This window comes from Hyaena hyaena, unplaced genomic scaffold (assembly GCF_003009895.1).
Source record: "Hyaena hyaena isolate Hyena2069 unplaced genomic scaffold, ASM300989v1 scaffold_46, whole genome shotgun sequence".
Taxonomy (NCBI): Eukaryota; Metazoa; Chordata; class Mammalia; order Carnivora; family Hyaenidae; genus Hyaena; species Hyaena hyaena.
Window position 1 is genome coordinate 3695611 of NW_024080678.1, and position 144179 is coordinate 3839789.

The window sequence follows — 144179 nt, forward strand, 5'->3', positions numbered from 1 at the left end:
AATTCTTATGCCTTTAGACATAACATACTTACTTCAAAAGTGCCTACAGCAAAACACAAAACACTGTATTTTAGAAAGTACAATAGACCCTGGAGAATGAGGCAAGCCAAGTGAGGACAGAGCTCTGTGTGCTACATTCTATGCATAGATGACGGACCCATAAGAGTGGTAATTACCCAAGACTCATCTCCACTGATAAAAAATGACAAATATTTAATACTTTATAGTGAATAAAGGGTTTTCATATGTATTATTTTAAATGCTCTGCAGAAACCAAAGAAAGGGTGCTATGCCCTTTTTATGGCAATAGAAGCAGGGGTACGAAAGACCATCCAGACATTGGTTCATTTAGATGACTGAATTTACATTACAGCTGTATTAGTTTGCGAGAGCTGCTGTAACAAAGTACCACAAAATGAGTTGCCTTGAACAACAGAAATTTATAGTCACATCGTTCTAGAGGCCAGAAATCTGAAATTAAAGTGTTAGCAGGGCCATGCTCCCTCTGAAGCTGCCAGGGAAGGATCTATTCCAGGACACACTCCTGGTTTTGAACAGTGCTTGGCCTATGGCAGCAGGACTCCGATCTTCACATGGCATTCTGTGTGTGGGTCTGTCTCTGTATCCAAATTTCCCCCTTTTGATAAGGACACTAGTCATATTGGATTAAGGCCCTCCCTAGTGACATCATCTTAATGTCATCATCTGCAAACACCTTATTTCCCAGTAAGGTCACTTTCACAGGTACGACGGGTTATATGAATCTTAGGACACAAGTCAACCTGTAACAACTGCCATATCTTCCTCCTTTGAACCTTGTCTGACACATTGGTGGCAGACAGCCTTCATTCATTCGCTCATTCATTCAATAAAGATTGGAAAGCATGTGTCAGACTCTAGACTGGGTACTGATGATGCAAAAAGCAAACTGGACATCCTGTCCTAGGGAAGCCACATTTTAGAGGGAATCGGAGACATATTATTATGATAATAAATACTATTATTGAACACATACTTCATGCTAGCTATTAAAGTTTTTCATCTGATCTTTACAATAGTATGATAAGTAATGTATCAGAGACACACCTGGGGAGATGGGTATTCATCCTAAATCTGCTCCGGATGACAGGAATATTTTCACAAATTAGGTAGCACTTCACCTGAGTCTAAAGGGATGTGTAGAAATATACGAGGTAGCTCAAAGGTTGCTGTGGTGAACAGCAGATTCTAAAGAAGGCATTTTATAAAGGAAAAAAATAGCACGTGTAAAGGTTAAGAGACATATTGTAAACTCCACCACGGCTGAGATTTTTCCTATTTTTGTTCTGTTCGTCTGAACACTTTGAACAGTGTCTGGTTCATTCATTAATCGTTTAATGAATACAAGGGCATCACACGTGGAAAGGAACGACATGGCCTGACGCTCACTGTCGCTAGAAAGGCAGACAAAGGCCCTTTCATGAAGAGCATGGTCACTCACACTAAAGGTAAGAAATCAGGGCTAAGAGGTTGATGATACATAGACAGTACGAAGGTATTCCGCCCTGCTCAGTACTCCTATTCCCCAGAACACGTCCCAGGGTGCCGCACCACGAGGGACAGAAGAATGAGGGGGACGCCAGCTCCACACACTCCAAAGTAGGGTTCTTTGGCCAAAGCTGGATTGGAGCACAAGTCTAACAGAGATTCCTACTCTCCTTCCAACTCATCCTGCCCTCACTCTACGCCGGACTCCCCCGCCGACTCTTGGCCGACACTTGGCTGTTTTCAGGCCTTCCCGGAATCCCACGAGAGGTAACTCTGAGCGCGCTCCGGACCGCCGGCCGCGCCCTCCTTCTCTCCGGAACGCAGCGAGAGCGCACGCGCGCCTTCCGAGCCGAGCGCGCGCCCGCGAACTCCCCGCATCCCCGTGCTCATCCGGGTCTCCAGTCACTTCAGCCAATAGGGGACGCTCACGGCCTCCGGGGGCGGGGCTAAGCCTTCCCTCACATGGGGCCTGTGGTTACCGCGGGCGCTTGTAGGCGACCGAAGCGCGGAGAAAACGGGCAGAGGCAGGGAGCCTATCGACCGGGAGAGGGTCGACGGCTTTGAATTCAAGCAGCTGCCGCCCCCTAGAAGCGACTTAATCGCGAGCCGATTCCTCAGTCAGAGCCGCTGTAGTAAACACACTTCAGAAACGTGAGGTGCCGGGGGTCACGTGGGCAGCACCCCCTCCAATGAGGAGCCGGGGGCGGGGCCGAGGCCGCTGACGCGGCGGTGGCGGCGGAGTCACCCGGGCAGCCTCGGGACCGGTCACCGGCCGGCAACGGTCCAGCGGCCTCGACTGCCACCTCCGTGCTCACTCCTCTTTCCCGGCCCGAGAGACACCGCGGACGACTGTAGCTGAATCCCCACTTATCCCTCTCGGTGGCTCGTCTTAGGCGGGCCGTTTTCTCCTCCGGGGCCGCCTCGGTGGGGCGAGGTTTCCGTGACGAACCTCCCGGGGCTGCCGGTGCCGACCGGGGCCGTCGTGGCGGCTCGGACTCGTGGAACGTGCTCACTCCCCGGGGTCCGAGGCCCTCGGAGCGATGCGCCTCGTCCCGGCGGTTGCGGCGGGCTCCGGCTCGTAAAGGGCGTCACACCCGGACTCCTCTGACTGGGCAACCTCCATTCATCTTCCAGCGGCGCCTCCAGCGCCCTTTGCTTCTCCGGTCCCCTCCTCGGACTCATTTTTTCCTTTCCCCCCTCTGCCGTCCTTTCCCCACTCCTTGGGTGTGGCGGTTCCCCTGGAAGCGGAGGTGTGGGTTATGAGCCGGCCCTTCCTTCCTTGAATTTCTCGCTGGGGGAACTGGGCGAGGACCGCCGCCCGCCGCGCCCCCGGGATGGGGGTGAACGCCGTGCACTGGTTCCGAAAGGGGCTCCGGCTTCACGACAACCCCGCCCTGAAGGAGTGCATTCAGGGCGCCGACACCATCCGCTGCGTCTACATCCTCGACCCCTGGTTCGCCGGCTCCTCCAATGTGGGCATCAACAGGTGGCGGTGAGTCGAAATCCGTGGGAAATGGGTTCCGGGGTCTAATGAATCAGGACTTGACTTGCAGGGGACAGAATCTGAGGTTTTAGACGTGGGGCCGCCGTACTTAAGCTGTTTTAGAATTAAGGGTGTCTTGAGTACTAGCCAGAATTGACTTGATAGTTCTCTGGCCGGAGAGTGCTGGCACCCGGGAACACCCTGGCCTTCCTGTGTGTTACAAGCCTCTGCGCTAATGGGAACTCCTCCCCTGATTTTATGGGGAATTCTTAGCGGTGGAGTTAAACATCCTTCCAGTTCGCAGTGGCGCACGGATTGGTTTTCTTGGCCTCTCCGTGGCATTCGAAAGGATTGCGGCTTGGAGTGTTTACGTTTGTGTGTGTCTAGGTAACTCATAGTGTGGAGAAAATCATTCATTCAGTACAGGCACCTCCAGATCCACTTTTCTTCCACCTTGAGGCTGCCTTGGGAAGAGCAAGGGAAACATTATCTGGTTTCCCTTTGCTCAGCCCTTCCTCTTAACTCCTCCTTGTGGTTGACTAGACAAAGCACAGTTTTTCTTTCTAGGCAAAGTATAAAGCCTTCTAGGGATCAGAGCACTGGAAGGAATCTTAGAGAAGCTTTATCATCTTTCCCTGAAATACCAGGCTAGGTGATTGTTAGGCCCCCTGGTGGACATAAAAGCATTTGTTTAACAGATAGGTTATTGACCACCCAGTTGTAACAGGCACTGCTTTAAACACCAGGGATATAGCAGTGAATGAAACCGACAACAATTCTTATCCTTTACAGCACACGTCCCATAAATTCACATATACGGGTGTTTGATGGTGATAGAAGCTGTGGAGAATTACAGAGCAGAGAAAGTGGGGTTATCCTTGCAGTTTTAAGTATGTGATCAGGAAAAACTCAGAGAAGGTGGCAGTCCAGCAAAGTGATGAAACAGGTGATGAATTGCAGATATCTAAGGGAAAAGCATTCCAGGCAGGGGGAAGCTGTGAGGGAAAAGGCCCCGCGGTGGAAAAACGTGGTTAACCTTTGGAGGAAGCAGCAGCAGCAGCAGCAGCAGCAATATGAATGGGTCAGAATAGTGACCCATAGTGAATGGTGCTAGTAGTTGAAGTCAGAGATGTGATAGGGGCCAGACTGAGTAGAGGTTTACAGGCAGTTGTCAAGATTTGGGCTTTTCCTCAAGGCGAAGTGGGAATGATTACAGGATTCTGAGCAGAGAAGGGGTGTAATTTAATCTAAGTTGTTTTTTTTTTTTTTTTTTTAATGTTTAGCTTTTGAGAGAGAGGGAGACAGAAAATCTAAAGCAGGCTCTGAGCTGATAGCAGGGCTCGAACTCACGAACCATGAGATCATGACCTGAGCCAGAGTTGGATGCCCAACTGACTGAACCACCCAGGTGCCCCCTAACTGAAGTTTGATAAAAATTTCTGTGATCGTAGTTCTGAGAACAAGCTGAATTGTGGGGAGAAGGTGGACAAGAAACAGGAGGCTGTTGTGTTCATCTGGGCGAGAGATGATAATGGCTTGGACCACAGTGATATCGGTGGATATGGTAGGAAGTAGTCGAATGCTGAGTGTATTTTGAATGGAGAATCTGCAGTATTTGTTGGCTGCCTGGAGATGTGCTATGAGATAAAGAGAAGGAATTAGGAATAATTTCAAAATTGTTGATTTGAGGAACTAGAAGGATAAAGCCGCACTTGCCCAAGAGAGTGAAGTCAGTTGCAGAAGCCATTGGAAGGGTGATTGGGGTTCTCTTTTGAACTCGATTAAGTTTGAGATGTGTTTATTACACATCCAAATGGAGATGGCAGATTGGCAGTTGGATATATCTGGAGTTCAGGATAGATTTCCAGGCAGGGGGTATGAATTGGAGAGTCATCAGTTGACAGATAATTTTTAAAGCTGTTTATTCACCCATCCATTCGTTGAACAAATATTTGTCATGCACCTACTACATGCCAGGCATTGCTGTAGGTTCAGGGAATTTAGCATTTACAAAAATAGCTAAAAAATTCTTACCCTGTTGAAGTTATATTCTAGTGGAAACATGAGACTATGTGAGAACATTAAGAAAGTGAGTGTAGGGGCACCTGGGTGACTCAGTTGGTTAAGCGTTCGACCTTAGCTCAGGTCACGATCTCTCAGTCCGTGAGTTTGAGCCCCACATCTGAACTGCCGGCTCAGAGGCTGGAGCCTGCTTTGGATTCTGTGACTCCCTCTCTCTCTGCCCCTCCTCCACTCACACTTTGTCTCTCTCTCTCAAAAATAATTAAACGTTAAAAAAAATTTTTTTAAAAAGTGAGTGTAGATAGAAAACAGAGGAGGTCCAAGGACCCGGCCTTGGGTACTCTAATGTGTAGAAATTGTGGAGTTATGGAAGAATTTATGTAGGAGATTGAGAAGGAATAAGTAGTGAGAGAAGAAGAAAGCCCAGAAGAGTATGGTGTCTTAGAAGCCAAGTAAAGAAAGTATTTCACAAAACGTGTTTTACCTATGTCAGGTGCTGCTGATAGGTCAAGTGAGGTAAGGATTAAAAACTAAAAATTGTATTTAGAATTTTGAGGTCATTTAGTCTTGACTACGAGTGGTTTAAGTAATGTCAGAGGCAAAGCCTTTCTGGAATGGCACAAGAGGGGCTGAGAGGTGAGAATTTGGGACATAACTCATACAGACTGCTCTTTTAGGGAGTTTTGCTGTAAGGGGATCAAAAAATGATATGGTGCCTGGATTGGGATGTGAACTCAAGAGAAGTTTTTTTGGTGTGCTGATGGGAATGATACAGCAATTGTATGTAAAAATGCTTATTAGCAGAATTGATTAGTAGATTCTGGGAAAAGATAAATGTAATATATTTTAATGTATTAATAATATCTTAATATGGTTATAAGTCCCTTTTCATAACGTTGTTAAAGAGGATTAAATTAGCTAACAAATGTAAAATGCTTAAAATGTGACTGGTAGTAGTAAGCACCTGTTTGTTATTTGCTATGAAATTGTGAGTAATATCTAATTAAATGTTTGCAGTCAGTTTCTTCTAGAGCATTTGATTAGTTTATAAAATCTAGACCCTAAGCTTCTGTAGGATAGGGGTTATAGGGGCACCTGAGTGGCTTAGTCAGTTAAGCATCTGATTTCGGCAAGTCATAATGTCATGATCTCATGGTTTGGTTTGAGAGTTTGAGCCCTGCATCAGGCTCTGTGCTGACGGCTTGGAGCCATGAGTCTGCTTCTGATTCTGTGTCCCTTCCCTGCTCTCACACATACACACTCTCTCTCTCAAAAATAAATGAATATAGCAGCACTCTCAACAATAGCCAAAACATGGAAAGAGCCTAAGTGCCCATCAACAGACGAATGGATCAAGAAGATGTGGTTTATCTATACAATGGAATACAACATGGCAATGAGAAAGAATGAAATCTGGCCATGTGTAGCAACATGGATGGACCTTGAGGGTGTTATGCTGAGTGAAATAAGTCAGGCAGAGAAGGACAGATACCATATGTTTGCACGTATAGGAGGATTAGGAGGAACTTAATGGAGGACCATGGGGGAGAAGAAGGGGAAAAATAGTGGGGGAGAGGGAGGGAGGCAAATCATGAGAGACTCTTGAATGCTGAGAACAAACTGAGGACTGAGGGGGGCGGAGGGGAGGGGAAGTGGGGCAATGGGCATGGAAGAGGGCACTTGTGGGGATGAGCACTGGGTGTTATATGGAAACCAACTTGACAATAAACTATTAAAAAAATAAAACATTTAAAAAATTTTTAAAAATAAATGAATAAACATTTTTTAAAAAATTAAAGGATAAGGGTTATATATTGCTTATCTTTGTATACCCAGCAACTCACAGTGTCAGTGAGTGAAATAAAACTTGTAAGCACAGTAGAATAGTCCCACATTTTCCTTTTTAAAGGATTTTTTGTAACTCCTACATATTGCCCTTTCTAAAAGATGGGTAAAGATGTAAATAATGAGCAGAGAGTTTTTTTTCTACTAAACAGTAAGTTATGAAAAGGCAGGAACAGAGTTTTATTTAGTAACTCTTCTCATAGCACCAAATTCAGTGCTTTTCATATGGTTGTAGTTCAATTACTATTGAATGAAATGACATCTAGGAGTCACTAGTTTTATACTTACACAGCTTTATGCATTTCCTTACTGACCATAGGATAATGTGCAGTCTCTCTTTAGCTTGGCATTCAGGCCATCTTGTGGGTTTCTACCTTCTTTTCTTTATAGCATTTCCTTCAGTCAACAGCATTTTCTAGATTTTTGGATTTAATGAAGATTATTTTACCTAAGTAAATTAACAAAGCTACCTTTTAATATTGCTGTCATTTCATTTAAAAAGGATACTTTAACATTTAAAAAGAAAGTTAGAAGGACATTGTTGCAAAATAAAAGATAGTCCTTTGACTTGAATAAATGAAGCTCTATGAAAATTCACTTTGCCTCATCAGTGAAAACATTATCTTGAATTTGTCATATTTGGGATCAAATGATTTAAAATATTTCAATTCCTGGGGCGCCTGGGTGGCTCAGTCGGTTGAATGTCCGACTTTGGCTCAGGTCATGATCTCACAGTTTGTTGGTTCGAGCCCCACATCAGGTTCTGTGCTGACAGTTTAGAGCACGGAGCCTGCTTCAGATTCTGTGTCACCCTCTCTCTCTGCCCCTCCCCCACTCACGTTCTGTCTCTCTCTCTCAAAAATAAACATTAAAAAAATAATAAAATATTTCAATTCCTGCGCATTGGGTATTGGGCATGGAGACTATGTTAAAAAAATAAAATATTTCAATTCCTTCCTTATCTCTTATTAAAATTATATCACGTAAACACTTACATATGAATGTTCATAGGATTATTATTATTCATAATTTATAATTTGTAATCGTCAAAAGTTGGAAACAGCCCAGGTGGCCATCTACTGATGAATGATTAAGCAAAATATGGAATATGTATACAATGGAATCTAATTCAGTCATAAAAAGAAATGAAGTATGGATACGTGCTACAGCATGGATGAACCTTAGAAACATTCTGCTAAGTGAAGAAGCCAGTCACAAAATTCCACATATTATTTGATTATGTTTATTTGAAATATCTAAAATAGGCAAATATATAGAGACAAAGTAGATCAGTGGCTTCTTATGGCTAGGTGGGTTGGGAGAGTTGGGAGGTGGTAGCTAAGGGGCACAGGGTTTCTTTTTGAAGTGATGAAAATGTTCTAGAAGTTCGTGGTTGTATAACTCTTAAAATATACCAAAAAACATTGAATTTTACACATAAAAAAATCTACTCACCCCTTTCAGGTCTAGTCCACATAGTACTTTTTTCTTAATATTGTTTATATCACTTTGGGATGCTTTACAGTCTTGTGAACTCTTTTTAAAAAAATTTTTTTAATGTTTATTTATTTTTGAGAGACAGAGAGACAGAGCATGAGCAAGGGAGGACAGAGAGAGAGGGAGACACAGAATGTGAAGCGGGCTCCAGGCTCTGAGCTGTCAGCACAGAGCCTGACCCAGGGCTTGAACTCACCAGCCATGAGATCGTGACCTGAGCCAAAGTTGGATTTTGAACCAACTGAGCCACCCAGGTGCTCCCAGTCTTGTGAACTCTTATGTCATTTTTTGATATTGCTTTCCACATCACCATAGTATTTACTTCTTTAATTTCTAAATATTATCTAGTCCTCATATACTCATTTCTCTTTCTTTTAACAGAATGTAACTTTTCTTCCTGAAGAGAAGGTACCATTTCATTCAATCAAAATTTTATTTTTCATTCATATTTATGGCAGGCACTGTTTTGGTACTGTGGATACAACAGTGAATCATAGAGTGTCTGCCCTTCAGGTGCTTCTAGTCTAGGAGGAGATACAGGCAATAAAACAAATATAATATGTCAGGTTGTGAAAAGTGGAGAGAAATAAAACAGAATGTGATAACAGAGACCTAAAGAAAGGGAAGAAACAAGGCTCTGCAGATTATCTGGGAGAAGAGCTCTCTTTGTATTATCCGCAGTGTCTAGCATAGTTTCTCTTACATAGTAGGCATTTGATAAATAATTTTAAAGTTTTAAGTCTAGGGTTTAGGAGTGAGACAGTTACTTCATATAACTTTGATGCTAATGTGTATTTTAAACTCACCAATCTCTTCAGCTATACCCCATTTTAAAAACTCACGTTTTTTACAGCTCTTTTGAGGTATAGTTGACAGATAAAAAGTGCATATATTTAAGATGTACAACATGATGTTTATATATCTGTATCTCTCTATAGATAAAGATGTTTTGATGTTGTGAATCTCATTTTTGATTATTCTCTTTTAACCTTTTTTTAATGTTTATTTTTGAGAGAGAGTGCACGCGCGAGAGAGCAAGAGAGTGAGAGAGAACATGAGGAGGGGAAGGGCAGAGAGAGAAAGAGACACAAAATCTGAAGCAGGCTCCAGGCTCCAAGCTGTCAGTCAGCACAGAACCTGATACTGGGCTCTAACTCACAAGAACTGTGAGATCAAGAACTCTGAGCTGAAGTAGAATGCTTAACCAACTGAGCTACCCAGGTGCCCCTCTTTCATCCTGACTTTATTTTTGGTTTGCTTCTAATCAGCACTTGGACATGCTATAAGCAGAAGAGCTCAGTAAGAACAGGAAAACCAACAGAGGAACAAAAATCTCCTTTGAGTACATTCCTCTCCTGCAGGAGAGTTTCTGTGTTCCTTTGTAGCCAGATTTCATGACCAAGATGTCTAATACTGGCTGACTTCATTTCTTTATCTTCTACTCACCCTTCAGTCCACTCCAAACTAGTCTTGGTACCACCTGCACCTACTCCATCGAAACAATTTTCATCCAAAAGATACATGAAAATTTTTCATTCCTTGACTTTTTACTGTGTTTCACATATTTGACCACACTTTCCTCTTCTTAGAGAACTCTCGTTTGTTTTTTCTGCCATAGCTATTACTGTTCTTCCTTGACTTCTCTTTCTCTCGTCAACCCTTAAATATCCTTGATGTCTGTGATCTCCACCCTTTTCATTTTACATAATTCCTAGGCAACCTCATCTCTCTTTGAAAAGTCGGTAACCATTCATTTGCCCAGAATTCACAAATCAGCATCTTCCGCTCATATTTCTCTCCTGATCTCCAGATATGTATCCATTATGTATAAAGTCCCTGCCTATTTGATTGTATTATATTACATTAAACTCAGCTTGTTCAAAACAGAGATCATCTTCTCCATTATCTCTGTCTCAAAAACAAACTGATTTTTCCTGTGTTTCCTATCTTCATAAATAATACCACTATTTACCCAGTTGCTCAAGTTGACAGATTAGATTTTACATATTAATTTGTTTAACAAGTATTTGAATTCCTATTGTGTACCAATCACTTTGTTAATTTTTGTGGGTAAATGGAAGTCAGTAGATAATTTCTCTGTCCTTAGAGAGTTTACAGTATTTATTCAAAAATAAAATAAGCACAGAAATACATTCTTCTATCTGCACTGTCACCTTAGCCCGTATAATTTGAATAGTTTACGAATCATTGTCCCCCTTGCCCTTCTCTAATTCATTCTCTATACAGCAATCAGAGTGATCTTTTAAAATTGCTAATCTCTTCATGTCCTTCACTCTTTAAAATCCTTTCATGACATTTATTTACCTTTAGATTACAGTTCAGAAAGCTGTAGCATAGTTTAAAATCCCTGTGTAATCTAGTCTTTTGCTCTTTTTTCCAGCCTTAGAGGATAGCTTTGCTAAGGCATTTGAGCTGAGCCTTGAGGTATGGGATGAATCTTAACACAGAATGGAAGGAAGAGAATTCCATCCAGGCTGAGAGAAGACAATTTCAGGCTAAGGAAATAACGTGAGGGAATGCATAGTATTCTGCTACTGGTATAGATGTTGTAACTGAGTCATATGCTGCATGAAAAGACAGGAGATATTGTTTAGTACTCTTTAGGTTTAGTGCCCTGGATGGTTTTGCCTGACTCAAATATGCTTAAACAGAAAGAGAATTGATTGACAAGTGTAATTGAACAATCCAAAGAAAAGTGGCTTTAGACATGAGTTGGTTCTAGGGCTCAGAAGATATCTCCAGGACCAAATTTCCCTCTTTGTATCTCCAAACTCCAGCTTCTCGGGCTGTCCTCTGGTGGTAAAATATAGCAATAACAATAGCAGTTATAGTAGTAAAAAGCGTATGCTCTGCCCCAGAAATCTCAGCAAAAGTCTGTGGCACTTCAGTGGCAGTTCTGTGCCGTACAGTGGACTCAGTTCTGAAGTTACTGAAGTAGAATGAGTAGAAAGTAAGTGGGTACCCTAAAACAATAGATGCCTATTATGTAAGAACTCAAATCAGAAGGTGGGACCAACTTAGAAAAACTTGTTGAATAAGTATAACTTTGGCAGCTGAGTAAATGATCAAGAAGAAGGAGACAGTATAACAGTGTGGAGGCTTTATCAGCAGTCCATTGAAAGATAATGTTGGCTTTAATTAGGGAAAAGTGTATGGTAAAGGAGAAGATGCAAGAGAGTGATTGTGGAGGTACAATGGACAGTTTAGGTCACTGTCTGAGAAAGGCAGTTTCAGAGAGCCAGTAGAATGAAAGATTCTCATCCTTTGTACCTCTTTGACAATTAGACATTAAGTCAGAGAACACAGGAATAGACCATATTTAGATGAGGAAGAGAATGAGTTTAGTTCAAGTCATCAGTGAATTTGAGGTACTGCTAAGATATCAACATGGGAAATGGAGAAAATAAAACTTCAAGTTTGGGGATTATAAATGTTAGAACTGTGGTTATGGTAACAATTCCTATATAATTAATAGGCGAAGCATGACTGATGATATTGGGTAGAATAAGATACATCAAAATCTTGGTAAATATTATATTTAAGATGAATAGAAACTGGTGAAGGAAACTGAAGAGAATCAGTCAGAGGTAGAAGAGGAGCCAGGTAAGTACTGTATTATGGAAACCAAAGGTGGCAAGTATTTTTCTTCATTGTGCTGAAGAAGCAGGTTAGGATGAATTTTGAGAGTTTTTAGGAAAAATTGCCAACGACTTCAAAATGGGCAGAAGAAAGGACTGCATGTCTTGAATATTGAGCAATGGACCTTCCTGGACCTAGAAGACCCTCCAGAAATTATATTATTCTGATTTAGGGATATTTACTTTTGTTGTCGATTGACTAGACTATACAGTTTTATAAAAAAGTGTTAAAGGCACAGTGTAGATGAAAGTTATGGTGCTGGGAAAACTGAACAGCTACATGCAAAAGAATGAAACTGGACCACTTTCTTATACCATACACAGAAGTAGACTCAAAATGGATTAAAGATCTAAATGTGAGCCCTGAAACTAAAAAATTCCTTGAGGAAAACACAGGCAGTAATTTCTTTGACATCAGTTGTAGAAACATTTTTCTAGATATATCTCTTTATGTAAGAGAAACAAAGGCAAAATTAAACTATTGTGACTATACCAAAATAAAAAGCTGTTGTACAGTGAAGGAAACCATAAACAAAATAAAAGGAATCGGAGAAGATATTTGCAGGATGGTATATCTGATAAGAGTTAGTATCCAAAATATATGAAGAACTTATACAACCCAAAGCCAAAAATCAAACAACTTGATTAAAAAATAGAGGACCTGAATAGACATTTTTCCAAAGAAGACATACAGATGACCAACAGACATGTGAAAAGATGTTCAACATCACTAATCATCAGGGAAATGCAAATCAAAACCACAGTGTGATTATCACTTCACACCTGTCAGAATGGTTAAAGTTAAAAACACAAGAAACAGGTGTTGGTGATGATGTGGGAAAAAAGGAGCCCTTGTGCTCTGTTGGTGAGAATGCAAATTGGTGCAACCACTGTGGAAAACAGTATAGAGATTCCTCAAAAAACTAAAAATGGAAATATTGTATGATCCAGTAATTCCACTATGGGTTTTTATCCAAAGAAAATGAAAACACTAATTCAAAAAGGTGTATGAGCTTCTATGTTTATTGCAGCATTTTTTATAGTCGCCAAGATAATCAACCTATGTGTCTATTGATAGATAAAAGATAAGTAAGATGAGATACGCATGCAAACACACACAGACACTGGAATTTTACTCAGCCATCAAAAGGAATGAAATCTTGCCATGTGTAACATGGTTGGACCAAGAGGGCATAATGCTAAGTGAAATAAGTCAGAGGAAGACAGTTACCATATGATTACACTAATATGTGGAATTTAAGAACAAAGGAGCAAAGAAAAGAGAGACCACCACCACCACCACCAACAAAACTAGACTCAAATACAGAGAACAAACTGGTGGTTACCAGCGGGAGGTGGATGTGGGGGTGGGTGAAATAGGTAAGGGGAATGAAGAGTATACTTCCCTTTTTAAAAACATTTTTTTTGTGAGTCTTTTTGATTTTGAGAGAGAGAGTGAGAATGAGCTCAAGTTAGGGAAGGGCAAAGAGAGGAAGACACAGAATTTGAGAGAGAGAGCAAGAGAGAGAGCTCAAGTCAGGGAAGGGCAGAGAGAGAGGGAGACAGAGAATCCAGAGCAGGTTCCAAGCTCCAGGTTCCATGGTGTCAGCACAGATCCCGATGCGGGGCTTGAACCCACAAACTGTGAGATCATGCCCTGAGCTAAAGTTGGACACTCAACCAACCGAGCCGCTCAGGTGCCCTTATTTTATTTTATTTTATTATTTTATTTTATTTTATATATAGAGAAAGAGAGAGTGCATGAGCGTGGGAGGGCCAGAGAGGCAGACAGAGAATCCAGAGCAGGCTCCTGGCTCTGAGCTGTCAGCACAGAGTCAGACATGGGGCTTGAACTCACAAACTTTGAGATCATGACCTGAGCTGAAGTCAGATGCTTACCCGACTGTACCACATAAGAGTACATTGATCTTGATGAGCACTGAGAAATGTATAGAATTGTTGGATCATTATACAGTTCACTTGAAACTAATGTAACACTGTATATTTAATTACACTTGAAAAAAACATTTTTTTAAAGTTAAGATTTAGAAAACTGATAATAGATGGGCGCCTGGGTGGCTCAGTCGGTTAGGCATCCAAGTTTGGCTCAGGTCATTATCTTGCAGCTCTTGTCTTCGAGCCCAGTGTTGGACTCTGTGCTGACAGCTCAGAGCCTGGAACTTGTTTCAGGTTATGTGTCTCCCTCTCTCTCTGCCCCTCCCCCTTTGCAGTCTGTTTCTCCCTCAAAAGTAAATAATAAACATTAAAAAATTAAATAAAAAGAAAACTGATAATAGAACAAATATTTCCTGTCCATACCAATGCAAATTATTCCTATTCATGTCATGCAAATGAATTTTGTACCATGGGCAGGGTAAATCTCTCTATGCTAGATTCTCATTTGAACCAGTTTTAATATCTTACTGGTTTCTTCATTCATTATAATGAGTTAAAATCTTTGCCATACATTCATTTAATATTTTTAATGTTTTTATGAGAGTCATGATTTTACTGTTTTGAAAATTATACTTTAACTGTTACAAAGGCCTTTGGCAAACTGAGAGTAGCTTCAATGTAGTTGTAAGATCAAAAACCAGATTATGTAGGGTGTTAACTGAATTTGTGTGTGTGGCTGGTGTCGGGGAGAAGGGCAATGATTGAGGGATTGATGAAGAGAGTTTTTAATGGGAGAGATAAGACATAAGTTGGTTGCACAGATTCTGGACAGGCTGAGGAAGGTGAATTTTGGGCATATCACCAGACTTACAGTTAAGACAGGATGATAAATAGGAAATAAAATATACAGATAACATGATGGCCTGAAGATAGTGTTCTTTGAATGACAGACTGAAGTGAGTTTAGAGTATCTGGTTCTCTGAAAACCTAGTTTCTAATCCCTGCTTTCCTACTAAGTAGCAGTGGGACTGACTGAGTAGGTCATTGGCCCTTTTTATTCATTCAGGAAGCATTCATCAGGAACCTGTTTTCTGACAGGCACTTCGCAAGTCACTGGGGATTCAAAGATGAAAGTCTTGACTTCCCTGTCCATAAGGAAACTTTCACACTGTTGAAGGACACAAAATTAGAATGTAAAAATAGGGCCTCTGTAGAAATATGCAAATCTTTGGAGCACAGAGGAGAGACAACCCTGGGGGAAGGAGAGGGAAGAAATAGGAGTAGAGATGGTTAGTGTGTGTGAAGAAGGGGGTGAGAGGAAGGAGGGAGTGAGATACTGGTTTGAGGAGTTCCAGATATTTCCAGAATACTTCTGATGAAGGAGATTCTTGAGTCTGTCCTATGAAAAGCGAGATACCAAAAAAGCCCTAAAACTGGAACCTGCAGTTAGTTATTTGAAAAAGGCAAACATAAAAAAGAACATATACAACATAAGTGTATATTTGAAATCTTTTGATGTAAGGCGAAGTTCCGGAGCTCACTTCTCCTGTTCACTTTTTTATTCACATCTGTTCCTTAGGTGATCTCATCTAGTCACATACTTGAATATCTCATGAATTCCTATCATGCATTTCCTGCCCTGACCTCTATCTTGATCTCCAGACCTACATATCCAGTTTTTTATTCAGATTCTGAATAAAATTCTTAAGCTTGGTTTTGCCTCCATCTTATCCACCTCCCATGATTTTCCTATATCACAATGAGTGGTAACATTCACCATGGTGCTCTGTGAAACCTAGGAGCCATTTTTACCCCCTCATAACCTTATGTCTTGTCCTTCAGCAGTTATTATGGCTTTTCCTTTAAAATAACTTTCATATTCTTTCAGATCTCACCCTTCCATTGCTGTGATACTACCAACATTTTTTTCAGGACATTGCAATAGCCTCCTCACTTTTCTACTTCCATTTTAAACCTACCTTCCCAGCCTGTTTCATGTGGAAAGCAGAGGAATATTTTAAGAACCTTAATCACCAGATTACACAAAAGGGGTAGATTCATGTTGCTTCTTCATTATTCAGTATTGGCTTTTCAATCCTATGATAGCAGTTCTCAGGGGTTGGTCCAGGGATGCTTATGGATTCCTGAGACTCTTTTAGTTAAGCCAAAACTACCTTCATAGCAATACTAAGACATTATTTGGCTTTTTAACTATGTCACTCTCGTATGTATACAGTAAGTTTTCCAGAAGCTACATTAGAAGTAATGACATTATTGCGGTGATGGCTAATGGAATGTTTACTGGTGTAGTCTTAGGTTTTAAAATTTTCTCAGCTTTCATTTCTTACATAAATGTTGATATTACCTATAAGACAAAGCTCTTTGGGATTATTCAGTAATTTTTAAGGATATAAAAGTTCCTGAGACCAAAAAGTTAACATAGGTATTCACCATGTACTTGTGGGTTGAATGTATAAGTGAATATTGTTTTGATGATTTTGTTGTAGTTTCATGTTGGCTTTCATGCATAAATTACAGCCACAGTCTGACACTATTTTCTTTAAAGTTAATTAAAACCTTAAAGACCCTTGGGAAACAAACTTGAGTGCAAAATTTCTTCAGTACATTTTTTTCTTATGGTCTATTTTAAATATCTTATTCATAGGTAATAAAGTTTTTTAGTGATTCACCTTTTATTGAACCATTTTGAAATGTACAATTTAATTTTCAATAAAACAGCTTTTTTTTTTTAAAAAAAATGAAGTATAGTTAACACAGTGTCACGTTAGTTTTAGATATACACCATAGTGATTTGACAAAAAAAATGCTTTCTAGTCATTTAATGAGTATGCATAAAGTTTAATTTAATCATATGATTACAGTAAGAAGTTCAGTTGATATAAGCAAGTTTAGCTCTTGACATACCCAGAACTTTATTTTTATTTTTTATTGTTTATTAAAAAAGTTTTTTTAATGTTTATTTTTGAGAGACAGAGACAGATACAGAGAGCAGCAGGGGAGGGGCAGAGAGAGGGAGACAGAGAATCCGAAGCAGGCTCCAGGCTCTGAGCTGTTAGCACAGAGCCCGACATGGGGCTCAAACTCATCAATGGTGAGATCATGACCTGAGCCGAAGTTGAACACTTAACCAACTGAGCCATTCAGATACCCCTATTTTTTTTTAATGTTTACTTATTTTTTGAGAGAGAGACAGAGCATGAGCGGGGACAGGCAGAGAGAGAGAGGGAGGAAGAATCCCATGCAGGCTGATAGATAGCATGGAGCCCGATGTGGGGCTCAGTCTCACAAATCATAAGCTCATGACATGAGCCACAGTCAAAAGTGGGATGCTTAACTGAATCACCCAGATGCCCAACATGTCTAGAACTTTAACTGATTGAAACAGGAATCAGATGTACTGGAAAGCAATAGCCTGCTTTTCTCAAGCTAAAATTAGTCTTGGCTATCAGTCAGTGTTGGCCTCTGTAAGTTTTACAGAGGATGAGGAGGGATTGTATGATTTCTGTGATGATAATAGAAAAATAATTATTAGTAATATAAAAGATGTAACTTAAGGTGTTTAATATTGTGACATTTTAAAATTAATTCTCACATTTTTATTTAGTTTGGATTGCGTATTTGTTTTAATTAGATATTAGGGTTTCCTAGAGATGAAAGAAAAATGCTATTTTAATGGGATTCTCTGGACTCTAATTACTTTTGCCATTTTTATCTTATTCCAGCTCTACCCCCTCAGTAGCAACAATAACAACAAACTAAATATCTTGATGACATTTGTGGTGTTTTATTTAAGTTTTGCTGTTTTAAGTATTATAAGCCAGGAGGAATTAAAAGGCTATAAATAGAATGACTTAATATTAAATTACTGTGCTGTAGTGTATATATACTGGAGAATGTGCTGGGCAGTCCTTTTATTGGTATTAACATGTGATAGGTAGTCAATTCTTACTTTAGGGTTAAAATGCTTTTTTTATTATAGAGTTTAATGTTGCTCTTTTTTGTAATGAGGATCATAACATTGGGTCATATAATAGGAATAAAAGGCGAAGATTGAATCAGTGAACGGGAAATACTAAAAAGGACATATACGGAGGTTTTAGAAAAGGAGACAACAATGATAATTTCAAGTCGTGAGGTCACAGAAATGGAGACAAATTTAGAAGGAGCTAGTTTGGGGGTTAGAATGATAAGCTTGGCTTAAGGTGGATTAAAGTTAAGGTAATGGTAGGATATCCAGGTATAGTTGTTTAACAGGAACTGAAACTAGGAAGGGAAATTGAAACTGGATGAATATGTATAATTGGAAATAATCATGTGTGAGATAATTAAAAATAGGAAAATTATGAGAATACGGAAACAGGGACATATGAAAAGAAAAAAAGAAATGGCAGTCTTTGTGATTTTTGAAAAAAATATACACGTTAAAACTTTTTTACCCAAGCTTTTATGGTTCATATCATTAATAATAAGCTTCAAAGGGCCTTTCCCATCCAAAGGTGATAGAAATATGTACATACATGCTTTTCTAATACACTTATGTTTTCATTTATACATAAAAATCTTTCTTCTATCTAGGATTTATATTGACACTGAGGTTGAACTTTTACTTCTTTTACCTCAAATAATGGTCATTTTCCTCAAAATGGTGGTCAGTCATTCCAATATTACTGATTAATATCCCTACTGAACTGTTATCTTAACCATACACTAAGTTTTTAATATTTTAGTCTGTTTCTAGGCTATTTAATTTTCAAAGTGTGACTTTTTTCTGATGAAGAATGACTATAAAGCATTCAAACAATGTGAAGAAAGTATCTCTAATGTCACTCCTTAGAATTATACTATTGGTAATAGTTTAAAAATATGAATGCATATGAATATGTGTGCTTATTTACATGTAAACTTTAGCATCTCTATTAAAATATGTGGGGCATGTGGGTGGCTCAGGTCATGATCTCCTGGTTCATGAGTTCAAGCCCCACGTTGGGCTCACTGCTGTCAGCCTGTCAGCACAGAGCCCGATTTGGAGCCTCTGTCCCTCTCTCTCTCCCCCTCCCTTGCTTGTGCTCTCCTCCAAATAAATGTTTTTTAAAAAATGTGAATAATTCATTGAACATTGCTTTGGGAGTTAATTTTGTTAGGTTTGCAGTCATGTTAGCCTTGTAAAATAAATCTGTAACTGTATATCTTTTTTCTGCTCCTTAACAGAATAAATAACAGGAATTTTATGTTCCATAAAGATTTACTAGAATTCACCCATAAAGTCTTTTGGGTTAGGGGCTTTTGGCAGGAGGCAGATTGTTTTTGTAGATGTCTCAGGGTATCTGCCCAGTTCACACATTAAACTGCCCACATCAGAACCCTTATTGAAAGGATGAATTTAGCTTTTATTTTAGTAGCTTATGACTCTGTACTCTTTTTTTTTAATTTTTTTAAATTTTTTATTTTTTTTAAATGTTTTATTTATTTCTAGGAGAGAGAGAGACAGCGTGAGCAGGGGAGGGTCAGAGAGAGAGGGAATCACAGACTGAAACAGGCTCCAGGCTCTGAGCTGGCAGTCAGCAAAGAGCCCGACGCGGGGCCCGAACCCACGAACCGCGAGATCATGACCTAAGCGAAAGTCGGACGCTTAACCGACTAAACCACCCAGGCGCCCCTGAATCTGTACTCTTATTTTTCCTTTTTTTTCTGTGGACAGTTTATTGGATCTAGAGTTGATACTTGACCCAAGCTGTACCAGTTTGGATCTTGGAAGTTTCAGAAGAGTACACAGAGACTCTCTAGTTGGTTGGTATTGGGCCTTGACTTTGAGTAGACATAACAAACTAGGAATATTAGTACAGGAAGGTGATTGTAGAAAGAGGGAAAAAACTAGGACATGTGTAGAAAGGAACAAATGAGACCATTCAGTTCCAAAAAGAAGCAGGAATGTTGGGTTCCTAACATTATAGACTCCCTTAGCTTGACTGTGCTCCTTGGGTACAGGTTCCATGAGATAGATACTCCAGTATTCTCCTAATAGTTTCTCTTTTGTTTTCTTTTGCTTGACTTAGTTTGAGTAGATTTCTGTTTATTGCAGTGAAACAATTCCTGACTTAGATCACCTTTGTCATACTTTTCAATTCCATTGGTGTTTATTAATTTTTTTAGATTTTCTTTTAAGTCAGTTTGGTAATTTAATAATAATTCATATTTTCCTAAAATGTCTACCATTTAACCTAAGTTTTACATTTTCATCTGTATTGCCAAAGTTGTATGCCCTATTCTTTTAATTATCACTAGAATTTCTATTATAATCTCTTTTTCACATTACTAACAGGTATTTGTATTTTTCTCTTTTCTTTGTTTTCTAGTTAGATTGCCAGTTGCTTTTCTGCTTTATTGATCTTTTGAAAGCACAGCTCCTTACAGAGGAATACAGAATATTGTCAAAGAGCTACTTCTACAAAAAGTGTCAGGCCCAGATAGTTATGTAGCTGGATTCTACAAAACTTTTAGGAATATGTAACTTTGGTGCTATAAAAAGCACTGTTCTAGAGCATAGAAAAAGGAGAGGAAACTACAGTCCAATATTATTTAGGACAAAATATACACATTTATTAAATAGAATACAAAATCATTTAAAAATACACTCTATATACATATTGAAAACGCAGGGATAATTCAGTATTGGAAATACATTAACATAAATCTCTGTACTGATATATCAAAGAAAAATCACATGAGCATCTTCATTGATGCTGAGAAGACTCTTTCTTTCTTTCTTTCTTTCTTTCTTTCTTTCTTTCTTTCTTTCTTTCTTTCTTTCTTTCNTGCTGACTGCCAGCTCAGAGCCTGGAGCCTGTTTCAGTCTGTGACTCCCTCTCTCTCTAACCCTCCCCTGCTCACGCTGTCTCTCTCTCTCCTAGAAATAAATAAAACATAAAAAAAAAATATGTCTTCATTATCCTTAATTTCTGCTGTTTGCTTTCTCACCCTGTACCAAATCTCTAAGGAATCTCTTTTTAAGTGGAAGTGTAACCTTGAACAAATCAGTTACCTCTGTGATTGCTTTCCTTGTCTGCAGAATGATTAGGTGATTTTTAATTGCTTTTTATCAAAAAGTGAGATTAACGGTTTTACATTGGAGCTTATTTTTCTCTCTATAATGGAGATTAACAGGAGAGCCACCTAAATTAGTTTTTCAACTAAATGAGTTTTATTACAGTCTTCTTTGGAACTCATTATTGATTAACACTATACCAAATCCTCCAATTGAGTGAGGATTAATTTAATATAAGTAAAGCACCTAGAACGGTCCTCTCATCATCAACATTATGTATCTAAACTTACCTTCATTTACTATGTAGAATGAACCTGATTCTTCTAGTTGGACTTGTAGTCTCACTGATCAAATTACATTGTTCTATTTTTATTTTTAATTGTGGTTTATTTTGAGAGAGAGAAAGCAAGCAAGCATGGAGGAGGGGCAGAGAGAGAGAGAGGGAAAGAGAGAATCTCAAAACAGGCTCCACTCTCACCGCCCTGAGAGCATGACCTGAGCTGAAATCAAGAGTTGGACACTTAACTGAGGCACCCAGCTGTCCCTTAATTGTGGTTTAAAAGCACACACATAACATAAAATTTATCATCTTAACCATGTTTTTTTTTAAGTAAACTCTGTATCCAACATGGGGTTTGAACATACCACCCCAGGCTCAGGAGTCTCATGCTCTACCAGCTGAGCCAGCCAAGTGCCCTAAATCTTAACCATTTTTAGCTGTAGAGTTCAGTGGTGTTAAATATATTCACATTGTTGTACAGTAGATATCTAAAACTTTTTCATGTTGCCAGACTAAAGCTCTATCCATATAGGAGGCATTTCTCCCCCCCACCCCACCTTTTTACCTTTTGTTTTTTTGATTGACTACTTTTGATAGCTCATACAAATGAAATCATATAATCTGTGGATTTATTTTTGTTTCTATGCTTTTTTTCTCTCCTGGTCTTTCTTGAAATGCTTTCTGTTTTCTTTTCTACCTATCCACATTCTTTTAATTTTTAGTTCCTCAGCATGTTTGCTCCATGGTCATCCACCAGCTATTCTTTTCTCTCCTTTTTTTTATTGAGGTATAATTGACATATAGCATTGTATTAATTTCAGGTGTGCAACATAATGGTTCATTATTTGTACACTTTGGAAAATGAACACCACAATAAGTCTAGTTAACGTCTGGCACCATACATATTCTTTATATATATATATATATATATATATATATATATATATATATATATATTTTTTTTTTTTTTTTTTTTTTAGAGTGCACAAGAGAGGAGGAGAGGATTTTTTTAAGCTAACATATTTTGGGGAGGGGAGGGGCAGAGAGAGAGAGGGAGACAGAGGAGCTGAAGCAGGCTTCACTCTGACAGCAGCAAGCCTGATGCAGTTTGAACCCATGAGCCTTGAGATCATGACTTCAGCCAAAATCAGCTGCTCAATTGACTGTGCCACCCAACTGCCTGAGAGAGAGACTCTATCCTCCTTCTGGGACCCCTGTAATGAAAATGTTTAGTCTATTGGTGAACCCCTCTACTGTATTTTGCAGTTCAGTTACTGTGTTTTTCTTTTTTTTTTTTTTTTTTTCTTTCTTTCTTTCTTTCCTTCCTTCCTTCCTTCCTTCCTTCCTTCCTTCCTTCCTTCCTTCCTTCCTTCCTTCCCTCCCTCCCTCCCTCCCTCCCTCCCTCCCAACATGGGGCCTGAACTCAAAACCTGGAGGTTAAGAGTCACTTGCTCTTTTAGTCTTAATAAAAATTAGTGCTAAGCAGAAATAGAAGGCTACCTTTTTAATGTGGTTATATAAAAAAAAATAAGCTCAAAGTTAACACCATACTTAATGGGTAAGTTTTGGAAGAATTTGTATAAAATTGAAAATAAGATACAAATGCTTGCTATCATCACTATTGTTATCTTGTACTAGAGATACTACCTAATGTAGTCTAAGAGGTATAAAAATGGAAGAGAAGGTAAAATTATTGCTGTTTTTAGATGATACAGTTATACACATGAAATATCCAGAGTCAACTGAAAAAAAAAAGTTACTACTAATAAAAGAACTTAGTGATGTTGTGGGTATAGTTTTTCTTAACCTTAGGTACAGAAAGTTAAACTAATCCTTTGTTTCAAGACAAATTATCATCATTGGTATGTGTAAAGTCTCTATCTTATTTTCTTTCTTTATTCTTTATCTATTTGAATTTCCCTTCTCACATACACAAGTGTTTTAATATGTTTACATTATGTTATTTTCAGAAAGTAATTGTATAGTGTATGTTATATTGTTTATATTCTAATATATTTATTTTTTTGTAATTATGTTCTTGCAAAATAAGTATTGTTATTTTGTGTGCACTGATTTTTAAATTTACATGAAAATTATTGTATACCTTAGTCTATCTTTTTTTTCCATAAGCAGTAAAATTTTAGTTTTAAAACTAGATCTAGTGATGTTGATACTTCTATTTTTTTTAATAGTTTATTGTCAAGTTGGTTTCCACATAACACCCAGTGCTCATCCCCACAAGTGCCCTCTTCCATGCCCATCACTCCCCTTCCCCTCCCCCCTACACCCATCAGTCCTCAGTTTGTTCTCAGTATTCAAGAGTCTCTCATGGTTTGCCTCCCTCCCTCTCCTCCCCTATTTCCTCCCTTCTTCTCCCCCACGGTTCTCTGTAAAGTTCCTCCTAACCCTCCTATACGTGCAAACATATGGTAGCTGTCCTCTGCCTGACTTATTTCGCTCAGCATAACACCTTTAAGGTCCATCCATGTTGCTACACATGGCCAGATTTCATTCTTTCTCATTGCCATGTAGTATTCTATCGTGTAGATAAACCACATCTTCTTGATCCCTTCATCCGTTGATGGACACTTAGGCTCTTTCCATGTTTTGGGTATTGATCTGGCTGCAACATCTGTCACCCCATTGATCGCCAGGGTTGATAATTCTAATCTATTGCTTCTAATAGCTGTAAAATACTTTGTGAGACATTTATCTCATTTTACCTGTTACCTTAGTGATAGCTACCTATTTCCAGGTTCCTGAAATCACAGATTGTGTTGCAGTGAACATCCTTGTACATGATTCTGTGTAAGGATTTCTTTGGAACCTATATACAAGTGAATAGAATTGTTGGGTTATAAGTTAGCCCTATATTTTGTTTGACTAGGAAATGCCTGATTGCTATCCACAATAGACACATCAGTCTGTATTCCCATTAGCAATGAATCAGGGTTATTTTTTTAATGTTTTATTTATTTTTGAGAGAGTGGCAGAGGGTGATCAGGTCAAGGGCAGAGAGAGAGGGAGACATAGAATCTGAAGCAGGCTACAGGCTCTGAGCTGTCAGCACAGAGCCCAGTGCGGGAATACAGCTCACAAACCACAAGATCATGACCTGAGCCAAAGTTGGACGCTTAACCGACTGAGCCACCCAGGCACCCCTGTTCTTACATTCTTATATCCTAACATTTAAAAATTATCCAGCTTTCTTAATTTTACCAACCTAATGAGTACAAAGTTATGTCTGATTATTTGAATTTGTGCTTTCCTGGTTACTAATACGTTTGAAATTTTTCTTGTAATACTAGCTTTGGAGATTTTATTCTTCTGTAAATTGCTTTTTAATAGTTTTGCCCATTTTTCTATTGAAGTTGCTGTTTTTTAAAATTTTTGTTGGAGTTTTAAAATACATATTAAAATATATGTTAAAAGATGTATTAATATACATAAAAATGTATAATATATATTAAAAGTTATATATAAATATAAAACATATAAAATATATTCAAAGATTTTAAAAAATGACCAACAAGCATATGAAAAGGTATTCAGCATCATTAGTTATTAGGGAAATGCAAAACAAAACTACAGTGTAATACCATTTTATACCAAGTAGCTAGGATGGCTATGATAAAAGCATATTTAAAGGAAAAGAAGTGTTGGTGAGAAGATGGAAAAATCTGAACCCTCATACATGGCTGGTTAGAGTGCAGCCACTGTGGAAAAGTTTGATAACTACAATTATATGACCCAGCAATTCTACTTTAAGAATTCCAGAAGATTTGAAAATAGTCATTGAAAGAAAATTTTCTACATGATTGTCCATACTAGCTCTATTTACAAAAGGTGATAACCACCAAAAGGTGATAACAACTCAAATGTCTACCAACTGATGAATAGATAAAATGTAATACATCTATATAATGGGAAATCAGTCAGCCATAAAAAGAAATGAGACATACAACAACATGTCTGAAACATTATACTAAGTGAAAGAAGCCAGATACAAAATATCCCATACTTACAGGATTCCATTTATGTACAATATCCAAATTAGGTAAATCCATAGGGAGAGACAGCAAATTAGTGTTAGCCTCAGGGAGGGAGCATGAGAAATGGAGAGTGATTGGTTAACAGGGACAGGATTTCCTTTTAGGGTGATGAAAATATTTCGAATTTGAGGTAATGATTACACAACATTATGAATTGAACTAAATGCCACTGAATTATACGCTTTAAAATGGTTAATATTATGTTATGTGCATTTTACCCCTGAACTGCAAATAGCTTTCATTATATATATCAGAGTTTGAAAACATTTTATGTAAAGGGCCAGATGATAAATATTTTAGACTTTGTGGGCTAAACAGTCTCTGCCACAGTGCCCAGTTGTAGCATGAAAGTAGCCATAGACCATAAACAAATGAACATATCTGTGTTCTAATAAAACTTTATTTACAAAGCAGGCAGTAGGTGGATTGGTCCTTGAGCCAGTTTGCTCACCCCCTCTTATAAGTAAACAACCAGTTAGAACCTTAAGAAGAGAAATCCTATTTACAATAGCAACAAAGAGATAACAGTACCTAATAAGAACTTGAATTCAGATACAGTACAGAGACATTGGTGATTGGATTTTATTTTTTGCCTAAACTCTTGTTTTCAAATAAAGGATGAGGGAGGAGTGGAATAGTTAGTAAGTTGCCAGTTTATGACCCATGAGACTTCCTTGAGAACATTCTTTCACAGCTCAACAAAGTGTTGTTTGAAGCTTTCCACAAAGAAGAGGCAACAAACATATATCCATTATCATTCAGTCAGTTTCAAGGTTTCTTACAGAATCCTGCTTATTTTTTAAATTCCTCTTCTTCCCTATACTTTTCCAATACTTCCCTCCCCATATTAGTCTGCAGTCTGGAATTCTGCTGTATAGATTCTGTTCCTTTTCTCCTAGAAAGGCTTCAGGCAAGCTACAATAAATTCCAGGTGTCTCAGTGCTTTAACATATAAAAAAACAAAACTGTAAAACTTACAAAAGAAAACTTAATGGAAATTAAAAAAAATTACCATTGAAGTAGGTATGTCTTTCTAAGGTACAATCCAGAAACCAGGAAGAAAAAAATTGGTAAATTCAATTCGATTATCAAATAAAAGTTGTACATGCCAGTTATCACCACAAAGAAAGTCTGATGACAGCATGCTAAGGGTAAAGTGTCCATATGTGATAAGAGTCTGGTTTCCTTAATATGTAGAGGTCTCCTATATCTAAGTGAACTATGAATTATAGTCTATTGTACTTAGGGTCAATAGCTTTTTTTAAAATATAATTTATTGTCAAGTTAGCTAACATACAGTGTATACAGTGTGCTTTTAGTTTCAGGAATAGATTCCCAGGGTTCATCGCTTACATACAACACTCAGTGCTCATCCCTACAAGTGCCCTCCTCAATGCCCATCACCCATTTTGCCCTCTCCCCTGCCTCTCCTCCATCAATCCTCAGTTTGTTCTCTATTTAAGAGTCTCTTATGGTTTGCCTCTCTCTTTGAAACTATTTTTTCCCTTCCCTTCCCCCATGATCTTCTGTTAAGTTTCTCAAGTTCCACATACAAGTGAAAACGTGATATCTGCCTTTCTTTTACTGACTTATTTCACTTAGCATAATATCTTCTGGTTCCATCCACATTACTGCAAATGGCATGATTTTATTCTTTCTCATTGCCAAGTAGTATTCCATTGTATATATGAACCATATCTTCTTTATCCATTTATCAGTTGATGGACATTTAGGCTCTTTTCATAATTTGGCTGTTGTTGAAAGTGCTGCTGTAAACACTGGGATACATGTGTCCCTATGAGTTAGCACTCCTGTATCCTTTGGATAAATTCTTGGTAGTGCTATTGCTGGGTCTGTAGGGTAATTCTATTTTTTTTTTTAATGTTTTTTTAAAAATTTATTTCTAGGAGAGAGAGAGACAGCGTGAGCAGGGGAGGGTCAGAGAGAGAGGGAATCACAGACTGAAACAGGCTCCAGGCTCTGAGCTGGCAGTCAGCAAAGAGCCCGACGCGGGGCCCGAACCCACGAACCGCGAGATCATGACCTAAGCGAAAGTCGGACGCTTAACTGACTAAGCCACCCAGATGCCCCAGGGTAATTCTATTTTTAATTCTTTGAGGAAATGCCACACTGTTTTCCAAAGTGGCTGCACCAGTTTGCATTCCTTAGGGTCAATAATTTAAAGGACTAGATAGTAAATATTGTGGGCTTTGTGAGGCACGCTTATAGCCTCTGTCTTAAATTCTTCTTTTTTTTTTTTTAATACAAATTTAAAAAACTATAATAGTTGTTCTTACCGTGTGGGCCATACAAAAAACAGGCTATGATCAGATTTGTCCCGTGGGCTATAAACAGTGGCTATTCTTTCTTTCTTTTATTGATTTTTTTTTATCTTCATATGATGCTAATGTTGCCATTCCTGCTTTTTCTTTGTTTTGATTTGTCTGCTATATCTTTGCTTTTATTTTTTTGTGTGTCTCTTATAAAAAGTATGTAGCTGAATATTTTAAATCTGATTTGAATTTTTAATCTTCAGTAACAAAATATGATCCACTCACATTTGGCAGATTCCATTCCCTGTTTTGGAACACTTTCTTCTGATATATTTTTGAATATTTTTTCTATTGCATTTGTTGTATTCACTGCTTGGAGTTTACTAATTGTATTGGGTTTGGCTTTCCTATCTTTTTATGGTTTCAGTCATTTCATTGTTTTTCTCTTAAATTGTGACCTACTTGTTATAATCCCTACATGTTATAGTCATTTGGTTATACAGAGGTGGATTGGATTACATTTGGTTATACTGAGGTGGGTAGTTCTCTTTTCTGAAAGTTTCTAATTTAATTATTTTATAAGGGCCTTTTGGTTTTTATTTTTCTTAGCTCTATAATTTTTTAATCTCATTCTGCTATTTTATCATTTTTGTGTTCAAGTACTTAATCGATTTGATGTTCTTTTTAAATTCATCTGAAGCTACAGATCTTTTTGGCAGATTTTTCTACTCTGTGTTCTGCTTTCTTCAATACTGGATTGTTTTTTTCCTGGCTGTGAAATTTTTGTCTTTTATTTGCATTAACATCACCATGTTATTTGTTTTCATCCTATTTATACTTAGTATGGGGAACTGTATTTTACTTCTAAAAAAAATTAAATTAACATATGGTAAAATTAACTCTTTTTGGTGTACAGCTCTGTGAGTTTTGATTAATGTACAGAGCATTACAGCCACCACCAAAATCAAGATACAGAATGGCTTCATCATTCCAGAAAAATTTCCTAGTGCTGTTCCTTTGTATTTAAATTCTCCTCCATCCTTAGCCCCCTGGCAACCTCTGATCTACTTTGTATTTTTCCAAATGTCAAAGTCTGCCACCTTTTGAATTTGGTGTCTTTTACTTAACATAATGCACTTGCTACTCATCCATGTTGTTGTAGGAAGCAATAGTTCATTTCTTTTCATTGCTGAATAATAATTATATTGTATGAATATACTACAGTTTGTTTATTCATTTACCAGTTCATGGAATATTTGGATTTGTTTCCAGGATTTGGCAATTACAAACAAAGCACTGTGCAGAAAAGAGTTAACAGCAGGTCTGAGATTACTGCTCTTAGGCCTTTTTGCAAGGTTGGCTTGTGGCTATTGTTTGGAACTTGGATTTCAGGAGTATTCCTACCATTCTCTATCTGATAACGATGGTTTATATGTCTAAATTGTTCATGCTAAACACCTTCTTTGCCTCTGGAATTATGGAATTTTGATACATGCTAAGCTAGGGTAAGTGTGTGACCAGCCCCCAATAACACCTTGTATCCTAGGCTTGGGTGAGTTTTCCTGGTAGATCATACTTCACATGTGCTGCTGGAAGGATTAAATACATCCTGCTGGGAGAGGACTCATAGAAGCATATACCAGGCTTACACCAGGCTTCCAGCTTTACGCCATATGCCTTTTTCCTTTGCTGATTTTGTTTGTATTCTTTCTTCGTGATAAATGTTAGCTCTAAGTATGATGAAATGCTGAGTCCTGTGGAGTTCTCAAGTGAATCATCCATCCTGGGTGTTGTCTTTGGGACCTCCAACACAAACACTATAAACATTCACATATAGGTTTTTGTGTAAACATGGCTTTTCGTTTTACTTGTGCAAACATATAGGAGTGAGATTATTGGATCTTAGGTAAGTATATGTTTTAACTTTATTAAAAACTGCCAAACTGTTTTCCAAAGTGGCTGTACCTGTTTAGTTTCTTAAATTGCATATATGAATGAGATCATATGGTATTTGTCTTTCTCTTACTAACTTATTTCATTTAGCATAATACTCTCTAACTCCATCCATGTCGCTAAAATGGCAAGATATCATTCTTTTTTATGGCTGAGTAATCTCCCATTGTGTGTGTGTGTGTGTGTGTGTGTGTGTGTGTGTGTGTGTATTTCCCTCAGCCTATGGATACTTGGGTTGTTTACATAAGTTGGCTATTGTAGATAATGCCACTGTAAACACTGGGGTGCACATCTCCCTTTGAATGAGTCTTTTTGTATTCTTTCTTTGATTTGTTTTAACCTTTGTATAGGTGTATGCATGTTGTTGCATACGGATCTCAAGTGATTTCAGCACCATTTGTTGAAAAGACTATCCTTTCTCTATTGAATTGCTTTTACATCTTTGTCAAAAGTGTGTGTATGTGTACTCATAAATTTGAATTTATTTGTGGTCTCTCTTTTCTGTTCCATTGATTTATGTAAATGTCCTTTCACCAACAGCATACTGTCTTGAAGTCAGGTAGTGTGAGTCCTCCAAATTTGTTCTTTTTAAAAATTTTCTATTGTTCCTTTGTCTTTTCAAGTAAATTTTGTAATTTGTCAATATTTACAAAAAATCCTTCTGGGACTTTGATTGAAATTGCACTAAATTTCTAGCTCAGTTTGAAAGAATTGACATCTTAACAATATTGAATCTTCCAGTTCATGAACATAGTCTATCTCTCCATCTATTTAGGTCTTAGATTTTTAAAATCTGACTTACAGCTTTAGCATGCGGAGCCTACGAATTGTTTTGAAGCCTTCTGTTTTGATATAATTCCTATTTATTTGAGACCTTTAAAATTTTCCCCTAGAAACTATACTTTGCGCTAAACCATTGCATTTAATCTACTTCTTTTTACTTGAGGGCATTGATTGTGTGTGTGTGTGTGTATGTGTGTGTATTTTACTTAAAGGATAGCTCCATTAGACTACAAATTTTGCCTTAGAGTTGAGCTCTGCACTTGTTAACTTTTGTTAAAATTCTGTGATAGGGTTCTTTCCATGTTGATTGAGAATTACCCTTTTTTTATAGGGGCATATTCTCAGGTTTTTAATTGTGAAGCTGCTTCAGTATGGCACCTTGAAGCTGTATTTCCAAAATGAAAGCCTCTCATGGCTCTTCGAATCTTTAAAAAAAATTAGTCACCTCTACTTCCCCAGATATTTATATCTCCTTAGGCAAAAAATGATTAGCGGTCCTGTGGGTTTTTAGCCCTTTTATTGGTTGGTGAAAATGGGAGTAGTGAATTAGGGGGAGAGCTTCACCCTGGAATTTTTGTGTACCTTTTCAGGATCTTAATTATTTTCTCTTTCATTTTCAGTTCTTGCTAAAACTTTGTTGATAGAAGTAAACAACTCTGGCTAATTATAGTTAGGACCACTGAGTTTTTCCTTTTGTCTTTTCCCCTAGGCTAGAGGGACCAAAATGTCAAGCTCTGGTAATTCCTCCCTCTACTACAGAATTCCTGCAATTCTGCAGTTGATTTTTATGGGTTTCTGGTTTCAGTAGTTGTGTGCATTTCTTTATAGTACTGATGCCAATACAATGTTATTCCATGACTGCTAGTGGCTTACTTATTAAGTGGTGTGCCTTAAGGACATATTACGGTTTCTTGAATATAACCAAAATGATCATTTTTAATATTGAGGATATATAACAGGATTTCCAAAGATTGAACTATGTAGTACAGATGGCTTGATAGTAAAGTTGGACTCTTCTAGCACTGGCTGGTTTTGTTCATTTGTTTAAAGAAAGAAATTGATGACAAAGTAGTAGATACATTAACAAAAAATGTGTATGTTTGTATAGCAATAGAATTTGAAGAAAGTCCAAATGCAAAAAGAAAAAAAGAAAAAAGAAAAAAGAATTAGGAATCCCACTTGTCATTGTTTCCAAGATTGAAGCATTCAACTGTCAGTTTTTTTTCAGTGGAGGGGGTGGGGGAGGATTCATTGAATTAGTCCTGAAATCTTAAAGAAATTACACATCACTAAGTAGGGTAAAGAGACCTTGATAAAATATTACAAACAGTAGCATCTGTCATAGTGGTAGGAAACCGTTACTATTGTTATTATGAATTGGAGTTTTAAAATATTCTAATTAACTTTCTATTAATTTACCTGAAATTAGTGACTATTGCATTCTGAATGGTCACTAAAGCCATGGATGCAGATAATTTAATACGCACTAACAAAAAATAAAAAGATCCTGGTTTGTATTAAGACAGACCTGGGCTCAACTGCTGACTTTTTTTATGTTAACAGTCTTTGTGACCTGGGTAGGGCATTTAACTTTGATGAGATTATTTCTTTATATTTTGAAAGAGATAATATTACCCATCATATAGAGTTCTTTGAGGATTAAATTGGTAAAGGGAAATAGCACTATGTCTGGGAAATTAAACTGAGTAAAAAGTATTATTTAAATATTACAAATGCGTATAATATTAGTAATATTTTGTTCTTATATGTTACATGTAATAAAAAAGAACGAGGTCTACACCTAATAACTCTGATTCTGATCAAACTTGGTCTCAGATACCAAAATATTTATAACACAATATTTATTAAATACTTACTATTTTATTTATAGACCAAGCCTTCATAAACTGACAGATCCTCTGACATCTCGTAATAAGCTTATACTTAATAAAGTCTCCAGGTCTTTTAATCTGACTTGCTGCCAGGCCCTGTTTACTTGTTGAGGGTATTTCTGAACCTAAATATAGGCCCTTACTCTATATTTCATCTTATTTTCAACCCAGTGTTCATCTATTTGGTATAATTCTGAATTCCATCATTGTGAAATCATTGTTCTTGTTTCTGTCAGACATATATCATCTACTTATTTGATACCATATATTATATGTTAGTATCTAAATTAGAGAAATAAAAATTTTAGACTTATAGGTTACTTTGGAAGTCATCTAATCCATTTTTTCAAATCACAGTTCATGCCCCATTTTTGGTTATGAAATCAATTTTTTGAGTTGTAATCTACATTAAAAATAATGATATAGAATAGGAAATATTGGGCATTGTAATAAGGGTGTTATTTTATGGAACTTTTATTTTAGTTACACACACCAACACATACATGATTAGTTGTTCTCGATCATATTTCTTATTAAGGATCACTGTTAAAAAGTTTGAAAGTCACTGATTTAGACTACTTATCAGATGAGAAAATGGTTCAGTGAGAATAAACCACTTCCTTCTAGCCATGTCTATGCTAATAGTATCCTAACATAAAATGTGATTATTACATTTAAAATCCTTCTAGCTTCTCTGTGTAAATTAAAATAATGATCAAATTGTCAGGAGATTTAGGAGTTCAGACAAAAAGCCTCATGGTGTCTCATACTAGAGTCCATGCTTCAGGTTAACATTAACTCATTCAACAGTACTCTGTGGAAAAAAATTCATATAGTTAAAAGTCTTATCAATCAGTTCCAAGTTTTCAGTCTTACGGACAGAAGGCATCATTAGCTTTGTCATTTATCTGTCAGACTTAGAATCCTGCCAGAGACTGAAGACGTTATTTTGACACGAGTTTATCAATGATTGTGTTTTTGTTTTTAGAATAAGTTTGTTTTCTAGGTGCTTCTAAACTTTGTTTAAGTAATCCTTTCTGTTATTTTCCAGGGTCAAATAATCAAACTTCCTAGCTTGTACTTTTGGAATCTGCCCTACATATATGTAGCTTAAAACAAAAATCAGTCTTGGGGCATCTGGGTGGCTTAGTCAGTGGAGCGTGTAACTCTTGATCTCAGGGTTGTGGGTTCAAGCTCCATGTTGGGTGTAGAGATTAATTGAAAATAAAATCTTTTAAAAATCAGTAAGTAGAAGATGTACTTATACACACATACATTCATACCATGGAATACTGCTTGGTGATTAAAAAGAATCAAATCTTGCCATTTGCAACAATGTGGATGGAACTAGTGTGTATTGTGCTAAGCAAAATAAGTCAGAGAAAGACAATTATATGGTTTCACTCACATGTGGAATTTAAGAAACACAACAGATGAGGGGCACCTGGGTGGCTCAGTCGATTAAGCTTCTGACTTTGGCTCAGGTCATGATCTCACAGTTAATCGGTTGGAGCCCCACATCTGGTTATGCACTGAAAGCTCAGAGCCTGGAGCGTGATTCAGATTCTGTGTCTCCCTCTCTCTCTCTGTCCCTCTGCCAGTTGCGCTCACTCTCTCAAAAAATCAACAAACATTAAACACACACACACCAGATGAACGTAGGGGAAGGGGAGGAAAAATAAGATAAAAACAGAGAGGGAAGCAAACCACAAGAGGCTCTTAAAGACAGAGAACAAACTGAGGGTTTGCTGCTGGAGTAGAGGTGGGTGGGGGATGGGGGGATGGGCTAAGTGTCACTATGTGGCAACTATGTGGCAGATACTTTGTAATTCTTTCTACTTGGGTTTTTTTTTTTTTTTTTTTTTTTTGGTCTTTATGTTATTTTTCAGTCTTGTCCAGTCAGTTCAGAGTTTTCAGTCTTCTCCTACAAAAGCATCACTAAGTATTGTCCAGCAGTTTCTACAGTACGTTATGGTGTTTATATAGCTGTTTCCCTGCTCTATTGTAAATACTTGGAGAGCACCTAATCCAGTGATTCTAAATATGCATTTGAGTTGGGTCACAAAACTCATACTCAAACATCAGTAGTTTGCACATTCCTGTGTTTTAAAGAGCTGGAAGTAGAACCCAGATCCTCGGATTATCAAATATCTATTCTGCTCCCTAAAATAGGAGTAACGGATATCTCCATGGAAAAAAAATAAATCTGGGACCCTACCTTGAACCATAACACAAAAATCAACTGTAGATTGGATATGGAAGGTAAATCAATAATGCTTTTAAAAAATAAAATGTAGGAAAGAATCTCTGTGAGATAGAGGAGGTGAGTGAGGATTTCTTAAACATCAAGATGCATGCTGTCATGTGCACATACACAGGTATTAACTCTAAGGGAAAATTTGATTAATTTCATTAAAATTAGGAACTTCTGTTAATCAGAAATGGCAATAGAAGAGTAAAAAGGCTAGCCAATAAGAAGCCAGTAGGGGGAGATATTTGAAGAGCATATAATTGACAAGGAAGTTGTATTAAGAATGTATAAAGGACTGAAAGTCAGTAGGAAAACTACAGATAACTCTATAGAAAAATGGGCAGGAATTTGAATTGGCATTTCACAGAAGAGGATATTCAAAAGACATGATTTGGATAGCCTAAAGACATGGTAAAAATTGCCCAGCCAAATTAAATGTTTAGAAAATATAAGTTAAAATCACAGTTGAAACACTATACCATTTTGATTGATTAGCTAAAATTAAAAGATCTGGCAGTATGAAGTATTGATAGAGATGTGGAACACCTGAAACTTTTAATACATTGCTATTAGGAGTGTGAACACTTAACACTTTGGGAAACTATCAGGCTTTTTGTTGAATGTTTGCATTACCAATAACTCAGTCATTTCATTCCTAAGTATATACTCAGTAGAAATTCATGAACATTTGTAGTTGAGTGCACATTATATTCATAGCAACATTATTTGTACTAGCCGCAAACTAGAAACAACCCAAATGTCCATTAACAGTAAAATGGATAAATTGTGGTATATACATATATTGGAATATCATGAAAAAAGAACTAACTGCAGCTATACAATGTGACATGGATAAAACTTACAAATATGTTTAATGAAAGAAGTCAGAAACAAAATATATATACTATATGATTTCGTGAACTAAAGTTCAAAACCAGGCAGAGCTAATTTATGGAATTAGAAATGAGGAGAGTGGTTTTCTTTGCAATTTGGGAAGGGATGGGAGGGGGGGGTTTATGTAGATTGTTGGTTATGTTCTGTTTCATGACATAAAAGTGACTAGTCAAGGATGTTTGCTTTATAATATTTCATTGTGAAGTAACTTATGATTGGTACACTTTATTGTATACTTGTTATACTTTAATTTTAAAAGCTTTTTAAAAGAGATAGTATTGGGATAAACCATTCACTGAAGAAAGATTGGAAAGAAAGGGAAATTATTTTTTTAAGTGTCAGGGTGAATGGTATCGAGGTGGCTCAGTTGGTTAAGTGTCTGACTCTTGATTTTGGCTTAGGTCATGATCTCACAGTTGGTAAATTTGAGCCCCTCTGTGCTGTTAGCACAGAGCCTGCTTGGGATTCTCTCATTCCTTCTCTCCCTGCCCTTCCCTAACTTGTATATGCATGTGTGTGTGCATTCTCTCTTTCTCTCAAAATAAATAAACTTTTAAAAAAGTTTTAAAAACTTAAAAATGATTTCTGGCTTTCTAAGAGTATTTTCATCTATGTGATTAAATTTTATCAAATGCTATAAATGGAATATACTGCATGACTTAAAACATTTTTTTACTGTTTATGTTTGAGAGAGAGAGAGACAGAGAGACAGAGCATGAGCAGGGGAGGGGCAGAACAGGGGAGGGGCAGAGAGAGAGACAGAGACAGATTCTGAAGCAGGCTGTCAGCACAGAGCCCAACACAGGGCTGGAACCCACAAGCTGCAAGATTATGACTTGAGCCGAAATTGGAGGCTCAACCCACTGAGCCACCTAGGCACCCACTGCATTACTTTTAAAGTGATTAAAAAAAAAAAAACAACAACGGTGAGAACTTTTTCAAATCTAATGTAAATCTGTACCTTTTGCCTCCCTCCTGCACAGTACAAGGGGCCTAGAACATTTAAATTTCATTATTCCCTTCTATAATTGAACTTTTAAAAAAATGTTTATTTATTTATTTTGAGAGAGAGAGAGATTGCAACGGAGGGAGGGGCAGAGAGAGAGAAGAGAGAGAATCTGAAGCAGGCTCCATGCTTTCAGCTGCAGAGCCCCAGACGAGGCTTGATCCATTAACCTGTGAGATCGTGACCTAAGCTGAAATCAAGAGTCGGATGCTCAACCAACTGAGCCACCCTATAATTAAATTTCTGTGTTTTAATTCTTTCATTAAAAAATAAAAACAATTCCACTAGGCATTATTAAATATTGTTTTGTCAAGTTTGAATTCATTTATATTCATCCATATAGTTGCTACTTTTATTTTCTCTTTGTTTTTCTTACATAATTAGACAGTTGTCTGCAATCTTTCACTTGGGCCTGAAAGATATCATTTAGAATTTCCTTTAATGAGGTCTTTTAGAGACAAACCCTTTTATCTTTTATCAAAATACATCTATATGTTTGTCTCAATACTTGATATTTTCATGGATATAGAATTTTAGATTGCTGGGTTTTCCCCCCAGTTTATATATTTTAACAACTTAATAGAATCTCTTTTTTTGTTTCCTTATTTTCTCCCCTCCTTTTCTATTTGAATGCCAGGGCATCCTCTCCTCAAGGCATGGTGTGGAAAGAGGATTTTATTTCAGGTTTATTCATTCCCAGAGGAAGTATGTAACATTTTGACATCTTGGCTTAATGTTTTGGGTGTCTTCTTTCAGAAGAATCGTTGGCTGATCTTAAGTTTTGACTTCTGTCCCCCTTGTGTCATGAGGTGATCAAAACTGCTGTTCAGATTCTTTGGGATTAACAAATTCTTTCAGGGCAAAACCTGATCATTTGTTCTACTTAACTTTTGGTTTGGTGATTCCTTATTGTCTTGTCTCAACTCTTAGCTGCTTTAGGATGTTTTATATATTTTAACACAGAATCTGAAACAGGCTCCAGGGTTCGAGCTGTCAGCACAGAGCCTGATGCAGGGCTCAAACTCTTGGACCGAGAATTCATGACCTAGGCTGAAGTCAGATCCTCAACCGACTGAGCCACCCAGCCACCTCTAACCTTTTTTTAAAGTCCCAATATATGGTCAGTTTTTAAAACATGTATTTACTACTTTTTTCTCCTTGTCTACTACTGTTACTAGATGGAGGGTTTTTTTTTGTTTGTTTGTTTGTTTTCATTAAGCCAAGTTGTTAATGTGTTGTCCATATCTTCTATAATCATCTTTGGTCTGCTTCTTATCTCACATATTATCTGAAAAATGTTGAAATGCCTCCAGTTTAATTATGAGTCTCTCTTTGAAGTTCTGTCACTTTTTACTTTGTACATTTGAAGTTATAATAGATGAATGTCCTGGAAAATTGATGCTTTTAGTTTCTATCATTATGAAATGTGATGGATGTAGATGTAAAATAGATATTATTAGATAATTATTATATTTTCTTGGCTAATTGAAGTGATTATCATTATGAATAGTGCCTTCTTTATACTATTTTCCCTTAAAGCCCATTAAGTTTGTATTAGTACAGTTATAGCAGCTTTGTTTGGTATTTTTATGGTGAACTTTTCGTATCCTTTTATTTTCAATTTAGAACCTTTGGTTTTAGATGTTTATGAAAACAGCATATTTTAGAGTAATTGTTCGACAGTTTTTGGTTTTATTTTATTATTTATTTATTAAAAATACTTTAAAAATTTTTTAAGTTTATTTTGAGAGAGTGGGTGGGGGGTATTGGGGGGGAGAGAGAGAGAGAGAGAGAGAAAGAGAGAGAGAGAATGAATCCCAAGCAGGCTTCAAACTGTAAGCATGGAACCCAATGTGAGACTCAAACTCAAGAACCATGAGATCATGACCTTAGCTGAAATCAAGAATTAGACACTTAACCAACTGAGCCACCCAGGTGTCCCCCAATTTTTATTTTTTAATTGAAGCTTATTTACATTTTTTGTAATTATCAAGGTATTTGGATTTATATCCACCATCTTATTTTGTTTTTTTCTGTTTTATTTATCTTCCTTCTTTTAAATTAATCGTTGTAACGTTTTTCCAATTCTTCCTACTAGCTTTAAATGGTATGTAATTTTAACTATTCTTTTAAAAGAATACCAAAATACTAAAACACTTTCAGTATTTTTCTGAGAAATTACACAGGCACACTGACCAATATCTGAAGTTAATAACTTTGTCCCTTTTTAGATAATACAAAGCCCTTAAAACACCATTTTAAAGTCCACTTAGGGGGCACCTGGGCAGCTCAGTTGGTTAAGTGTCTGACTTTGGCTCAGGTTATGATCTCACGGTTTGTGGGTTCGAGCCCCGTGTCGGGCTCTGTGCTGAAAGCTAGCTCAGAGCCTGGAGCCTGCTTCAAATTCTGTGTCTCCCTCTCTCTCTGACCCTCCCCTGCTCATGCTGTTCTCTCTCTCAGAAATAAATAAAAAGCATTAAAAAAAATAAAGTCCTCTTAGTTTCCTGACTTATACTAATTCTATCTCTATCTTTTTTGCTTTTAAAATTTTAAAAATCCAAAATACGTTATTCTTTGTTGTTTTATAAGGCTAGTATTTATCTACATATTTACCACCTTCTGTGTTCTTTATTCCTCCTAGCATCTCCAGTCTTCCACTTAGGATCACTTTCTTTTATCACTGATAATAACTTTTTGCATCTTCTATAGTGAAGGACTGGTAGTGGCACACTCAAGTTTTGTTGTCTGAAAGTTCTTTCGGTCCTTATTTATACTGGGTACAGAATTCTAGGTTGACAGTTACTTTCTTTCTGTGTATTAGAGATACAGTAGAGTCTGCCATTCCTGCTGCTACTTTATTGAGGGTATTATTATTATTATTACTATTATTATTATTTAATTTTAAATCTTCTCTTTCTCTTGTATGTTCTTCAGTTTTTCAGTGATGGATCTAAGTGTCAGGTCTTTTTACATTTGTTCCTCCTGATTTGTAAGGCTCCGTGAACCTGTGAGTTAGTATCTTTTATTAGTTCTGAAAACTTCTCAGCTGTTACTTTTCAAATAGTGTTCCTGTCTCATTCTCCTTTTGGAAGTGTGTTTGTAGCCTTGTTAAATGTTTTCACTATATTCTTAACATCTTACTTGTCCATATTTTCCATTTCTATGTTTCTGTACTTCATTTTGTAAAATTTCTTTCTTTTTCATGTTTGAAAAAAATTTTTACTCTGCTTTTTACTCTCTAAACTTATTGTTTTATTTTTGGTTCTTGCTCATTTGTTTCCTTTTATTTTTTTTTAACTTTAAACATATCAATTTAATTATATTGGCTCTGCTTTCAAAATGTATCCAAGCTCAGACCATATCTCATACCTATATATTAATCATCTTGACTAAAGCCATGACATAGAATGTTACGTAGTTTCCTTTTAGAATTCCCTAGTTCTTCCTTTCCTTCCTTTTAACCTGTTAGGATTCTTCATAATCATAATCCTATTCTTCATAATCATACTCTATCTCAGAGTAAAAGGCGATGTCCATACAATACTTTATAAGATACTGTATGAACTGGAACTTGGTAACTTTTAAACTTAATTTCTTAGCATTCTTTCTTTTTCTTTTTTTAATGTTTTATTTATTTTTGAGAGAGAAAGATAGAGACAGTATGAACAGGGGAGGGTCAGAGAGAGAGAAACACACAGAATCCAAAGCAGACTCCAGGCTCTGAGCTGTCAGCACAGAGCCTGACGTGGGGCTCAAACCCACAAACCATGAGATGACCTGAGCCAAAGTCAGACGCTTAACCAACTGAGCCACCCAGGTGCCCCTACCTTTTATTCTCTATGCTGTAGCCATACTGGTCTCTTGAGTATTCTTTTAAAGATATTATGCATATTTTTCATCTGGATTGTACATATGCTATCCCTGCTGCACAGAGTTTTTCTCCCAACATGGCTTGCTCCCTCACTTTCCTTCAGTTCTCTACATAAGTGTTCCATTATCACTGAGGATTTACCCCTACAGTCTTATGTAGAACAGCAATTTCTATTCCTTTATTTTCTAAAATCATTATTCCCTCTTTAATATTGTATTATTCATCTGTTACTGTCTGACTGATTTATTATTCTGTCTGGCATCCCTCCCTCACTAAAACATAAGCTACACAGTCAGTGATAGGAATATCTTTTTTAAAAAATGACACAGCTATGTGGTGGGAGTAGGTACTGTCATTTTGGGGAAGAGTCACAAATCAAATTATATTAGAATACTATGGCTTACTTTCTATGAACTTCTTGATTTCTTCCTTTTTCTTTTTTTAGATCCTTCTAAAAAAAGAAATCACTTTCTTATTGTATTACTATTGGGAAAAACTTCTGGCAAACTTGAGATGATTGTGTACAATTTAGCTATACATGAGAAAAATCAATATAACCTTCAGTGTGTTTGAATATTTTTCAGAAAAGAAATTTCTTTCAGGTTAACAACAGAAAACTATTATTTATACCTTTCCAAGTTGGATTGCCTTTTACTAATGTGTAACAGGTTTTACTTAATTCCCAGAAGTCCCCTAAAGCCCCAGAATAGCTCTCCTATCTGATTTTGCCTGTCCTTTTGAAGTCATAATGCAGTGATTCTAAAAATAGAAAAAGATTAGTAAGAGGACTAGATTACAAATACTTGTATGTGATTTTTTTAAATGAGGGTAGGGTAAGTTACATATACATGTACTATAATAGTTTATTTTTATTCCTTATTTTCATTAAATTTGGGAGGCTTTAAGGAATAAGAATCTGTATTTATTTTTGTATCTCAAGAAAATGCCTAAATGTTGACTGGATAAATGATTGAATGAGTGAAAGTGCTCCTGATATGCTTTTCTGTATTTTATTGGTCACTAGTAATTTACCACAAAAGCAATAAATGGTATGGAACATCCTACCAGAGGACCAAAAAGATAGTAGCAGTTAATACGGGCCAATATGTGACTTTTTACCTAAATAAGATACTATATTTCACACAGTTAGTTCATTAACAGGAATTCTGTTGTTGTTTTTTTTTTAATTACAATATGCTTTTTTTTATAATTATGTAATATCTATGTGGTCAGGGAACATTTCTTATTTTCAATATGTAGACACATGAAATTAGAGTTTGTGGTCCCTGACAGGTCCAGACCCTCTTGTTTGGAATTTAAGAAAGGTTTCTCTCCCTCCCTCTCTCTCTCTTTGTCTCTGTCTCTTTCAGTCATTGAAAACTGTGTTATATTAGTGACTGTCTTAATTGAATTTTTTCATTCTTCCATTTTTCTCCTTTTTTTTTTTAAGAGCTCTTACACTGACCTCCCATTGGTCCTCCTCATCCAAGTGTCTGTCTTTCCTTCTTTTCCCCTTACAGTTCACCTTCCCTTCCCTTCCCTCCCCTCCCCTCCCCTCCCCTCCCCGTCCCCTTCCCTTTCCCTTTCCCTTCCCTTCCCTTCCCTTCCCTTCCCTTCCCTTCCCTTCNCCCTTTCCCCTTCCTCTTTCCCTTCCCCTTCCCCTTCCCCTTCCCCTTTCCCTTTCCCTTTCCCTTTCCCTTTCCCTTCCCTTCCCTTCCCTTCCCTTCCCTTCCCTTCCCTTCCCTTCCCTTCAAATTCACCTTCCCTTACCTTCAAATTCACCTTCCCTTCCCTTCCTCCTGCCTCCTAACTTCCTAATTGACATCTAGGTATCTGTCTTTTCTTTCTAAGTTTGGTTAGTTTGTCCTTTCAAAGGCTGGTTATTCCATCCATGTCATTCTTCCAGAAATCTGTCTTACAAAGGCCTATCCTAAATGCCAATTTTTCTTCCTTATTCTGTCCCCGTCTCTTTTTGTATGTGTGTGCCGTCTGCTTTCCTACATTTCTTTTCCCCAACCTCCTTCCCCTTGCCATCTTTCTGCCTAGCCCTTCTCATAGTCTCCCCTATATCATCCCAGCTTCCCCAGCTTCTTCTCTTAACCATTCTTTCTATTTTCTTTGGAGAAATGTGCTTTTGCTTTTTTGAGGCTTTCCTCCTGCAATTCCTTTTCTTTTTACTTCTATCTACCTGTCATTCCATATATACATCTAGTTTTATATCTGTTAATACCATTTATATGATGAATCCCAAGTTATATCTATCAAGGTATCTTTCCTGCATATTAAAGTTCCATACATCATTTGATAATTAACAAGCCTACTTGGATATCTAATAGATACCTCAAACGAAATATATGAAATTGAACTCTTGAGCATTTCTGCATCTGAAAATGGCTAATTGGGTTGTCTTAGGCTAACTTAACTGCTAAAAACACCTAGAAAAACTGGGAGAAAATCTCTTTGAAGTCATTGGAGAGTTACAAAGAAATTAAGAATTGGTGGAGCTAATCACTAGAGACTCTTAATGATAGAAAACAAACTGAGGGTTTGGAGGGAGGTGGGTGGGAGATGGGTTAGACAGGTGATGGGTAATAAGGAGGGCATTTGTTGTGATGAGCACTGGGTGTTGTATGTAAGTGATGAATCACTAAATTCTCCTCCTGAAACCAATATTGCACTGTATATTAACTAAAATTTAAATAAATAAACAAGAATTGGTGGAGCTAAGATCTAAAAGAAAAGTGAGGAGAACTGAACCTGCTATTTGATGCTGCTTTTTCCTTAATGTAGAAGTCAATCATGGAAATTAAAATGGAGCTGAGCAGAATTTCTGGCACTGTATTGGGGCCAGGCGGGGAAAAAAGGGAGTTCAGAACCTACCAAGGAATAAGGGCCCAGGAAAGTACTTAACTTTGGCCTGGGACCCTTGAAGAGCTATATCCTAGGACCAGAGTTAGAATAAAATAGCCTGTTGAAGCACTGAAGTCCAGCATGAAATCAACCCAGTCATTGATTAATTAATGGGATTAGCCTGAATTTTAGAAGACTGCCACAAGCAAAAGTTAATAATTCTGTACAGGAGAATATCTGCAGGTTTTTCTAATACATAATGCTTGGCATGTGGTCAAAAATAACAAAGCAAGGTATGCTAAAAGATAAGAAATGACTGAAACCAAGAAAAAATAAAAGAAAAAAATAATTAGTATCAGATGCATAAAAAATCATGGACTTTAAAATAATTATGATTAGTATTTTTCAGAAATTAGACAAAGGAGAATCCTGGAAAAGAGCTATGAAAGTAATCAGATAAGAATATTAGAAATGAAGAAATACAACAGCCGAAGTTGCTAACTCAGTGAATAGGTTAAACAGAGGATTAGATGTAGCTAGGAAAGTGAAACTAGAAGATAGTTCAGAAGAAAATAACCAGACTCTGAAGCAGAGACAGATTAGGATGGAAAATATACAAGAGTGTGAGAGACATATGGGTAATGGCAAAGAGGTCTAGCATATTTGTATTGAAATTCTAGGAAAGGAAAGAAAATCATCCAAGAGTAGCAGATCAAATGTGAAGAACATTCTAAAAGACGCTTGTCAGGCAAAAGAAAAATGATTCTAGATAGACATACAGAAATACAGAAATATAAAGAGTAATAGAAACTGTTAGTATTTGGATACTGAATGAATAAATGAGTAGTAGCTGTTCAAAGCAATATCTTTTGTATATGTATATATGTTAAATGGAGTTAATATATTTTAAGGTCTTGCATTGTTAGAAAGTCAGTAAGAAATTAGGGATGCATACTTTGATTTCTAGGTAACCTCTAAAAGAAGTTATAGCTAACAATCTAAGAATGGAGGAAAATGATATAATAAAAAATAATTTAAAAGAAGACAAAGGAGGCATAGAACAAGTGGAACAAATATTAAGGTAAATTTAAACCTATGTCAGTATTTCTTTAAAAAAATTTTAAAAAATTTTTTTAATTTATTTCTGAGAGAGAGAAAGCGAGACACTGTGAGCAGGGGAGGATCAGAGAGAGAGGGAGACACAGAATCTGAAACTAGCTGAGCACAGAATCTGTGCTGTCAGCACAGAGTCTGACATGGGGCTCGAATTCATGAACTGTGAGATCATGACCTGAGCTGAAGTCGGACACTTAACCAACTGAGCCACCCAGGCAACCCTGTATGTCAGTAATTCTGTTCATTGTAAATGGACCACATTTTCCAATTAACAAAGATGGTTTGAATTAAAAAATAAACTGACTATGAGAATGAGCTATGAAATTTCTGGTTTGGGTCAAACAGTATAATATTAGCAATTTCTTGTGGTTCAACCTATAATACACTGCTTATAAAAAATACACTTTAAATATGGAGATTAAGATGGGCCGAAGTTAAAAAAGCATGGAAAAAGATAATACCTGTGCATACACTAATAGAAAAGTGGTATGGTGTTACTAAGATCAGATAAAGTAGAATTTAAAGCAAGAAGCATTTTTACTAGAGATAAAGAGGGATATTTTATGGTTATTAAAATGGTCAGTCCTCTAGGAAGATATAACAGGTCTAAATTTTATGCATAAAATGTAGCCTCAAAATACAAAAAGCCAAAACTGATAAAACTAAAAAGAGAAATAAACTCATAATCTCAGAGGAAAATATAAATACATTTCATTTAGTAACTAATAGAACAGGCAGACCAAAAATCAGAAGCTGTAAAAGATTGGAAAAACACAAAATATTGGAACAGTATGATTAACAACCTTGACTTAATTCACATGGAACATTTTTTCCAACACCTGTAGGATGCACATTCTTTTCAAGCACACACTGAAATTTAACAAAATTAATTGTATCCTGGGTCATAAAACAACCCTTGTATTTCAAAATTGAAATAACAGGGAATATGTTTTTTAACTACAATGAAATAAGCTAGGAATTAATAAAAAAAAAAAAAAAGTAAACAGAAAACCCCGAATGCTGATAATTAAGCAGTATTCTTAGAAAAAGTTTTGGGGCCAAAGAGGAAATTATTATGGAAATTTGAAAACATTTTGAACTAATGGCATATGACAATGGCAATGGCATATTAAAACTTGTGGAATACAGCTACAGTAGTGCTTAGATAGACTTTTATGGCCCTAACAGCATATAGTTAATAAGAACAAAGACTGAAAAATCTGTGACCTAAGGGTTCATATCCAAAAGGTTGAAATAATCAGAGAAAATAAACTCAAAGAAAGTGAAGAAAAATGTAAACAAAAAAAATTAAAACTGAATGCTTTATTTCCATCCCTTGAAACAAACAGAATAAAACAAACAACAAAATCCCCAAATCCTTTTTATCCTGTGTTCACATCTGAATAAATAGAAATTTCATCCTGGCATGTATTCTGAATTTAGAATCAACTTCTCTCTTTTGTTTATGACTCACATTGAATCTACCAAGTGATCTTATGGGGTTTACCTTAAAAATATATCCAGAATTTTAGTCACTTATCATCTTCATTGATTACAGTCTGGCCTAAACCATCATCATCTCTTATCTGGATAACTGCTATAATTTCTTAAATGATCCCTCTGTCCCCATTCTACACAGTAGTTAAAATTGCCTTGTAAAACTTTGTCACTCTTCTCATAACTTTTCAAGTCACTTTCCATTTCTCTAACCATATAAGACAAAGAAAGCACTTACAATGGCCAAGGAGCCCCTAAACAGCTAGCTTACTTGGTCTTATTTTTTGCCCTCTTCTTGTCCCTTACCGTGCTGCACCCACACTGGCCACTGTTTTCCTCAGACTTGCCACTGAATATCTGTCTGGGCCTTTTTGCACTTGCTGTTCTTTTCCCCAGATATCCACATGGTTTACTGCCTCACTTCAGAATTCTGCTAAGTATACCCTTATTAATGAAATCTTTTTAAATCAGCCCTTAAAACAACTATCCCCTATACTTGGCCTCCCTACTTCATATTTTTCTCTGTAATGTATGCCTGGCACTCAAGTATTATTTGTTAAATAAATAAGTGCATGGATGGAACTATTGAAGTGGTTACTACCATGGTGGAGAGGTGGAAATAATATTGATGTGGGAAAGAACTTTCCAAATGTATTTATTTCAAGATGTGATGCTGGGACTCATCTATTTTTGTTTTGTTTTTATTTTGAAATAATTTTAGACTTAGAGTTGCAAAACTAATACAGAGGTTTACCATATAACCTTCACCCAACATCTCTTAACACCTTACATAACCATAGTACAATTAAGAAATTAGTATTGGTACATTACTGTTAACTAAACTACAGACTTTATTTGGATTTCACCACTTTTTCCACTAATGTCTTTTTCTATCCCAGAGTCCAATCCAGAATTCCATGTGACATGGTTGTCATGTCTCTCTAGTTTCCTTTACCCAGTGACAATTTTTCAGTCTTTCCTTATCTTTCATGACCTTGAGACTTAAAAGTAATTGGGCCATCATTTTGTAGAATGTCCTTCAATTTCAAATTCTCTGATGTTTTCTCATGATTAGATTGACATATATATGTCATATTCATATATATATATATATATATATATATATATATATATGAAAAATACCAGAGGTAATTTGGCCCTCTCATATCAGGAGAGACATGGTATCAGTATGTCTTATTTCTGGTGGTATTAATCTTGATCATGTGGTTAAGAGAGTGTCTGCCTGGTTTATCCACTGTAAAATTACTTTTTCCTTTGTAATTAATAAATATTTGGGAACAGATACTTTGAAGTTATGTAAATATTCTTTCTCATACTTTCAGCAATTAATTTTAGTATTCATCAGTGGACCTAGCCTGAAGCAATTGTTATGTGATATTCTTATCATGATTTTTCATTCCTTCTATATTTATTGGAATTCTTATGTAATGAAGAGTTGTTCCTTCTCCCCTATTTATTTAATTATTCAATAATTTATAAAAGAATGCACTCATGAGTATTTGTTATATACTTTGGGTTTTAAATCTATTACTATCACTTTGTTTTTGTTTTTCTTTTAATTGTCCAGCTTTGGTACACATCCTGTTTTTTCAATGTGCACCCATTTGATTTCTATTGAGTATTTTCCTACTTCCTGGCATCATGAGATGCTGCAGGTCATCTTGTATTTTCCTTGCTCTGCTCTGGAAACAGCCATTGCTCTGTTGAATCCTAGTTCTTTATTGGAGAAGCATGTTTAGAAACCATGATCTGGTGCATGTTTCATCTTTTTTAGACTTTTTTCTTTTCTGGCACTTTTTTTTTTCCCACAGTCTTCCCGCTGTGAAAACCTCTTAAAATTTGAATTATATCTACAGTAAAATTAGGAGAATCTAGAGTAAAATTATTAGGAGAAGAAAATCTTTTGGTAGGAATATTAGAAAACCAATGGTATATGTAGCTCTATCATTTGCTTTTGTACATGTGTTGAACAGATTTTATTTGGTTCCATCTTAATCCTCTCAAGCCTAGAAGTAGATTTTAAATGTGATTTTTGGCCTATTCTCATGGTGTTACAAGGCAGTGTTTTCTAAAAATACACGTGAAATAGTAAGAGTCCTAGATTTCAGATACCTTTATGTGATTTGGGGATTAGGGATGCATAAATTATAGAGGCTTATGCTAGTGTAAGGCAACCTCAAAGTTCCAAAATATTTCAGATACAAACCAAGTTAAACTGCTGTCACAAAGGGTAGGGTAGGTACTATAAGACCCAGATCAATCATATTCTTTGTAAAACTTTAGAGATATTCCTCAGCCTGATTGCCTTCCTTTTAGATGTCTTTTAACAGTAGGGACTTCAATAATACAGTATATTAATTACTATAATAATAAATATGCATGTCTTCTTCCCATTAAACTGTGGACACTGAGGACTAGAATTCTGGATTTATTTTTTGTTTCATATGGACGTGCCCAAATGTTAGCTGTATAAATGAAAGACTGTACTTCAGAATATGTGGTTCTACATTTTATTAGATTGCTGATAATTAACTCTCAAGTATCTCTAAAAAGAGTAAAAGTTAATGTGAATCTAAATTAGTTTCTTTACCAAATAAGAAATGGTGATATACTTTGGGTTATTTAGTTTTGCTTCATACATTTCTCTAAGCATAGAACAAGTTCTGTATATGGTTATATAGCGTGTGTAAAGAAAGATGTTTACTTTCAGCTGTGAAATCAAGTCTATATGGGATGTGTTTGAGGTCTATGACTGGCTCGTAACTCACTTATTAGTAATTAAATCAGACTGACCCTTTTTTGTTACTGAAAACAGGATTCTCAAATTTCGGTTGGATTGTTTGTTCCTACCTCTTTATCTCCCTTATTTTGACTCTCTTAACCATTCTATCCCCCACTCCATCTCTCTGTCTCTTGCTTCTCTGTCCCATCATTCTTCACTTTTCTTTACCATATATTATTGGCTTCTATCATGTGTCCTTACTTCTTTATCCCATGTGTGATCACATCATTATTCCATTTATATGTCCTTCCTCCCTCCTTTCCTTCTATCAGCCAGTCTATCCATTCTTCCTTCTAGGAAAACATACATCTGTCCCTTGCGTCTATCACTCCAGACTTCATTCCATCCTTCTTCTTTTTCCTTTTCTCTCCAGTCTTCTTTCTGTCCTTCTGTCTGTCATTCCTTCTCTTCACTCAAAGTGAAGGTCCTTTCTTTCGTCTGGTTTTTCTTTTCCTTTGTCTAGTCTTTTGACTACCATTTGTGTGCTGATGATTTCCAATATTATATCTTCAGCACCTACTTCTACCTTGAACTCCAGATTTAGTAATCCCATTTCCTTTGCTATATTATCTCTTAAATTTCTATTCAGATTCCAATTGTTCTTATCATTTTCGCCATTATTACCACTCTTATCTATGCCACCATCATCTCTCTTCTAGAGAAGTATAGCAGCCTCCTAAGTGGTCTCCTGTTTCTGCCCTTTGCCTGATTGCCCATTTTGTACACAGAAGTCCAGGTGATTATTTTAGAAGTTAAATCGTAGTGTCCCAACCTCTACTTAAAACTATTCAAAAGATTCCTATCTAATTCAGAGTGCACGTTAAAGTCTCTGTGTGATTTGACACCATTTTCTTATTATTCTTTCCCCTCACTGATTAGCCTCCAAGCATAATTTTTCTTCCTCAAACATGAGACCTGATGTGTCTGAGTCTTTACCCTCTATGGATATTCTCATTTCTCAAATGTCTGTGTAGGTCATTTACTCTGTTGTTTCTCTCTGCACACATGACATCTTTATTCTTTCATATAAAAAAATAAATTTAATGAATGTAGTGAGCAAAAGAGCAAAAACCCCACTCTTGTAGAACTTACATCTAGGTGGGAATAGGAAACAAGTATTAAATATAAAAATAATATATCTTAGTATATAAGGGATGGCGCATGTTAAAAAGAAAAACATAGCAAGAAAGGGGAGTCTGGATTAGTAGGGGCAGAAGTGAGGGGAAGTCCATTTTAAATAGAATAGTCAGGGCATCACTTTAGAGGTGACATTTGAGCTCAAAGACCTGAAGAAAGTAAGGAATTGAACCATGTGGATATATGAGGGAAGTGTATTCTAGATGGTAAGAATAGTCTATGCAAAGGCATTGAGGTAAGAGCATTTCTGTCATATTCAAGGGGTCCCAAAGAAGGTCTGTGTCTAGAACAAAGGAAAGAAAGGGAGGGTAGTAGGAGATAGAGTTAGAGAGAGAACTATTGCCCATGTTCATTCTATGGAGCCTAGAAGGTCATTTTAAGGACTTTTTTTTTTTTTTTTTAATGGGATGGGAAGTCATTGCAATTGGAAGGTTTGTTCATGACTACTTGATGTTTGGATGAAGACTGGGGGGCCATGGGCACAAGGGTGGAAACAGTGAGATCAGATAGAAGGCCAGTGTAATAATCTAGGTCAGAAATGATGGAGGATTGAACCAGAGTGGTAATTGTAGAAAAAGTAGTTATATTCTGAATGTATTTTGAAGGTACATCTGATAAGATTTCCTGAAGTTTTACATGTGGACTATGAAAGAAAATGGAGTCAAGGACAACATGGTACTGCTCACCAGTATCCAATTCACCTTTCTTACCTGGGCATATGAGACATTTCCCTTCATTTCTCCCTTTGCTGTTTGGGGAAGCCACATAACTAGTTATGGCCAATTAATTGTATAAGGATGTGCTTGGCCAAGGCAGGGTAAAGCCCTGTATACTTCTTTGGTTCTTTTCTTGCTATGAAAGAGGCCTTGTGTTGAAATTATAGAGCCACAAGTATAAGGAAATGGAATGGTAAATAAAGTCGCCATTTAGAGGATAGCTGCCTGGAGCTGTAGTGAACTTTTTTTTTGGTCAAGCTACTGATATGAAGTTTGTTTGCTACCCAACATAAGTGTATTCTGTTCTGACCAATCAGGTGACACTTTGAGCTGAGTAACTTGAAGGATGGAATCATTAGTAGCTAAAATTGGGAGACTCTGAAATGAAGGGATTTTCTTTTTCCTTTTTTCTTCCTTCCTTCCTTACTTCTTTCTCTCTCTCTCTCTCCTCTCTCTCTCTCCCTCTCCTGCCCCCCCTCCCCCAACAGGGGACAGGATTGACGGGGGTTAGGGAGAGAGGGTGAGAGAGAAGCTTAAGCAGGCTCCACACTCAGATGGATACTACTGCGGGGCTTGATCCCACCATTGTGAGATCATGACCTGAGTTGAAATCTGGAGGCAGGCACTCAACCAACTGAGCAATCCAGGCAGGTACCCAAGTTTGAGGAGATTTTCAAAGGAAGATGTTGAGTAGGCTATAGGATATATTTTTTAAAAACTCCTTCTGTGACCAGTCTATATGAAATTATAGTCTCCTCCAATATCCCTCTACCCTATTTTAGTTTTTCTCCATATAAGTTGTCACAACTGAAATGCAGTATAGTGGTTCAAGAGCTTAGAATCTGGAGCCAGGCTGGCTAAATGGGTTTTAAATCCTGGTTTTGCTACTTTTCTCTTCATGTTTGGGAAAATTTAATTGCTCTTTGCCTCAGTTTCCTTTCTTGTAAAATCCTCAATCAAAATGTTGTATGTGTGTACATGTAAAGTGCTTATTAGAGCAGCATCTTATAACACACTTTCTAAATGTTTGTGGCTATTGTCATCATCATTATCATCCTAAAAACTCATGAGACCAGGCACTTAATTTTGTTTTCTCCTGTATCCCAGAGACCACAACAATGTTAGCAGGCTTTCAATAAGTTTTTAGATGGATAGATTGCGTTGGGTGACCATTACTTTTTGGAGTAATGTCAGTGAGGGAAAGATCTTGACCATTGGCCAACCTGTAGACACACCTGTGTGACATGTGTTAGGTCATAGATTTAGAAAAAAAATTTTTTTTTGCATTATTAGTCTTTTTCTCCCACATATGAAAATTAAAATTTTTTTAAAGTGAAAAGAAATGTTATTAACTTTTCCCCAGCTTTATTGAGATCTAACTGTGACATAAAACTCGTTTGGTTTGGGGCGCCTGGTGGCTCAGTTGGTTGAATGTCCGACTTCGGCTCAGGTCATGATCTCGTGGTTCGTGGGTTCAAGCCCCGCGTCGGGCTCTGTGCTAACAGCTAGCTCAGAGCCTGGAGCCTGCTTCGGATTCTGTCTCCCTCTCTCTCTGACCCTCCCCTGCTCATGCTGTCTCTATTTCTGTCTCAAAAATAAATAAAACATTAAAAAAACCCTCGTTTGGTTTTTTTTTTTGAAAGAGGAAAATTTCAAATAGTACTATTAAGACTACAGAAAATAATTATACATAGATCTGGGACAGCATGCTTTTGACCACGTGTTGGACAGATTTTATTTAGTTGTAGTAAATCCTTTAAAGCCTACAGGTACATCTTATCCTAATTGTGTTCTAAGTCACAATGCAAAGGTTTCTAAAATTAGACAAGGAATAATAAGAGTTCTAAGTTATAAGTAGCTTTGTGTGATATTTGAGATCAGAGAGGCATAAGTTACATAGATTGTATTAGTGTAAATTGATTCTAGGAATTAAGTGAGTTTAGCCCCGTTAAGCCCTATTATTAATTCAAATATTTTTCTGTATGTTGCTTTTTTTTTATATTGATAGTATTGATACTCCTATCATCTGTAAATACTCACGCTTTTGTTTCTTTTTTCCCCCATCCTTATGCCTTTTATCTTTTGCTCTGTTACTTCACTGGTTAGGTTTGCTAGCCAGTTTTAATAGAAGTGATGATAGCAGGCCTCCTTGCCTTCTTCCCAGTCTAAAAGAAGTGCTTCCAACATTTTAATATTAACTATGTTTTCTGTAAGTATTTTTTTGGATATCCTCGTTCACATTAAGAAGTTACCTTCTAGTCCCAGTTTATTGAGGGTAAATGGAAATTGAATTTAGTGACTATTCTTTCTGCATCTGTTCAGTTAGTAACATGATTCTTTTACTCTGTGAATGAGGTGAATTACACTAACCAATTTTTAATATTAAGCTAATCACCTATCTGAAGATAAGCCCAACCTATTGTGATGTATGATTTTTTTTATATTTTGCTGGATTTGATTTGTTGATATAATGTGCTTAATCTGCTTGTGAGTGAGATTAGTTTGTAATTTTCCTTTCGCTTTTGTTTTTTTCCTTTCTGTTTCCTTTTTGGTTTTTTCTTTTGTTAAAATTTTTTTTAACATTTATTCATTTTTGAGAGAGAGCAAATGGGGGTGACAGAGAGAGAGGGAGACACAGAATCTAAAGCTGGCTCCAGGCTCTGAGCTGTCAGCACAGAGCCCAGTGCAGGATTCGACCTCATGAACCTTGAGATCATGACCTGAGCCAAAGTTGGACACTTAACCGACTGAACCACCCAGGTACCCCTATAATTTTCCTTTTGTACTTTCTTTGTCTAATTTTGCTGTTAAGGTAAATATAACCTCATAAAATGAGTCGAAGCATATTCCTTTTTTTGTGTATCCTTTATATGAGATTAGACTCCTCTATAAAGTTAGAGTTATGTACTCCTTGAAAGTAAAATTTTTAAAATTAGTAAAATTAGTAAAATTTTTCTGTAAAGCTGACTGGCTCTTGTGTTTTGCTTATAAGATTTTTAACCACTGATTCAGTTTCTTTAGTGGCTATAAGACTATTCATATTCTTCTTTTGCTTTTGAGTCAGTTTTGGTAAGTTTTAAATTTCTTCTTGAATCAGTTTTAGTGAGAAATTTATCCATTTCATCTTCGTGTTCTAAGCTATTGGCATAAAATTGTTCATATTACCTAATTTTCTGTTTAATTCTAGCAGTATCTGAGATTGTATCTCCTTTTCTGTTCTTAATATTGCTAATTTTGCCTTCTTCCTTTCTCCCCTTAATTATCTCTTTAAATAATAAATTTTGGCTTTATTTTATTATATATTTGTATTCTGTTCACTAATTCTGTTTTTTATCATTTCCTTCTATTTTTTTTTTTTAGGATTTATTATATTTTGCTAACCCAATTTCAAGTCTTCTAATAAAGTAGTTAAGCCTAACATTTTCTTCTAATACCACTTTTTTGTTTTGCATTCTTCACATTATGTATATATTTTTATTATCATTCAGTTCTAGGTATTTTCTAAAATCCGTTATGATGTTCTTTGTCCCATAAATTATTTAGAAAAGTGTTTTTTAAATTTCAAGATAGAAGAAAGTTACCAATATTTTTAAATTTGTTAAGTATGGCATTATGACCTAGTATGGGGCCATTTTCCATAAATATGCCATGTGCACTTGAATGCATATTGTTTACTTACTGGTAGAATTGTATTCTGGCTACTGTATATACTATATCTTTGTCTTTGGTTTTGTGTAGTTTCAGTAGGATTTGTCTAGATGCAGATCCTCCTGTCTCTTAACTTTCCCTCTTTATATCTCTGCCCATTTCTATCTGTTGTTTATTTCTATCTTTACTTCCCCCGCCATCTCTGTCCTACTCCAGATCTCCTAACCCATATCCCTCTCTTTCTTATCCTGCTTGGGATTCATGACCTCCTTGAATTGGTACCTTGTAGCAGTTCCAGAAAATTCTCCATCTTCAGGCCTCTTATTCTACACCTCACATTAAGTTCTTGTTTCTTTGAGTATTTTTTGATTGTTAATTTTTGGTGGAAATTTTGTGTGTGTGTGGAAATTGAGGCATGGGTTTGAATCCAGAGAGATTTGTTAAATTGTTCATATTATCTTTTAACAGTTAGCTCTGTTCACAACCAACCTGGAACCCTTTTAAATGAAGTGATATGCCTAAGGTGTTTAGGACCACTTAAATTCCATGAATTGGCATTGAGATTATGCTTTTGGGGAGGAGGGGAGCAAAAGTTTTTTTTTTTAGGAAGTTTTAAAAAATAATTTTACATGTATAGAAAATATACAGAGGTAGTAAAGAGGGTTCCTATGTTTTCTATACCCAGTTCCCCTAATGTTAACATCTTACATACTATCTTATAAGTGCTAACTAAACTCCAGACGTTATTTGAATTTCCACTGACGTTTTGTTTTGTTTTTCTGTAACAGTTTCTCAGATTTTCCTTTTTTTTTTTTTTACTGACCTTTATGATTTTGGGCACTAGTTATGTATTTTGTAGACTGGCCTTCAATTTAGGTTTGTCTGATGTTTTTCTCATGATTAGACTAGGGTACGGGTTTTGTAAAAAATTCCACAGTGTTAAAATGTTTTTCTCATCACATCATGTCAGGATGAACAGGATATCAACATGATGTGATGTTTACTCTGATTATGTGGTTAAGGTGGTTTTTGCCAGGTTTCTCCACTGTAAAGTTACTATTTTATCCCTTTCCATTTGGGAATGAGAGATTTTATTTTCTTTCAACCCAGACTGAGCAGAGACAGGCAAGTTTCCTTGTTGCCCTGTGCTGTGACTTGAGATTTATGTTTTATTTATATTTGAACTATGGCTGGAGCTTTTTGAAGCCCAGATTTATATTGAAGGTCTCTTACTAGCTTCCTCACTTTGGATGGGCCTTGGGCTCTATCTCCTCCTCCTCAACTTGGATTAGCTTCAGGGTTTCCAGTGCTCTATAGAAATCTTCAAGGCTAAAGGTGACCTTAGTAACCTACTTAACCTCTTATGACTCCTTACTTTTGGGGCAGTCCAGTGAATTATGTTTAAAAATTTTCTTTTGTTGCTGTTTGTTAGTTTGTCATTAGCTATTTCTCTTAGGGTATCTTAATCCAGTGTACTGTCAGCAGTAAAAGTTGGTAGGTTTCTTTGACATTGATTTGGAATATATTTTGAAGTGTTAATACTGGGCCTTAACTAAGTTGGATGGGGGAATCCATCTTAGTATCAGAAAGTGTGATACTTGCAGTCATTCTCCCACTTGCCCGCTGCTCCCCACACACATATACACAGTTCCTAAGAATTCCTTGATTTAACTGTCTTGATTGTCCTTTTATACTTTATCCTCTTGATCAACACCTGTTGATTCCAAACTCTGTTCAGATGTTTTCTTCCTCATGCACTCCCATGTTCCCTTTTCCCTGCCCCCATAGACAGCGTTAGATTTCTTCTGTGTTGCCATAAAACACCACTAAGAAAGTCACCATGTAGTACATATATATCAATATTGGTTGACATATTATGGTGGATGTTATTACTGTTTACCATTATTTGGTATTCCTGCAGGAAGTTTATACCTTCAACTGTCTTGAAGCCTGGCTTGGCCATGTGACCTGCTTTGATCAATTAAATGTGAACAGAGATGCCTTGGCTGTTCTGCCATAGATGTATAGCATGAATGAAAAATAAACTTTAGTTATTTTAAAACACTGAGCTTTGTCATCTCAGTGGAAACATACTCTGTGTTAAATGACACACATGCCTTTCCCCCATATTAAAGGCAACAATTGTATTCTGGCTATCTTTTTTTTTATGTCCTTAAAGCTGTCAGACTAATTTTCTTAAAACGTTTTAGAAGTAGCATTATTAGTGGAAAGAACATGAGTTTGGGGTCAAATATATTCAAATTAAAATTTTTACTTTATCGTTTAGCTGAGTTACTTTGGAAAATGTCCTTGATGAGTTTCAGATTCATCATTTTTTAAATGAGATAGCTTGTAAAGTTGTTGGAAATATAATACGTGTGAAGTACCTAGTACAAACATTTAGAGAATGTTCTTTTTCTTTTATGTTTTTCATTTCTCCATTGACTGTTAACTCAAGTCCTAAAATCCTATTCTGCTAAATAAGGAATCAATCCCATTTATAGTTGATAAAGTTAATACGATACCTAGGAATAAACATAACCAAAGAGGTGAAAGACCTGTACTCTGAAAACTGTAAAACACCGATGAAAGAAAGTAAAGATGACACAAAGAAATGGAAAGACATTCCATGCTCATGAAATAGAAGAACAAATATTGTTTAAATGTCTATACTACCCAAAGTAATCTGCACATTTAATGCAATCCCTGTAAAAATACCAACAGCATTTTTCACAGAGCAAGAACAATCCTAAAATGCGTATGGAACCAAAAAAGATCTTGAATAGCCAAAGCGACCTTGAAAAAGAAATACAGAGCTGGAGGCATCACAATTCCAGACTTCAAGTTATATTACAAAGCTGTAATAATCAAAACAACATGGTGTTGGCATAAAAAGAGACACATAGATCATGGAACAGAATAGAAAACCCAGAAACGAATGCACAGCTATATGGTCAGTTAATCTTCAACAAAGCAGCAAAGAATATCCAATGGGAAAAAGACAGTCTCTTCAACAAATGTTGTTGAGAAAACTGGACAGCGACATGGAAAAGAATGAAACTGGACCACTTTCTTAAACTGTACAAAAAAATAAATTCAAAATGGATTAGGGCAGAGAGAGAAAGAGGGAGAGGGAGAATCTCAAGCAGCCTTTGCACTGTCCGTGCGTGAGCTCAGACTCACAAAACTGTGAGATCATGACCTGAGCCAAAATCAGGAGTCGGGCACTTACCTGATTGAGCCACCCAGGTGCCCCTAGATAAATATTTCTTGAATTTATATATGTCACACACTTTCTAGTCACTGGAAAGTAGTGAACAAGATCTAGTCTTAGTCTTAAACGAGGTTACAGTCCAATGGCCAGTAATTTCCTCTTCCTATCTCCAGCTATTATAATCATATTAATATTCTAAGGCCTCTTTCTACCATCACCGTATCTTTGAAAATTTTCCCTACATTTTTCCCATCTCAAAAAGAAATCCAGAAGTGATTTCTTCCTCTTGATTTTTTTAAAGCAATATAATGTTATCCATATGTGTCTCCTACAATATATGTCACATTCAGCCTGGCAGGTTCTGTTATATTCATGTACATCATATATATTTTCAAGTTTCTTTTCTAGATTTTCAACTCCTTGAATATTGGACATGCCTATCACTGTCTTGTATCCCTCAAGTCAGTGAAATTGTGTGAATAATGAATAATATCACTCCTTAGGGATGTTTTAGGAATTTGTGGGGGGCATTTTTGTTCATTACAATGAATTAGGGTACTAGTGGAGGGTACTAGTGGAATTAGTGAGAAGAGGCCAAGAATGATTCTTACAATGTTCATGATAGTCTCTCAAAATAAGTCATTGTCCTGAATCCAAATAATTTTCAAATATTTTACCAGATGTTTCATGTAAATGAAAAACTTATAATTCTCTGAATCTAGAGCCTAAATCCATTTTTATATGTAAATGCTAGTTCTTTTTTATGAAATTTTAATTATATATTGAGTTTTCCTGGAATATATTTATCACCTATTTAAATCAAGGAAAGATTGTACTTTGTTTTGTCCAGAATTTTACTAAATCTTACTCAACATAACAGAAAATCATGTAATCAAAGTCAGTATCACTCATGGTGTTTGAGTCACTAATAATACAGTTGTATTGGTCTGTTTTTGTAGTTGTTGAATTTACAGTGATTCTAGATGTAGGTGTAGGCATCCAACTAATTCATCCTCTTCTTTTGTCATGCCTAATTTCTTCCACATATTATAGTAAGCATTGTATTAACACTTTAAATTTGTATATATATATTATCTATAAATTTCCTTTCAATTTTAATTTAAATATCAGAATTTAAAAGAGGGCATTGCAAAATATTTGTTAAAAAAAGCAACATTGTGTCATGTTATAAATTCACTGAGTTATGGCCATTAGAACCTGGCAAAATAAAAATTTACATATATATATTTAATTTGTATTGAACATTAAACTATTCTCTTTAGGGAAAATGTGTATCACAAATATTCTGACAATTTAAATAATGATTAAGTTAGATGGAAGCTTTGATTAAGTTAGTAGAAAGCTAAAAATTTGTTACAAACCAGAAGAAAACACATGTAAACTTTATTCAACTTGTAGAGAGACAAATTCATGTTTATAATTTAAAATTTTTCTAATAAAACACCATAGACTTTAGTTTATGACTAAAACTCTACTTGTTATCTTTATTATAATTAATGTATCTAGAACTTTAGTTTTTAAAAATTTAACTACTGTTCCATACAGAGGACAGGAAAAGATTGATCTTACATTCTTGAAATTAGTTCTTTAGGGTCAGGAATGAATTGTTTTGATTTAGATATTTTAAGTGTAGTTTTCATCTTTGAGCATATGATAAGATATATTTTATAAACTTAAGTACAGAACCAGATGGTTTGATTCTGGTATGATACATATTAATTTGTATGCCTTGTTTTCAACAACCATGGGATTATGTTGTATCTCATCACTGCCTTTTTTGGACTATTTTATAGACAGAACTAGCAATTCTAGTTATATAAAGCTGTTCTAGCCCAGGCTAGAAAGTAGGTCATTGTGACGGGGAGTATACCAAACCGCCCACTGGTTGCTATAGCAGTGACCTACTTTAAGAAACTATTTCTGTTGATTCATGTTGAAATCATCTGTTGGAATTGGTATAAGGAAATTCACTGCATGTAATTTTTTTCTAATAGCAATAAGGTAGTGATCTCTGGAGATTTTTTTTCTAAAGTCTTTAATATGTTTAAAGTAAGGAAGTATATTTTCTCACTTGACACCTTTTCTATTTATTTTGAACTGATGCAATTAGTAATGTAATTAAATAACAGGAGAACTGTATTTCTATATAAGTAATACAATTATACAAAGAAATGTGATGAATTTTACTAATGTTTGGCCTATAAAAACTAACCTGTTGTGTGTAGCATTAATAATAATAACATTATTAACTGAGTCTCCAAATGAGTATAGTAAGATGCCATATTAGAGAAGATCTGAAAGTATGTTCCTATTTATTAAAAGTGTACCCTGTATATTTTTAATGTATCATACTGAATTATTTCATTGAATATTGGATGCCTGTTCTAAGCCACATGCATTTATAATATATAAAGGTTGAAAGTGGTGTGTTCTCTGGAATACACTGAATCTGAACTCTGACAGAACTCACTCTTCCCAGTAAAGGGTAAAGGATGGAAGGTTAGATTTTATATAGCACCCTTTAAAGTAATATTATCCCTTCAGCACTGAAAAGAAACCTTACATATCAATGAGTTGATACTTGAACGTAGGATATTGGAGGTTTTATTTTATGGTATTATCAAGGAAGGATTATATACTTAGAGATTAGTTTATATGTATGTGTGTTTATATATATATAATGGAATTATAAAGATGATGTGATATTTTATATAAATATTATCTATCAGTAGACACTTGGGCTGCTTCTATAGTTTGGCTATTGTAAATAATGCTGCAATAACAGGGGTTCATGTATCCCTTTGAATTAGTGTCTTCGTATTGGATAAATATCCAGTAGTGCAATTACTGGATCACAGGGTAATTCTATTTTTAACTTTTAGAGGAACCCCCATACTATTTTCCACAGTAGCTACATCAATTTGCATTCCCACTAACAGTGCACAAAAGTTCCTTTTTCTCCATATCCTTGCCAACACTTGTTTCTTGTGTTTTTGGTTTTACCCATGTGACAGGTGAGAGGTGATATGTCATTATGGGGTTTTTTTTGTTTGTTTGGAGAAAAATTTTTTTTCTTATAGTTTATTGTCAAATTAGTTTCCACATAACACTCAGTGCTCATCCCCACAAGTGCCCTCCTCCATGCCCATCCCCCCTCCCCCCCACATCCATCAGTCCTCAGTTTTTGTCATCATTCAAGAGTCTCTCATGGTTTGCTTCTCTCCCTTTCCCCCACCATTTCTGCCCTTCTTCTCCCCCTTGTTCCTCCGTCAAGTTCCTCCTAATCCTCCTATAAGTGCAAACATATGGTATTTGTCCTTCTCTGCCTGACTTATTTCACTCAGCATAACACCCTCAAGGTCCATCCATGTTGCTACACATGGCCAGATTTCATTCTTTCTCATTGCCATGTAGTATTCCATGGTATAGATAAACCACATCTTCCTGATCCATTCATCTGTTGATGGACACTTAGGCTCTTTCCAAGTTTTAGCTATTGTGGAGAGTGCTGCTATGATCATTGGGGTACATGTGCTCCTATGCATCAGCATTTCTGTATCCCTTGGGTAAATTCCTAGCAGTGCTATTGCTGGGTCATAGGGGAGTTCTATTGTTAGTTTCCTGAGGAACCTCCACACTGTTTTCCAGAGGGGCTGTACCAGTTTACATTCCCACCAACAGTGTAGGAGGGTGCCCGTTTCTCCACATCCTCGCCAGCATCTAGAGTTCTCTGATTTGCTCATTTTAGCCACTCTGACTGGCGTGAGGTGGTATCTCAGTGTGGTTTTGATTTGTATTTCCCTGATGAGGAGGGATGCTGAGCATCGTTTCATGTGTCTGTTGGCCATCTGGATGTCCTCTTTGGAGAAGTGTCTGTTCATGTCTTCTGCCCATTTCTTCACTGGGTTGTTTGTTTTTCGGGCGTGTAGTTTGGTGAGTTCCTTATAGATTCTGGATATTAACCCTTTATCTGATATGTCATTTGCAACTATCTTTTCCCATTCCGTTGGTTGCCTATTAATTTTCTGGGTTGTTTCCTTGGCTGTGCAGAAGCTTTTAATCTTGATGAGGTCCCAACAGTTTATTTTTGCTCTTGATTCCCTTGCTTTTGGGGATGTGTCAAGTAAGAAGTTGCTGCGGTGGAGGTCAAGGAGGTTGTTTCCTGCTTTCTCCTCTAGGGTGTTGATAGTTTCCTGTCTCACGTTCAGGTCCTTTATCCATTTTGAGTTGATTTTTGTGCATGGTGTGAGAAAATGATCTAGTTTCATTCTTCTGCATGTTGCTGTCCAGTTCTCCCAACACCATCTGTTAAAAAGGCTGTCTTTTTTCCATTGGATATTCTTTCCTGCTTTGTCAAAGATCAGTTGGCTGTATACTTTTGGGTCCACTTCTGAGTTCTCAATTCTGTTCCATTGGTCTATGGGTCTGTTTTTGTGCCAATACCATACTGTCTTGAGGATGACAGCTTTGTAGTAGAGGCTGAAGTCTGGGATGGTGATACCTCCCGTTTTGGTTTTATTTTTCAGTATTACTTTGGCTATTCGGGGTCTTTTGTGGTTCCATACAAATTTTTGGATAGTTTGTTCTAGTTTTGAGAAGTATGCTGGTGCAATTTTGATTGGAATTGCATTGAATGTGTAGAGTGCTTTAGGTAGTAATGACATCTTAACTATATTTATTCTTCCTATCCATGAGCATGGAATGTTTTTCCATTTCTTTGTGTCTTCTTCAATTTCCTTCATAAGTTTTCTATAGTTTTCATCATACAGATCTCTTGTATCCTTGGTTAGGTTTATTCCGAGGTATTTTATGGTTTTTTGTGCAATTGTGAATGGGATCAGTTTCTTGATTTCTCTTTCTGTTGCTTCATTATTGGTGTATAAAAATGCAACCGATTTCTGTACGTTGATTTTGTACCCTGCAACTTGGCTGAATTCTTGGATCAGTTCTAGTAGGCTTCTGGTGGAGTCTGTCGGGTTTTCTATGTAGAGTATCATGTCATCTGCGAAGAGTGAAAGTTTGACTTCCTCTTTGCCAATTCTGATGCCTTTGATTTCCTTTTGTTGTCTGATGGCTGATGCTAGGACTTCCAGCACTATGTTAAACAACAGTGGTGAGAGTGGACATCCCTGTCGTGTTCCTGATCTCAGGGGGAAAGCTCTCAGTTTTTCCCCGTTGAGGATGATGTTAGCTGAAGGCTTCTCATAGATGGCTTTGATGATGTTTAAGTAGGTTCCTTCTATCCCAACTTTCTCGAGAGTCTTTATTAAGAAGGGATGCTGTATTTTGTCAAATGCTTTTTCTGCATCTATTGACAGGATCATATGGTTTTTATCTTTTCTTTTATTGATATGATGGATCACATTGATTGATTTGCGAATGTTGAACCAGCCCTGTAACCCAGGAATGAATCCCACTTGATCTTGGTGGATGATTCTTTTGATATGCTGCTGGATTCGATTTGCAAGGATCTTGTTGAGAATTTTTGCATCCGTATTCATCAAGGATATTGGCCTATAGTTCTCTTTTTTTGCTGGATCTCTGTCTGGCTTGGGAATCAGAGTGATGCTGGCTTCATAAAATGAGTCCGGGAGTTTTCCTTCGACTTCTATTTTTTGGAATAGCTTGAGAAGAATTGGGATTAATTCTGTTTTAAATGTCTGGTAGAATTCCCCAGGGAAACCATCAGGTCCAGGGCTCTTATTTGTTGGGAGATTTTTGATCACTGATTCGATTTCTTCACTCGTTATGGGTCTGTTCAGGTTTTCTATTTCTTCCCGTGTGAATTTTGGTAGTGAGTGTGTGTTTAGGAATTTGTCCATTTCTTCTAAGTTGTCCAATTTGTTGGCATATAATTTTTCATAGTATTCCCTGATAATTGCTTGTATTTCTGAGGGGTTGGTTGTAATAAGTCCATTTTCATTCATAATTTTGTCTATTTGGGTGCTCTCTCTTTTCTTTTTGATAAGCCTGGCTAGAGGTTTGTCAATTTTGTTTACTTTTTCAAAAAACCAACTCTTGGTTTCATTGATCTGTTCAATTGTTTCTTTGGTCTCTATGTTGTTTATTTCTGCTCTAATTTTTACTATTTCTCTTCTTCTACTGGGTTTAGGGCGTTCTTGTTGCTCTGCCTCTAGCTCCTTTAGGTGAGCTGTTAGATTTTGGACTTGTGCTTTTTCTAATCTCTTGAAATAGGCCTGGAGAGCAATGTACTTTCCTCTTAGGACTGCCTTGGCCGCATCCCATAGATTTTGAATTGTTGTGTTTTCATTTTCATTTGTTTCCATATATTTTTTAATTTCCTCTCTAATTGCCTGATTGGCCCATTCATTCTTTAGAAGGGTGTTCTTTAACCTCCATGTTTTTGGCGGTTTTCCAGACTTCTTCCTGTAATTGATTTCAAGTTTCAAAGCATTGTGATCTGACAGTGTGCATGGTATGATCTCTATTCTTTTATATTTATTGAGGGCTGCTTTATGTCCCAGTATGTGATCTATCTTGGAGAATGTGCCATGCGCACTTGAGAAGAAAGTAAATTCCCTGGCCTCAGGATGTAAAGTTCTAAATATATCCGTCAGATCCATCTGGTCCAATGTGTCTTTCAAGTCCATTATTTCTTTAGTGATTTTCTGTCTGGTTGACCTATCCATTGCTGTAAGCGGAGTATTAAAGTCCCCTGCTATTAGCACATTCTTATCTATAAGCTTGTTTCTGTTTGTGATTAATTGTTTTAGATATTTAGGTGCTCCCATATTCGGTGCGTAGACATTTATGATTGTTAGTTCTTCCTGATGGATGGACCCTGTAATTATTATGTAGTGCCCTTCTTCATCTCTTGTGATTGTCTTTAATTTAAAGTCCAGTTTGTCTGATATAAGTATCGCTACTCCGGCTTTCTTTTGATTTCCTGTAGCATGATATATATTTCTCCATCCCCTTACTTTTAATCTGAAGGTATCTTCCCGTCTAAAATGAGTTTCTTGTAGACAGCATATTGATGGATTTTGTTTTTTAATCCATTCTGCTACCCTATGTCTTTTGATTGGAGCATTCAGCCCATTTACATTCAGTGTTATTATTGAAATATGTGGGTTTAGAGTCTTTGTATCTTTTGTAGGGTTCATGTTTGTGGTGGTGTCTCTGGTATCTTTGTTCCTTGCAACCTTTCCTTCAGAGCATCCCCCTCAGGATTTCTTGTAGGGCTGGCTTCGTGGTGACAAATTCTTTCAATTTCTGTTTATTTGGAAAGGTTTTTATCTCTCCTTCTATTTTGAATGACAGGCTTGCTGGATAGAGGATTCTTGGCTGCATATTTTTACTGTTCATCACATTGAAGATTTCCTGCCATTCCTTTCTAGCCTGCCAAGTTTCAGTAGATAGGTCTGTCACCACTCTGATAGGTTTCCCTTTGTATGTTAGGGCCCTTTTCTCCCTAGCTGCTTTCAAAATTCTCTCTTTGTCCTTGTATTTGGCCATTTTCACTATGATATGTCGTGCAGAAGATCGATTCAGGTTACGTCTGAGGGGAGTCCTCTGAGCCTCTTGTACTTCCACATTTACTTCCTTCCCCAGGTCGGGGAAGTTCTCTGCTATAATTTGTTCCAGGACTCCTTCAGCACCTTTCCCTCTCTCTTCCTCTTCTGGGATTCCTATGATACGGATATTGTTGCGTTTGACCGTATCGCTGAGCTCTCGAATTCTTCTTTCCTGTTCCTGGATCAGTTTGTCTCTTTTTTTGTCAGCTTCTTGTTTTTCTATAATGGTGTCTTCTAAATCACTTATTCTCCTTTCTGCCTCTTCAATCCGTGCATTGGAGGCCTCTAATTTATTATGGATCTCATTTATCGCATTTTTTAATTCTTCATGCCTATTTTTATTTTCCATTCTGTCTGTAGCCATAGTTTCTTTGATGTCCCCTATGTTTTTTTCAAGCCCAGCTATTAATTTTTACCATTATTATTCTAAAATCTTGTTCACTTATGCTGCTGATATCTGTTTTGAGCAGTTCACTAGCTGTCATTTCTTCTTGGAGTTTCTTTGGAGGAGAGCTCTTTCATTTTGTCATTTTAGTTAGCTTTCCAGCTCTTGTTGCTTTTAAAGACCTGTTATGCTCTCTGTATCTATGAGCGCTGCTATATCCAAGAAGACTCTTTTACTTTCTAGGGCCTATCCTTTCAGAAAGTGTTTTTTGAGTGGTATCTCTTGGTCTCTCTTGTTGGGACCTTGGTTATTTTATTTTCCTATTCGTAGTGATATTTGGGACTCTCCACCTTGTGTCCTCTGGCTTGTTTCTTGAGGTAGCCCTGGAAAAGAAAACAGACAGACAACCACACAGGGAGCAGGAGCACACAAACGCACAGGCTAATTCAACTATCATGCAAAGCGAGAGGGAAAACGAAAAAGTTAAGAGAAAAGATGGAGGAGGGAAGGTGAATAATAGGGAGTATAAAATACATAAAAGGGTCAACAAAGGGAAAAGAAAAGGAAAAAAGAAGAAAATCGATGGACAAAGAACGGTTTAAAGCATATAACTGGATTTCCCAGCTACAGTTAAATAGCCGTGTGTATGCAGTGCTGCTTGAAGAGCATAGAAAAAGAGAGAGAAGACAGGGCGGGGTGAGGCAAAATTGGAAATAGAATGAACAGGCAGAAGGGATAAGAAGTTTTTTTCAAAGAGGTAAAGGGTAGAATATGGTTGGATAGGTGAGAGAAGGATGCTGGAATTATCCATAGAAACTATATAGTCTAAGTACTCCTGAGAGAAAGAGATGAAAATGTCGGTAGATGTAGAATTTACATTTACAGAATGGACTCGTTGTGATTGTTTAAGCAAGCCGGCGACCAGAGTTAATCAGGTCAGTGTTCTGGGGAAAAAAGAAAAGAGAAAGAAGAAGAAAAAAAAGAAAAAAAAAGGGAGGAGGGCAGCTCTCAGGCAGGGATGGGCGTGGCGTGATCCAATGCCTCAGGCGGGAGCTCTGCCTTGGCGCTTGTGGGGAGGAGAGTGACAGTGCTCCAGTCCCTTCTTGAACCAAACGCTGCACCTCGCTTTTTTGGGCGTGTAAACTCCCCGTACCAGGGGCGCAGCCGAAGTTGGTTGCACTCTTCAACCCAGGCCAGTTCCAATCTCCAAATCCCAGTCCGTGCGCCCGCTGAAATTGCCTTAGACACAGCTTCCCAGGCACCCCCTCAGGGCAATTCCAGGCCCCCTGCCGAGATCTGGGGGTGGAGTCAGAATCGCTGCTTCCTTCTCTGGGTCAGGCTGGGAGCATGGGCGGGGGGCTTGCCTGCCGGGTGCGCCGAGCCCGCTGGAGTGAGGAAAACTGGGTTCCTCTATGCTCCTCACCCAAAAGACGAACTCACAGGCAAATTCCCAGTTTTTAGTTCTTTGCCTTCCCTCTCGAGTTCCAGCCAGCCAGGAGACGCCCAGTGTCCGCGCGGCTCTTTCAGGGGCCCCAGTCGCCCGGGAGCTACAATGGCGGCAGGCGCGCCACCACTCTTAAGTCCAGCGGCCGGGAGCCAGCACAAAGAAGCAGTTTGTGCGCTCAGCCCCCCCAGGACCAGTTGGCGCGAGGGGACCTGGCGTGCAGGTATTTGGCACGTACGGTCTTTCTATGCACCAAGCGGAGGTTCCCCCCCCCCCCCCCCGCGGAGGTTTTTCTCTTTTGGACTCTCTGTTTTTCCCCTCTCACTCCCCATAGAGGGTAGAGGGGAATGCCTCCCACCCTGGAGTCTCAGATCCCCGCTTGATTTTATCTTCCCCAGTTTGCACTCACGTTAGAAGGCTTTCTCAGTGGATTCTGCGTCCTTTTTCTCCCAATCTCTCAGGTTTTGTAAGGTTTCCAATGGCTTCAGATCTTTTCTGTGTGATGTATGGGCGCGAGTGCAAGTACGGAGCTCCTTACTCCTCCGCCATCTTGCCCCTCCCCCCTCATTATGGTTTTGATTCTATGTCCCTGATGATGAGTGATGTTGAGCATATTTTCATGTCTGTTGGCCATCTGGATGTCTTCTTTGAAGAAATGTCTATTCATGTCTTCTGCCCATTTTTAAAATTGGATTATTTGTTTTTTGGGTGTTGAGTTGTATCAGTTCTCTATTTTTTTTGGATACTAACTGTTTATTGGGTTTATCATTTGCACATATCTTCTTCCATTCAATTAAGTTGTCTTTTGGCTTTCTTGGTTGTTTCCTTCACTGCAGAAGCTTTTTATTTTGATGTCCCAATAGTTTGTTTTTGCTTTTGTTTCCCTTTCTCCTGTTACATATTTATTCATTCACATTTGTCTTGTCACTGGGAAAGATTTTAATCAAACCTGTGTTCCAAGTCACAGGCAAAGTTATGAGCCCAGAAAAATTTTACACATAGATGTATGCATCCAACTAATTGTCTTCTGTTGTCATGCCCAGGTATTTACATGTAGAAATATGTGACTTTTTCTGAAATATAAATTATTCCTAGGCAAGAATAATGATAACTTCTCCTTAATGAATATCTACCATGTACTATAATTCTGAGAGATGATTTTATAATGTTTCTAATTTTTTCAACAGTTGTATAAGACAACTGTATTATTTTTTAATCCTATTTCTAAACTTTTCAACAGAATATATATTGATCACAGGATATTTGTTTGCTAAATGTAGAAACCAAAACATAGGTTAAGAAACCTGCATAGTTAGGAGTGAGACACAGATGCTAATTTGAAATCTATTAGAAGGAGAAGGTGGTATGTATATATGATAGCTATAATATAAAGTACAATGTGAAAATTTCTCTAGAATGAGGTCCATATGTCCTTTGATAATTTAGAGGATGGAGAAATTACTTTTCAGCTGGAAAACGAAAGATTAGTAGGATATGAACTTAAAGACTTGGAAATTGGGAAAGGTATTCTATGCTGAGGGAAATTCATGGAGCAAATTCTAGGAGAGCAGATGTGTAGGGAAAAGAGTAGTTTTGTTTGGTGGGAAGGAAAGAAGAGTAGTAAGAAATGAACCTGGAATCCTAAGTTAGTGGCCAAGCAAAATAATGTGTTCTAGGGAATGAATCTTTGAAGACCTTTGTACAGCAAAGTGTGCCTCAGAGAGATTTGGTGTAGTGCATAAAACGGATTAAAGTGGGAAAAGATTGTTGGTACAAAGATGTATTTTCAGGCATCACAGTAAATAATGCCAGGAAGAGATAACAAGGGCTAGAATTATTATACCAAGAACAGAAGTGGTAGGAAGGAGGGGAGCAAAAGTATTAGATAACACTTACATAACTGAGATTACTATGCATCAGGCACTGTTCTGAGAGCTTCACATATATTAAATAATTTCATTCTCACAACATGCTGATATGGTCCTCTTACAGTACCCACTTTACAGATAAGGAACTTTCCAGGATTGATTAAAGTATAGTAATATTTCTCTAGGCTTGTTAAATTATGTGACATCTGTGTAATGGGATACTACGAAACCATCAAAATTGATGCTATAGAAGTATATCTATTGCTTTGAAAAGATTTTCACTATGTATTAAACTATGTTTATATTAAATACAGTATTCCTCAGTTTGTTTTACTCTGAAGAAGTGTATGCTCATTATCAATTTTATACCTTTTATGAATTTAAAAAACCATGTTTCTCTCTTCATCACTACCCCTTCCATTCCCACTCCTCAAAAGTACCTATTATTAATATCTTGGTAAGTATTTTTCCAATTATTTTCTTATGCACATATAACATAAATAAATATATGCAAAGTAAATTTTATTTTATTAAAATAATATATGCATATACTTTCAAAAGTCACAGTGCAAAGGTACTATATTATTTTTTTAAGTACCTTTATTTGAGTCCACTGTACTTCTCTGATTTTTATGTGAAGTTACAGTGATGGAAATGATAGTATATATGGAAGAAAAACGTCATAATATGGAAGAAAAATACCATACTTAAATATATCTATTCCTTCGTTTTATTCAGTGCCAAAACAAAATTAATTATTTGGTTGCAAAACTTTTCCATAATAATACTTTGCTTCAGTCCATATCATTCTGTACAATGTTTGGTTCATAGGGTATTTATTGAAAAGCATTAAAACTCCTTATTCAGCCTGTTAACAAGTAAGGGAAAAATACTTTTACCCTTAATTCCTTACTTATTAATTAATCCAGGCTTACTTGTTTGTTTTATGCATTAATCAGTTTTTTTCTTTTCCCATTTTTTTCCATCTATCATTGACTTCTTTGTATCACATGGAAACATTTACATACTTAAACTAATGGTACAAAACAGATACCAGGATTATCTCTGTCTTGTATCCTTTCAGGACATTTTAGTTTTGTTCTGTTTAAATTTAAGGAAACTTAAAATTGCTAGTTCATTCAACTTCTTGATTTTTGAACTGCTACAGTGTCTAAAAACTCTGGACAACCAAATACATAAAATTAGATGCTTCCCAATGAACATTTATCACCAAACATGATAAATTACTCATAGTTATGGATAATTGTACAAAATCCCAGTGCTTTCGTATTGGTATAACAACAACAGCCTTTTCCCCCAAAGTATTTGCACATTGGTAGTGGTAGATTGGGATAGGGGTTGGTGTTAGAGAGGTGACTCCAAACCCAGACAGTACAGGGATGGAGTGAAATGTAAATGTGAGGATAGATGGGTTTGTTTCCTATTTAACGACAGTTGTGAGACTTCCGAAGATGATATGGTGGGAGTCCTTGTAAGTCTAGCACTGTGAGGGGCGCCTGGGTGGCTTAGTCGGTTAAGCGTCCGACTTTCGCTTAGGTCATGATCTCGCGGTTGGTGGGTTCGAGCCCCGCATCGGGCTCTGTGCTGACTGCCAGCTCAGAGCCTGGAGCCTGTTTCAGTCTGTGACTCCCTCTCTCTCTGACCCTCCCCTGCTCACGCTGTCTCTCTCTCTCCTAGAAATAAATAAAAATCTTTAAAAAAAAAAAAAAAAAGAATTAAAAAAAAAAAAAAAAGTCTAGCACTGTGACACTCCACACCCTTAGACTGCTAAATCCTAAATGACTCCTAAATGGAAAACAGTACCAAACTTGACTAGTTATACTGATGTCACTAATAACTATAGTTGTAAAAAATTAATGAAATGATGGGATCAGAATGGGCTAAGAGAACAAATGCTCTGAACTGAACAACCTCCTACAACAGTGGTATCCAGTAGCGCTTTCTGCAGTGATGGAAATGTTCTTCATCTGTGTTGTCCTATATGGTAGCTATGAGGCACACATGTGGCTGTTGAGAGGCCTTGAAATGTGGCAAGTGTGACTGAGGAACTGAATTTTTAATTTTGATTAATTTAAATTTAAATGGCTGTATGTGCCTAGAGGCTACCATGTTGGACAACATTTCTGAAATGTGCCTTTTCATTTGTATTAACTGTTCCTCACATGTAAGATACAATCAGTATTCTCAGAGAACACATGCTTTGTGGAAAAGGCAGGCAAATATTTACCTTAAGATCAAATACATAAAAGAAGCAGAGTAAAGAGGAAATAAGATGTGTCCCAATGTGAGGAACAGAATCTAAGTGAAATGTCAGAGAAATTAACATGAGGTAAACAGTGAGATTGAATTTTCCAGGGGTAACATCTCTTTCAAATTTGCTAGAGACTGCTCCATTTCTTCACAATAAAAGATGCATAGTAAGCAGTCTTCTGCTACTGCTCCAGCATATCTATCAAGTGTAAGCCTTGCTGGTATTTACTTCATTGAGAAAAATCTATAGCTCTACCTGCCTCATGGAATTTTTCTTTTTTTAATTAATCTGGCATTCTCTACACTCAGAGTTAATGCAACATAATTTAATATCTATTTATTATCAGTTTCTTTAGTTAGATAAACTTGAAAATAGGCATTATGTTTTCTCTCTCTTAGATGATTACAGTATCCCCTAATATTACTCAAATTCATAAATTATTCACTTGCTCAGAGTGATTAAATAGGATATTTCCATTTTGTTTCCAATAGAGAAATGTTCTAGATTTTTCAAGGTGGCTTTTCTATTTGAACTTGAATTCGTCAATGAAACAATGAAATGAATTCATTTAATTACTTTATTTGTATAATTTTTATGTTTACAAATTAAACTTTGCTAACATTCAATCACTGTTATTTAATGGAAGTGATTTAATTGAGGAATTTATTAAAATACCGAGGACTTCATGTTGTAATTTAAAAATTTTAAGTATGATTTCTGGAAACAGTAATTTACAGATCAATTAGAAGTAATAAGATGATAAGTAATAAAATTATGAGGTTGGCATGTCAAGTTTTAGAATAACATGATTTTATAAAACTTTAAATCTTCTAAATATATATATTTAAGAATTTTAATAGTATTTTTCTCTGTAGGTTTTTGCTTCAGTGTCTAGAAGACCTTGATGCCAATCTGCGAAAATTAAACTCTCGTCTGTTTGTGATTCGTGGACAGCCAGCAGATGTGTTTCCCAGGCTTTTTAAGGTAATCTGAAAAATCTTTGCTTAGGAGTAATAATGTTTTGTCAGAGAAGACACATATTTGATAAATAAGGTATTTGAGGTAACTTGAACTATAAGAAATATAAGTACTTTTAAATAAAGATTTTGTGAGTTCTTTCTTTTGTACTGCTGGTGGGAATGCAAACTGACGCAGCCAGTCTGGAAAACAGTATGAGGTTTCCTCAAAAAATTAAAAATAGAACTACCCTATGACCCAGCAATTGCACTACTAGGTATTTATCCAAAGGATACAGGTGGGCTGTTTTGAAGGGGCACATGCACCCCAATATTTATAGCAGCACTATCGACAATAGCCAAAGTGCGGAAATAGCCCAGATGTTTACCAACAGATGAATGGATAAAGAAGATGCATATATACACAGTGGAGTATTACTTGGCAATTAAAAAGAATGAAATCTTGCCTTTTGCAACAACGTCAGTGGAACTAAAGTGTGTTATGCTAAGCGAAATTAGTCAGAGAAAGACAAATACCATATGACCACTCATGTGGAATTTAAGATACAAAACAGATTAACATAAGGGAAGGGAAGCAAAAATAATATAAAAACAAGGAGGGGGACAAAATGTAAGAGACTCTTTAGAGAACAAACTGAGGGCTGCTGGAGGGATTGTGAGTGTGAGGGTGGGCTAAATGGGTAAGGGACATTAAGGAGGACATTTGTTGGGATAGGCACGTGTTGTTATATATAGGGGATGAATCACTGGATTCTCCTTCTCAAATCATTATTGCACTATATGCTAACTAACTTGGATGTAAATTTTAAAAAATGTTGGGTTCTTTTATTTAATAAAAGTTAACACATGGTAAAATCAGACAGTGAAAAAAGTGCTTTATAATGAACATTTAAATCTTTCTTCTACCTTAAACTGCTAGTTTCCGTCCCAGAAGCAACAATTGCTACCAGTTTCTTCTTATATATTCATTAGAAATAGTTTTTGTATTAAGAAGAATGTATATGTCATGTGTCTACATATATATGTATATATCTACATATATATGTATATATCTACATATATATATCTGTGTATATATATATATCTGCAGTTGTGTGTATGTTAACACCCCCCCTTTTTAAAACCAAGATAAAAACACACTGTATTTTACACCACCTGTGCCATGCTTTATTCCCATGGCTATCTATTTTGGAAATTGTTTCCTGTTGCTTCCTCAGTCTTTTAAATGGCTTCCTAGTATTCCATCGTGTAGGTATGCTGTGATTTCTTTAACAAGCTTTCAGCTGAACATTTAGTCATTTTCCAAAGGCCTTTGCTAATACAAATAATCCTGTCAGTGAATATCCTTGTCCAGATATACATATCTTTGCTCACATGTGCTTGTACATTTTTGGGATAATTCTTAGAAGAGGACTTTCTGGGTCAAAGGGCTATAACGAACAACATGCTACTAACAATACAAAAGTGTAGTTTTGTGATAAGTTTTTTTTTTTTTTAACTTGGTAGAATTTTAAATCTCCTAGTCTTACTTTCCCTTTTTTTCACTAATGAAAACATTAGTCCTAGAGAGATTAAATGAGTTGACTAAGGTCATACAGCTAGCTTATGGAAGTGCTCAGACCAGAAGTTGTTCTCTGGCTACCTCTTTTTTGTCCATCCCTTCCTATTTATACCATTAGGATTCCTAATATATATCTGCTTTTTGGGTTTCTTTGCAGCTGTTTTATTCAAATTTTTTTAAATAATAATGTGCCTATTTACAGATGGGAACAGTTCCTTTCCCTGAATGAAAATGTCTCCAGTGTTGGGAATCAAATCAACACTACCTAGTCTTTTTTGTTGGTATGAAAGAAACCTTTAATGTTTAGGATTTGGCTAATACCAAAATTTACTTTATTAAAGTATGTTTTACTACTGTGGCTACTTGGAGTTAGAATTTAACCTAGGTACATGGAAGAGTTCTGAATAGAAAGCATATCAGAAACAATGGTAAAAGTTTATCAGCAACTCATGAGTATAAAAATTTGTGTATCTCTAAATCCATGTGGTGTAAGTAAACCGAATCCTAAGAAGATTTTACTTGCAAAAATAACGAAACTTAAACAACAAATGTTTAAAGGTATGGAGAAAAGGAAACCCTCTTGCACTGTTGGTTGGAATGCAAACTGGTGTAGCCACTGTGGAAAACAGTATGGAGGTTCCTCAGAACTACCCTATGATCCAGTAATTGCAGCACTTGGGTATTTATCCCTAAAATACAAAAACACTAATTCAAAGGGATACATGTACCTCTACATTTATAACAGCATTATTTACACTAGCCAAGCTATGGAAGCAGCCCAAGTGTCCACTGATAGATGAATAGATAAAGAAGTTGTGGGAGTGTGTGTGTGTGTGTGTGTGTGTGTGTGTGTGTGAGAGAGAGAGAGAGAGAGAGAGAGATAGAATGTGTGTGTGTGTGCGTGTGTGTGATGGAATATTATTCAGGCCTAAAAAATAATATTATTCAGACATAAAAAAAAATGAAACCTTACCATTTCTAACAAATGGAGTCAGAGAGTATGATGCTAAGCAAAATAACTCAGAGAAAGGCAAATAACCATATGATGTCACTCATGTGGAACTTAAGAAACAAATAAGCCAAGGGGGAGAAAAGGAAAGAGAGAAGAAAGATCAAGAAGCAGACTCTTAACTATAGAGAACAAACTGATGGTTACCAGAGGGGAGAGAGGTGGAGGGACAGGTGAAATAGGTGATGGGGATTAAGGAGTGCACTTGTGATGAACACTGGGTGATGGATAGAATTGTTGAACTACTATACTGTGCCCCTAAAAGTAATATAGCACTGTATATTACTATTTTGGAATTAAGATAAAAAAATAAAAACAAAGAGTAAAATACATATTGTTTATTACTTGTTTTTAAAAAAAACTTGTTTTAAGCCAGCAAGCCTTTAGTGTTCTTTGTTTTGAGCTTTCTTCTACTTAAAATAATATATTGTTGGATCAAACTGTCTTCTGCATTTAGATGCTGTCCCAATCTTTGTCACTTTAGCAGAGAAGCAATGGTTTCTGCATGGGCCATAAAATACAGATACATGAACACACATGCATAGAATGCTTACTGTCTTATTCAGGTTGTTCCTTGGGCTACATACAGTAGTCTGTATAAAATATCACTTATGGAAACTTCTTTTCAGATTATACACTATGTCTAGAGCCATAGAGGGAATTAATTCTTTTTTTATTGCATTGATGTTTTTATTTTTACCTCTTTCTAGAGGCACTACATGCATGTGTTTAAAGAAAAAAAAAAGCCTAAAAGCTAATGTAGTAAAAAGCAGGTCTCCTTCCCGCTCCCCACCCTCATGCCTTGTTTCTCTGAGGGAAAAGACTCTTTTGTCCATAACCAACTGACTCATTTACATTATTTTCTCTGGTTTTATTATTCTAGTTCAGAAAATAGAATTTTAAATAGGTAACTAATCCTATTTCCCACATGGGAGGTAAAACTGTTTTAGACGTGGTAATAGTGCTTTAGTTGATTGGGTTGGTGACAGTGGTTCCAGGCCTGATGTCTGCTGTGTATCTTCTCTCTGTAGCATTCATTCTATTTATATTGAGTGGATTTAGGGATGGGGTCAAGGAATCTTTATACATACATATTTACATACATATATGTGTGATAAACTATTGGTTTTTTTCTGATGTGCTTTCTACTTAGAATTTTTCCCAGCTAAATTCTGACTTAACATTGGGCTTTTCTTTAACTTCGTTTTTCATGTTCTGAAGAAATGATAAAGAAACTTAGACACTAACATAGGCAAAACTTGGATAACACTATTAATCATATAAATCTTGTGTCAATTATTATTATGTAGTTAAATCTTGCATCTTCCACATTTGGTGCCAGAATGGTAAGTTACCAAGACCTTGTACATTCTAGGGCTGACAGAAACTTTTAATGAAAAATTTAGAGTTGGTTTCAAACATTCTCATTATATCCAAGAAACAAGAATATGTGGCTAAAGTCTTTATAGGTGGACTCATTGAAGCATAACAAAATGTTTTGTCAAAATGATAGATAACTCAAAGAAGAACATCTAAAGCCACTAACATTTCACATGCATAAAATTTATGCTTTTGAGTTATTTTGGATTCTTTATTTTGTGGTACATGCTCATTTAAATAAGAGAATTCATTCAATAGATACTGACTGTCTGCTATTACAAGGCAGAGAGAGTTTAAGGTGCTGAGGATACACTAGTGAACCAAACAGATGTTTCTACCTTGACAGAGCTTATATGATAGTGGGAAGGAGGCAGATAATAAGCAAGTAAATATGCAACATTGGGTAGTGATAGGTACTAAAATAAAGTGTGAGATATTAAGTGCCAAGATGAAGGAAGGATAATTATGGAAGGCCTCACTTCTAAGAGTACATATGAGCAAACCACGTGGAGGGACTAAGCCATGCAAATATCTGGAGTGTGATATTGTCAATCCACGACATTTTTCATCTTCTTCCATCAAAAGATAGAGTTTATTTTCCCACAACCTTAAATTTGGGTTGGCCATGTAACTTATTTTGTCCAGCCACCAAGGGAAACATTGAATTCCAAACCTTAAGCCTCGAGCAACCTTAAACTTCTACTTTGTCCTTTTAGAATGCTTCATGTATCATGCTGGGAATATGGGTAGAATATCAAATTATCAAATTATGGGAGACCATACAGAGATAAATGGCCAACACCAACATCTGAGATGTATGAGAGAGATTACCTCCAGCCCCCACCATATTGTCAGTTGATTGCAAGCTCATGAATGAGCCCAGGTGAGACCAGCAGAACCACCATCTAGTTAACTGACAGTCTTGAACATCAATTAATTATTTTGAGCTACTAAGACATAGGGAAATAATGGCATAGGCAGAGGGAACAGCAGTTACAAAGGTCCTGATGTGGAAGTGTGCCATGACTTGTGTAGGAACAGCAAGAAGACCAGTGTAGCTAGAAACCCACAACGGTGAGTGAAAAGAAAAGAGAAGGTCAGAGAGGTGTCAAGGAGCTAGATCACAGGGCTTTCTTTATGGACCATGGTTAGGAGTTTGGCTGTTACTCAGAGTGAAATGGGATGCCATGAAGATTTTTGAGTAGATGAGTGACATGATGTCACTTACATATTCTTTTTTTTTCTTTTTTCTTTATTATTGAAGCATAATTGAGATACAGTGTTATATTAGCTTCATATGTACAGCATATTGACTCAACAGTTCTAGACGTTACTCAGTGCTCATCAGAAGTGTAGTCACCATCTGTCTCCATCAATGTTATTAAAATATTATTGCCATATTCCCTATGCTGTAGTTGTCATCTCCATGACTTATTTTGTAACTAGAAGTTTGTACCTCTTAATCCCTTCATCTATTTTGTATGTTGGCCATCTGTATGTCTTCTTTGGAAAAATGTCTATTCAGGTCCCATGACCTGAATTATTTAATTAAAGTATTATAATTTAAAATAAATCAATTTTATTTATTACATGTAATTACACATGAATTTTAAAATTAAATTTATTATAATTTAATTTATTATAATAAACCAGAATTCATAAAGATTAAGTTTTTATTTAATCAGATTTTGTGGGCATTTTGGTATTGAGTTGTATAAGTTCTTTATATATTTTAGATAGTAACACCTTATCAGATTGATATATCATTTGCAAATATCTTCTTCCATTCAGTGGGTTCTCTTTGCTGTGCAAAAGCTTCTTATTTTGATGTATTCCTTATACTTTAATTTGCTTTTGTTTCCCTTGCCTGAGGAGACATATCCATAAAGATGTTGCCTAGTCTACTGTCTCATCTTAACAGTGAGAAGAAAGTGAATATGCCACAGAATCGTGGGGTTTTTTTTTTTTTTACCCTACTAGAGAATTGAGGACATAAAGAAACCTAAATAAACTAAATTCCATAAAGCAGTGAGCCTTTCATAGGAAAGAAGAGACTCATGGCTATATCCTTGGTGGCACAGCAGAAAGAGAAGGGAATCCACTATAGTTGGTAGTAAAAAGAAACAAGTAAAAATTTTACCTAGCTTTCATGGTCATGTATAGACAGACACGGCAGATTAGAATCCCAAGAAACCCAAATTACAGAAGCTCATACTCGCTCTCTACAGTGCTTTTGTGGAGTACCATTGGGAATCTACCAAAGTCTAAAAGCAAGGCAGAAGAGCTGAGAGAGATCCCTCTTGAAGTGCTGCTAGCCATTCACTTAGTTCAAAGTAGCAGTCCACTGAAGGTGGGGACAGGACAGCTGGGTGGAAAGATGTCTCCAGAGGTAAAGAATATTAGGGAACAGAGCTGAAAAACAAAGAGAACTCTGCAGCAACCAAAAGGCTGATGAGTAGGCAGCAAGGGAGAGAGAGGTGTACCGTTTGTAAAGCTGTTGACTGGGCTGTCAAGCAGAGAGGGACATCTAGAATCTTGTCCATGCTCAAATCCCAAGCCCTATTGAAGAAGTTTGGATCCTACCCTTAAAATACTTGAACCCAGTGGTGAATGGAATTTAACTAAAGCAGCAACAAATACAAGACCTGCCTCAATTACAGACTATAGTAATTCAACTTTTAGCAGTCAGAGCCAAGGCTATGCACTTTTCTAGAGATAAATATTTATTCCATCTCTATTCTTTATACCATTGTTTGTCATACAGTCAAAACTTCTGAGATACATGAGGAAGCAGGAAAATGTGACTTGCAATCAAGTAAAAATCAAAAAAAAGAAAAAACAGTAGAAATAACCCCACAGTTGATGCAAATGTTGGGATTAGAATTAAGGACTTTACAATTATTATGCAATAGATATTAAAGAAACTAGTCAAAGGCGAAAAATGTGATTAGGTGATAATTTTAGTATAAAAATGGAAACTATTGAAGGAAATGAAGAATTCATTCAGTGGGCTTAATGCAGATTGGACAAAGCAGAACAAAGGATCAGTGAACTTGAAGATGGGCAATTGAAATTATCCCAACTGAAGCACAAAGAAAAGGAAGTCTTTTTTAGAAGGGAACAGTCTGTGGAACAATAGTAAATGGCCTAACATATGTACACTGCAGACCTAGAATAAAGGGGGAGAGAGGTTAGGATAAGAAAAAAGAGATGTTTGAAGAGATAATGACTGAGAATTTTCTAAAATTGATGAAAGATATCAACCCATAGTGTCAAGAACTCAACAGTCTCTAAAGAGTATAAATATAAAGAAGACTGCATCTTGCCACTTCACAGTCAATTAACTGAAAACCAAAGATAGAAAATTTTATAAGCAACCGGAGGAGATAAGACATATTCAGGGAACCACAATAAGAATATTGGTGGGTTTTTATTACAAACAGTTGATTCCTGAAGGCAATACAATGACATCTTTAAAGAACTACAAACAACTTTGTTAACTTACCAAAAATATTCATTTAAAAAAAGAAGGAAGTCTATGGCCATACAACCCTGAATGCACCTGTTCTTGTCTGAACCTGGAAGTAGGGTTGGGCCTGGTTAGTACTTTAATGAGAGGCCACCTGGGAATACTGGGTGCTCTAGGCGATGGATGGATGGATGGATGGATGTACTGGGAATACTGGGTGCTCTAGGCGATGGATGGATGGATGGATAGATAGATAGATAGATAGATAGATAGATAGATAGATAGATAGATAGATAGGAGATAAACAGATAAATTTAAATTAAAAAAAGATAAAAAGATATTTTCAGACAGTCAAAAACAGAATAATTCATTTCCAGCAGTTCTATACTGTAAGAAATACTAAAGGAAATTCTGCTAGGTGAAAGGAAATCATTCTGGATGAAAGATAGGATCTGCAAAAAGAAGAAAGCACTAAAGATACGGATAAATATAAAATACCAACTTTTATGTTATTTTTAATTATGTAGATTTATATATTCTATTTTCTTTAAGACTTAACAGGTCAAACGAACTAATAGTGAATTATACGAGATTATACCAATGTGAAGGGGCTTATAACATATATAGAAATAAAATTTGTAACGGAATCACAGATGATGGGAGGAAAATAAATACAAGTATATGTAAGTTCTTACATTATTCTATAGTAATATATGATTTGAAGGTAGACAGTGATAAGAATGCACATTATGATCTAAAATAACATGAACAGCTATTTCAAAAAATTTAATAGGGGAATTTAAAATGGGCTACAAAAAATACCAGAAGGTAGGTAGGTAAATTTAAGCTCAACTATGCTAATAATTGTATTCAGTACAAATAGTCTAAACTCTTCATTTAAAAGGCACAGAATAAAAATAAGCAAGAACCAACTAGACGCTGATAAGAGACATTTTAGAAGTATGAAGAAACAGGAGATACAGCTTTCCAGTTATGGAATGAATAAGTCACAGGAATAAAAGGCACAGTGTAAGGAATATAGTCCATGATATTCTAATAGCATTTTATGGTGACAGTAGCCACATTTGTGGTGAGCATAGCATAACACATAGGGAATTTGAATCACTGTGTTGTACATATGAAACTAATGTACCATTGTTTATCAACTATACTAAAAAATTTTTAATGAATAAACAATTTGAAATTAAAAAAACTGAAAAAGATATGCTTTGCAAACAGTAAGCTTAAGAAAGTAGAATTCAAGACAAAATTAACAGGAATCTTACATCAAGAAGATATAACTCTTATAAATGTATATGTACCAGGTAACACCATAAAAAGACAAGAGTCTCAAACTGATAAACTCAGTATTGATAGAATATGCAAAAATCAATAAAGATACAGATGATATTGATAGGGAAAATCTGTTGTAAGATGGCTGACAGGACTAATAAGAAAACACCTGTCCCTGATTAATTAGGAATGGGAAAATAACAGGCTATAAATTGTTCCCTCTGCTAATGCTCTGGGCTCAGACCTCTGGAGAATGATCTCCTCTGAGCACACCGGTATAAAATAAACCTGCCTTCCAAGATCTCCAAGTGCTGCTGGTTTTTCCACCGGGTGATCCAGACCAGATTCCATAACAATATGAATAATGCTGTCAACTGATTAGGTATACTGATATTTGGAAAACACTACACCCCAAAGCTATGACAATATATTCTTTTTTAGGACATATGAAATATTCACCAAGATAGACCATATGCTCAGTCACAAAACAGGTATCAATAAATTTCAAAAGACTGACATTTTATAGAATATATTCTTTTTTTTTTTTTAAGTTTTTTTTTTTCCTTTCTGAGAGACAGCGTGAGCAGGGGAGGGTCAGAGAGAAAGGGAGACACGGAATCTGAAGCAGGCTCCAGGCTCTGAGCTGGCTGTGAGCACAGAGCCCAGCGCAGGGCTCAAACCCATGAACCGTGAGATCATGACCTGAGCCGAAGTCAGACGCTTAACCGATTGAGCCACCTAGGTGCCCCTAAAATATATTCTTTGACTTCAATAGAATTAAATTAAAATGAATAGCAAGAAAATCGTAAATATTTATAACTGATAATGAAAAAATATATAAAAATTCATGAGACTCAAAACTGTACTTTGGTTAAAAATAGTCTTTGTATTAGAGTAATTTCTTTAAAATATTAAAATTCAGCTTGCCATTAAAAAACCAAACATTTATGGGATTCAGCTACAGCAGTGCTTAGAGGAGAAGTAATAGCTTTCAGTACTCCTTTAGAGAAGAAGGAATCAGGGGCGCCTGGGTGGCTTAGTCAGTTAGGCGTCTGACTTTCGCTTAGGTCATGATCTCGCGGTTCGTGGGTTCGAGCCCCGCGTCAGGCCCTGTGCTGCCGGCTCAGAGCCTGGAGCCTGTTTCAGTCTGTGACTCCCTCGCTCTCTGACCCTCCCCTGCTCACGCTGTCTCTCTCTCTCCTAGAAATAAATAAAACATTAAAAAAAATTAAAAAAAAAAAAGAAAAGAAGGAATCAAAGAACCAAGCTTCCACCTTAAAAAGTAGAAAAGGAACAAATTAAACCTATAGTATAGTAAATTGAAGAAAGGAAATAATAAACTGAGGAATGGAAATCAATGAAACAGAAAGACAAACAACAGAGAAAATAAATGTGCAGTAATTAGTGTATTGTCTCTAAGCTCTAATTCACCTTTCTAAGTCCTGCTTTGTGATAGTTGAGCTGGATGCTACAAACATTTCTCCTTTGCCAGCTGGCTTGATACTAGAATTCCTCAGTCGATGTTGGTGGTGGTTCTCTGCAAAGTCATAGTAGGAGAGAAAAGGCTTTCCTTATTGGTAGTCTTGTGTGTTTTTCCTGCCACATTAGCTAGCAGATGAGCATGTGGGAGGCCCAGTAGGATTAACCTTAGCTTCCCTCCTGAGCAAGCCTCAGCTTACCCATACCCTCTGGTAGATTTCCCTGCTCCTGAGAGGCCACTTCCACAGACCAGCCGCAGCTCACCCATACCCCTGAGCAGGTAGTTTCTCAGCTACCCAGGTTCCTATGAATCATGTCTGGCCTTGCCCTTTGGCAAGTTCCTTCCCTGTAGGGAAGATTCTGTGTTACTGTGGCAGCAAGACCCATGCATTGAGGTGGGAATCTCGGTGGAGGGTTCTTTTCTTCTAAATTCTTAATTCATTATTTACTTATTTTCTCTCCATTTAGTGATGGTCTATGTTGTGCAATTGCTAATTTTGGACACCTTAGACAAGTACTATCCAACAAAAGCCATATACATAATTTTAAATTTTCTAATAGTTACATTAAAGAAAGCAAAAAGAAACAGATACAGTTAATTTTATTTATTATTTATTTTTATTTTGAGAGAGAGGGCATGAGTTGGGGGGCACAGGGGGAGAGAGAGAATCTTTAAGCAGTCTCCATACTCAGTGGGGAGCCTGATGGCAGGGCTCATTCTCATGATCCTGGGATCTTGACCTGAGCCAAAACCAAGAGTCAGATGCTCAAATGACTGAGCCACTCAGGTGCCCCAAAGTTAATTTTAATAATATATTTTATTTAACCCACTATATCTAAATCTTTTTAATATAAAATGAGTATTAAAATTTTAAGCTATTTTAACCTTTTTTTTATATAAAATCTTTGAAGTCCATTGTATATTTTATGCTGACAGCACATCTCTGTTCCAATTAGCTACATTTCAAGTGCTCAGAAGCCACTTCCGTGGGTAGTAGCTATCTACCGTACTGGATAGTGTAGCTTTAATTTTCCTTTACTCCTGTCGTTGTTGACCAACTTTTGCTTGCTAATGTTCTTCATATTAAGTTTTCCATGTTCAAATTGCTGATGTAGTCTGTTTCTTGACTGAACCCTGATTGACTCAAAGCCAAAAGCTGGGTCTTGAAAAGATTAAATTGATAAACTACTAACAATATTGATCAGGGTGAAAAAGGGAGAAAATTTCTATCATAGCATTCCTGTCATTCTTTATCAGGAATAAAAAGGGAGACATCACTCAAGATTCTCTAAATTTCAAAAGCATTATAAAGGACGTTATAAACATAATTCCAATAAATTATACAACTAAGATGAAATGAAAAACTTTTTGAAAGTACAAGTTATAAAATTCTCAGAAAAAAAAGTGAATAGCCCTATATCTCTTGAAGAACTTGAATTTATAATTGAAAACCTTCCCGTAAATAAAACTCCAGGCCCAGATGGCTTTGGTTGTGAATCCTATCGTCTATTTGAGAAAGAAATCATACCAATTTTACAGTACTTTTCAGAAAACATAGTTCCTTATGTTTGGAACACTTCCCCAAAACATTTGTTTTATGAGAACATCATAGTTCTAATACCATACTCTAATATCAAAACCTGATAAAGAGATTTTAAGGGAAACAATAAAAGGATAGCCAAGTGTCCCCCAGAAAGAGACTCAGATATCCTTTTTTTTTTTTTTTTTTTTTTCTGAGAGAGAAAGAGACAGCGTGAGCAAGGGAGGATCAGAGAAAGAGGGAGATACAGAATCTGAAACAGGCTCCAGGCTCCAGGGCCCGACGCGGGGCTCGAACCCACAAACCATGAGATCATGACCTGAGCCGAAGCCGGACGCTTAACCAACTGAGCCACCCAGGCGCCCCTTAGATATCCTTAATAATATAGTAACAAACTGAAGTTAGCAATATTTTTAAATATACTACATCATAATCCAGTGAGGTTTATCCCAGGAATACAAAGCTGGTTCAACATTATAAAAATCAATTAAGGTAATCCTTCCTATTAATCAAATAAAGGAAAAGATATTATGATTATCTCAATAGATGAAGAAAAAGCATTTGACAGAATTCAACATTGAATCATGATTTAAAAAAACTTTAGGAGTAGAAAATTTGTAAATGTTAATTTGATAAAGGTTGTCTATAAAAAGCATAACTAATATTCTTAATGGTGATATTTTGAGTGCTTTCTACCTAAGATAGGGAATAAAGCAAGGATATTTACTTTTACCACCTCCTGAAACGTAACCAGTGTAATTGGGGAAGAGAGTAGATAATTAGCTTACTAGCTTATTATCCTCTTCCCCATATTTTCTATCATAGCATTCTATTTTTTTCTAATAGTTACTACTTTTTAAATTTATCTCTGGGCTGCCAGTCTTCCTCAGTAAGCTCCAGGAAGGAAGGATCTAGTATTGTATCTGGCCTGTATTAAGATTATAATATTTGATGTATGAGTAAATACATTTAATGTTTGGGGAACCTTCTCTTCCCTACCTTTTCATGTTTCTTGTGGAGAGATATTCACTAATTTATCCCAGAGTAGAAATGAAAGATTTCATTGGTGAGATTGGTAGAAGGAGCTAGGTGAATATAGCTCAGATTATACTTTTTCTTCTCTTCACTTGCTGAGAGCATATATCCTATACTCTTCTTCCAAGTCATGAATTGTATAGGAGTAACCCCCATTGCAGGGAGAGTGTTGCTTATTATTGGGTAGGTAAATCTGTTTTATTCAGGAATGATATATTAGCAAGGCTACTTTCCCATAAACCTAATATGTTTTCTCCAATTCATCTTTACTAGTAATGTGGTCTATTTTTTGATATTTAACTGTGTGACTTTCCCTTCCTTTTCAAAAAGGAAAAAGGGAGGAGAGAGTGTTACTGACTCATCTTAAACTCTATCATCTATCTAAAAACTAAAAAAATTATTTATTAAGAAAATCATAGAGAAGTGCCTGGGTGGCTCAGTTGGTTAAGCGTCTGACTTCGGCTCAGGTCATGATCTCACGGTTTGTGGGTTTGAGCCCCTCTTCAAGGCTCTGTGCTGACAGCTGAGAGCCTGGAGCCTGCTTCGAATTCTGTGTCTCGTTCTCTCCCTGCCTCTCCCCCACTTGTGTTCTGCCTCTTTCTGTCTCTTAAAAATAAATGTAAAAAAAAAAAAAAAAATTTTTTTTTTTTTTTAAATCATAGCGGGATGCCCTGGGTGACTCAGTCCGTTAAGTGTCTGACTCTTGATTTCAGCTCAGGTCATGATATCATGGTTTGTGGGATTGAGCCCCGTGTTGGGTTCAGCACTGACAGGATGGAGCTTGCTTGGGATTCTCTCTTTCCCTCTCTCTCTGCTCCTTTCCCTCTCATGTTCTCTCTCTCTCTCAAAATAAATAAACAAACACTTAAAAAATCATAGAATTGCAAACTACTACTTAGGAAAAAAAGTTGTAACACACATGGCAGAGAAAGGTTGCTATCATTAAAATATAAGGAGCTCTTATAGATCCTTTTATTCATTGCTATAGAAAACCAAACAAACATAAGCTGCAACTCACAAAAGAAGAAATATACAAATGGCTAGTAATAATGGCTACCATTTATTGAGGACTTACTGTATACTATGTCCTTAACAATTTACCTGCATTATCTCATGTAAACAGTAACAGTGGTTTTTTTTTTTTCATTTCATCGTAGCAAATACTTATTATATGCTAACTACTCTTTAAGCATATTACTTAAATTCTACCTATTTTATAAATGACAAAGCAGGCAGGAAGAGGTTAGCCATTTGTGCAAATAGTTGAGCCAGTCTTTGAAATCAGGAGGTCTGACTTTAGATCCTATGTGGGTTTTTATTTTTTTAACGTTTATTTTATTTTTGAGAGAGTGTGTGCATGTGTGAGGGAGTGACGGGGCCGGGGGGTGGGGGGGAAGACAGAGGATCCAAAATCCAGCTCTGTGCTGATAGCAGAGAACTTGATGAGGGCTCAAACCCCCCAACTCCCCAACCGTGAGATCATGACCCAAGCTGAAGTTGGAAGCTTTACCTACTGAGCCATCCAGGTACCCTTAGATCCTGGGTTTATACTTCTTGTCTATAAAACAAAGAAATATAATACTTTCTTACGATTATTTTAATTTTATTAAAAAAATTTTTAATGTTTTATTTATTTCTGAGAGAGAGAGAGAGAGAGACAGCGTGAGCAGGGGAGGGTCAGAGAGAGAGAGAGACCCAGAATCTGAAACAGGCTCCGGGCTCTGAGCTAACTGACAGCACAGAGCCCAACGCGGGACTCGAACCCATGAACCGTGAGGTCATGATCTGAGCTGAAGCCAGATGCTTAACTGACTGAGCCACCCTGGCTCCCCTAATTTTATTTTTAAATTTCAAAAACAGTATGTGATTTTACTAACAAGTGTGAACCATGCAACAGTGTGTAAAATAAAAAATAATCACCTTATTTGCAGTCCTAAATTCTACTTTTCAAAGGTAACAGCTTTTGACAGCTTGGTATGCATTCTTCAAGACTTTGAAGAAAGGAAAATTTTTTAAATGAGATATTTTTTCCTTTGTCTTCCACTTGTATGTGTTAGTGTTTTTTAAAAAACCTTTAATACATGCTATTGGCAAGTGTACAGGGAGCAACTTCAGTGTACTACTGATGAGAGTGTAAATTGGTACGCTGTATCTGGTGGAAAATTTGGCAGTGTCTATCAAAATTTTAAATGTGCCTATCTTACCCATTCGTTGTTTTTCAAGGAAGTATTTCTAAGAAAATAGGACAAATGCCCCAAAATGTTGAAGATGCATGCATAAAGATAAGGATATACACTGCGTGGTTTATGGTAGCATTTTTTTTTTAAAATCCCACTGTTGGAAACAGCCCTTGTGTAAATTGCACAGGTTTGGAAAATTAGTTTGTTACTATATAATTAGTCAAGTGAATGGTAGAATTGCTGTTGATATTTTTTTTTCTCTTTGTAAGATATATCAGAGTGGATTTTAGAATTAAAAGCTACTACCTCCTTGGGAAATCAATTACCTAAAGTCACAATCTCCATATTGAAAATCAGTATAAGGAGATGTATATAACTGATCAGTACAGCACCTGATAATAAATAGCTGGTATTATTATTACTATGTCTGTATCTCCACAATTAGCATTTTTTGGTAATCAGAAATAAAAGATTATAAAACAGAGTACTTACCATATTAACTATCAAAGGTTTGTGAAAGACCAATTCTTAGAATCAACAGACATAAATTCAGGTATTCTGGCTCTTTGAGAACTTGGACAAGTCCCTAAAATTTTAAAATAACCCTATCTGCCAAATGGAGATATCAGCCAAAGTGCTAAACTGAGGGTTATTTTGAGGAAGAAATGTAAATTATTTGAAAAGTAAAGTGCTATAGAAACATTTAGTATAGGAAGCTGGTTTTAAGCATATTAGTAGATTGTCTAATGCCTAGTACGATGCCTGAAATCTAATGAGTGTACATTTCTTGACATACTTTTGAATTTATAAATTGTGTAGTTTCTTCCTGCATATTCAAAGTTTGATTTATGTATAATCATTTCATATGTAGAGTTTGAGCTTTTCACTTTTTCCAGAATGTGTTGTTGCAATAGAAAAGAATAATTATTAAAATTTGTGTACATTTTTGTCCCTTTTTCTTATTTTAGGAATGGAACATAACTAAACTTTCAATTGAATATGATTCTGAGCCCTTTGGAAAGGAACGAGATGCAGCTATTAAGAAACTGGCTACTGAAGCTGGAGTAGAAGTTATTGTACGAATTTCACATACATTATATGACCTGGACAAGTAAGTTTTTCTTTTTTTTATTCTCTTAAAATACACATAACATAAAACTTGTTATCTCAACCATTTTTAAGCATACAGTTCAGTGGTATTAAGTATATGGACCAGTAAGTTTTAACCTATGGGACTTAAGTTTATGAAATGGAAATAACAACATCTACTAGTAGAATTGTGGGAGAATTAAATGAATATATGGTAAGTCCTTAGCCTTTTAACTACTGTGGTTTTTTAATTTAATCAATGACAGATGCCAAAATTACAGGCATAGTTAGTGCATAAGATAAAAATACTCAGAATTTCAGTTTCAAAACTATTATGAGTATCACAATTTTTCTTGACCATTCTAAATCAACATGATAAATCACACCAATAAGAGAAAGGATGAAAACCATATGATCATTTCAGTAAATGCAGAAAAAAGCATTTGACAAAGTACAACATCCATTCATAGTAAAAACCTTCTGAAAAGTAAGTCTAGAGGGAATATATCTCAAAATAATAAAGCCTTATATGAAAAACTCACAGCCAATGTTCTATTTAATGGTGAAAAACTGAGAGCTTTTCCCCTAAAGTCAGGAACAAGACAAGGATATCCACTCTCACCATTTTTATTCAACATAGTACTGGAATTCCTAGCCACAGCAGTTAGACAACATAAAGAAATAAAAGGTATTCGAATTGGTAAAGAAGAAGTAAAACTCTGACTATTTGCAGATGCCATGATACTGTATATAAAAATCCCTAAAGACTCCACCAAAAACTACTAGAAATGATAAATGAATTCAGTAAAGTCGCAGGATATAAAATCAGTGTGCAGAAATCTGTTGGATTCCTATACACCAAAAAAGACGAATGGAATTTGAGAAGACAAATGAGCATAGAGAAAAGAGAGAGAGAGAGAGGCAAACCAAGAAACAGACTCTCAACTCTAGAGAACAAACTGATGGTTACCAGAGGCGAGGTGGGTGGGCGGATGGGTGAAATAGGTGATGGGGATTAAGGAGGACACTTGTGATGAACCTTGGGTGTTGTATGGAAGTGTTGAATCCTAAAGTATACACCTCAAACTAATATAATAGTCTATGTTAACTAAGTGGAATTTAAGTGAAAAACTTTTTGAAAATGTACTATATTTGGATTAAGGAAACCTTGATTTTGCTATTTATTAAATAGTTTTGCAGCCTTGATTAACTTATTTAATTCTTTTGGTAGGCTCTAATTTCTCATCCATAAAATGAAGGAATTGGATTTTACAGTAATTCTTTATTAGGGCTAAATGCTAAGCAAATGGCCATAGTAAAAGAAAATAACTGGTTATTCCCAAATAGTGTCTAATTCAAACTAACATTGTCAATGCTAATTTTTCTTTTTAATATAACTTCACTGAGGCAATTAGTGATCAGAAGTAAATATAAAATGTACATGAGATACATATGCTGGAATTTTTAGCAAAGGCATGATGAGCACAATAAAAAATAGCAAGTGATTGTCACTACAGTAATACAGAATCCTAATTAATGAGACTTACTGCTCCTTGTTATCATATTGGTCTGGTTTAGTTTTAATGTTTTTATCTTTTCATATGTATTATTTTTATGTTATTGCCTTTAGGCTAATTTAGCCACTTGTTTTTTTCACTCATAGATGCTTAATGATACCCTTTGTCTTAAAGGTTTTATTATTTGCATACTGTATATTTTTGACAACTAGCAGATGTTTAAAAAATTGCGAGAATGATTTTTAGATTCATTAACTATTTTAGTAATTTCCTGGTCATATAAGAAGCTTACATCCACCTAGAAGTCTTAAGTAATAAATTTTATTTTCTGATTTTAAGCCTTTTCAGAACTTATCAATCAAATTGTTATTTTACTAATTTTGTATTAGGATCATAGAACTCAATGGCGGACAACCACCTCTTACTTATAAAAGATTCCAGACTCTCATCAGCAAAATGGAACCACTAGAGATACCTGTAGAGACAATTACTTCAGAAGTAATAGAAAAGTGCACAACTCCTCTGTCTGAGGACCATGATGAGAAATATGGAGTCCCTTCACTGGAAGAACTTGGTAGGTGTAAATGGTAATAAATATAGAGCTTAAGAGTTAATAAATCACTTGGAAAATCTCACTTCTAATTTGACATTTAAAGTATTTTGGATTTAAGAGGGAAAGAAAGAAAAAAATCTAAAAGAAACTTTTAAACTAAGAAATGATAAATCTGTACATTATTTATGTGTTCTATAAATGTGATCTTTCTGTTATCACCTTAAGATGTTCATCCTAAAGTGTAGAGACCATGATGTATCCTTACATATGAGGACCTATCCAGGGCCCTCAATTCCTATTTATGCTACTATCATAATTTTTCTGCAAAGTATTTTTTTTCCTACTTACTGTGGTTCAATAAAAATTATTTTAGTTCCAGAAGAATTTTTTTCTTTTTTTTCTTTTAGGTTTTGATACAGATGGCTTACCTTCTGCAGTATGGCCAGGCGGAGAAACCGAAGCACTTACACGTTTGGAAAGGCATTTGGAAAGAAAAGTATGATAATATAGATCATGCTTGTGTTTCCAAACTGACATCTAAAAAATAATTTCATTCTTTTTTAAAACCAAAAAATAGACTGTTGAACAAGAGGAATTGAGAGAAGTAGTTAAAATAGCACAGACCTAATTGTTTGAAAATTAACAACCATCTCTTCATTTAGATTTTTTTTTTTCCTCCTCTGCTGATTATTTCCTCTTTAGCTACTACCAATACTACCTCTTCTATTCTATCTGTGTAAGCTGGTATCTGATGACCATAACTTTGAAGCTAAGATAAAGTTCTTCTATTTCACCTTTACCTCAGTGTCAAGGAGACAGGTTGAAAGTGCTCTCAGCTTCGTGTTAGGAATTTGAAGGTAATTTATTTCATGAGTATGTGCTACACGAGGATGGCTAAAACAAAAAGAATGCTTACTTGTTTCCTGTTGCCTTTTTTGTTAAAACATGTTTGTGGCTGGGATAATAAAATATTATTCTCCAAGAAGTATATAACTTTTTAAAATTTTTGTTTTGGAGAGAGATTAGAGAGTGTGAGCAGGGGAGGGGCAGAGGGAAAAGCCGAGAGAGAATCTTAAGCAGGCTCCATGCCCGGCTCAATGTCCAAAGTGGGGTTCTATCTCAACCATGAGTGACCTGAGCAGAAATCAAGAGTTGGATGCTCAACCAACTGACCCACCCAGGCGCCCCAGAACTATGTAACTTTAAAGAAGTATATATCAGTTTTAAACACTCTTTAAAATGGAAAAGGTGCTCTTTAGCATAACTCTCTCTGTGTATTTTCAGGCTTGGGTGGCAAACTTTGAAAGACCACGAATGAATGCAAATTCACTGCTTGCTAGCCCTACTGGACTCAGTCCTTATCTTCGATTTGGTTGTTTGTCTTGTCGACTGTTTTACTTCAAACTAACAGATCTCTACAAAAAGGTACTATCTAAAACTGAAGCTTGATTTTCAGAATACTTTTAAAAAAATTGCTGATAATACTTTTTTGCATTTTAACCTTAGGTAAAGAAGAACAGTTCCCCTCCCCTTTCCCTCTATGGGCAACTGTTATGGCGTGAATTTTTCTATACAGCAGCAACAAATAATCCACGCTTTGATAAAATGGAAGGAAACCCCATCTGTGTTCAGATTCCTTGGGATAAGAATCCTGAGGCTTTAGCGAAATGGGCAGAAGGACGGACAGGATTTCCATGGATTGATGCCATCATGACACAGCTTCGTCAGGAGGGTTGGATTCACCATTTAGCCAGACATGCAGTTGCTTGCTTCCTGACCCGAGGTGATCTATGGATTAGTTGGGAAGAAGGAATGAAAGTAAGTATTCTGATAACTAATATAGTACAGTTTTATTTTGCAGGACTCTATACTTCATTAAACAATTCCTGTAAGTTGTCTTTAATGTAGATTCATTTATAGTCTAATTTTTTCAATGAGTAAGGAGTTTAAATCCCTGAAGAGGCACACTCTTGGAGAGCAGAATGGTATATAATCAGACAGGAAAAATGGTAAAAGCTGATCTGATTGACCTAAAGTCATTTCAGAGGCTGAACTAGCCTAGCGATCAAGGGGAACTATAAAGTTTAATAACACTCTGAACTTACTGGATTAACATATTTATAGGTGATGATTTCTCCTACAAAAAAGGATTCACCCAAAAATTCTTAGAAATAGTGAATTTATATCATAAAATTTAACTATGTATTATTTCACCTCACTTTAAAATCACAGCTTTTTAGTAAACTAGTGTGTAAAGTGAAACATACTGCATTCTATGACATCATCTTGTCGTTATATGTAATAGGATTTGTTTTACCTTCCTGCCTATATCATAAATTTCCTCTATCCAAGGACCATTTCTGATCCATTTAAAACATTTTTTTTAATGTTTGTTTATTTTTGAGAGACAGAGTGCAAGCCGGGAAGGGGCAGAGACAGGGAGGCACGGAATTTGAAGCAGGTTCCAGGCTCTGAGCTGTCACCATGAAGCCTGATGCGGGGCTCAAACTCAGGAACCATGAGATCATGATCTGAGCCAAAGTCAGATGCTCAACCAACTGAACCACTCAGGCTCCCCTTCTGATCCATTTTTTTGCATCTCCTATATTTCCTACTACAAAGCTGTACATGATGTAGACATATAGCACTTAATGAATTTATAAAAATTCGTTTTAATTTGGTCAAGGAATTCCAAATTTAAACTCTATAATGCTAGTGCATTTTTAAAGGTCATTTATATTTGACTACTCCCAATATGTAGGCCAGTGTACCAAGCTTCTAAAGTTTTGTTAGTGAGTTATATGGTAGCATCTTTGCTTTTGCAAAAATGTTTACTGCTTTTTTTCTTTCATTTTTTAATTTGAATCATTGACTTGAGTAATTAGTTTACCCTAGCCCCAATACCACTGCAAAGATTAGAAAAGTAAATTCTATTCAGAAATTCACTTATATTACTGATATTTTTCTTTCCCTGAAATAACTCATTATAGAACAGAACATTGACAAGGAGGCAGACTTTGGAATGTTTAATTTTACAGTTCTATACTAGATTTTCTTTGCCTTGATTTTTGATCTTCAGAGACCTGGAAAATGCTTGCTTTGAGAATTATGTGTGTATAAACTAATTGGTTACTGTTACTTCTGAAGGTATTTGAAGAATTATTGCTTGATGCAGATTGGAGCATAAATGCTGGAAGTTGGATGTGGCTGTCTTGTAGTTCCTTTTTCCAACAGTTTTTTCACTGCTATTGCCCTGTTGGTTTTGGTAGGAGAACAGATCCCAATGGAGACTATATCAGGTAAATCGAGGGTGATTATTTTTCAGTTTGGAATAACTAATCCAGGAAGAAATTTTTATGTTTAAGCAACACTTAAGATTTTCCCCACTCATCATGGGCAGCAGAGATGAGGAGATGGGTAAACAAATCCTTTAAATGGTATTAACTTGATTTTGGTCATCTATAGCTAATAATGAGTTTGTTATAATTTGCTTATAGTTCATTTTATTAATAATTTTTCTTCCTTCTCCCAAAAGGCGTTATTTGCCTGTCTTAAGAGGTTTCCCTGCAAAATATATCTATGATCCCTGGAATGCACCAGAAGGTATCCAAAAGGTAGCCAAATGTTTGATAGGAGTTAATTATCCTAAACCAATGGTGAACCATGCTGAGGCAAGCCGTTTGAATATTGAGAGGATGAAACAGATTTATCAGCAACTTTCACGATATAGAGGACTAGGTATGTCAGCAATTACCTTTTGTTTGTTTCTTTGGCAGATGTTTATGTGTACCTATCCTTGAATTTGATCTTCAGCATAATTTAGGAAATTTTTTCCCTTTAGGTCTTCTTGCATCAGTGCCTTCTAATCCTAATGGGAATGGAGGCCTCATGGGGTATTCTCCTGGAGAAAATATTCCAGGTTGTAGCAGCAGTGGAAGTAAGTGAAAAGGAATTTTCTACACTTAGTAACATAAAGAGATTAATAACCAAATATATTTTTATTGAATCCTCACTATGTTTTTAAAAAATCTATCTTTTGTAATCTATCTTTGTGTAGTAGGTTCTTTGTATGCATACATACATGTGTATATACCTTCACTCACACACACCGTCATTCCATTAGTGACATTGTAGAGATGAAAAACATCTTTAAACATAGTAGAATTTAGGTCAAGGTAAAAGATCTTGCAAACTGAATGAGGAGGGCAATTTTAAGGATAAAATGAAACTAAAATATCATGATTTTTTTTTTTAACTTTCTTTAGGTATGTATTAGCTAGAAGGTAATTAGTTAAGGTCAGGGGTCCTGGGACTGTGGTCAGAAGATTTATCATGCAGATGCATAGGGCCTCTAGTCCTTTTTGCACATGAGGTTTTCTTTAGTCTGTCTGTAGTGGTTTTCTTTTTTTTTTTTTTTTTAATGTTTTTTATTTATTTCTAGGAGAGAGAGAGAGAAAGAGACAGCGTGAGCAGGGGAGGGTCAGAGAGAGAGGGAGTCACAGACTGAAACAGGCTCCAGGCTCTGAGCTGGTAGTCAGCACAGAGCCTGACGCAGGGCTTGAACCCACGAACCGCGAGATCATGACCTAAGTGAAAGTCGGACGCTCAACCGACTAAACCACCCAGGCGCCCCTGTAGTGGTTTTCTGAATGGTATATGTTTAGTTGCCACATATATTCTTAATGTGTGACATTAATAATATCAAGAAGCCAGTATTCATTGGAAATTTTGAATCACTGTATTAATTTTCAGTTATACTAACCAAAAATAGCATGAGGCTAATTAATTTGATTAAAAACAAGGCAGCATTTGAAGAATGCTTATTTTTTCCCCAAAAAAGTCAGATGTTTAAAATTGATAATTAAGAATAAAACCTTTGGGGTACCTGGGTGGCTCAGTCAGTTTAGTGTTTGACTTCGGCTCAGATCATGATTTTGTGGTTTGTGAGTTTGAGCCTCACATTGGGCGCTGTGCTGACAGTTCAGAGCCTGCTTTAGATTCTGTGTCTACCCCTCTCTATGCCCCTCCTCTGCTTGCACTCTGTCTCTCCCTCTCTCTCTCAAAAATAAATATTAAAATATTTAAAAAATAAAACCTTTAAAAAATTAACCTTTCTGGGGCATTTGGGTGGCTTATTTGGTTAAGTGTCAGGCTCTTGATTTCATCTCAGGTCATGATCTCTGGTTTGTGAGTTTAAGCCCTGCATGGGGCTCTCTACTGGCAGTGTAGAGCCTGCTTAGGATGCTCTTGCTCTCGCTCTCTCTCCCCCCCTTCCTGCCTCTTTGCCCCTCTTGTGTACACTCTCTCTCTCAAAATAAATATATAAACTTAAAAAAAGATTGAAACTTTCTGATTCAGAAATGCCCTGCATCCTTTTGAGAGCATATACTTTATTCTCCAACAGTTAGATTAAGGAGAAAGGAACAAAGCCACTCACATTTTGACTACCTACTTTGTGCCTAGTACAAGAGGAGTTTGCCACATCCTCACAATAACCTGGAGAGGTGGTGGTGGAAATAGGTCAAGAAGGGTTAGGTAACTTAACCAAAATCTCACAGTTAGTAAGTAGTTGAGCTAAGCTTCATATCCAAGTCTGACTAGTCCGAAACTTACCACTGGGCCTCTCTTGCAACTGTAATGCCATATGTAGTGTTTATAAAATTAAGCATTTTTTTGTACTGGAATGTGTCTCACCTAGCAGTCTAGTAGCTACTAGTGATGGCAGTCTACTTCAGAAATGTTCTTTTCTGTCCTAGAATTTGAACTTCAACAAGGTGTCAATTCAGTTTTTCTGTCAGATCTCTTGTTAAGTTCACAGGCTGTTTCCTCTGCCCATACATGAGTTTGAGGGACAGAGTTCTGTGAAGCACTAAAATAACAGGCAGGTACCAGAAGGGTGGGAAGCAACAGGCTTTGAGGTGCCCAGCTGATCACTATCCAGTGATGGTATGTACTGCTTCTTGGTCCCCTCAAATCTGTATTCATTATTTGGAGTTATCTGCAAAAACAAATCACGGTATCGAGTTAAATTGGAATAATTTTGCTTTACAAATTTTGTACACGTATTTTATGATATAATGGAATTAATGAATCTTGAAAATACTCTAATCATATAAATAGTTGCCTGTAACTCACTTTGTATGTAGGTGTTGTGAGGCTTTGTAAATGAGAGGAAGGGAAACACAAATGAAAAAAGTGACAAGTTGTAAGATGCTGCTTTCACTTACAATAGGGGGAAAAAGACCTTTGAGAGCTGAAGGAGCTACAGAAATTCTCTTGGAGGATTGTGGGGTGGGGAGCATTGGGTAGGCCGATGAAGGACAGAGCACTGTGGACCTGGAAATGGGAGTGATTGTGGAGAGAGCCTGAGGATTTGGACTGTGCTGTTAAAGCAGTTCTCTCCTCCAGTTTCTGTCCCATTTGAAAGGATTAGAGACTAGGGGGGCAAGATGGCGGAGAAGTAAGGGGCTCCGTACTTACACTCGGGCCCATACATCACACGGAAAAGATCTGAAGCCATTGGAAACCTTACAAAACCTGAGAGATTGGGAGAAAAAGGACGCAGAATCCACAGAGAAAGCCTTCTAACGTGAGTGCGAACTGGGGAAGATAAAATCGGGCCGGTATCGGAGACTCCAGGGCCGGAGGCGATCCCCCTCTACCCTCTACGGGGAGTGAGAGGGGAAAAGGAGAGAGTCCGAAACAGAAAAACCTCCGCTCAGGGGGGAAAAACCTCCGCTCGGGGCATAGAAAGACCGTACTTGCCAAATACCTGCACGCCAGGTCCCCTCGCGCCAACTGGTCCCGGGGGGCTGAGCGCACAGACTGCTTCTCTGTGCCGGCTCCTGGCGGCTGGACTTCAGAGTGGCTGCCTGCCCTGCCGCCATTGTCCTCCCGGGTGGCTGGGGCCCCAGAAAGAGCCGCGCGCACTGACACCGGGTGTCCGCGCTCCTGGCTGGCTGGGACTCTAGAGGGAAAGCAAAGAGCTAGAAACTGGGAAATTTGCCTGTGAGTTCGTGTTTCGGGTGACGAGCCACAGAGGGACCTGGTTTTCCTCACTCCAGCAGGCTCTGCGCACCCGGCAGGCAAGCCCCTGCCCATGCTTGCCAGCCCGACCCAGAGAAGGAAGCAGCGATTCTGACGCCACCCCCAGAGCTCGGCAGGGGGCCTGGAATTGCCCCGAGGGGGTGCCTGGGAAGCTGTGTCTAAGGCAATTTCAGCGGGCGCACGGACTGGGATTTGGAGATTGGAACTGGCCTGAGTTGAAGAGAGCAACCAACTTCGGCTGCGCCCCCGGTACGGGGAGTTTACACGCCCAAAAAAGCGAGGTGCAGCGCTTGGTTCAAGAAGGGACTGGAGCACCATCACTCTCCTCCCCGCAACCACCAAGGCAGAGCTCCCGCCTGAGGCATTGGATCACGCCACGCCCATCCCTGCCTGAGAGCTGCCCTCCTCCCTTTTTTTTTTCTTTTTTTTCTTCTTCTTTCTCTTTTCTTTTTTCCCCAGAACACTGACCTGATTAACTCTGGTCGCCGGCTTGCTTAAACAATCACAACGAGTCCATTCTGTAAATGTAAATTCTACATCTACCGACATTTTCATCTCTTTCTCTCAGGAGTACTTAGACTATATAGTTTCTATGGATAATTCCAGCATCCTTCTCTCACCTATCCAACCATATTCTACCCTTTACCTCTTTGAAAAAAACTTCTTATCCCTTCTGCCTGTTCATTCTATTTCCAATTTTGCCTCATCCTCGCCCTGTCTTCTCTCTCTTTCTCTATGCTCTTCAAGCAGCACTGCATACACACGGCTATTTAACTGTAGCTGGGAAATCCAGTTATGTGCTTTAAACCATTCTTTGTCCATCGGTTTTCTTCTTTTTTCCTTTTCTTTTCCCTTTGTTGACCCCTTTTATGTATTTTATACTCCCTATTATTCGCCCTCCCTCCTCCATCTTTTCTCTTAACTTTTTTGTTTTCCCTCTCGCTTTGCATGATAGTTGAATTAGCCTGTGCGTTTGTGTGCTCCTGCTCCCTGTGTGATTGTCTGTCTGTTTTCTTTTCCAGGGCTACCTCAAGAAACAAGCCAGAGGACACAAGGTGGAGAGTCCCAAATATCACTACGAATAGGAAAATAAAATAACCAAGGTCCCAACAAGAGAGACCAAGAGATACCATTTAAAAAACACTCTCTGAAAGGATAGGCCCTGGACAAAGAGTCTTCTTGGATATAGCAGCGCTCATAGATACAGAGAGCATTAACAGGTCTTTAAAACCAACAAGAGCCGGAAAGCTAACTAAAATGACAAAATGAAAGAGCTCTCCTCCAAAGAAACTCCAAGAAGAAATGACAGCTAGTGAACTGCTCAAAACAGATATCAGCAGCATAACTGAACAAGATTTTAGAATAATAATGGTAAAATTAATAGCTGGGCTTGAAAAAAACATAGGGGACATCAAGGAAACTCTGGCTACAGCAGAATGGAAAATAAAAATAGGCATGAAGAGTTAAAAAATGTGATAAATGAGATACATAATAAATTAGAGGCCTCCAATACACGGATTGAAGAGGCAGAAAGGAGAATAAGTGATTTAGAAGACACCATTATAGAAAAACAAGAAGCTGACAAAAAAAGACACAAACTGATCCAGGAACAGGAAAGAAGAATTCGAGAGCTCAGCGATACGGTCAAACGTGGAAAAACTGAGAGCTCTCCCCCTGAGATCAGGAACACGACAGGGATGTCCACTCTCACCACTGTTGTTTAACATAGTGCTGGAAGTCCTAACATCAGCCATCAGACACCAAAAGGAAATCAAAGGCATCAGAGTTGGCAAAGAAGTCAAACTCTCACTTTTTGCAGACGACATGATACTCTACATAGAAAACCCGACAGACTCCACCAGAAGCCTACTAGAACTGATCCAAGAATTCAGCCAAGTTGCAGTGTACAAAATCAACGTACAGAAATGGGTTGCATTTTTATACACCAGCAATGAAGCAACAGAAAGAGAAATCAAGAAACTGATCCCATTCACAATTGCACAAAAAACCATAAAATACCTCAGAATAAACCTAACCAAGGATACAAGAGATCTGTATGATGAAAACTATAGAAAACTTATGAAGGAAATTGAAGAAGACACAAAGAAATGGAAAAACATTCCATGCTCATGGATAGGAAGAATAAATATAGTTAAGATGTTATTCCTACCCAAAGCTATCTACACATTCAATGCAATTCCAATCAAATTGTACCAGCATACTTGTCAAAACTAGAACAAACTATCCTAAAATTTGTATGGAACCACAAAAGACCCCGAATAGCCAAAGTAATACTGAAAAATAAAACCAAAACGGGAGGTATCACCATCCCAGACTTTAGCTTCTACTACAAAGCTGTCATCATCAAGACTGTATGGTATTGGCACAAAAACAGACACATAGACCAATGGAACAGAATTGAGAACTCAGAAGTGGACCCAAAAGTATACAGCCAACTAATCTTTGACAAAGCAGGAAAGAATATCCAATGGAAAAAAGACAGCCTTTTTAACAGATGGTGTTGGGAGAACTGGACAGCAACATGCAGAAGAATGAAACTAGATCATTTTCTCACACCATGCACAAAAATAAACTCAAAATGATAAAGGACCTGAACGTGAGACAGGAAACCATCAACACCCTAGAGGAGAAAGCAGGAAACAACCTCCTTGACCTCCACCGCAGCAACTTCTTACTTGACACATCCCCAAAAGCAAGGGAATCAAGAGCAAAAATAAATTGTTGGGACCTCATCAAGATTAAAAGCTTCTGCACAGCAAAGGAAACAACCCAGAAAACTAATAGGCAACCAACTGAATGGGAAAAGATAGTTGCAAATGACATATCAGATAAAGGGTTAATATCCAGAATCTATAAGGAACTCACCAAATTCCACACCCGAAAAACAAACAACCCAGTGAAGAAATGGGCAGAAGACATGAACAGACACTTCTCCAAAGAGGACATCCAGATGGCCAACAGACACATGAAACGATGCTCAGCATCCCTCCTCATCAGGGAAATACAAATCAAAAGCACACTGAGGTACCACCTCACGCCAGTCAGAGTGGCTAAAATGAGCCTCATCCCTGATCAGGGCATCCACTTGCCCAATTTTGAGTACTTTGAAAAGCTGAATTCTTTATCCAAAGGAACTTGATGAGCATGAAATTATAATAAAAAGTAGATTGTCTTGTTCAGACCATGAGATGACCTCTTTGTAGGGGCTAGAATGTTCATATTTGTCCATTATCTAGACCCATTGACAAAGATGTTTCTTTAGAACCTATTTCCTATGCCAACCCATTCTCCTGTGACATTGGTTTTTTTTTAGAAAGGTTGATATAATTGCTTAGGGTAGGTAACTGCCATATTGTGTTACCTCCTTGTGTGATTTGAATTGTTAAATTCTCATCTGGCAGGACCTTACTGCTTATCTCCAAGGAACAGGCACTGAGGGAAGAATGTGGAATAGAGGGACAAGAGGTGAAAGAAGGATATATATCTCACCATTGCCCTGTATTTTCCTTCCATGATCAAGTGTCTCATTGTCATGCAGTAAATAAATGTTTTTTAGAAAATGATTATCAGTGATTTTGCCTTTGAACCAAAAGTCAACATTTCTGTGACCCTAAGTTTATGTTTTCCTGATTTGAGCATATGATTTTCAGTTCATATGAAGGATTGAGGTTTAGTCCTAAAAAGTATAAATGCCCTAATACAATTACTAAAAATTGGATTTGTAGTCTTAACACGTACAACTTGGAATTTAAATAATTTTTCTGTGTTTTAAATATTAACAGGTTGCCCTCAGGGGAGTGGTATTTTACATTATGCTCATGGAGACAGTCAGCAAACTCAGCTATTAAAGCAAGGTAAGAATGAAGCATTTGAGCATACTGTTCTTTTTACCTTTTCTATTGTAAACATACATTTTTTAAATATATAGGAAGAAGCTCCATGGGCACTGGTCTCAGCAGTGGGAAACGTCCCAGTCAGGATGAGGATACACAGAGTATCGGTCCTAAGGTCCAACGACAGAGCACTAATTAGGTAAATATTTTAGAGCCTTATTTCTTGCTTTAGTGGAGTGTGTAATCAATATAAATTAAGACAATTTCCAAAATAGAGCTAATCACTTTTTTCAAACTAGAGAAACTGAGGCATTAACTTTTCAGTGATTGTTACAAAATCATTTAATTCTTAGACAAGAGAAGTGCGTTTGTACTGGACAGAGTGCTGCACTTAGATTTAAAAATGGTCATCTTAATTGATGATCTTTAAATTTGAAAAACTTCTGATGTGCTCAAGTTTTTTCTCAGAAAAAGACATCTTTTTCATTTCCTTACTATGAGTCTAAAACAGTTAAAGTGACTTTTTATTTTAGTAATATTAATATAATCCCTTCATGAACTTTTCCCCAAATCTTTGCCTCTTAAATGTTTTAAGTTTCTTTTATGTATTGTGATACTTCTGAAATCTAAATTCTTTCTAGTTAGAGAATAGTTAAGTTTTTTTTTAATACAGGACCTTTTTTAGAGGTATCCAAAAAGCTATGGCTATATTCACTTGAATTGGATGTGGCGTACTATTTTATCATTTAAATTTATATGAAAAATATCTATCTAGTGCATTTGCCAGTTTTTAATTAAAGACTTTTGTTTCTTCGTTATCTTAAAGTTTTGCATTTTTTAAATTATTGCTAACTCTACTTATGGTGAGCATTAAGTAATGTATAGAATTGTTGAATCAATGTGATTGATGTACACCTGAAACTAATATATTTTATGTCAGTTATACTTCAGTAATATTATATATACAGTGATAGGGAAAAATTAAAATTAAAAAAAAACTGCTGTTTTTTTAGTGCCAACCTAAGTAGACTGTAACTTTCTTGAAGATCAGTAAACACTCATCAAATTTTTATTATTTAATTCCTTGCAATCAAACTTTACCCAGTTTCTTTTTCCCCTTAAATCACAGAAAACATTCAGGAGGAATACTGTTGCAGCTGAAATTGGTGGGGAGTTCAATACTTTTTTCAGTTAAATTATTTTAAAATGTTCTTCATTGATGGAAAGCAGTTACATTTTGAAATGCATTGTTTCTAATGACATTTCTGTAGTTTTAAACTTTTTAATGAATTTCACATAGGACAAATGGTAATTTGTATATAAAGAACTTAATAAAAATTGCTTAATGTAAATAGAAATAGTCACAATTAGTATAGACCCATCAATATATTTTTGATAATTTTTCATGTATGGTAAAAGTTAAAGTTAAACTGATATTCTGATAGAAAAATTAATGTTTTGAGAGTCAATGTGGGAAGATAGGAGGTTTTTAGACTTTCTTAAAAGACTTTGTTAAAATTTTAGGATAAAATTTTCTTGACATCATTGTTTGATCTAACTTTACACTCTTTGATAATAATGTTTTAGAAAATGTGCGCAATCAAAATTGGTAGTTACAGCCTCTGTTAACACAGACAATATATGTTTTAAAGCTTCATGTACACCTGTTTTGACCCAAATCTGTGGAAGTATCATGTGTTAAGTTTTCCTTCTCTCCTTTTGTTCATTTACAGCTAAGTGACCTTGTCATTAAAGTATATGCATATATGGAATCTTGTGTACTTGGTTGTTTTTTTCTTTTCCCCTTTTTTAAGGTTTTATTATGAGATGTGATTATAAATTAAAGACAGATTCTATAAACCACATGTAACCATTCTGAATGAAGGAACAACTCCCATAGATTTAATAAAATAGTATGTTTCAAAACTATTTCAAATAAGATTACTATCTTCCAGATACTTTGTACTTTCAAAAATAGTTATCTGCAAGAAAGCTTTAAAACCAAATTTTTTTCAGGTAATAGGATTGTAACTATAAGTTAGTCACTAAAATTAAGAATGTGGGCTCTGGGGTCAAAAGGCCAGGCTCTGCCACTCAATAGCCTTGAGATCTTGAGTAAGTTATTAACCTTCTGTGCCTTCTTTTTTCTCATCTGTGAAATGGGGATGAGAGTAGTATCTCCTTCAAACTACATATGAAATGCTGATAACAGTGCCTGGCATGTGGTAGGAGACTCGCTGAGTATGAGCTGCAGGGCTGCCATGCTGTGTAGTTCCCTGGGTTGTGCAGTGCGCAGTCTGCTTAGCTGTCTGCTGGAGCTCTGTTTAGCTGTCATTATTTTCATTACTACTATTATCTCATTCCTGTCTCTTGTAGGCAAGTTTTTGCCTTTTGAAATTACAATCTTTTTTGATTTTTCCAGTCATTAGTTGTGGTAGATGTTCAGTGAGATAATTGTATTTAAAAGTAAAGTAAGAATAATTTGAATCCAAAATCCAGAAACAGTAGCATTTTTATATGATATGCATTTTAAAAAGTATCCTGGGTAATGAATTAATGCTAACTGATAAGCTCTATTACTGAGAAAAGAAAAAAATATGCCTTATCTTCTTTCACTACCATTAATAAGGAGTGCTATTTTTCATTTTTTTAAATGTTTGTTTTTGAGAGAGAGAGAGAGAGAGGCAGACAGAACATGAATGGGAGAAGGGCAGAGAGAGAGGGAGACACAGAATCTGAAGGCTCCAGACTCTGAGCTGCCAGCACAGAGTCTGATGCGGCGCTCGAACTCATGAACTGTGAGCTCATGACCTGAGCCAAAGTTGGATGCTTAACCAACTGAACCACGCAGGCACCCCAAGGAGTGATATTTTCATTGTTTTTCATGATACTTGTATGTAACAAGCTACTCTTTGGACCTGATTGTACTGTACAGCATTGAGAAATTCATAGACCTAGGATTTACCATCACCGTCCAGGGGAATAAAAGATTCAATTTTTGTGTGAATAAATATTTTAGTAGAAAGAACATTGTTTCAGCATAGGCTGAATATTGTAGTTTTAAATGTAGGGGTATTTGGTTTTTAGGGGATTGTTCAGAAAGCTTTTTCAGTTTGGATTGAATTGTAAATAAAAACAATCACTGAAAGGGAAAGACAGGTAGCAGTCACTGTGTTCCAGTTGAGTAGATGTTTGAATGCATGGTTTCCCCTAACTAGAAGGGTTAGTGTTCTGAAAACCCTGCTTGTGGTTGAGGGATTTAAGACCTTTTATTCATTCAGGAAATTATATCTTGAAATCTTATTACCAAACTTGTTCTGTTTTACCATCTTGGAAGAATCGAGCTGAGGAAACCAAGCTTTTGAAAGAACCTATGTTAAGTCTTTATGTTTTTACATTCACTTGAAATAAATTAGTAAACTCGGGATATAAAAGACTGATAATATTACTTTTAATGCATCTCTTTAAGTACTAGAAACTTTAGGATCTTCCCACAATTTCAAACATGTTTGCAATTTTCATGTAGGTCATAATGCATTATACTGGCTTCTTTCCTCCATTTCTCCATCCAAGTATTTTTTTTTCTGATTGTATTGTGCTAGAAATTCACTAAATATTTGTAATGGAAAAAAACTTTAGGTAGTGTTTATTTATTAATACAGTTGGCAGAGAGGACTTGGTCAGTTTCAAGTTTTGATTACAATGCACAGGGTAATCGGTACTGCCATTTCTTACCTAAGTCTGTGGAGCCCTGGTGCAAGCTAAGCTACCAGCCCCTGGTGTACATATCTGCTCCCTCCCGACCAGTGACTGCAGCATGCAGTCCTAAGGTGCTTGAGTTTACATCGTTGACTTCCTTTACTTCTGTGTATCCTATTCCAATTCCCTTTTCCATGCAGTGAAACATTTTGTCTAGTCTGGACCCCAAATCCCTCTATTGCTGGGAAAAGTGTTCAATAAAGCCATGAATAATAGGATTTTTATATAAGGGTAACTCAGGAGGAGGAAGGTTACTGGTCACTCCCTGACCTCATCATATACATTAGCTACTCATTTAATTCTAGAATGTCCTGGAGATCAAAGCTGATCCTGAGAGAAGGAGCTAGGATTCTTGCTGCTACTCTGAGTAATTATTTAAAGTGTGAATGTTAGCCCCTCTCAAAAAGCCTTTTGAGAACAAAGTGAATATTAAGGCTAGACTCAAATTAGCATTTCCTGAATTCCTGTCATGTGCCAAATATTGTTCATGGGAAAATAAATTCGTAAGTATCCACAAGGAGTTCACAAGGTGAGAGGCCAGTCTGGAAGAATTACAGTGGTGTGAGTTCAGGCTGTTAGAACTGTGCACGGTGTGCTGTGAAACTCACGAAGGGAGAGACCGCCAGCCGGGAAAGTCCCAGCTTTCCTGAACTCCAGCTCTACCCAGGGGCGTCGGACAACTAGGCAGGGTGGGGACACCCTGTCTTTGGAAACATTTAACTGTAGCTGGGATTAATCACGTTACCGGTTGTTCACGTTTTGTCCTCCACTGTCCTACATGTAAACTCCATCAGGACAGGGAATGTACTTTATTCCCCCTTGTCCACCGGGGTCTTCTCACTGCTGTTTCACATGCTTGGCACAGTAACAGGCATACCATAAATATCTGTTGACGGCTAGATAAATGTGAGGATAAATGGGATGGACACGAAGACCGGCATTAAGGAGAAATTAGTTTATAAGGTGAGCGTCACAGAAATGGAAACCACTAGGCAGTTTATCGGGAAAAGCAAGTGTTTAGGTGAAAGCGGCAGGAGAGGCTTTAAAAGACGACATCAGACACAGTCGCTGACTACTGGGGGCGAGTCGGAGGCGTAGCGGGAAGGCTAGATGTGTTCCAAAGAGGTTTGGGGGTTTTGGTTTTTTGTTTTTTACTACATTTATAAATTAGTTTTTTACCTATCGAATTATTTTGGGAATTCTAAGTGGCTACAGCTTAAAGGTACAGCGGCTTCTGAATTCTACGTTTTTCCTCATGGGCTAGTGACATTCTTCAAGGGACAAAACAACCGCAACTCCCGTTTTCTAAATGCTGCTAAGGAAAAACTGTGAAAACACCGGCCCCAATAATTGCTGGCAGCCGGCTCTGCTCGCTGGAAAGCGGCCTCTCTCACGGGCACGCCTCCTCCACGCAGCCCCGCCTTGCGTGTGGGTCACGTAACCCGTGTCCTGCGTCCTGATTGGTGGCGTTGGGACTCCGGGGGCATACGGCTGCGGGCCCACGTTTGCGAGCTCTCGGGTCTCCTGCGTCCTGATTGGCTGCGGACAGAGGGGCAGGTGGCCTGGACGGCACTCCTGAGGGAAATTTGCGGGGTTCTTCGGGCCCTAGTTTTGGGACCTTGCCGCCGTTCCCAGGTCTGGGGGAGACCTCCACGGGGGGAGGGAGGAAGGACGGAGCCAGGGACCCGGGATCGACTGTGTCGTCGACGGAGCGGACAGGTGAGTCACGACCCTTTCTACGACCCTGCGGGTGAGCCTCACCAGCATTTCAGGGGCCGACTGGGTGGGGTTGGGGACCGGGGACCACGGGCCGCGCACGGCGAAACCAGACTTCGGTTCGGCCGCTCCGCTCCGTCTGCCTGGCGTGGGCGGATGCCTCGGCGCCACCGGGCAGAAGTTTCGCTGGAAACGCGCAGGCCCCACGAGATGGATGTATGGCTTTCGATCATTCCCCGAGTCTCGTCCTTCGGCCCTCGTTTTTACTTGTTTGTAAACATTGGGGTTAATTTGGAACTGTCAGAGCGTACATGTTATAAAAGTAGAACGTAATTGAAATTACTGGTGTTGTAGAGGGGACTGAGTTAAGAATGAAAACTGCATTTCACTCCTTAGAAATGCTTCAGAAACAGCAGGTATCTGGGCGTAGCCCACGTTGTGATTTAACAAACACTTGCTAAGAGCATTACCGTGTAGGGCACAGCAAAGAGCTGTACCCTGGAACCACGTTGGTGGGTTTTGACCCAAGGCCCTGCCCTTTGTTAGTGAGCAGCCCTGGGCAAGTTACTTTACCAGCATCTGTTTCTTCATCTTTAAAATGGGTTGGTGTGATAACTTAATAAATTTTCTGAATACTCTGTAAGTGGTTTATGGTATTAGCTCAATTTAGTCTTCACAGTCACCCAGGATATAGGGTCCCCATTTTCCTGACACTCCCCACTGAGGCACAGAGAGGGGACATGACTTTCTTAAGTCACAACACAACTAATGACCAGGAATTAAGCCCATACAGATCACTTTTACCCACCACATTAGGACGCCTCATGAACTTGGTTTGTTCATTCAGTTTCAGTTAACAAATACTGATTTTGTACCCCTGTGGACCGAGTTCTTTGCCAGGTGCAAGGGAGAGAGCAGAATGGCACTCAGACCCTGCCCTCCCAGTGCCTGCAGTCTAGTGTAGCTTGTTCATAGCCGGGCTGCAGGGTGCCCATGAATCCCGGGAAAATATTTCACAAAATGTTGTGAGTGTGGGTCTTTTCCTGCCTCCTTTTTCTTTTTGGAAAGAGAGTCTGTGGCTCTCACCAGGCTCTCCAGTGCTGTCTGTGATCCAAAGGTTTAAAGAAACATTTTAGCAGAAGAGCTAGTATCTAGTGTAATGTCTAACAACAGAGCATGAGTTTAAAAAAGAAAGAAAAGAAAAAAGAAAACACAGGTTGAATGGGTGAAGAACTTCCAGGAGTTTCAGTGCTGTAGTAGGGCCAAGAGCCGGGTCCCGTGGAAGAGCACACACTAAGGTCCACCTGCCCAGCCTCCTAGAGTCAGAAAATGCCAGTCAAGTGACAGGGAAGAATTCATTGGAACATGGTGATGACCAGTCTCTGCCCACACGGAGGGTGAGACAGAAACAACACATGAACAGCTGTAACGGTGACAAGTGGCACCGAGGAGCAGTCCATGGTACTGTGAGAGCCAGTAATGGGGACCGGAGGCTTCATCATGAACGTCCAGGAAGTCTCCGAGAAAGTGACACTTAGACCTGGGATTTAGGGCTACTTTGGGAACAGCGAACAGCCCTCAGTCTTCAGAGACCCCGCGGTGCAAACATGTAGAGCACCAGGGGCTGAAGAGAACTGGTGGGGTTGGGGTTTTTTTGGGGGGAGTGAGGGCTATAGACACAGATTGGGGTGGTGACAGAGGCCAGACAGAGAGGCCTTTTAGGCCACGCAGTAAGGCATTTTTATTTTGTTTTATGTTTTTATCCTAAAGTGCCATTGAAAGGTTTATTGCAGGGAAATGACGAAATGACAAGATCACATTTTGAGAAGTTGTAGAGAAGCTCAAATGATGAACTGAAGCCCTGGATGAAAACAGGATCTCTAAGGAGAAACGGTAAGGTAAGAACGAGAGAGAGCCTAGAATCAGGCCTTAAAGATGAGCCTGCAGAGGAGACCGATAAAGGGAAGTCAGAGCAGAGGAAGGAAGGGGGAGAACCGGGAGGATGGGAAGCCCTGGAAATCAGGTGAGAGACTATTTCATGGAGAAAGTGGTCAGCTGTGCTGAAAGCTGCAGAGGTCAAAAGAGATCGGAACTAAGAGCGCTCATTGGCTCTAGTCACGTGCAAATTGTCTTTATTGGGATCTGTATAGGGAGGAGGAAAGGAAGTGGAGAGAAAAGAAGGATCTGTGAGAACTGACTGAGAGTAAGAGAGAATGGGGTTTTCGGTGGAGCGGCATCGAGAAGAGCCTGTGAGGTGAAGGGTGGGAGCCGCAGAGAGGAGAACACAGCGGAAGGAGTGAGTTTACGAGGAAGAAAGGCTCTGGATGCCTCAGGCCAGAGAGGTTGGGACCAGCACAGGAGCAGGGATAACCCCGGGTACTGAAGGGAATAATTGTAGGGGAGGGGAGATACCAGAAGGTTTCAGTTTGGTCTGATGAGTTTCTCTCCTTTGTACAAATAAGAGGCAAGAGCATTGGTTGGGAGTGGAGTAGGGGTTGGGGGAAGCTGGAGGCCCGAGCTGAGATCTGACATCCTTGGTGGGGGGATGTATGCACAAGAGTAAGTTGTCCCAAGTATTGTTTTGAATGGTCTGGCAGAGGGGGCCAAGAATGCAGCAAAGAAATTAGCCTCCTGGCTCATTCAGGGAATTGCAACATAGGGAATTGCAGATGGAAGCTAGGTAGAATCAAAAGCTGCATTTTTTTAAATATTTATTTGGGGGGATGGGAGGAACAGAGAGAGGGTCCCAAGAAAGGCTCCACGCTGTCAGTGCAGAGCCCGACTTGGGACTCGATCTCCTAAACCACCGTGAGATCATGACCTGAGCCAAAAGCAAGAGTTGGATGCTTAACCAACTGAGCCACCCACGTGCCCCAATGCTACATGTATAGTAAAGGAGGCCTCACAAATTGTGGGGAAGGAAAGGAATGTTCAAAAAGAGTGCTTAGATATAGCTAAACTGTTGATAATCTGTTTAGACTTGCAGCTCATAACAGAAATTTCAAGTGAATTAAAAGAGCTAACTTTTTAAAATGGGTGAATTTTTATCATCATGTGGTGCAGAAAGCAGTAGGAATCAAGGGAAACTTCCATGACTCTTTGACCACTTAAAATTTACTACTTTGTTCTGACACATGCTATATTATGTATGAACCTTGAAGGCATGATGCCAAGTGACACAAGCCAGCTGCAACAGGACAAATATTGTAAGACTCCACTAATATGAAGTAACAAGGATAGGCAAATTCCTAGAGACCAAAAGTAGAAGTTACCAGGGGCTGAGAGGTGGGAGGGGGGAATTAACTGTTTTATGGGAACAGAGTTTGTGTTTGGGGTGATGAGAAAGTTCTAGAAATAGTGGTAGTAGTTGTACAACACTGTGGATTTACTTCATGCCACTGAATTGCATACGTAAAAATGGGGGTTGCCTGGGTGACTCTGTCAGTTGAGCATCCAACTCCTGAGTTCCGCTCAGGTCGTGATTCCAGAGTCACGGGATTGATCGCCGTGTCGGGCTCCATGGTGAACATCAAGCCTGCGGATTCTCTGTCCCTCTGTCCCCCCCCTGCTTGCATGCGCGCGCGCACACACACACACTCGGTCTCTCTCTCTCTCTCTCTCAAAAAATAAATTTTTTTAAAGATTAAAATGGTAAAAGTTATATCTTGGCACAATAAAATGTAACCATTTTGGTATGCTAGAATGTACCTTCAACAACCAGAAGTGAACTGGAGAAAATCTTTCCAAGATCAAGAGGATTATTTTTTTAATATATGAAGAGTTTATAGAAGTGAATTTTTAAAAAGCAGATTGCTGTTTAAAAAAGCAGGAATAGGGGGTGCCTGTGTGGCTCAGTCAGTTAAGCATCCATCTTCGGCTCAGGTCATTACCTCAGTTCACGAGTTTGAGTCCTGAGTTGGGCTCTGTGCTGAGAGCTCAGAGCCTGGGGCCTGCTTCACAGTCTGTGTCTCCCTCTCTCTGCCCCTCCCCCACTTGTGCTTGCTCTCCATCTGTCTCTCAAAAATAAATATTTAAAAAAAAATTTTGGGGGGGGCGCCTGGGTGGCTTAGTCGGTTGAGCATCCGACTTTCGCTTAGCTCATGATCTCGCGGTTCGTGGGTTCGAGCCCCGTGTCGGGCTCTGTGCTGACTGCCAGCTCAGAGCCTGGAGCCTGTTTCAGAGTCTGTGACTCCCTCTCTCTCTGACCCTCCCCTGTTCACGCTGTCTCTCTCTCTCTCTCTCCTAGAAATAAATAAAAAACAAAAAAATAAAAAAAAAATTTTTTTAAACACAGGAATAGTTAATTCACTAAAGGAAATAGATGGTCAAAATGATTCATGAAGCTGTGCCTCATTCATATAAGAAAACGAAGTTAGTGTTGTGTTCATTTTTCACATAACAGAATTAAAACTGATGAGAAAATCCATCGTACTGCCTGTGACAAGGTCAACTGATACTTGTTCTGGATAGTAAATTAACAACCTCGCTTTTCAAATATTCACATACCTCCTCTTCAATAATTCTACTAGGAATTCATCCTAAAAGAAAACAATGAAATGTGAACAGATAGCATATAACAAATAATTAGAAACAGCTCAAATTCTTGATGTTAGGGAATGAATCACAAAATTACAGTGTAACAATCCCATATGTCATGTACTCATTTTAAATGTTTAGAGTATTTTTGACGCTAAGTTTAGATACTTGGATGAACTGTATATATAATGTGTGTTGATTACAGAGGAGTCACAACATTTGTGCTTTTTACTTTTCTTGCCGTCAGCTGTGTTTGCTCATCAGGGAGAAAAGAGCAAGACAGGCAGCTTTAATTATGAGACGACTCACCTGAGCACATGGTAGTTCCCCCCCCCCCCCCCGGGTCAGCAGGAAATGTGAAATGGCCTGCTTTCTCCTCAGCCTCAGTGGGCAGGAGCATCTTGCTGTGGTCAGTGTGGTGCTAGTGTTTAATCTGTCATTTTGTATAACATGACCCCCCCCACTAAGCCACCTGTTTCATCTGATGCTTAGCCAAACACGGGATCTGTTCCAGTGCTCAAGGAGCCCCTTGCTTGACTGGACTCACCTAGAGACATTATGTTGGTATTTGGTGTGGTGCCTGTTTAAGACATTTTCAAGAAAAATTCTGAGTCTTCACAATTTCAAATTGTAGGCTGAACTTAGACCCTAATTCTTATATACAAGGTAGCCTTGCTTTATATATAATTAAAAATTATAATAAAGGGTGCAAGAATCAGGAAAAAAACAGACATGTATGTCAGATATGAACAGTTGTCTATAGGTAGTAGAGTTGTGACTTTTTCCACTTCCTTATACTTTTCAGAATTTGGCAGATTCTCTGTAGTGAGAATGTATTGCTTTTATAAAGCTTTTTATAAACAGTTATTTGGGACGACCAAAGCATTTAAAATAGTTTTCACAGTTTTTACTTTTTGTAAACAGTGTACTTCTGTCTAAAATATAATTTACACTCCTATTACTACCAGAGTTCTAGCTCTAGATATTTCCTAGTACTGGCTACTCTTTATTGAGAACTTACTATGTACCAAGCTTTGTGCTTAGTCCTGGACAAGCATTAGAACCCTCACAGTATTCCTGTCAAGTTTATGTACTTTGTCTCTGTTTTACAGATGGTACTGTGAGGAGGAGGAGGAGCACACTTACTGTGCTGCAGTAGTACCGGATATTTACTGTGAGGCACTGTTCTGGTCACTGCTTGTTTACTTACTTAATCTGAGGCTAAGTAACTTTCCCAAGATGACCCCATAAATTAGAACCAGGACTGAGCATGGGTATCTTGCCCACAGAGTCCATGCTCCTTCCAGCATATGGTACAGATGTGAGGCCCAAGATTGTGGGGTGCAGGGCTCCAGACTAGAGCTGCATGTGTCCATCATTATGCAGTACCTCCCCCTTCCTTCCTGTTAAGATCTGTGGTCCTCTTAGAAATTTTATAAAATAGCCTAATATTTCTATCTTAGCTATTTAGGAATCATCTAAAGGAAACTAGCACTAGGAATTACATTAAAAAAAAAAACTGGTTGAACCACTAGAAGTAAAACAAACTACGCCTACAATTATCTTAAAAACCGTGGACACTAACAATGAGCTATTATTTGGTTTACAAATGGTAAACCAAACTGAGAACACTGTTACTTGTTCTTTTTCCTTAGAGAATAGTGATTTATTTGCATTAGTTAGGACAGGCTTGAAAGTGAAAAGTCCTTGGCATATGTGGCAATGGTATGATTAAGGGCCGGGTTTGGATTATGGCTTTTTTCAACTTTCCTTCAAACCTACAAATAATAAGGGAAGGCTGTTAACTAGCTAAATAGTTAAGCACTGCATGCTTTTATGGCAGGGATGTGGCATTTATACTCTTAGGTGCTGAAAGTTAAAACAATAAATTAGGCATGTTTTCATTACCAGAGAATAACAAGAAAACCGTGCCCAAAGTCAATAATGCATTAAGCACAGTACAGCCATCTCTAGGTAGCTAAAGCTGTCAACTGGGGACAGCTGGTTACACTCTTGTGAAAGTATGGCCCCCGTTCCACTTCATGTGATTGCCCATTTCTCCACTGGGGCAGTCACACAGCGTTTCTCATTTTACCTGGCTAAGACTTACTTTAATTTTAGATTTATGAAAAGGATTTTCACGTAATTCTGATGAAACAAGCTTACACTTATTATTTTAAATAAATTCACTTTGGGTAATAATTATTCAGCAAAAATATTTACTCTAAAATATAAAATTAGAGATGACTCCCCCGCAAAGTATTTGCTTCAGCTAAGCATAAACTTGAAAATGTAAAATGTTAAAAAGAAAATCGTGTGTGTGTGTGTGTGTGTGTATAAGTAAAATATGTCTCCTAAAGAAAAACATAACAAGTGTTGCAGAAAAGGGAATTTGTATCAGAATGACATCTGAAGTCTTTGAATCTTGAACTGTTTGTGGCCTTACTCCGGATGTGTAAAATGGAAGCTACTTCACAAGGTTGTAGCAAAGCTCACAAAGACAATGGGCTTATAGTGTAGAAGGTGTCTCAGTTGTGATGAGGTATGTTAGTTACTTTATACATTAGTTAAGAGGATATGTAATATTCCACAAAAAGTCTGAAGCCAACTTTGACAAAATTCAGTTTTCCTGTCTAATTTACATCCATGTTATTTGTGTGCTTACTACTTACAGCCCAAATTCATGTTTCTGTTTTAAAAGTCAATGCCCCATGTAAAACCTGCATTTTCTTTCTTACAGGTGCATTAAGTATATTCTGAGACCCAGGACAGTGGCAATTAGCCAATGACTGCAGGCATGCTGTGGAAGTTGCTGATAAGATCCCAGCCCTGCAGGCTGTATTCTTTCAGAAAGATGCTGTCAGCTCCAAACTACAGACCCTTTCTAGCATGCCTCACCTATACAAATGATCATCAGTCAAACAAAGAAAATAAAACAACAGTGGAAAAGCTTTATAAATTTTCAGTCGACGTCAGGAAAATTCGCAGATTAAAAGGATGGGTACTTTTTGAGGATGAAACCTATGTTGAAGAAATTGCAAATGTTTTACAACAACTAGGTGCTGATGAAACTGCTGTAGCCAGTATATTGGAGCGCTGCCCAGAAGCAATTGTCTGCAGCCCTACGGCTGTTAACACCCAGAGAGAACTCTGGCAGTTGGTGTGCAAAAATGAGCAAGAGTTAGTCAAGTTAATAGAACAGTTTCCAGAATCTTTCTTTACTGTTAAAGACCAGGAAACTCAGAAACTGAACATTCAGTTCTTTAAAGAGTTGGGACTCAAAAATGTGGTCATTAGCAGATTATTGACAACTGCATCTAATATATTTCATAATCCTATTGAGAAAAATAAGCAAATGATAAGTATTCTCCAAAAGAGTTATCTAAATTTAGGTGGCTCTGAGGCCAACATGAAAGTTTGGTTACTGAAATTATTAAGCCAAAACCCATTTATTTTGCTGAATTCTTCTGCAGCTATAAAGGAAACACTAGAATTTCTCCAGCAGCAAGGTTTCACAAACTTTGATATTCTCCAGCTTCTCTCCAAACTCAAAGGATTTCTTTTCCAGCTTTGCCCCGGAAGTATACAGAACAGCATTTCCTTCTCTAAAAATGTTTTTAAATGCTCAGATCATGACCTGAAGCAGTTAGTTTTGAAATGTCCTGCCATTTTATATTATTCTGTTCCAGTTTTGGAAGAAAGAATTCAGGGATTATTGAAAGAAGGAATTTCCATAGCTCAGATAAAAGACACGCCAGTGGTTCTTGAATTAACACCGCAGATAGTACAGTACAGGATAAGGAAACTGAATTCCCTAGGCCATAGAATAAAGGATGGGCCTCTAGTAAATCTAAGTGGAACAAAAAAGGAGTTTGAGGCTAACTTTGGCAAAATTCAGGCCCAAAAAGGAAGGCCATTATTTAACCCAGTGGCACCGTTAAACGTTGAAGAGTAACTTGCAGACCGCTGCTTCTTTCTAGCATTGCAGAATAAAGTCGAGTAGCAGAGACTTTAGTTGGTTTTGTAGGCACTAGTAATTTTAAGAAACTGTTTAGCTTCATCTAAGTTACATCTAAGTAGACAATCTGACTCATTTGCTATATTTTAAACTATAAACTGCATTTGTTTTAAATAAAGTTGGTAATTCTGCCTGAGCTATTTCAAAAACTCCCGTACTAGTAAATGGCACATCAGAATGATAACTTTGTGAATCATTTCTAACATACTGACAAGTACACTCCCTTAATTCAAAATATGGATATATTCTTATTTATATAGCACATTTCATCTGGAACAGACTGTTCCTCGCCACCAGCTCTGAAACATCATTCTAATGTCTGAATTCTGTAGCTTAAGTGAAACAATAAGCAAACTTCTATATTTTTTAAGAGAAAGCTGACTTCATCTTTTGGTTGGGGTAAATGAGTGCCTTTAAGAACAAAGTATTTCTCATCCAAAAAGAATACAGCTTGTTTGTGTGGTGAGTTTAAAATAGACCATCTCAGGGAACTCTTTTTTTGTGCATTACTTTCCCATTTTCCAGATGAGGAAGAAAGCTTACAGAAGCCTGCCTGTCAAGTGACAGAGCCCAGATTTACTATGATCTGACATCTGTTCAAACCTGTGAACAGAAAAAGGATTGCTTAGGAGTTGGCATAAGAAAAGTCATGCCTTTACCTGACATGCCAAAGGAGTACTAACAACAAACTTAGAGATTTTTATGAAAATTGTTAAATTCCTTAAATAGGAAATGATCCAACTTACATTTGAAGTAAGCAGCTTTTTAGAAAACTGAAAATCCAGGTCTGGCTCCAAAAGTGAAAGTGCATCATGGTTGGTACTGATTTTAGTAGTATTCCAAGTTTCTCTTTCTAAATCTTGTTCCAAGATAGACATTACCCAGATAAAGACTGGCTTATGTTCATCTGTGGAGTTTGAACTCTGTAACAAATAGACAACGAAACAGTTGACTCTGATACTCAAACATCTGTGTGCTATGTGTGCATGGCCTTCTTAAGTAATGAAAAACCTGTACAAAGCACAGGCCATGTTTTTATTCATTCAGCAAATGCAAGTAACCCTTACTATCCAAATCTGTTTGGTTCCTTAGGATAGTGAAAGATAGTTCTATGCAGCACCTCCTAAGAGCCAAACATGTGCTTTAGAACCCTTAAAGTTGAGTACCACCATTTACTTTTCTACAGATGAGACACAGGCAGATAAAGGTAAGTCACCTACCCAAAGTTACACAGCAATGTTTGTTCAAAAAAAAGAATGGCAGCCAGTAATATAGCTGGGCCGGGACTGAGTGTTAGGGAGAGTAAGAGCATCAGAGCATCACAATGCCATCTAAGGAACAGGATCTCACTAAGTGTGATAGGAAACCATTAGAGTTTTGTTTGCTTATTGTCCTGACATAATTCTGAATGGTGCACTTTATCTTTCATTTTCAAGTGTCCTAGTTTTGATTATATATTACATGGTTACCTCAGTAGTTCTATTTTATTTTCAGATGCCTACTAGATATCTGAGCAGAGATGTCAAACAGCAAATGGCAATTCGAACTGTGAGAAGTCAGGATCAGAGATAGATACTCCAGGATCATCTGAGTATCTATGGTATTTAAAAGCTACCGCTCTAAATGAGGTTGCCCAGAGAGATTATAGATTTGTAGTACTAGCTGGCTGTGCCTGGAAAGGCACAGGTCTGCCCAGGACAGAGGGCAATGTCAATAATAATGCCATGGAGTGGTCAACTAAGATACAGGTAAGTGACCAATGAATTTGGCAAAAAGGAAATCACTGGGTGGCCCTATCAAAAGTGACTGGTGCAGTGAGAAAGGTAAGGCAAGTAGAGTGGGTTGAGGGAACAGGAAAGGAGTAAGAGGCAGTGTCTATGTGAAGTTTTTCAAGAAATGCTGCTGCAAAGGTAAGCAGGAAAATGGAAGTTGTAAGATTAGGCATAATTTTCTTTAAAGAAAGCAAATACCAGAACATGTATAGTATATGCTGATGGATATGACCCAGGAGAGAGACGGAGAAGAGATGGAACGACTGCAGGATTAATACCCTTCAGGAAGTGAAAGTGGACAGAGTGGATCAGAGCAGAGATCATAGTCCTGGTCACATGGTACAGATGCAGGCAGGTTGATGGAGTGGGTGGTGTGAGAGGAGAGGTGCTTACAGAGGGCAGTACAATGGGTGGGAAGTCTTCCAGAAGGGCTGGAAAGACAAGGTATGAAATGGTCATTTTAAGGAGTAAGTAAATGAACATACAAGAGGGTATAATAAGAAAATTTGGCAGTAGAGTGACCATTAATTTAAAAACCTAGTCAGTGCATCAGCAAAATTTAGGTGCTCAGGTCCAGGCATGGAAAACCAGAGGCAGTTGCAGTTCTAAAAATATATTTGTAGCTTCCTCTGACTTGACAAGATTTTTTTTTTTTTTTTAATAATTTTTTTGAGAGAACAGGAGACAGGCAGAAAGACTCTTAAGCAGGCTCCATGCTCAGCAAGGAGTCCAATTCTGGGCTTGATCCCAAGACCATGGGATCATGACCTAAGCCAAAGTCCAGAGTCAACACTCAACCAACCGAGCCACCCAGGAACCCCTGACAGGATTAATTTTTTTTAGAAATCCACATTCACAGCAAAACATGCAGTACACAGACTTTATTTTCCCTTAGACCAAACCTTGTTCCATTAGTCTTTAGCCCTTGGACCTTTCTGCCTTTTTCCATAATTGCATTCTTACTCAGCTTTTCCTATGAATAAAATTTAAAATATTCAAAATCAACCGTATAGCAAGGAGAGACATCCTTACATAGACACTAGAGTCAAGTTTTATTTCCTCTGTGAAAAAAGGCTCTAATAACAAAATTATTTCCTTTAAACAGCTTATAATTACACTAAATTCACTTCTGTGACAAAACGTAATTAGCTGCCAAAATAAATAAGATGATACAACTCCCAGGGAGCTCAAGTTAACCAGCCTGGTAAATCAAGTGTATACAGTCAGCACTGAATGCCAACAGCAGAATGAACGACTAGCTACTGAGTAGCCCCATTTCTGTTTCTGAACATACACTGGAGAAATTGTGACTTACATGAATTAAAAAGTGATAATGGGAAATTTCAACCAACATTGAAAGCCTGTTTCATATTTGTAAAAAAGAGCTACTTTCCCCATACTGATTAAATTTCAGAACGTATGGCCAGCACCTGGCAATAAGTAGATACCCAGGAATCAATTTTATACCTTCCCAACTCTTTGAATCATTTCTGTCCAGGGAGGGGTCTAAATTGGCTCCACAGTTACTTGGACAGAGTGCAGAGTTCCCTACCTCTCCATCAGGTCCCAAGCTGTAGAGTGCACAAGGATCGTGGAGGCTGTTCAACTGCAATCCCAGGCCCCACGCTGCAGAGACTCAAAGTTGGGGTGGGGGGGTGTCACACCTAGAAATCTGCGTTTTTTAATCTTCATCACAGTTGTCTAAAAGATATTTGTATTTCATTGTGTTGGTATCAAAATAGGGATGGTTTGTCATGTTTGTGCATTAGTATCTTAAAAACGGGCTACGGTACTTTCTGAACTGCTATGTAACTAAGAATTTTAAGACTGCCCTGTTTTTCCTTTAAATTACCTTTATTTCCTCAGATCTTTATGAAACATTTTATCTTTTGCAGATCATAGTGCTTTATTAACAGATTTATGTACTCTTTCCCATGCCTTCAATACAAACAACATTTTATTCAATCACCAGTTACCTTCATCTGACATTTCACTAAGTACAGGATTCATGATGTCAACATTAGATCAGTCATTCAAGTGGGTCACACAAATTTATCCTCATTGTGCCAAAGACCCACTCAAAAGAAACTGAATAACAGGTGCCTCCAGATGTCTATGTCAACATTGGCTTCTTGAAGTGAACCAGTACTGCTTCACAGGTCAAACTGCTAAGTCTACGAAAATAAACTGGAAAAGACTCAAGTGTACAGCTGTACATACCATCAAATGGCAAGTTCATTTCAACAAGAACCTCTATAACTAGCTGCTCATTTGTACAGTTTTCTGCTATCCTTGCAAAAGCCTCTTGTGAATCAAGTTATAGTTCAGGGTTTAAAACAAACTTGATGAGAGAAAATGTACCAGGTGGCTCTTCTGTGGCAGAAATTACAACCATTTTTCCTCAAGCAATTTTAAAGACAAAGTTGAAAATAAATATGCAAGCACACAGTAAACTAAAGTCTATATTTAGAAATTCAGGTACAAAAGCACAGCAGAGCCTATGACTATAGAAGATAAATTAGAAATATAAACTAGCAATGAAGCAATAATTTCTTTCAAATAGCAGGAAACAAATTCTCCAATACCATTATTTAGATCACTGTTTAGTGTTCACCTATTAACTTTGGAGTTTCTTTTACAAATCCCTTTTCTGATTATCACATCTGACCAGATATACCAATAAATATACCTTAAATCATGGTGCATAAAACAAATGACCATTTAATTTCTGATGAACTCAACAACTTTTCAGTTTTGTATATAGTGGTAGGTTCAAGAACCTTTGTAGGTTTGCTGAAGATCCCACTGGCCTTTATAAAAAGCTTTTAAAAGTTATGTTCTTAGCTATTTGTTGTTCCACATTATTAATGTAAAATTCTCAGTGGTTTAGAAACAAACATTTAAGGTGTAGGTGTTGGAGTGATCTGTTTTAAGTTCTCAAGAATGTATTCTGACTTATTTACTCCAGAGCATCACCTCCTTTCCTTCCTCACACATACACACGTCTGCAAAATGGAGGCAAATTTCCAGACTTAAGTATAAACAAAACTAAGATTTTTCAGGCTTGGATTATAACCCTTAGCTAAGAGGAATGCCAAGTATATGTGCCACTTTTAAATTTTTTATGAAACTGAATATGAAATAAAAAGATGAATTCCAGCTAAGTCATATTCTTTGGGAATGAATGAAACATGATGAGACATGTTAAGAAGACATGACACACTTATCCATCATCAAAAACTTCAATTCCCTGCCTGAAGCTGACATGGAAATGGTACAAAATCTACAACTTCTTCAAAAGACTGCAAGATAACATTTTAAAGTCCCTATAAACCATTGAAAGCACTTAAATATATTTTACATTCAAAACTAATCAGTGGAGCCCAATTCATTCAATTTAAAAGCCCCCACATATCTGTGACCATTTATACTGCGTTTTTATCGCAGGGGGCACTAATGTTTTAAGCCATCCTACAGACAAACTGGTGCGAAGAGTTCTTTTTGTATCTTGGATGCTTCAGGTGATTCTTAAGAACTTAAAATTATTTGTTCCTCCTTAATATGAAACTCTTCCAAGGTAGCTTATGACCAGCAAAGAAATGTTCCTTAGGCACTGTGAGGTGTATTAAATGTGGAGCATGAAACCAGGATGAAGCATATGGTTTGGCTGTTAACGACACTGACAGTTAACAAAAAGTTACCAAGCACTATCTTATCTGCTGAGAGCAAGAAATGCCTTTAACCTCACTACTCCTGAGATTCTTAAGAGGGAAAACTAATTTCACAAACAACTTTTAAAAGAATCCATATATAGTTCTAAGAACTGCACATATTTAGGGTATTATAAAAGATGTTTTCTTTCATAAGGCATCAATGATTAAATTAATGTAATGCATATCTAACAAAAGATGGTTAACACTCAGTATCATAAAACCATTTTTCTCTTCTCTTACATTTCTCTAGTTCCTGCTTTTACCAGCTTAAATAAGAAAAGAATGCCTCTTGGCCTAATCAACTATGGTTATAAAAAAAACTAAGACATCTGAAAACTATTAGGCACATCAAAGGTACAGTTTATGTAGTTCAAGGTTCCCTTCTTAAGGGGCAAATGAGTTACCTGGCACATTATACATATGGAACTGTAAAGATCATCAACTAAATTCAACTTTCACATTTTTTAGTTAAACTGAAAGACTTATAGTAAATATTCAAATATACCATATCTTCAGTTACAACTGAGTAAGTGTAACATTTTACCAGATAAAAAGCTGGAATTTAAGTATGAGAACTGTGCTAGTATTGGTCTCTTCTTTTTAGACAAAAGCCAGTCATCAATACTTTCAACACAGCAGTTTAGAAGATAAACGTCCAAACAGGTGACTTGGTTGTGGTCCATAATTTAGCAATTCAATGCCACTGGCATCATAATGCTGTGGAGAGCAAGTGTATCTCCATAGTTTAGTCAGATTTGTCTTTCTTCTTTCCTGTTAAGGGCACTTTGTTTACAACAGCAGACCCAACAGCTGAAACACCTCCAGCCACAGCAGACACGCCCCCTTTCACCAGCCCTATTCCCATGGAAGGCACAGTTGTAACAGCCGTTTTGGTCACCTCCAGACTCTTCCCACCAATCCAAGCCACACCACCAATGGTGGCACCAACAGCTCCCTTTGTAACACTGAAGATACCCCCAGTCACACGGGACAACATGCCTGGTTGCTGTTGTGGGTGATCTTTCATTGAACCTAATGAGAGAACATATCGTGAAGACAGTCAAATAGAAGTCTTTATAAGAACAGTACAAATCATTAATTATTGTAAGACTTCCTAACAATCAGGAAGTTGTTTTGATAACGTAAACCACATAAATACAAATCTTATCAAGACACTAAAGAGCTCTTCCCTCAAGACCATAGTTGGACATGTTTTTTAAAACATCTTGGTCCAATGCTAAGCCTTAGTATCTATGAGAAAGAATGCTTTAGAGACAACTTTCATAAGACAGAATCAAAATTTAAATGTTTCCTTAATTTACAGTTTTGTTGCTGTTAATAAAAATCTTTATATCCTAAAAGGAGCATGAAAAAAGAAGATAAACATATTTAGTCTTCATTTCATGATAGAATTCAGTCATTACTGAAAAAACCTTCTTCATTTAAAGCAATGGTTCTCAAAGTATGATCTGGGACCCCTGGGTATTCACAAGACCATTTCAGGGGCTCTGCAGGATAAAAATTATTTTCATAGTACTAGCATATCATTTATCATTTCACTTTCATTCTTTATTTTTTTTCACAAGTCTACAGAATTTTCCAGTATCTAAATGATGTGCAGTAACATAAGAGACTAAACACTGAAGCAGCTGTGAGAATCTAGCTGTCTTCTATCAAGCCTAACATTACAGAGATTTGCAAGAAGTTAAAAACATTGTCACCCTGTTGACAATTTTTTTCTGTTTTGGAAAATAGCTGCTTTTCAAAAACTGTTAATCATGTTACTGTGTAATGGGTCTACTGGAGTTTTTTAATGAATTAATTTGTCAGTTTTAGTTATATGGCAAATATCAACAAAGACACCAGCTTTTGGGAGTCCTCAATTTTTAAAAGTGTAAAATCATTCTGAAACCAAAAAATTTAAGAACCACTAATTTAAATACATGTGGGTGTCTGTTCTATATGCTTTTTTTTTTTTTTATAGTTTATTTATTTTTGAGACAGAGAGAGACAGAGCATGAGCAGGGGTGGGGCAGAAAGAGAGGGAGACACAGAATCTGAAACAGGCTCCAGGCTCTGAGCTGTCAGCACAGAGCCCAATGCGGGGCTCAAACCCATGAACCACGAGATCATGACCTGAGCTGAAGTCGGATGCTTAACCAACTGAACCACCCAGGCACCCCACTATATGCTCTTTAATAATGTATTTAAAAAGTAATGCTATGTAAAAATAGGAAAATTATTTACCTTTTAATTGTTATCGACCTAAATAATTTCTGTGCCGTTGAGAAACTATAGCTGTGAATTAAGTATGTGAATTAAGCATCTAGTCTGTAAAAACTCTGTAAATACTCCCAGAAAAGGTAATATTAATATGAAAACTTCAGACTTTTTAAGTCGTAAGTTTGTTCTCTGGTTTGTTTTGATAGGGTCATTCAAATTGGCATGTAACTTCAAACTCAGGCATCAATTTCATAAAAATTTGCTTGTGCCAGCCTCAAATGGACATAGGTCTTTTCTCCTTTGCAATCAAATGATTTAGGCAGCAACAACACATAAATAATGGTGTTTATATTTTTCTAAACTTAATGGAAAAATACTTGGTCACTAAACAGTTCAGGCTTTAATCACTCAAAAGGTACAAGTCACACAAAAAAGTAAATTCTTGGGTACATAGGTCCAACTAAGACCACCAAAGCTACGAACTCCTACCAGACTGTGGTTATTACAGAAGATAACATTGGGAAACTGATAATACTTGATGGAGAAAATATCCTGAAAATTAAGTGCTTCTAATACAGCACTCATTTACCTTGATACAGATTTTCTTCCCATTGTTTAGAGGTTTTACAACATGTCACAAGTATGAAAATCTCACTGACTCATCAAGATAGCTCATGACTATACAGCAATGGCTATATTTATAAAAATTAAATTTTTAATTGAAGCTACTTGAGTAATAAGTATAGTTAATATAAATTTTTAAACAGCTGAAATAAGAGATATGGAAAAGCATTTGATATTCATTATAAAAATTATGATAAAAAGGGTTAGGTAATTGGTAACTCTTTTGTAACTAACTCTAGGAAAAAGGAAAAAGCCTGACTTGAGTATAAAACAGGTAAGTGCCGCATGCTATATACCCTCATCAGTATCCTGCTATGCCAAATTTGGTGCACATGCATTTAATGACAATTTTTCTTAATCAAGGCAAATAATATTAATGCTGTTGATCTCTTTAATTACAGTGGCTCTTAATTACCACCATATAAATTACCTGCTCTGCACACTACCTTAGTTTAGCAGGTTGCCATATAAAGACATTACTAAAGCACTTTCTCTTCCTTGACAATTATGCTCCTGAATGGTCTTATCTCTTTTCTGACTTTATCCCTACAAAGTCCTTATTAACTCTCTCATTAAGCCCTAACTTTTCTTTTCAGAACTCTAGGGTTCTAGACCTAAAAAATAAGTCAAGGAAAATAACTGAGCTAATAATTTTCCAGGCTATTCCTCCACCAAACAAAACTAATCAGCTAGTTACCTCCATCTTCTTTTAGGCTTACATTGTGTTTTCCTAACAATTTCATTTTTGTCTACCAACATAAGAAATAGAGGAAGAAAAGTGTGGACAGTGGGTAACAGAACTGGGAAGAAAATACAATATCTAGAGTCCCAAGTTCCAGCTCTACCCTCTTTCCAGTGATATCGAGTCTGTCTGCTACTCTGGTCTGCTCTGCTGCCCACTTGATCTCTTATTCTTCAAATTGATTCCCTGTTTTACCTATTATGACTGTCCTGTCCTGTACAAATTCAGCTCCCCAAGGAAATCACTATTTGGTTTAGTAATATTCTACACCAAAACCACAAACAGAAAATGCTTAAGACGTTCAGGTATGCAGTTAGTGTTTCCAAGGATTTTTGAAGTGTAAGAAAATGATCCATGATGTCTCAATTTTCAAACTAAAAGAGGATTTAAATTATGTAGACCCTAAGCCCATGCATTCATATAGGAAGAGAGAGCTACCAATTATAAATAATTGCTTAACAACAAATCTCAAGTGCCTCCTGAATTGAGGTTTTGTATGCATGACATGAATCAGCTAAACATAGTCCATCCTTTCTCTGCACCCCACCCCATTCTCTACAAGTGAAAGAATACTCTAACTTGTGAAATGGTCTTAATAAAAGAGTATATAATAAAACAGTTGCACTGTGTCCCCACATTCACCAATATCTGTTGTTTTCTTCTTAGAGGCTAAAAATGTTTATCTTCAATTATTTTTGAAACATATTTACTGACAAGGTAAACAGATTGCTACTTTAAATTTGATAAAAAACTGGGGCGCCTGGGTGACTCAGCTGGTTGAACGACTGATTCTTGATCTCAGCTCAGGTCATAATCTTGTGGTTCATGGGATAAAGCCCTGTGCTGGGATCTATGCTAAGAGCGCAGAGCCTTCTTGGGATATTTTCTCTCTCTCTCCCTCCCTCCCTTTCTGTCCCTCCCCCAATTGTGCTTGAGCACATTCTCTCTCAAAATAAACTTTTAAAAAATGAATAAATTTAATAAAAGCAATCAAAACTTTAATTCAGTTTAATTCACACGCTTAGTGTGTCAGATGCATACTTACCTTCTGGTGGTTCATCACTAAGGTATGATGGGATTTCTTGATTTTTATCTGCCTGATTCATGATCTCCTAAAAAACACATATACGTTTCATTGTAACCTCAACACGTGAGACTACTTCTTATCACATGCTCAATTAAGACTTAACTTTTTTCAGATAAACAACATTTCAAAACACTGCCACAAGCCTACTTCATCTTATTTTTCTGATACTTTGTGGTGTTAAAGAATTACTTTTAATTACACTACTGGACAACCAACATCTTATCTCAAATACCAATCAAGAGTAACAGGCATGGTAAAAACTTTCCTACGTTGTTACTACTGCTTTATTAATTGAAAGAAAGCTGAAAGCTGGGAGTTAGCAGTCAAACATTTTTAAGTGCTTCCTCCTACAGAGTATTGAAACCTGAGGGCATTATGCTAAGTGAAATAATTCAGAGAGAGAAAGGCAAATACTATATGATCTCATACGTGGAATCTAAAAAAGCTGAGCTCATAGAAACAGGAGGTTGGTGGTTGCGAGGGGTAGGGAGGGGGAGGGGGGGAAATAGCTATTGCTCAAAAGGTACAAACTTCCAGTTACAGAAGGATGACTACAGTTTATACTATATTGTATACTTGAAAGTTGCTAAAAGAATATTTTAAAATATTTGCACCATAACAACTAAAAGGTAATTATGTGAGGTAAAAGATGTGTTAACTAACCTTACTATAGGAAACATTTCACACATATGTGTATTATACCACCACACTGTAAACCTTAAACTAACACATGCTGAATGTCAACTGTATCTCAGTGAAGCTGGAATAAATAGATATTGTGAAAACTAACAATGTACTTCAATATATTGATTGGTTAACAAATAATGATTGACCACTTACTATAGGCCAGGTAATGTTTTAGGTGCATAGGATATAGCATTGATCAATACAGACCAAAAAAATCTCTGCCATCATGAACATTCCATATCATCTAGTGGGGAAAGGCAATAAACAAAGAACATACTGTCTGTGTCAGATGGGGTTAAATGCTGTGAAGAAGGGATGGAGGATGTGATATTTTAAATAGGACAGTCTGTCAAGGCCTCAATGTGGTGACATTGTTTAGGAGGTAAGGATATAAGATACTTGGGTGAAGAGGCCTCAAGGCATAAAAAAACAGCAAGAGCAAAGGTCCTGAGGTGGGAGCTTACAGCCAGAAAAGTGTAGCAAAGGTCACGGCAAAGGGCAGCAGGAGAGGAGGTTGAAGAGTGAGGTATATATCGCGTAAGCCCTTACAGGTCTTGTGGTGATTAGCTTTCTAGCTCTGAGATGGAAAGGCAGTGAAAGGCACTGAACAGAGGGGTGATGCGTTCTGATTTATACTTTTAAAAAAAAGTTCTAGCTGCTGTGGGGAGAACAAGCAAAACAAGAGGAACAACAGAGGCAGAAAGACCTGATAGGAGACTTAACGTAAAGTTTTCAAAGTTCATACACATTATAGCATGTATCAGAACAAAGTGGTTAATTTTAAGTGGTCAAAGGAAGGTTAAGAAAGTTTCCCTTTATGATTCCTACTGCTATTAAGCTCCAGATAATCAGATAAAAATTCATCCTTATTTTCTTCTATATTTCAATAATCTAGGCAAAACATGTTGATGGTAAATGATAACGATGGTAGTGACAGCAAGGCGTGGGATTTTTCCAAGGCAATTTTAACCTCATGCAATTCAACCTGCAATGCCTGTCAAACCTAAATCCTATGTCAGATGGGACTTCAATGCACCTCACAGAGCCCAGCAGCACAAGTCATGTTTTTGCTTAAATACCTTTTGGTTGACCTAGTGAAAACCCCGACTCAGGTCAACAGCACTTAATCTTATGCTGGTCTGGCTTGTGAATTCAGCACACCATAAGTGACTTAGCATAGCAAAGTGTGTATGCATACACACTTAACATTTAAAAAGTAATAGTAGGTATATGTAATCTCTGACAAAAAAAAAAAAAACGGAAAGAATATCAGCTACTGCATGACTGGCAGAAGGAATTCTTACTTGCCTTAATTTTAAAACTCCCTTAAACCAAAAAGTTAAATTGACTTCCATTCATATTTATCTTTAATTTGTCATCATGGTAAGAGCATAAGAAATTTTACAGCATAGTGTTGAAGGTTCTGGGCTCAGAAAGCTTGAGTTTCAATCCCAACTTGATCATAAACTGTGGGCAAAGGACAAATAACTTCATCAGATCCTTGCTGTTCAGGAACTATAAGCAAAAATCAAAGACTAGCCCTAACTCTAGGATGAGAATGCTATTTAACAAATTTAAAACAAAACATGCAGAAATTCCTGGCAGAATATGTGTCTCCCTTCCTGATGAAAAACTATTGTGGAGCCACTTTCTTCCCCCACTAAACTGTTAATTCCAAGAGACTGTTTACTTGTTCATCACCGTGTTCCCAGTATCTGTATACAATACACATACAAATCCAGATCTCCTGGCTGATCGACCAATCAGTGGATGCTACCAGACCCTGTTCAGAAATGTGAGGAAATTACAGACACACATACATCCTACCTATGTTAGCTAGAGTTTAAAAATAGGTGTGATGGGGAGCAGCGGGCTAGCTCTGTCTATAGAGCATGTGACTCTTGATCTCAGGGTCTTAAGTTCAAGCTCCACATTGGGCATAAAGCTTACTTAAAAAACAGTTGTGATAGTAATTGCATACATTTCAAAACTGCCTTTCTGTATATATCCCACAAATCCCAACTAAAAGACTATTTTTTTTGCTTAGAATCCCTTAAAAATTTCTTAATTTTCCCACGTACATCTTGTAAATTAAAAGACTATGATTTTAAAAGATTAGAGTAGCTTTATAAAAGACATATGCAAATTCATCGATATAATATGAACTGACTTTATCCTCTATCGGTAGGCAAAGAGGAGCCATGACAGGGTAACGTTGTCAGATCTGTGCTTCAAGATTAGCTAAATGAAGCAAGAACACACAAGGGTCAGAGAGATTAAACACATTAAGTGGCTACATTAGTAGTCCCGTGAGATGCAGTAACACTTTAAACTCTGCCAGTTTTTCCTGTATAAGTGAATGTCTGGGCAAAAACCTAGGAGTCACTCTTGATTTCCTGTTTTTTACATTTCCATCTACTCATCAGTAAATTCTATTGCCTAAATAAGTCCAGAATACAGCCACTTCTCATCACCTCTACTGCTACCACTTTCAATTAAACTATCATAATCTCTTACTTGGGCTGCCAGAAAGTTCTTCCTTCAGTCTAGCCCTGCCATACTCTGCTTAAACTCCTACAACTGCTTCCTGTTTTGCTCAGAATAGAATTCAGAGTTGAGGCCTGACATCTAACAATCTGACAGCATCTCCTACCATTCTGCCTCTCACTCACCAGCCTAGCAACCCAGGTTTCCCTGTTTATCCTCTCCAGAAAGGCTTTTCCCCAAGATATGTACCTGGCTTGCCTGCTAACATCCCTCAGGTCTTTATGCAAATGTCCCTTTCTCAGAGATCGGCCCAGGCCACGTTACAGTAAATAGATTAGCACCCTTCTACTCCTCTCCCTATCATTTTCACCTAAACCTGCTCTATTTTCTTCACTGCTCTTCCTGGATATATAGAGATCTGTTTACTTTGTGTCTCCCACAATTAGAATGTAAGCTCCATGAGAACAAGGCTTGGTTTTGTTCACTGCTCCATCCCCGAGCCTTCTTCAATGTCTGATGCATGGTAGACAAATACCTGAATTTTTTGTATGAAGTAGAACAGAGTGTGAGTATAAATAAGAGATAAAAGGAAAATACAAGATGTAAAATTTCTAGTGTGAGCAACTAAGTAGACAAAGATGATGAAGACAGGGGACAGGTGACAAGACACCACTTCTGAGAAAAGACGGACTTTAAAAATTCTTATTTTATTGTGGTAAGAACACTTAACATGAAATCTACCCTCTAAAACATAAGCGTACAATACATTACTATTGACTACAGGTATGATGAAAGGACTTGCTTTTGAATAGCTGAACTTAAGATGGCCACAGGGTATCCACAGGACATGTTTAGCAGGCAACTAGATTTACGGGGTCTGAAACTCAGCATGAAGTCTGAGTTAGAGTTGAGGTCCTGAAAGTGGTTTGAGAGACAGCTAGAAATGTGAGCGATGGGTGATACAACCAAGGGAAAAAATGATAAAAGAAAAGTAGACAAACAACCTTGATTGGTCTGCTCATATTTAAGAGGTGAGTAAAAGAGAAGCCAGCAAAAACAAACAAAATACATTTGAGTGTACAAACGAGTACAGTCTCATGGAAGGCAAGAGATGTACTTATAAACTTCCTAGAGACACACACAATGCAGACATTAAAACAGTTCATAAATATCAAATACCATGGGGGAAATGCTAATGTTACATTTAGATAATTTAAAAGGCATATATAATATGATCCAGTTTTTAAAATACACATAAAAAGACTGAAAGAAAGTATACTAAAATATTGACAAAGATTGCTACTAAGGGGTAGAGAAAACACACACACACACACACACAGAGACACACACAGAGTGCGTACAAGAGAGAGAAATACCACCCCGCTTCTTTATATATACACATAAAGATATATGAAGATATATATTTAACATCTATATTTTAATTTTATACCATCAACATGCATGACTTTTGTACATATTTTTAAGTCTTGGAAGTCAGTGATATTCATAAAGGATATTTTCAAAGATTATGCAGTTCATATAACTAGTTTTTATCCTAGTTTTTTAGGACTTTTATCCTCAAATCAAGGAGACCATCTAAAAACAACATACTCAAATCAAAACATGCTGATTTGAAGAAAATGACAACACTGAGTTTAATTCTCAGTTGTGTCCTCAGTAAGGAAACCCCGACAAAGAGTCTAATGCATGCTATTACTACACTGTACCACACTGTAAAGAAATTACCTACTACATCACTTGATAGCTCTGATATGGAGGTACACATAAGAAATTTCTGTAGAGGTATTTAGAAAAACTTTTGTTTCCACCACATATTTAGAACATTTTCTTCTCTCTGAGATCTATGTACTTTCCAACTTAAAAGATACAAAGAAAGATGTGATATCTCCCTTTTCCCTTTGGCTTCCAGGAAAGCTTACAGCTAAAATCCCAACTTAGTTAGGTAGATTCATGTGGCTCACCCAGTTGTTCTATTTTCCCTCGACTTCATACCTCCACAAGACCTCCACTCTTATTGCTATTCTCCCTGGCTTGCAATCTGAGTATCTTATTTACATTCTTACCATTTTGTTAGTACATGTTTTTGTTATAAGCTGACACACAGCATTTGAGGAATAAGTGAGATAAAATTATCATTTGTATCCACATTAATCTTAAACATAACAAGAAAAGATGCTTACCAATATATGGTACAAATTTTCATTAAAAAAAAAAAAAAAAAGGTGCCTAGGTGGCTCAGTCGGTTAAGCATCTGGCTCCTGGTTTTTGGCTCAGGTCAGTATCTCATGACTTCATGGGTTTGAGCCCCATGTCAGGCTCTGCGCTGACAGTGTGAAGCCTGCTTGGGATTCTCTCTGTCTCCCTCTGCCTCTCCCCCACTTGCGCTGTCTCTGTCTCTCTCAAATAAATGAATAAACTTTAAAAACTTTAAGCTAGAATTGTGCTTTTCAAATATATTTATTTTATAGTAGGCAGTAGTATGCCAGGGGCTTTAAGAACCACAATAGAAGGGTGCATACATTTTACTACACAGTAATTTAAAATACTGTTTTGTGTTTAAATGTACACTAATTAAAAAGATAATTGAAAAGTGCTTGGGAATTCTTTAAGATAACTAGATTTTCAAGAAATTTCCTTCTTTTTTTATGTAAACTTTTTTTTTGAGAGAGAGTGCGCGCATAAGCAGGGGAGGGGACAGAGGGAGAGAGAAATAATCTTTTTTTTAAATGTTTATTTATTTTGGAAAGAGAGTGTGTAAGCATGAGTGAGGCGAGGGGCAGAGAGAGGGAGAAAGACGATCCAAGGTAGGCTCAAACTGACAACAGAGAACCTCATACGGGGCTCAAACTCACAGAACGCTAAGATCACAACCTGAGCAGAAGTCGGATGCTCAACCAACTGAGCCACCCAGGAACCCATTAAGAAATTTCATTCTTACTTGGAAATTCGTCAGAATGTACTCTCAGGTTTACCAGCTCTCTCTTCCCAGGCCACCACACTCTCTTCCCCCATGAATTTACTTTGCTCTTAAGTTAGATGTATTTTTGGCAGAAGAGTTTGAAATGCAGGAATCTAAATACTATTATACAGAAATATCCAGTTATGTTTAATATTGTTAGTAATAGTTGCCAACAGGATTATCAATAAACAATAAAATAGAAAATCTGGAGTCTTGCCAGGCTAAAGGCCTGGCTACCTAGAACAGAGAAACTTGGTATTAGACAGTGTTGAAAACTCTAAAATGCTACAGAGATTGATTTTTATTTTGTATACGTATTTTTTAACGTTTGAGTTTCCTGTACATCATTTAAAATTTTTTTTTAACGTTTTTATTTATTTTTGAGAGATAGGGACAGTGTGAGCAGGGGAGGGTCAGAGAGAGAGGGAGGTACAGAATCTGAAGACAAGGTTCCAGGCTCTGAGCTGTCAGTAGAGAGCCCCATGCAGGGCTTGAACCCACGAACTGTGAGATCATGACCTGAGCTGAAGTCAGACGCGCTTAACTGACTGAGCCACCCAGGTGTCCCTCTTTTACATCACTGTTGGTAACAGCAAGTGTGCAGTATTAAAAATTCCTCTAGAACCCTTAGGGTAATAACAATTGTGTAAAAGCTGCAAGTATTTGAAATACTGTCATTTTCTAAATTCCTAATTCTGTCATAAGGCACCAAATGCCTTATAAAAGTATTTTTGCTAAAATCCTTAACTATCTTAATGCCACATGTACATTTTACTCACATAAATCATTCCCCACCTCTATGCACATATATGTGGCAAACTTTTAGTGTTATTACCTCTTTACAGACACTACCACTTTATCACCAAAGAAAAATATTTTTTGTATTACCATGCTGTTCATTATCATCATTACAGGGTATGTGTTTCTCTTAAATTGGGAATTGTGAAGACAAACACACTCCTAATCTGTTAAAACTGGGAAAGGTGAAAAACTGCTTGTAAAATTTAAAAGCATACACATGGTGGGGCACCTGGGTGGCTCAGTCTGTTCAACAGCAGACTCTTGATTTTGAATCAAGTCATGATCCCAGGATCATGGGATTGAGCCCCAGGTTTTTTCTCTCCCCCTCTGTCCCTTTCCCCACTCCCTCTCTCTAAAATAAAAAATTAAAATTAAAAAAATATATACACATGGAGACAAGTAACAACTGGCAGGAAAAGTGTCAAAATGACCATCTGGGGTGCCTGGGTCGCTCAGTCTGTTAAGAGTCCAACTCTTGGTTTTGGCTCAGGTCATGATTTCACAGTTCACGAGATCAAACCCTGCGTCAACCTCTGTGCTGGCAGTGTGCAGCCTGATTGGGATTCTCTGCCTCTCTCTCGTTTAAAATAAACATTTTCTTTTCAAATGACCACTTAAATGTTAGCCTTAAACAAAATTATTAAATTATATGCAAACCATCTGCCCTAAACTCAGTGAGTCATTATCATTAGTTCAACGTATACTTGGGCTCCTACTATGTGTCAGGTATCCTGTTAGGCACTGAGATTTCGGTGTGATTCAGCACACACAGGACTTCTCTAAACCAGTTTACCCAGTTTTTCAGCACTTATCAATTTAGCTTCATGCAAAAACCAAAAAACTATCTGCTCTCTAGGAACTCATAATGCACATGAGTTTCTATGTAAAAAATACTTTTTCTAAACCAATAAAAACAGAAAACAGCCTTTAGATCAGGACAAATAACTGAATTTATCCTATGGACATAAATTAGTTTTACCATATGAACAAACTCAGACTACCAGCTAAAACTGATTATATGTGTATGGTTTTTAAGGAATTGTAAAATGTGAAAGACTTCTTTGCTGTAGACTGCAATTCATCAGCAGTTAATGTAGGCGTTTTCGACCAAGGAGAAACAATTCTTGTCCAGTACAACAGTATCATAGATAAAGCAGCTGGCAAATATATTGAGCAAGGATTAATAACAACACTATTCCCTAGAGGGTAATTTCTTCCAATAATAGAAATAAGCAAACAAATGATTCGGTAGGAACTTTTTTTTAAAAGGAAAACAGATGAATCAGGCTTGTTTGTGGATATCTATAACATTTTATAAAGTTTTCATTAATAGTGAAGACAAAGTCTGAAAACAGTACACAAATTTGCCATGGCTGAACACCCCTCTCTGTGCCAAAGAAGTTACACAGCACTAATACATGATATAAAGGTTAATTACAATATACAGTACACAACAGTTTACCTCCAAAGCCACTTCATAAACTTGTTATTAAATAGTATGTGCCAATTTCCTATAAGAAAAAGACTGTAAATGAATTAGCTAAATTCTTCTACACATTCTATATATAGGAACTTTGCCACATCCTCACTCCCATGCTTTAGCCTCTTTGCCAAATAACTACAAGGAGTTTCAAAATATATTTATACAGAGCTTTAACACACACCAATAAGCAGTGTATATTAAAACACCAGCTTACTGTGTTTATCAGGCTTCTCTAGTTAACCAACTATCCTGAACAGGCTGCTTTTAAACATGGCCCCCGCCCATTAAATCAACAGCAAACAGGCTACAAGAAATGCATTGACTCTGGCAGGGAAGAAAAGTAATCTGTCAGTAAAACTTTTCAGTGATCCCCTTAGTGACAAGTAACAGGCAACAGTATCAAGATGGCAATTTTTTAAGTGTCGTCTTGAAATGAAACAGTAAAGCGGAATCACAATATGCTATCAAGCCAGGTAACCAGTACCCTAGTAATCGTCACCAAATTATACCTCATTAGTTCAACATATATTTGCGTCCCTACCATGTCAGAAACTGTTAGGCACTGAGGTTTTCAACCAGAACCAGAATGTGAAGGCCCTACTCTGAAGGTGTTTAGATGTAATTCAGTGAGATAGCTGCAGGAAGTAGCAAAACAGCAAATACTCTATGAGTGAAACAAAGACAGGTGATTTTCCTGAAGTTAAACACACACACATACAAACTTTTCTAACGATATTCTCCACACAGGGACACATTTTTATTAAACTTGGTTTCTGATACATCTGCAGAACACAGACTGAAGAAATGAAAGTGGGGGGAAAAGTCAAAACAGAGTGAATATAGGTTTATTAAAGATTACGTCCTTTTCTCTAAAAAAGCAGGCACAGCCACATACATGCAAACAGACCTGTTGATGTGATATCAATATTCCCAGCAGCTCTTAGGAGCACCCACACCAATGGAGGTCCTAAAGGTTAAACAACCACATATAGCAAGTCATCACGGGTAGCAAATAAAGTATTTTCATTTGGAATTAGCACAAGGGTTCACAAGGACGTAATAAAATGAGAATTCTCCTCTTCAGGTGTTTGTAAACCTTTCCCAGGGGCCCTTCTCCCCCCACTGATCTCTTTAGGCACTAGCAAGTCTTTTTTTTTTTTTTTTTTTTTTTCCTTTAGCAGAGGGAGTGACGTGGCAGGAGGCAGAAAATGACCCTGGAGAAGCCGTGACTAGGGCTAAGCTCAGCACCTCCTCCCTCCGCTCCACGTTGTACACCCTCTACACCCCCCACTCCCACAGGGTTCCAGAATTTCTGTCTTCTTACACATTAAAGGGGATCTGCTTAAGCGGGGATACGACTGGAAGTGGGAGCTTGGGGGCCAGTCTCGGAGCTGCGTGTGCATAGCAGGCACGGTTTTTATTTAGACCTGGGAAGCAATGATGGCACCAACGGGTGCTCCAGCGGTCCCCCATCACCCCTGGCGCCGTCAGTGCCTCTCCCCATTCCACAATTTCAGCCTTAGGTTAGGCTTGAGGGTAGAGCCTTTCTACCCAGGAAAAGCACTGGGGACCGAGGCTTGTGTGCCTGAACCCAAGAGAGTGGTTTATCAACAGGTCAGGAGGTGGTGCGGCGGGGAAGCCCAGCACACAGCCCCCATGTCGCATCCCTCTCCTCTCCCAAGCTGTTGACGCCCTCCCACCCACATTTTCCCAGCCTAACACCCGAGGAGCTAAGAAGTGGAGCGGAGGCTTCCAAGAGAAGTCCCCGGTCACAATCCACCGCTGGGGAGTCCGGGACACGTAAAGAAGAATAACCCTGCCAGCGAACCTTCGTCCGCCCCCAACATCGTCCCGCCCCTCCCCCTTTCCCGCTCAGTCCCCCCCAAAAGGCTCGGCTCGGGGAAGCCAGGCCCGAGACGGTGAAGTGCAGAAGAGCTAACGGAAGAAGGCGACAGAGGAGGACAGGAAGCCGGGACTGCGCCCCCCGCCCTCCCAGCCCGGCTTACACACCTCCGGGGTCGAGGTCGGCGTCTGGAGCCGGGGCTGGGCGAAGGAGGCGGGCAGCACCGAGGACGGCTGCTGTTGCTTGAGCGGCTGGCACAGCCCCGGGCAGTTGCGGGCTCCGGAGGCGCCTCCTCAAGCTTTGGAGCCAGGAGACTCCGTTGGCGACGGCAGCAGTAGCGGCCTCTGGCTGCGGACGTGGCGCCGGACGCGACCCGCCCCCTCCGCCGCCTCTACAGCTCCCGCCTCCTCCCGCGGCTCGGGCTCCGACGCGCACGCGCACCCCAGGCCCCGCCCGCGCCCACCCGGCACACACCCACCCGTTTCTCGAACTGCCCTGCCCTCCCAGCAGCCCCCAGCCAGCCGCCTCGGAACGCGCGCACGCGCGACGCCCCCGCGTTCTGCTCCCGCCCCTTGGCCCCCCTGGTGCCTCCGCGAGAACCCCTGGCCCGCCTGCGCGCGCGCCTTGTCCTGGGGCCTCCCGCCCCCTTTCCTCCGCCGTCCAATCAGATCGGGTGAGGGGCGCGGAACCCAGGGAACGCGCCGTCCGCGGTCCTCAAGCCCCAAGCGCTTGCCCAGCAGCTTCGCGAAGCTTGCGTTCCGCCGCGAGTAACGGTCGGCCGGAATTCAGAACCTTTGCACTAGGGACGGTGGGACAAGTCGCTAATTTCTCTGTCTCCTTCTTGGCCCAGGAGCCTCAACCTTCTTCCCCTCAGTACAGTGACGAGCTGGGCCTCCTGTCAGCCCTTGGCTGTGGGGCTCTCGGCGCGCCCTGCCTGTCCAGGTGACAGGGGTGACGAGAGCGGCGTTGCTCGCTTATCACTGTTGTTATTATTAGAAAGCTCCCTGCCCCGGAATTGAGCTTGCGGGCCGTGAGAGCCGCTGTGGTTGGCGGCCGTCGCCCGGCTTGCTGCAGTGCTGAGGGCTGGCCGGGCGCGCGAAATTGGCTGAGGAGAGCGGGCGTTTGGTGGGAAGAAGTGAAGCTAGACACTGGGCTTTGCGCTGCTCCTTCGCCTCCTCCTGACTAGCGGGGTTCCTCTCCTGGCACCCCCGCCTCGGTGGAAGCTCTGCCTGTCGTTCTGGAAGGTGTGGAGGAGCGTGTGGCGCTGGGAGGGCGTGCGAGGGAGGCGTCTCACCGCGCTTCAGAGTAGAGGGTCGTAAGATGCACGTCACAGGTGTGGCGACCAAAGGAGATAGTGGCGGAAAGGCTGCTCACCTGGGCAGAGGGTCCCCACACTCAAAACAGATGGGGGAGGGGCGAGAGAGGGCTTTACGAAATGTGAATTCCAATACAAGTGTGAGATCCTCCCTCACAGCCCAGTCAACACACGTGAAGCAACCAGCAAATAACCTCACACAATGTTTGTGTTGGCTTTTTTTCCCCCCCTCCGAATGCAAAGCAATCCGGGTGATGCAACTGAATAGTAACTGTTGACCAGGCTCGGAAAAGGACTCTCGAACCAAGGAAAGCATCCTGGAAGAAGCTGACTTTGATCCAGGTCGTAAATGTACCAGACTACATATAGTTTGTGGTTTCAGCCTACTCGTTGATTTATCAAAGCAGAGAATCAAATCCACTTAGACCATTGTTCTGAGACTGTCAAGATATTTTACTTTTCTGGAACTTAAAAAGGGAAATTAAATAATATTTTCACCTTAAAATACGATTTTGGACGATTAGCAAGCTCTGTGGATTGTGGTGTTTACCCAACATGTGAAGAGTCGGATATCTATTTTCTTAACATCACAGAAATCTCTATCATTAACACGTGACTTTTCAAGGGTGAACGCTAGGCAGAATTAGGATTTGCACAATTACACTGGTCTTCCCCTTGACTTCCTTCTCTCTCTGCAAGAGAATTTAATCATTATTAAAGTATAAATGATTAATAAAACCAAGGCTGCTCCTAGGCGATTGTACATTTTTACAGTTATTAAAGCCATAAGCCAACCAAGATGTAGGGGAGCTCTTTGGGAGGTTGTGATTTGACCAGAACCTTATACAATGGCCAGTATAGATAGTATTTTTTGTAAGGCTGACACTAGTCATTTCTTACTTCCTCAGTTTTCAAATGAATATTTGAAATGAATAGCACCATTCAGTGCCCACCTACCCCTAGATCTAAAATGAAAATAAATGTGATCTTGATGGAATGGCTTCTATAGAAGGATGCTATCTTGATTTGGCGTGCCTTGGTACAGCAGAAGGAGCCTCAAGAAATTCAGGCCTTCTTCATTTTATAGACTGAATCCATTCAGGTCTTGATTCCCATTCTATGAAATCCCATTCTCAGATTATTAAGATGAAACTATTTATAGATGTTATTTTGAAAGATTGTATGTCTTAAGATGATGAATCCTTAGAGCCTTCAGGCAATAACTTTCTTTTAATGGAACAAATTCTTAATGCAGCCTGTATCAATTATCCAATCCTTAAATGGCTAAGTTTTCCTCTAGTTGGTTACACACAGAAAGCCTTCTGCAGTATTAGAAAACTAGAAATTAGATGTGACATTGCATGCTTACCAAGATGTGGTGTTCAAAAAGTAAGGGCCAGAAAGAAACAAGCTGTACACCAGAAATAAGAAAGGAAGAAGTAAATTATTTATAAACATTGAAGTTGAAAGGGATCCCAATCCACGTTTCTATCCATTACATTAATCTATCTGCTAGCATATATGCACATAAGTTTTCATTGTAGAGCTATCAACCACTCAAATGTTTATGAACTCATTTAAATATGACAAATCACTTGGTATAAAGGTCTACATATTTTCCTATATTCCATGTTTTTATTAATGTTTTTATGGTTTTCAAATGCTTTTATGAACATTTTTATGAATGTATTATATTATCCTGGCACTTTGAAATGAGCTGGACAGTTTATAGCTTTATATAGATTGTCATCCAATGTAAATTATTTTGATTTTCTATTCTCACTTTCTTAATGCTCTTTGACTTTCTGGCACAATTACCTGGACTATTCTTGGTTTTCCTTTTTGTGTTCCAGTAGCCTTCTTAACCTTTTCTCTGATATAATAATAACCAAGATTTGTTTGATAAGTTTTTAGCACATATCTCATTTCTCCCAACAGCCCAATGAGACAAGCACTGTTATTATTCCCATATTCATATGAGGAAACTGAGTCATAAAGAAATTAGATAATTTACCCAATGGCCCACAGCCAATAAAGAGCAGATCAAATATGAGGTTTTTTTTTTTCTTCTGACTCTATAGCCTAAGTTTTCAACCACTATATTCTGAGAAAGAAAAGCAGTCTTTGATATTAATTGGCTGACCTTGTGCCATCAGCCAGGTCTTGGTGTTGCTGGGAGCTGGGCTGGCATAGGTAAGCCTTCCTTGATGTATCCTATGGAACAGTTTCAGAAAACATCAACATCAGAAAAGACTACTCCCAGGGCACCCAGGTGGCTCAGTCGGTTAAGCGTCCTACTTTGGCTCAGGTCATGATCTCACGGTTCGTGGGTTCGAGCCCCATGTCAGGCTCTGTGCTGATAACTCAGCCTGGAGCCTACTTCAGATTCTGTATTCCCCTCTCTCTCTGACCCTTCCCTGCTCACTCTGCCTCTCTCTCTCTCTCTCTCTCTCTCTCTCTCTCTCAGAAATAAATAAAACATTGAAAAGAAAAGAAAAGAAAAGGCTACTCCCATAATCATGATGGATCAGGACAAAAATAAGACTACTCCATAACCATGTCTGAACACAGACAAAAACATGAACCTTATCCACACGACCAAATGGAATATGCAAACTGAAGATATCAAACTAATGTGAGTGGCTGTTGCTTACCCCTGCTTCCTCACAGCATCCAATTTAAAGCAAAATCCCCCAAATCACCTCACACAAACCCAAACCTTAATGTAAGTCCTTTCTAATACCCTCTTACTGAAATGGCTCACTGTTCCCCATAGTGTGTGCTTTCCCTTGCTGAGTTGAGTAATAAGCTCATCTTGTTCAACAACTGGTGTGTTCCTGGTAATCTCTGGCTAGAGAGCATTGACAGTTCTTTCTGGACTATCTATGGAGCAGAAAGCACACTACTTATGCATTTCATGCCAAAGACAGTGGGAATTGTCCTCCCATCTCCCACCATAGGATTGTCACACCAAAGCTAGAGGATTTCCTTCCTTTCTGTAGATTGTATATAGAGTGTCTGCCAAATGGAACCTTACCAAAAGATAGTGAAAAGAACAAAATGCTGAAATAATTGGACATTATTTAGCAACAGAAAAAGAGAACTTCAACCTATCAACTTGTATCTTGTACCATATACAAAATAACAAAATATATCATAAATCTAAATGTAAAATTACAGAACTTTTAGAAGAAAACAGAAAATCTTTGTGATCCTGGGTTAGGCAAAAAAATTCTTAGCTACAACACCCAAAGCACAATCCATTAAAAAATTAATTTATAAAAACTATTGCTCTTTGGATGAAAGTGTTTAGAAGGTGAAAAGACTGAGAGAGAATATTTGCAAAACACATATCTGATAAGTGTATCCAGAATATATGAAGAACTTCTACAACTCAAAAAGTAAACCAGTGTTTAAAACATTGGCATAGTTGAACAATTACCATAGGGCATATATGGATGGCACAAGAAATGATATTCAACATCATTAGTCATTAGGGAAATGCAAATGAAAACCACAATGAAATATCACTAGTTGGTCAAAATAAAAATAATTCCAAATACTGTTCATTATATGGAGCAATTATAACTCCCAGACACTGTTGGTGGGACTGCAGAATAGTAGAGAGACACCTGAATAAACAGTTTGACAGTTTCTTATAAAGGTAAACATAAGATTACCATATGACCTACCAATCCCATTCCTAGATATTCACCCAAGAAAAATGAAAACATGCTACCACAAAAACCTGGACCCACATTTTATAATAGACAAAGACTGGAAACTAAGCATCTTTTAATTGGTAAATGGGTAAGCAAATAGTGGTGTATATATATGTGTATATATATACACACACACACACATACACACAGAATGGAATCTGCTTATCAGTGAAAGGAACAAACTACTGATACGACAACTTAAATTAATCTAAAATATATTATCCTAAGTGAAAGATGCAAATTCAAAAATCTACATACTAAGCATCCATTTATATGATATTCCATAAAAGCCAAAATTATAATAGATTTTCCTAGCAAGTGGTTGCTTAAGAGTTGGGAATTGTTGACTACAAAGGGACCCAAGGGACTTTTGGGGATGATGAAACTGTTCTTTATCTTGAGTGTGGTGTGGGTTTCACACTGCATCTTTTGAAATTCATAGAACAGTACACCAAAAAGAGCAATTGTACTGTGTGTAAATTATATCTCAATAAGCCTGATTTCCAAAAGATGCTGAAATGGAAAAAAAAAAAGTTGAGGTAGGGCCACAGGGCACCATGAATACGAAGACAATAACAATAGGTCACCTGATAATTAAATTCTAAATCTTAAAAAAAATGATAAATCATTAGTGCATAATCCACATTATGAAAGAACTTATACTTTCTTGTAGAGTAAGTTCATAGTACATTGTAAAGTTTCCATTACAAATGAGGAACTATTTGGTTTATATGGATAATTGAAAACTGGAAAGTCATTGCCAACGGATGATCAATCACAAATTAAGATAAAACATCTCTGAAACTAAGAACTTTGGTAAAATATAATTGGATTTCAAAAACTTTGATTTATAGTTTTGCAGGAACATATTTATTGTACAAATGAGGTCCCTAATGCTGTTCTGTAGAGGTAAAGGCATTTGAGAACAGAAAGTAGCCAACACTGGTCAAGTGTTGTGAGCAAGCAGGCAAAAAACATAGAAGCAAATTAAGCATCTTTTTAAAAAAAATGTTTATTTTTGAGAGAGAGAGAGAGAGAGAGCACGTGCACAAGCAGGGGGAAGGCAGAGAGAGAGAAGGACACAGAATCTGAGGCAGGCTCCAGAGTGTCAGCACAGAGTCCAAAGCAGGGCTCGAACTCACAAGCTGCAAGATCATGACCTGAGTTGAAGTCAGACGCTTAGCCAACTGAGCCACCCAGTACCCCACAAATTGAGCATCTTTGAACTTATGTTGTATTAATAAAGGGATGCCCATGGAGTGGGCATGCCATGAAGTGCTACCCTTTAGGAGCGTAAGTGGCTGCTCTCCTCTGGACCTAAGGAAGAGGAGTGAAGTTGAGAATATTTGCTTACCCATTCACCAATTAAAAGGCACTTAGATTGTTTCCAGTTTGGGGATATTACAAAATGTAAGTTTTTGTGTAAACATGGTTTCATTTCTCTTGGGTAGATATCTAGTTTAAGAATGATATAAAATGTGCTAAGACTTTTAAAATCTTTATCATATGATGTAAAGATCTAGCAGAGATACAGATGGATTAATTTGAGGTTAATTTCATAGTTCATCCTAATGGCCCATCCTGGACTTCACCCAATAGAGCTCAGAAGGCCTCCTTTTGATGGGCTTTCTCATTTCCCATTTCTACAGTGACAGTAGAAGCCCGAGTCTTCATTCTGCTTTAAGTGCTCCAGGCTGACTGCACAGTACCTGGAAACCTTCCAGTTTCTCTTGTAGAATTTGGCCTCACTTACAATTCCCTGAGTGAGTATGAAACTTCATCAGACTGCCATAGAGCTGTCTGTTTAAAGGGTCTTAGTGAGCCAGATTAATTTATCTACCAACTCCTCCAATATCAGTAGCAACTGTTGTCTTTGTTTTCCTGAAGTTTCTTGACAAAAATTCTTTGGCAGAATCCCTAAATCAAGAAACTTTTTCCTGAAGGAGAAAAATATGGGAGTCAAGCATTTTATATCTGGTAGGTCTTTGGAGTCAACTAGTTGTACTTTCATATCCTTCATAAAGTCATCTTTAATTTCTGTATTCCTAGTTAGGGACTCCACATCATCAAATTTCCCCTAGCATCTCTTCTTCCTGCTCAGCTATAGTGAAATTTAAAGAGTCTCCATCTGACTTACTCCCATTTTTTAGCCATGAATTCAAGTTCCTCCTTGACATTTGCCAGTTCTGTTTCCAGTTCTGCAATTCTCTCCAAGTCTTCTTCCCTAGACCTGGGACAGAGAGTCTATATTGTTTATAGATTCTCTCTTATTTCTTCTATCAGTTTCCAAGTTTGATCTTTTCTGCTTTCAGCCACTGAAGATTTGTCTATGACATAGAATTTTCTCAAGCCCAGTATAGTCTGCGTTTTTTTCAGTCTTTCCCCTAACCCCTCTATGGTTAGAAGAGACAGCACAGGCTGCAATTTATGTAAATGATGTTCTCTCTTCCCAATAGTTCCAAAAAAGAGTGACTTCAATTATTGAAAAGTAAACAACCAATGTTACTAAAATTTGTGGTAGGGTTGAAATAATGTGGGTGCTTTCATAGATTATTGCTATATTGTAATCTTAGTGAGAAACCATTTTATCGTAGGAAATTGGTTTCTGGAAAGGGATCATTTTGTTATGAGAAAGAAACCCACTCAAGCTAGAGTTAAAAAAAAAAAAAAGATATAGAATTGGGAAGATGACTGTATAGACCTCTCATGGAAGGCAAGGCCAGTGAGTGTAACCCAACCTCATGGGGGTCTATAACCATGAGATTGTAGGCTCTCTATGATTGATGAAGCTACTCACTGCTTTTTTCACTCTCATTTCTAGCTCCCCTTTTTTTTTTTTTTAAAGAATTCTCTCTCATTTCTACTCTCATTATCTTTCTATACCCCTTACCAGATTGGCTTCAAACCAGCCTTCCTACTAGAATTATTGAAACTCAGGTCTATATGCCTATGAAAAATAACCTCAGTTTGAATCTGGTTTCTACCCCTGGTTCTACCCTCTAAAGTGGTAGAATGCTAAGTATCCAAAGCCTTATTCTGCTGCAGGCCCTGCTCTTCCTATGGGCTGTTTGGCTTTGGTTTCTCTTTTGATAGTCTCTAATTACTTGGGGGAACTGTAGCCTTTGTCTCTTGTAGCCAGAATCTAACCAAAACATTGGGCATTTCTTACATACCATCATGTGTCTAGCACTAGAGGACAGGTGACATAAATCTTATCCCTCTGTAGTACACTCTTAGGGCAAGACATAGTAGGAATATTAAGCATTTATGAAACATTAAAAAATAATAAAAATAAATGCCAAAATGATGGTCAGAAAATGAGGACTAAATGAATGCAGGAAAGATAGGTATGGATATGGCCTGCAGAAAGCTTCTGGGATAGGGAGGGGGAGGAAACTATGTTTAGTAAATATTAAGTGCCTACTTTTATAAGGGCTTGAGCTGCATACTTATAAATTGGCAGAGTGGAATGATTACTATTTTCCACCCACATCCAGTATGGATGTTTTAGACCTCTGAAGTAAACTAGTAATAAAATACTTCACCTTGGAGCAAAGCACCCAAAATGTTAGCAGAGTTTACCTGGCAAAAGTTTTTTTCAATGGTAGTTAAATGGCAATTGGTGAAGATGGGCAAGGTGGAACTTACACACACACACACACACACACACTCACACACACACACAAGCAGTCCAAAGTTAAACCATGGGTCATTATTGTTATCTGCAATAGTCAGGTTGAAAAAGCTTGTATGTTTACCATGAGATGGGAGACTTACTGAATTAACATTTTACATGTGACCCCAGAACACAGTATGACTTGTTTAGGATTTGTGTGAACTACAGTCAGAGAGTCTCTCAGTTTGGCCTGTGTTTGGGAACAATTTTCCACCTATGATTCAGGCAATACTGTATGCATTATAAAGGGTATGGTCC

The 144179-nt window shown here is 37.6% G+C and overlaps 3 protein-coding genes across 6 annotated transcripts; 2 read left to right on the plus strand and 1 right to left on the minus strand.

Moving 5' to 3' along the window:
• Nucleotides 1-2264: 2264 nt before the first annotated feature.
• On the plus strand, nt 2265-117066 carry CRY1 (cryptochrome circadian regulator 1). The gene is made up of 14 exons (XM_039230437.1): nt 2265-3019; nt 71629-71737; nt 87646-87788; nt 89673-89857; nt 90244-90332; nt 91121-91261; nt 91343-91654; nt 92984-93135; nt 93372-93574; nt 93678-93773; nt 100687-100758; nt 100833-100936; nt 101867-102491; nt 117055-117066. The coding sequence occupies exons 1-12, from the start codon at nt 2862-2864 to the stop codon at nt 100934-100936; spliced, it is 1764 nt and encodes a 587-aa protein (XP_039086368.1). The 5' UTR covers nt 2265-2861; the 3' UTR covers nt 101867-102491; nt 117055-117066.
• On the plus strand, nt 106049-114906 carry MTERF2 (mitochondrial transcription termination factor 2). 4 transcript variants are annotated; one of them, XM_039230438.1, is made up of 3 exons: nt 106049-106215; nt 107983-108110; nt 113489-114906. In XM_039230438.1, the coding sequence occupies exon 3, from the start codon at nt 113534-113536 to the stop codon at nt 114701-114703; it is 1170 nt and encodes a 389-aa protein (XP_039086369.1). In that variant the 5' UTR covers nt 106049-106215; nt 107983-108110; nt 113489-113533; the 3' UTR covers nt 114704-114906. The 4 variants fall into 4 exon arrangements, with proteins under 4 accessions (XP_039086369.1, XP_039086370.1, XP_039086371.1 ...); XM_039230439.1 differs by having other exon boundaries at nt 107983-108105; XM_039230440.1 differs by having other exon boundaries at nt 108006-108110.
• A 1307-nt stretch (nt 117067-118373) lies between the features above and the next one.
• Nucleotides 118374-135594, minus strand: TMEM263 (transmembrane protein 263). The gene is made up of 3 exons (XM_039230442.1): nt 135376-135594; nt 124886-124952; nt 118374-121283 (listed from the first exon to the last, which is right to left on the minus strand). The coding sequence occupies exons 2-3, from the start codon at nt 124944-124946 to the stop codon at nt 120997-120999; spliced, it is 348 nt and encodes a 115-aa protein (XP_039086373.1). The 5' UTR covers nt 124947-124952; nt 135376-135594; the 3' UTR covers nt 118374-120996.
• Nucleotides 135595-144179: the final 8585 nt, after the last annotated feature.

Bases quoted from the DNA above. Each gene is read 5' to 3' on its own strand.
- CRY1 (XM_039230437.1), top strand. From the start codon at position 2,862: ATGGGGGTGAACGCCGTGCACTGGTTCCGAAAGGGGCTCCGGCTTCAC. The intron at 89,858-90,243 runs GTAGGTGTAAAT...TTTTTCTTTTAG, and splicing joins CCCTTCACTGGAAGAACTTG to GTTTTGATACAGATGGCTTA. The intron at 90,333-91,120 runs GTATGATAATAT...GTGTATTTTCAG, and splicing joins AAAGGCATTTGGAAAGAAAA to GCTTGGGTGGCAAACTTTGA.
- MTERF2 (XM_039230438.1), top strand. From the start codon at position 113,534: ATGACTGCAGGCATGCTGTGGAAGTTGCTGATAAGATCCCAGCCCTGC.
- TMEM263 (XM_039230442.1), bottom strand. From the start codon at position 124,946: ATGAATCAGGCAGATAAAAATCAAGAAATCCCATCATACCTTAGTGAT. The intron at 121,284-124,885 runs GTAAGTATGCAT...TTCTCTCATTAG, and splicing joins TAGTGATGAACCACCAGAAG to GTTCAATGAAAGATCACCCA.